The sequence below is a fragment of the Stenella coeruleoalba genome (assembly GCF_951394435.1).
Source record: "Stenella coeruleoalba genome assembly, chromosome: 15".
NCBI lineage: Eukaryota > Metazoa > Chordata > Mammalia > Artiodactyla > Delphinidae > Stenella > Stenella coeruleoalba.
In genome coordinates this window covers 44,062,078-44,201,765 of record NC_137161.1, presented here as the reverse complement: position 1 = coordinate 44,201,765, position 139,688 = coordinate 44,062,078, and the positions used below count along the sequence as shown (strand labels likewise).

General features: G+C 51.7%; 7 protein-coding genes and 1 long non-coding RNA gene across 12 annotated transcripts; 6 read left to right on the top strand and 2 right to left on the bottom strand.

Annotated features, from left to right (window-relative positions):
• Positions 1-26,057: 26,057 nt before the first annotated feature.
• Positions 26,058-29,573, top strand: NXT1 (nuclear transport factor 2 like export factor 1). 3 transcript variants are annotated; one of them, XM_079946182.1, is made up of 2 exons: positions 26,058-26,715; positions 28,743-29,573. In XM_079946182.1, exon 2 carries the CDS (start codon positions 28,802-28,804, stop codon positions 29,222-29,224), a length of 423 nt encoding a protein of 140 aa, XP_079802308.1. In that variant the 5' UTR covers positions 26,058-26,715; positions 28,743-28,801; the 3' UTR covers positions 29,225-29,573. The 3 variants fall into 3 exon arrangements, with proteins under 3 accessions (XP_079802308.1, XP_079802309.1, XP_079802307.1); XM_079946183.1 differs by having other exon boundaries at positions 26,058-27,370; XM_079946181.1 differs by lacking the exon at positions 26,058-26,715 and adding an exon at positions 27,402-27,576 and having other exon boundaries at positions 27,611-29,573.
• An 8,616-nt stretch (positions 29,574-38,189) lies between these two features.
• GZF1 (GDNF inducible zinc finger protein 1) lies at positions 38,190-46,470 on the top strand. Its single transcript, XM_079945440.1, has 6 exons — positions 38,190-38,493; positions 39,396-40,815; positions 41,964-42,058; positions 43,475-43,642; positions 44,077-44,234; positions 44,556-46,470. The coding sequence occupies exons 2-6, from the start codon at positions 39,419-39,421 to the stop codon at positions 44,889-44,891; spliced, it is 2,154 nt and encodes a 717-aa protein (XP_079801566.1). The 5' UTR covers positions 38,190-38,493; positions 39,396-39,418; the 3' UTR covers positions 44,892-46,470.
• A 1,115-nt stretch (positions 46,471-47,585) lies between these two features.
• Positions 47,586-87,903, bottom strand: NAPB (NSF attachment protein beta). Of its 3 annotated transcripts, XM_079945944.1 has the most exons (11): positions 87,426-87,903; positions 71,047-71,126; positions 66,394-66,510; positions 64,807-64,853; positions 64,638-64,715; positions 60,067-60,122; positions 59,811-59,895; positions 52,904-53,008; positions 52,137-52,205; positions 51,752-51,802; positions 47,586-50,836 (listed from the first exon to the last, which is right to left on the bottom strand). In XM_079945944.1, exons 1-11 carry the CDS (start codon positions 87,521-87,523, stop codon positions 50,726-50,728), a joined length of 897 nt encoding a protein of 298 aa, XP_079802070.1. In that variant the 5' UTR covers positions 87,524-87,903; the 3' UTR covers positions 47,586-50,725. The 3 variants fall into 3 exon arrangements, with proteins under 3 accessions (XP_079802070.1, XP_079802069.1, XP_079802068.1); XM_079945943.1 differs by lacking the exon at positions 64,807-64,853 and having other exon boundaries at positions 87,426-87,481; XM_079945942.1 differs by lacking the exon at positions 64,807-64,853 and having other exon boundaries at positions 50,715-51,802; positions 87,426-87,481.
• A 14,381-nt stretch (positions 87,904-102,284) lies between these two features.
• Positions 102,285-105,533, top strand: CSTL1 (cystatin like 1; the record flags this gene model as incomplete). Its single annotated transcript, XM_079944981.1, is given in 4 exon segments — positions 102,285-102,510; positions 104,695-104,765; positions 104,769-104,798; positions 105,450-105,533. Coding segments are annotated over 4 exon segments (411 nt in total).
• Positions 105,534-110,164: 4,631 nt separating this feature from the next.
• CST11 (cystatin 11) lies at positions 110,165-113,162 on the bottom strand. The gene is made up of 3 exons (XM_079943896.1): positions 112,546-113,162; positions 111,868-111,972; positions 110,165-110,273 (listed from the first exon to the last, which is right to left on the bottom strand). The coding sequence occupies exons 1-3, from the start codon at positions 112,768-112,770 to the stop codon at positions 110,190-110,192; spliced, it is 414 nt and encodes a 137-aa protein (XP_079800022.1). The 5' UTR covers positions 112,771-113,162; the 3' UTR covers positions 110,165-110,189.
• Positions 113,163-120,262: 7,100 nt separating this feature from the next.
• Positions 120,263-123,214, top strand: LOC307198564. The gene is made up of 3 exons (XR_013831645.1): positions 120,263-120,462; positions 120,875-120,985; positions 122,673-123,214. It is a non-coding gene; the product is annotated as an uncharacterized lncRNA (long non-coding RNA).
• Positions 123,215-125,175: 1,961 nt separating this feature from the next.
• LOC307198220 (putative cystatin-15) lies at positions 125,176-129,207 on the top strand. Its single transcript, XM_079944980.1, has 3 exons — positions 125,176-125,463; positions 127,949-128,059; positions 128,999-129,207. Exons 1-3 carry the CDS (start codon positions 125,257-125,259, stop codon positions 129,143-129,145), a joined length of 465 nt encoding a protein of 154 aa, XP_079801106.1. The 5' UTR covers positions 125,176-125,256; the 3' UTR covers positions 129,146-129,207.
• Positions 129,208-131,503: 2,296 nt separating this feature from the next.
• Positions 131,504-135,556, top strand: LOC307197699 (putative cystatin-15). The gene is made up of 3 exons (XM_079943895.1): positions 131,504-131,789; positions 134,287-134,397; positions 135,337-135,556. Exons 1-3 carry the CDS (start codon positions 131,583-131,585, stop codon positions 135,481-135,483), a joined length of 465 nt encoding a protein of 154 aa, XP_079800021.1. The 5' UTR covers positions 131,504-131,582; the 3' UTR covers positions 135,484-135,556.
• Positions 135,557-139,688: the final 4,132 nt, after the last annotated feature.

The window sequence follows — 139,688 nt, the reverse complement described above, 5'->3', positions numbered from 1 at the left end:
CTCCAGGGGTCCCAGTGCTGCTCAGTCTCTTAGTTTGCACCCTTGTTCCAAAGGAGGAGTTTCTACTCCATCAAAAGACGGTGAATGGGGCCGGCTCCCCACCACTGCACCCAAGCCCCAGGTCAATAGGAGACAGCGACCCCCCAGCCAGGCTCAGCCCCAAAGCCCCAGCCAGAGAAGCCAGGACCGACAAGAGTCCCACCTGGTGTCCCAGAGCTGAGACCCCTGGCGGGACACCTCCGACTCACCCACGAACCCATCTTGCTGCCGACATGCCTCCACCCCGCCCAGTCTGGGGGTCCGTCCCTGGAAAGGCAGCTTGGCATAGAAGAAAGGGACCCACATTAATTATTCACCCCGCCAAGCGGCCTTTCTCTTACGAGCAAAATAGATAATTTCCCTACTTCACAGGGATGTGTGACTAAAGGAGATGGCACAGGTAAAGCACCTAGCCCACAGGAAACATCATGAATTCTAGGCCTTGCCATCAATCCCCTGTCCTGGGAGAGAAAGCCCGGCAGGCCAGGCCTGGTACCAGTCACTGATGGACGGAGCCCCACCTGCCTTCCTCCATTCTTCTCCGGATCCCAGCACAACCTGCTGCAAACTGGTCCCCAGGCCCAGACCCCCTGCCGCTGCCTCCCTGCCAGACCCAGACCTCTGCCCTCTCCCCGCTCCCAGGCCCTCTGGCCTCTTCACACCCGACCCTCCTCAGCGAGAACTGATTCGGGTTATCCACCAGGCCTTGACAGTCCTCTGCTTTCTTGGTTCTGCTGCCTCTGATCAGGACCATTTTGTTGCCTTCACAGCCCTGGGCTGTCTCTCAACTTGCAACCAAAGAACAACCATGCTATCTGTGGAAAAGGAAGCTGAATGTCAGGGGCCTGTGGAACTGGGAGGGACGCTGGCCCCAGTAGGGTGGTTTCCATCAGTGTTAGGGGAGGACTAGGTTAAGGCACGAGGCAGAGACAAATGCCCCAGACCCCAGGGCCTCACACAGAGGACACTTACCTCCTGCTTCTCCTCCCACAGCCTTTCGGGTGGCGGTCCAGTGGTTAAGACTCCATGCTTCCACTGCAGGGGGTGCGGGTTCGATCCCTGGTCAGGGAACTAAGATCCTACATGCCACGTGGCACTGTCAACAAATAAAAATAAAATTAAAAAAAAAAGATGGGAGGGTGGAGCAGGCTTCAACAACCTGGGATGACTTGCCTCTACATCCACATGCTGTTACCAGAAGAAAAGGAGAATTGGCTGTCACACGATGAAACATTTGCTTTCCCCCAAATTAACCTTTACATAGAACCCCAAACTGGGTGCTTCTCTGTTTTAAGGGGAAAGGGGGAGAGGCCTCTTGAAAGCCCACCCCTCCACGAAGGACCAGCCTCAGCCTTCTGTCCATGGAGCAGAGGGGGCAACCCGGTGACAGGGTCTACGTCCCACCCCCATTTGGCACATTCAGAAAAGACCAGCAAAGCCAGGGGTTCCTGGCCAACACACAGCTTGCCACTGGCGGGGAACCATCCCAGAGACTTCTTGCTTTCGGACTGACCAGACTGACCGACAGCACTTCTTAAAGGACAACACAGTGGATGAAGTCGCCCCCAGCATGGACTTCAGACAAAATCCTACCCAGTGTAATTGCACAATCCTATTAAACCGTGATGCAGGCGAGGAAAGGGAATATTGCAACACACCCACATCCGGAGAAGACTTTGCAGTATCTGAGAAAGTTCAGAAATTCATCTGACCTTAGAAAATGTCAGAGGAAGGTGCCTGATAACAAAGGCCAGGGTGTTAAGTAAAGAGACAGGAATTAATCTCCATTCATTAATAGGAATCTAACGTGACCTTTAAATTAAATCGAAGTCGCATCATTGAGGAGCAGAAATTCAGGCGAAGTTCCCTCCCACCCACGGCGCCAGCCCTCTCCTTTGCCGATGGAGCCTAACTGACGTCTTCCCTCTGCCTCCATCCCTCCTCCAGCTAAGGACATGGTGCGTGTCCAGAGGAAGCCACGCATCTGTGCCAACTGGGTCACCCTCCACGGAGCCAGATCGAGACCCGCCCCCATCCTCTCAATGGTCTGCTTCCAGGAAAAGCACCGCGGCCCCCATGCACCTGTCTCTCCAACCCTGCCCTGCCCCTCCCGGCCCACCTGCTCTGCGCCTGCCCCTTGATCACACCTGTCCTGCCCCCTCCTCCCTGAGGTCTCGAGACCTGGACTGGCTGGGTTGCCCAGGAGCCTCCAACGTGGTCTCCCAGCCCCGGCCTCAACTTGCACACACAGCTGCTGCCGGGTCCGGTGCCCCCTCTCACTTCTGCAGCCCCGCGGCCCTGCCCACCCTTCCCGTTAGGCACCGCGCCTCAGGTTGTATTTTATGAGCATTCCTTCCACCCCGCTTTGTATCCTGGTAACTCCCTGGGCTCAGGGATTTGTCCTCATAATCCTGCCGCCTACGGAGACGGTTGCTAAATACACACTCACACACATGCACATATATATACGTACACGCAATACATACACAGGTGCGTGCACACACCCGCCTACACAGGCATGTACCCACATATACGCGCACGCACATACACACACACAGAACCCCACCCCAGCACACCCCCTTGGCCCTCCATGTGGAGAAGCCCCTAGCAATGTGTTTCCAACCAGGAAAGAAGCTGAAAGCTGATGGGAGACTCGGCCAGCAGAGATGAGCCTCACATCATTGTGAAGTGTCCTCTCCAAGGCTGGGCTGTGCTGTCCAGCATGGTCCCCTGGACACACATTCTACCCGTAGTCGCTACTCCGGCATGAGATGTGCCTTCCTGTAGAGCACACGCCAGGTTTTGGGGACTGTGCTGGAGAAGGGTGTGAAATATCTCATTTTCAGTGACTACGTGTTGAAATGATAATACTCGAGATGTACTGGGTTAAGTAAACTACACTATTAGAATTAATTCCACTTCTTTCTTTTTGCTTTTAAAGTGCCTACTGAAAAGGGTACCATTACATGGGTGGCTCGTATTATCTTCCTACTGAATAGCACCTCCCTAGGAGCTGGAGACAGCAATACAGCCACGACCGGAAGCCCCTTGCTGGACCACAGCCCTGGCCTCGCACTTGCTGCAGGTCTGAAGATGCATCACCCAGAGCGGAGCTGAGTCCTCGTGATGAGACCAGCAGCCTGCAAAGCCGAAAATACTGACTTCCAGCTTTGACTGACCAACCAGCTGAGGCTGGTCCTTCGTGGAGGGCGTGGGCTTTCAAGAGGCCTCTCCCCCTTCCCCCTTAAAACAGAGAAGCAAGAAACAGCTGACCTGCTCTACAGTTAGACAGTGGATGAGTGGGCTGTGCTGCTTGGGGGAACATAGCAAAACTTCATCTATCCGCCATCCACGAGGCTGCGACAAATTCAATCTAGTTAACCGAAAACTCTAGAAAATCTGGGTAAAATTTGTTAGAACTGCCCCAGTAATTCAAAAGTACATTTCTCAGAATTTGAAAAATAACGTGCGTGTGTGTACAACTGAATCACTGTGCTCCACACCGGAAACTAACACAACACTGTAAATCAACTATACTTCAATAAAAAACATACATAAAATAAAATAACTTTTTAAAGTACATTTCCCTGAGAAGTCAATTATCAAATATGATAATAATTCAATTATGGACTATCGTTGTTAGAAAGTGTGAGATCCCGGGTGGACTCCGCTTCTAACTTCGGGAGAATTTTGTTTCTGGCAGCGTTTTGGTGACTGACAAAGAGCGGGCACTGGCATTTCGTGGCACCTGCTGCAGGCTGGACCCTGAGCCAGGGGCTGGACAGATATTCTTTCTCTTCTTCGAATTCCTGGTTTTTGAAATCAAGTGGCTTCCACTTAGTCTCGGTTTCTACTAATAGGGAGCGTAACTCCTTTGGGTCCTGTTATAGGCTCAGTGAGACCCCAGGACGGGCTGCACCTTGCGTAAGGAAGGCAGCGTGGGTCCTCCTCTCAGGAGAGACCCTGAAACCAGCCACAGGGTCCCCCCATCAAGGAGACCTAGTCACCCCCCGGCCAGAAGGTTCTTTGCTGAGTAGCTCCACGGACTGAGACCTGTCAGGTCTCTGCCCCCTCAGGCTCCTCCCGGGCCGAAGGAGCACTGCAGGAACTTAGGGAAGGTGGGGACGGACCGTGGCGAGAGGGAGTGCCACCTGGCCGGCAGGGAGACCAGGGACCCTTGGCCTTACAGGTCACTCGCTTCCAGAAAGTCCTGGGCGAGAGACGGTGCCGCGTGCTGAACACTGCTGCAGGCTAGTGTTGAGCTGAGGAAACTCTCTCTTCCTGACTCTGGCCAACAAGTGCTGACATGAAAGTGAGACACGGCCGCCCCCAGTGTCAGGATGGCTGCAAACACCCACCTACCCAACCCCAGGTCCAGCCAGCCACTCGACCTCCTGTCTCCCAACTGTGGGAGGGGAAGCCTTGTCATGAAGCCACATCGCGTCTTCTGCACGTTTCTCCCCACCCTGCTCCCTGCCCCACAGAACACTTCCCAACCCACAGGGTTAGCTGTGACCCGCAAAAAAAAGAAAAGAAAAGAAAAAAGGAGAAGAAGTCTGTTCTTTGGCAAATGTCTAGGGAGCGTGGGGTGGGAGGGACACTCGTGTGTCCCAGAGGGACGCAGCCTGGGCGTCCCCTCCGCCCCGTGGACACCTAATGCTGTGTTGGAAGCAAACAAGCTCCTTCTGCCCTGGCCTTCCCGGCCTCATCCCAGCCGCCACCACCGTCCCCGTTCCCCTTCAAAGCTGCTCCCACCCGGAGATGGCATCCTTGCTCCCATGAGATTTCTAATGTCCGATGGTCTCCAGGACCTCAGCCAGAAGGCTGGGGCCTCCAGGGCTGAGCGGATGGAAGGCAGCAGGATGTTCTCCAAACCACCAACAAATGACTTGACTTTCCCAAGAAGAGGAAGCTGACAAGTCCTGGAAAGGCCTCATCCTGGGCAGAATCCCAGCCTTTCCTAGGAAGTGGTGAGGAGGGGCCATTCTGGCCGCAGCCAGACAGCTCACGTGGCCCAGCAGCCCTCGTGGAGTTGTTCTACTTCCCTTCAGTTCTGAACAGCCCAAAGGTGGACAAGCTGAGCGGGCACGCGGGCTTCCTCCTGCAGCCCATGGCCATCCTGCCCCTCCCAGAGCCCTTGCCGTGGCTGTGTGCCCACCGCCCTCTCACCCTCCCTGCATCACGGCCCAGGCTCAGGCTCCAGGCCTCTGTGTCCGCCCTCCCACCCCGGACAGCTCCCCCATGCCCCCTCTGCCCGGTGAGCTCTGCACGGCTTCCACCTGCCCCTCCGTGTCTGTGTCCCTGAGTGGCTCACACACGCCACGCCTACGTCCGTCTTGGTTGTCTGTCCCTCCTCCCTGCCTGCACTCAGATGTTAGCACCCAGCTCCACACCGGCAGACGGGGGCCGGGGACCAGTGTGGAGAGTCATTCCACAAGGCGTTTCCTCCCGGGTTCCTGCAGGAGCCCCCCTGCTAAGGGGTTCTGCCCCCGAGGAGCTGAGAGACACTAGGATTTTATGTACACCCCATAACTATGATTGAATGCCGCCCATTTTGTGTGTAAGGCACAGTGTCATGTGCTGCAAACACAAAAAAGGAAAGGAAAGGACTTCCTAAAGGTGCTCTGGTAGCCGCTTCCAGCAGGCATTTGAAAGGCCCAGCCTTCGTGTGGTTGGTTCACATCTTACGCCCAGAAAGGTGCATGTGAAAAAAAGTCATGTTTTTTTATTTTCATTTTAACTTTAATTGCATTGATCTTTTCATAGGTGATGCATTTATATGACAGAACATTCAAAAAGCTACACAGTGAAAATTCCCCCTCCAGCTCCCCAACACCCAGTTCCCTTCCTTGGAGACCACCCGTTTCCTGTCTGTCCTCCGAGGTATTTCTACTCATCTACAAACTAATACAGAGGCTTTATTTTCTCAAATATTTATAAATTTGACTCCAGCCCCCACGTCACTTAACCAGGCACAAAGTCCACTTCGATGGTACTAGGCTCACCGGCCACTCCAGAGTCACAGGAAAACCAGGTGGCTCGGGCTTCCCTGCTGGCGCAGTGGTTAAGAATCTGCTTGCCAATGCAGGGGACACGGGTTCGAGCCCCTGTCTGGGAAGATCCCACATGCCGCGGAGCAACTAAGCCCGTGCGCCACAACTACTGAGCCTGCGCTCTACAACCTGGAAGCCACAACTACTAAGCCCATTAGCCACAACAAGAGAAGCCACCGCAATGAGAAGCCTGCTCACCACAACAAAGAGTAGCCCCCGTTCGCCACAACTAAAGAAAACTCGTGCAGCAAGGAAGACCCAACACAGCCAAAAATAAATAAATAAATAAAAATAAAGTTCCCCTTAGAAAAACAAAACAAAACAGGTGGCTCACGCTAGGCCCAGAACACGAACCCGGGGGACCCTCATCTGCACCGTAGCCACGTCTCCCGGTCCTGGGACACCACGGCCACCGTTCTTCTCTGAGGCGCTCTTCCCAGCTGGGGAAGTGTGGAGAGTGGGGTGCTACTGACCAGTGCTGTCAGAGTCAGGCTGGGCCGAGGGTGCAACGTGGGAGGAGGCCCCTCTGTGGCGGTGCCGTTGCCCGGCCTGTGAGCTGTAGCTGTCCCAGCGGGCATGTGGAGGAACTTCATTGCGATTTAACTGCATTTCCCCAATGTCTGAGGAAAGCGAGTACCCCTTCACGTGCTTGTGGACCATTCCCGTAGTCTTTGGACAAAATTTTAAAGGACTCTGAAAAGGTTTGGGGCCTAAGCGCTCGCACCCAGGGGTTGTCTCCCAGGCCCTCCCACCTGGCCCTCCCTTTACCCCCTCATCCCACCCTCCCAGACTCCTTTCCCTCGCTGAGAAGTCTTAGAACCAGCAGACCCCCGGACCTTGGGGAAGGGGACTAATATCTTGCACCCAATTCCAACGTGCGGGTTTCTTCCCAACACATCCCAGCGATTCTGTGATGTCAGCTGGGTACCCTACAATTCAACTCCATTCTGACGCCATCTACCTGGAGACGGCATCAGATCCCACAGAGTAGGTCAGTCCCTCAAGGCACTGCCCACTCCCCACCGTCCGCCCCTGCTTCTACTTCAGGTCCTCACCTGTGCTTCTCACCAACCAGCTATAGATCAGAGGTTCCCACAACCGCCTCCAGTGTTTGAGTAATTTGTTGGAGTCGCTCACAGAAGTCAGGGAAGCATTTCACCTACCAGGTGACCAGTTTATTATAAGAGGGTGTAACTCAGGAACAGCCGGTGGACAAGATGCACAGGGCCGGGTGTTGGGAGGGGGTGCCGGGCCTCCGTGCCCCCTCCAGGCTCACCACCCTCCCCAAATCTCCACGTGTTCACCAATCCGGAAACTCTCTGAGCCCATCCTTCTGGGTTTTTTATGGAGGATTCAGTATGTAGTCATGATTGGTTAAGTCACTGGGCATCGGTGATGGATTCAACCTCCAGCCTGTCTTCCCTCCCTGAGGTCAGAGGTCAGGACCCAATCACGTGGTCGGGTCCCCATCCTTAGGTGTTTCCAAAAGTCGCCTCATTAACATGGCGAGACGCCTGTATCTTTCTCATCTCTTAGGAAATTCCAAGAGTTTAGGAGCTCTGGGCCAGGAGGGGGATGGAGAGCAAACGTGTATTTCTTATGATAAATCACAGTATCACAGGGACAGAGGTGGTTTCAGCCTTGATTCAAGCATTTCCTCAACAAAGAACATTCTCCCCTACAGGGACTCTGCTGCCAACCACGAGGACCCATTATGGCCACCGTGTCACGTGTGTCACATGAGAACCGCCTATGGCCTTCAGCAGGTACCTTCACTCCTCAGAGGAACCTGGTGAAACAGGATCTGAGAGCCCAAGTGCCCTTCCCAGGGGACCCCGGAGGACAAGGCAAGGTTCCCTGTTTCCAGGACAGGTTAGGGCTGGGCCTGCTCTCAGCCAGCTTCCCTTCCTGACTGTACATCCATCCAGCCCCGAACCCCACCAGCCCCCTGCTCCCTCCTGGGTGCTGCCTTCCGCCTTGGACCCTAAGCCAGCCTGGCCCAGCCCTAGCAGCGAGAGCAGTAGAACAGCTTCCCCACTGGGCTCTGCACCCAGGACAGCACCCCAGAAGCCACTCTACAAAACAAGAACTCTGTCACTTTCAATCCTTCTCCCAGAGCCTCCCTGCCAGCAAACTGGCAGACTTGGGGTGTTGCCTCCATCGCTGGAGCTGGACCTTTGGGCAACGATTCACCCACACAATGAAAGGAGCTGGACCAGGTGAGGAGAGGCCAGGCCTGGTCTCCGTGTGCCGCTAAGGGGCCACCCTGGGCAGGAAGGGCCCCACCGGGATGGGGAGGCCCCCTCGATCAGGGCCCAACTGGAGGAGTCAGGGCAGCCACAGGGGGTTGTCAGAGCCCCAGAGGAGGACCAGCAAGGAGGGGCCTGGAGGGGTCAGGTTTCCGGCCCCTGCACATCTTTTCGGATGGGTCATGCAGCCAGGAGACGGGCCCCAACCTGGGTACCCATCCCTGAGGCTGTCCTGGGACGCTTGGCTTGAATCCTCCAGCAGCTATGCCCCTGAGTCTGATTGCCTCCATGCGGGGTCACCAAGGTTCTACCCGCTCCCTTCCCACCACCCCTCAGAGAAACTCCCCAGCAAAGAATCAGAGGGGCCAAGCCTGGGGCAGCTGTTGGCCTGCTGGACGAGGAAGCTGGGAGTGATGGCAGCCAGAGGAAAGGCTCTTTGTTCTGGGAGAGCTGGAGCTGGGCTGCGCCTGGGTGGGTGCCCACACACAGGCCTCAGCCCAGCCCTTCCACCCTGGGCTGCAGGGCACTAGAGACAGAAGAAAGGGGGGCCCCTGAGCCGTGCAGAGAGGATCCAAGTGTTGGGGCGCCAGTGCAGAGGGAGCTCTCTTGGGGGAGAGGGACATGGTGGTGACGGGGCTCAGAGGCCAGCCAGGCTCCGAGGAAATAATGATTTCTTCCTTCAGAAGCAGGTAGCTCTTGGAAGCATATACTGGGAAAAAAAAAGAAAATCTGTGATGAAACCCACTTTTTAAGTCCCTGAGAGATAAGGTGTGTTTGTTTGTTTGTTTGTTGCGGTACGTGGGCCTCTCACTGCTGTGGCCTCTCCCGTTGCGGAGCACAGGCTCCGGACGCGCAGGTTCAGCGGCCATGGCTCACGGGCCCAGCCGCTCCGCGGCATGTGGGATCCTCCCGGACCGGGGCACGAACCCGTGTCCCCTGCATCGGCAGGCGGACTCTCAACCACTGCGCCACCAGGGAAGCCCAAATATGAGGTGTGTTTAAGCTAACGCAGACCTGCAATGAGCCCCCAGTCAGATGTGGAGGGCGTGACCTCTGGACCACTTGTGCCCGGGGAGTCATGGAGGGCTGGGGATCGGAGCTTCCCCTGGCAGGTAGCATCTGAACAGGAACTTTCCAGAGTTCCACTCTCTTCCGTGGAAAAGGACCCCAGTGTCTGTCCAATGCGCCCCTCCGAATGATGCCTGAGTCCCTGGGGACCACTGGGAGGGTGGGGGAAGGAGCCCTCCGTTGTGCTTTACTCTGAGGGAAGCTGTGTAACCTGATTTCTCTGAATCAAAAATACCTGTCCGATTATGATTTCAAGTGGTTTCTGTCACTTTCTCTGACACATTTCCATAGCAAGAAGCCCGTCTTGGATGCCAGCTGCCTCTCATTCTAATCATGCAAAATGTGCATAACGTACCAAAGCATGCCTAAAACGTATTGAAATACGTGCTGCCGTCTGTAGGTCCAGCAGCCCAGCGTCCAGGGAGGGGAACCAGACCCCACCTCTCAGCGGAAAGAGCAGCAGAGCGTCCAGCCGTCCCTAATCAGCCACACGAGCTTTGCATGTTCTGTGCGTCTGTGCTGTGTCGTAAGTGTTGCTGTTGGCAGAAAACGACAGAAAGACAGCGAGGTCAGAGGAGACGGGAGGAATCCACTCCCACCACGAGGACAGGCTCTCCACACTTGGGACCTAAAAGGGGCCGGCCCCCAGGGGCACAGAGGGACAGCTATTTTAAGGGAAAGGTCCGGGGACATGAACTACGCTCAAAACTTGATGAGCTAAGATGCAGCCTCATGGAAACACTGTGAAACAGGAATGGGCCACGGAAGTGGTGGAAGAGCCAGAAACCCCTACAGTCTGGCTGCGTCCAGGGACCCTCACTAACAAGAGCTGCTCCACCTCCAGGCGTGTCCAGGGATTCCGGTGTCTTGCTCAGTCCGTGTGTTTTGCACACCCTTCCCTTCATGAAAGACAACAGCGAGGTGGGCGCTCACCCACCTGCTCTGCCTGAACCGGCCCACCCTCATGGGGGCAGGGCTGCCACACTGGATCCTGCCTGTCTCAGAGCCAAGGTGCTGGTGTGACAATCAGCTGGCCAGAGCCTTCCCGGTGAGCTAAGACCACCATGACCCTGGGGCTCATCTTCCAACAGATGTTAAGGCCCTTCCTCCCAAGATTAGGGCTGGGGAGTCAGCACGCTCCAGGGAGCTGACCCACCCGGGCAGCAGAACCATGTTTGGACAAAATGCCTGGAGGACCTCTGATTCTTTACCCTACAGATGTTACCTTAAAAGAACAAAATAGCACAAATCATGTGGCGGATGACGGAGAGCTTGAAGGGAGAAGGAAGGAGGAGAGTTTTCCCCACAGGAAGTGGCAGCTAAGACCTCAGGGTCCCTGCAAAGACCATCTCCCAGGGGCCACGTCTGCAGTCCAACAGGGTGAGGAGAAGCCGTGTTTACGGCTCTGCTGAGAAGTAGGTTTGCAGAACTGCGGGGACCTCAAGGCGAGGCAGGGAAAGGGGTCCATGTCCCCAAGCCTCCCGCCTTTCACGGGTGTCAGAGCCACGTTGCACAGGCCCCCTCAGTCCCATCTCCTCTACGGACAAGTTGCTCCCCAATCTTGGCATCTGCTTCCTGAGCTGACGCACGACCCATGTTCACCTTGAGCATCTCTAACTGCGGAAGCTCACAAGGAAGCCTGCTCTGCTCTGACGTGATGAAAAGAGCTCGCTTATCATCTGATTGCCGCGCTTGCAGAAAGCAGACGTCCTCACGGACGGTTCAGATGGAACCTTTAGTGGAGGGAGACGCATGTAGGGATAGGAAACAAACTAGGGCTGATGAGGCACCTGAGGCTCCCCCAACAAACCTGAAGCTCTTTACACCCTAAGCCTGAAGGGGGGACTGTGTTCCTGCAGCCCCATGGGACTGGAGCCACAAGGGTGCAGCCACTATGCAGCGTGGTACCAGGCAGGGAGGGGGCATGGGCTGCAGTCCTCTGGGCACTGGGCAGGACGGGGATGGACAGGAGGGGCGAGCAGAGAGAAGCATCCTCGCACCAAACTGCCGCGTCCCTTCCTCAGTGCCCACTTGTGGGTTCCCGGGCGTCTCCCTTGCTGCTGTTCTCATTCTGTATCCGACCCATGATTCCCCCAGTAGCTCCTCTCACGTTTCAGCCTAATACTCACTTTCACACTTTCCCCGCCGGCTCTGGGTTCACGCTCCAGGCCTCGTGATGACGCACAGGGGTCTCCACCTAACACACCCCACTCCTCGCCGGGGCCCCTCGTGCCATCAGCTGAAGCCAGACGGAGGGTGTGGCACCGACGGGGACCCTGAACTCATCTCCCTACACACACACTGTATCTTGAGTGGAAACCCCTGGCCGCCTGAAAACGTTTACCAAACCACAGAACCCTGTGGACTCTTGTTGACAGCCACTGATTTCAGAAGTCAGGGACCACCCGAGCCCGCCTCCTTCTACCGACTGTTTGTGGTTAAAACTAGTTTTCCAGCTGACCGTGGCCCTCCCCACGCCAAGCCTGCAGATCCCTCGCGACCACTGCACATCCACTCAATGCCTTGAAACCAGAGCCAGAGTCCAAGGAACTTTCACCATCACTGCGAAATATATTAAAAATATGAAAAATATCTGAAACATAAAAAAGTCCCAATTTACTCAACAAATCCCGAGGGAGTCGGTTGCCTCGCTGTTGTATTTTATGCGGGGCAGCCATGTGACCCCTCAGGCCTGGGTTTTTATCGTCAGTAGCAGCTTCACTGATGCACTGATCCAAACGCGGTGCCCTATTTCTGTCACATAAAAGCCAAGGAGCTGTGATACAGGATAGAAAAAGGGACCTCCTTTATCAGCACGATGTTCCGGACTGTGTGACTCTTCCACGGGAGAATCTGGACTTAAAAGTACGGCAAGCTTTTTATTCTGAAAACTGTACAACCACTGCATTACAGAAAGTGTTGAAAAAGGACAAAAGGCTTTGCTTTTTAGTGGCATCCTCCGACAGGGCTTTTCCAGACATGCATTTGCTACAGAAGGAAAGAACACCCCAAATCAGCCATCTAACCCCACCCTGAGAGTGACATGGGTTTTCCAGGAGCCGAGGACCAGTGAGTGAAAACCCAAGTGTCTCCACCCCAGGCAACACATACCCCAACCTCCCATGGACCCTGCAGAGATGCATGCCCTCTCTCTCTCTCTCTCTCTCTCTCTCTCTCTCTCTCTCTCTCGGTCTCGCTCTCACTCTTTCTGTGTCTCTGTCTCTCTACCTCTTTCTGTCTCTCTTTCTCTCCCTCTCAATCTCTCTCCCCACCCCCAGGCTCACCCGTGGGAACGGCTGGCCATGCGGTGAGGCAGCCCAGGCCACACGGAGGCACCATGGGGCCCCTGCTGAGACCCAACAGCCCCTGGGGGCTTGTGGGTGGGAGACTTCAGGTGACTCCAGTCTCTGGCCCTCACATCTCCCAGCTGAGGTCTCGTTCTGTAGCAAATATAAGCCGTCCTGCTGTGTCGAGTCTGAATTCCTGACTCGGGGATACCGTGGCAGACGGTAAAGCGTCGTTGCTGTTTCAAAGCCCAGGTTTGGGGGGATGTGTTATGTGGTAATGGACAACTTCCTGGGCAGAAGGCAGTCGGTCAGCAAGCATCTCAGAGCTCCAGCCCCACCCACCGCCCCTCCAGCCTCCTCCCCATGTCCCCTCACTGCCCCGCCCTACCCTGCCCCCTCTGCCAGAAGGCCACGCTTCCCAGGCCCAGCGCTGTCCCCCTCAGTCTGCAGGTCCGTGTGCAGCTGGTTATGTTGTTTCCAGACTCGGTGTCCCTGCAGCCGTGGTCCCACAGCCGGATGTGGTCCAGCATCCCAATTAGAGACAACATCTCGGATGGGAGGCCTGAGGGGGCCTCTGCCTCTGCACCCATCTCCCCGGGGGTAATTATGATGACAAGGAAGTGACTTCTAGAAAGAAGTCTCCCCCTGGGATGCTTTCCATGCCACAACTTCAGCTGCATCTGAGTCCAGTTCGGGGGCCCCAGCCTGGATGGCCACCCCCTCCTCCAGCTTAGTTGCTCCATCAGTTGGAGCTTCAGCCAGACGCCAGGTGCCCTTCAGCCTCCTCGCCTGGAACACTCTTTCTTACCCCTTGAAATTCCCACTATGGCCAATCTAGTCTACTTCTGTGAATGGGAATAACCCTGTTAACCATGAGAACTCAGGGCCGATTTCTCCCCCGACCTCCAGTTTTCACTGTCTGACTGCCTCGGGACCACCCACGTGGGTGCCCCGTGGACCTCACGCCCCAAACGGGCTCAGATGGGGCTCCCGCTTCCTCCAAAGCAGAGACTCTGAGACCTCCTTATCCTGGCCCATCAGGAAGTCCTGTCCGTATGATCCCCAAATGCACCTCACCCGTGGCCCCTTGTCCCCGTTTTCACTGCCACGGCCTCCCCCAGACACTGTGACCTCTTTCCTCAGCTACTTCAAACGTCTCCAAGTTGGGTCACCTGCCTTGGGTCAAGCTCTGAGCTCCAGCCTGAGAAACAGGAGTGACCAAGACACCCCCCTGCTCTCCAGGAACTTGCCTGTACATGGAGTTGGCATTGCCCGCAGGGTTGGCGAGGGCAACGAGGGTGGAGGCGGAGGGGAGGGCTTCAGAAAACTCCATCTGGGGTGGAGGTTCGTGACGTCAGGGTTGGGCGGATGGGGAATAGGGTTAAGTGGACCACCCGAGTCCTCTCGGCTCCAGGACTGGCATCTGCAGGAACCCTCGCCTCTGTCAGGGTCTCTCATCTTCTCTCTGCAGAGCACTCAGCAGAGACTCAGTCTTATTTGTTATGTCCCCTCTTCACAAGAACTTGGGGGGCACTTTCCTTCAGCACGGTCCCCCAAGCATCTGTGAGGAGGAACCCAGCCGGGACCCAGGGCAGGTGTGAGGGCACGAAGGTGAGGATGCCATCACCTCGCGGGTCCAAGAACCGAGCAGCCCTGGAGGCTAAGGCCTCCTTCACGCAGAGTTTAGCGGGAACGCCAGGTGGTTGTTGGGTGAGTTTCTTTTCCACCTTTGTCCTTCCTCCTAAACTCCAGCCTACGGTACCTTCACAGGGAACACACTCCCAGGAGATGGAGAGGACATTCGGGGAGGGTGGCCCCCAAATCACAATAACCTTCGCATCATCATCACGTTTAGCAGATGTTCATAACCTCTTGAAAAACGATTTTAATGATTGTGATAACTGTAGAATACGCAGTGGAGTCTTTTCTTAAAAAATTACTAAATATATAAAGCAGCGCCCAGATGTCATGATAGGTCACCCTTAAATACTTGGCATGAAGACATGTCAACAACTGATTCCGGTAAGAAATAAATTCTTCGTTGTCATCCTTGATTCAGAAAGAACATGTGAAAGGAACTGGATTTTTGGTCCAAAACTTTTAAGTTTAAAAAAACTAAAAACTATCGAGTGTTGCTATGGAGGGTGAATTTCACGAGTTGGATAATTTTGTGTAAAGGTGGACTGTGGCTTATTCACCTGTGATCGATATACAGCAGTTGATGCCACATTCAAGGTACAAAAAATGACCACATGGAACCCTCCAGCCTCTCTCCAGAAAGACAATCAAGTGTGTATCTTTTTCTGCTGCGTAACAAACCAAGCCAGTACTTTGTGGCTTAAAATAACAGTGCTTTGGGCTTCCCTGGTGGCGCAGTGGTAGGGAGCCCGCCTGCTGATGCAGGGGACACAGGTTCATGCCCCGGTCTGGGAGGATCCCACATGCCGCGGAGCAGCTGTGTCCGTGAGCCATGGCCGCTGAGCCTGCGCGTCCGGAGCCTGTGCTCCGCAACGGGAGAGGCCACAACAGTGAGAGGCCCGCATACCGCAAAAAGAAAAAAAAAAAAAAATAACAGTGCTTTGCTATTTCTCCCAACTCGTGGGCTTACCTGCGAGGCTCCATCCAGCTGACACTGGACTGGTCGGCACGTGGTGCTGGCCGTCGGCCGGGGCAACTCAGCCTCCTCGACATGAACTCTCTGGACCAGGCGTCCTCCCACCCTGGAGGCCTCAGGGCTCCAGGAGAGCAACAGCCAGAGCTGTCAGGGTCCTTGAGGCTCCAGAACTTACCCAGTGTCCCGTCCTCCACGTTCTACTGGTCCAAGCAGATCACAGCGACCCAGATTGAGGGGACAGAGAAACAGGCCCCTACCTTGGGGCAGGGGGAGCAGGGCCACATCCCAAAGGCGCGTGGACGCAAGGCGGCAACTCACCGAGATTCACTGGGCCCTCATCGTAACCACCTCTCTCGTGTCAAGCAGAGCACAGAGCACGTGTGGCGCTCTGCTGGAGGTTTATAGGAAGGCAGATGTGCCCAGAGAGGGTTCCAGTGCCCAGGGGATGGGCCGCTACACCTTGGAGGAGAGCCTGGCCCAATGTCAAAGCCACCCCTTGGCCCCGCGTCTCACAGGCGTGTTAGCGGCTCCTTCAAACTCCTGAGCAAAGGGCCAGAGGGGCACCTCCCGTGGCTTCGCCCAAGACTCCATAGCTCAGAAGTGCGCTTGCAAACGCATTGGTCCAGGAGACTCGGCCCAGCCAGGGGGTGTCAGCCCCCTGCCCAGTGAACGGGTCTATGAGAAAGCGTGCTTTCCTGGCCTGGCTCTGGGGTGAAGGTCAGGTCATTCCCTGCTATTCGGGGGGAGAATGGGGCCGCCCCAGGCGCCTGCGGACCCAGGCTGATCCGCTCAAACACGCTGTTCTTGGCGCACCAAAAACTCCTACCTCTGCAGATCGTTCTCTGGAGTGAGCGTTCTCACGCCCTGGTTCCAGGCTCGGTCCACGGGGGAAATTACTCAAGACTCTTGAGCAAACTTGCAGAAGAGCCAGAGGTCTGACCAGCACAGACTCGCCCCTCCTGACAGCTCGTGCCACCTGGCGAGGACATGAGACGCAGCACCCATCGCCGCCTCTGAGCCCCAACCAGACAGTTCTACAGGATCGGGGACCTCGCCTCGCTTCCCAGGCAGGCTCGCCAAAGCCCACAGCACCCTGCGAGTCACAGACGGACTCCTCATTCACCACGGTTCCCCGGCCGCACCTCCGCGCCGCCAGCCCCAGGTCCCACGCCAGCCGAGCCCACTGCTGCGTGTCCGCACATCCAACCCCGCGCACCCCCGCCCCCTCCAGGGCCCTCCCTGCCACTGGAAACAGTCAGGGGTCTGGTTTGCAAGCAACAGAATCTGAAGCCAGACAAATTAGGCAAAAGGGGAAATTTTGTGGAAGGCTACCAGAGCTCAAGGAACAGATGGGAAGCGGAGAACGGTGGTCTCACGTGCTACTCTCAGGACCACCGGGTGGCTGAGAGGCTCAGGGAAGCTTCCCAGTTAACGATCCCAGAACCGAGAACTGGGGATGAACCCGAGTGGCCTGCCCACTAGCCCTGCCCACTAGCGCCCTCAAACTGGACTTTGTAACAAGAGAAAACCAGCCTGCAGGCCTAAAAGTGACTTTGGTGGCCTAGTTTGCTCTCATTGGGTGGGTAGGGTGGACGGGGGTGCAGGGAAGAGCTCCCTTTGGGGTCAGGAGGTGGGGATTTTTGTCCAGATGCCCGGGAATGACACTGGGCCCCAGTTCCCTCCATGTAAGGGAGCAGCTCTTCCTGACGACTCTGAAGGTCCTGTCTTACGTCCTATTTGGCTGCAGAGAATCCAGGCTCTCCGAGCTCTGATGTCACCTTTGTAGGATCACGGCCAGGTTTTGCAGAGCAGTCGTCATGGCAGCTCCTTTTTCTTGAGCATTTACAAAGCCCGACTCCTGCCTAATGATCTCGACACTGAGGCTCTGAGTCCCCCAGCGATCACGAGCCAGCAGCCCCGGACTCCCTTAACCTGTCCCCAAAGTCTCTGGGCTTCAAAGCTCTCAGGGTACCAAAGTACCAATGTGCCAGCAGACAGCCCCACGTGGCCCACAGGCCGTGGGGCACAGGATCTGCCCACTATGCCCCTCGTCCCCTCTGGGGCTATTCCTGGTCTCCTTCTGCTGTTCACAAACCACGTGCCACTCGGGAAGAGCCCTGGCCAGCACCTGCAGTCCACCCCAGGCCTCCCACACTATTTGGATGCCAGAGCAGCCCTGGGCGCCCGTGCTGTGAGGGGCCCCTCTCTCCAACCATATTCCACATGTGGTCACTTGGCCCCTGAAGCAGCTGGGCCTTTGCCCACGGCCCGTACAGGTCCCTCTCTTGAGGAGCATCCCTGGCCTCTGGCTTTGCTCAAGCCCGTCCACGGCGCTGAGTTCAGATGCCACGCCCTTCTCTCTCAGGGCCCCAGGCCCAATCCAATCCCCTCTTCCTCCACTGGTAGAAAAACCAAAGCCCCAGGCAGAATGGTTACGTGATCTGTTGGGTCCAGTGCAGGCTGAAAACCCGGGGTCCCCTGCTCAGAAGTTGTTAAGATTCCAAGACACAACCGCAAAGCATGGAACCAAGCTCGGGGCCCTTCTGAGCACAGGGCCCTATGTGACGGCCCAGGTCACACACCAGGAAGCTGACCGTAGCCCCAGCACCTGGATGGGCGTCCACTGGCGGCGAAAAGGCCACCCAGGCAGCATCAGGAGCCACCCAGATGGGGAAACCAAGGCACTACCTGTCTGTGCACCTGCCTGCTTTCTTCCACTCACCCCTCAAAAGTGCTCAGGAAGTAGACTTGACAGTTGAAGGAGGGAGGAGTCAACAGACAAAGAATCAGAACTGGGGCTGGGCTTCTCCAGCTCCTTCTGCATTTCCACTCTTCCCAAGGCAAAGCCGCATTGGGGGCGTTGTTTTCCCCAAGGAAAATGTTCCATGCTTATCATATAACGAGGTTGGAGGCACGCTCCTCTCCTAGCCTTACCAGGAGCTCGGGCCCCACCCTCTCGACTGACCTTCCCCAAATACTTTGCAAGTGTCCTCGGGTCCCCAGACCTCGCTGTGCTCGCTGGATGCCGGACAGGCCTGGGGCAGGTCTGGAGCAGAGCAGGCTGTCGGGGGCCAGGCCCTGCCTGCAAATGATGACCTAGAGCAAACCTGCATGTCTGTCCCTGCACCCCACCTGAACGGTGTCTCTGGACGGCCCGTGACGTCCCTACAGTGTTTCTGCTTGTGTTCCGAGCCCAGCGTGAAAACCCGCTCACATCACCTGCCCGAGCCTCCCTGGGAAGCCGCGAAAGCCCATCGCACGGGCTCCTGGCAGGGGCCACTCACAGTGGGCTTGTTCTGCAAACTGCTTGTATCTGAACTCACTCCACTCCCATCCTCTCCTCTCCTTCGACTACCCCATTCCTCTAAACGCACGACTCGTAAGCTAACAACGAGGGGGAGGATGGAACCAAAGGAGGTGCTTTATATTTTATATAAATTATAAATTTATTTAAATGTAAATAATATTCATATATTATTCAACCATAAAAAAAGAAGGATATCCTGCCGTTTTCCACAACATGGCTGAACCCTGAGAGCATTACGCTGTCGGGCAAAGACCAATACCGTATAATGCCACTTATATATGGGATTTCAAAAAGCCAAACTCACCTCTGTGGGAATAGAATCTAAAAAAGAGTGGATGTGTGTACATGGATAACTGATTCACTTTGCTGTACAGCAGAAACTAACACAACATTGTAAAGCAACTCTACTCCAATAAACATGAATTAAAAAATAAAGAAAATAAAAGAATTCAAAGACTTTTTAAAGAAAAATAAATAAATAAAAAGCCAAACTCACTGAAACAGAGTGAATGATGATGAACCAGAGGTTGGAGGTGGGGCAGGGATGGGGAGATGCTGGTCTAGGGCACCAGTTTCCAGTTATAAGTTGGATAAGTTCTGGGGATCTAATGTACAGCGTGGCGACTGTGGTTAATACTGTGCTGTGCCCTTGAAAGTTGCTAAGAGAGTAGCTCTTAAGTGGTGTCAGCCATCCCTCCACAAGTGGGAGAAATAGATTTCTGTTGTTTAAGTCCATCCAGTCCACGGTACTTTGTTACAGCGGCCAAGCTGACTGGTACCTCACCCTCCCAGCCTGCGTTTCCTCCTCTATGACATGGAAATAATCGTGAAACCTCCCTCATAGAATTGTTGTGGAGCTTTCTGGATAAAGCCGTACACAGATGGAAGTAGTTATTCTTTGGGACAGTAAAAACAGCTTCTTACTCAGAACCTTGAAAAACAGTTTTCGGTAAGGAGCATCGGTTTGCCTCCCCGCTCTACCCCTCCCACCTCCCCCGCACAAAATCTCTGCAATTTGGGAGCTGCTGCCAGTCATGACCCTGACAGTGAGTGATGATAAGTTTGCAATCCTTCTGCACAGCTCTTTAAAGTAAAGCATCATCTGATCTGACTTCCAAATTGCAAGGTTCGTTCCTAAGCAACGAGCACAGGTTTCAAGAAAAACTGACGAGAACAGAGAGAATCCCGGGCTGTGGGAAGATCTCTGGCACAGGGCTTGTGCCGGTGACAATAAGCTGTGGCCCAGTGTGCCGGCCACTGTCTACCATCAGGCCCTCTCCCTTGGGGACACCTTTTCCTCCTTCTCCCGGAGGCAGCGGACCCCAGCCCTGGTGGACCATTTGCTTGATCTCACCTCATGGGACCGGCTCTGCAGCTCCAGGAGCGCACAGGGCATCCTCTTTCCCAAAGGCTCCCAACACTTCTTCCCCGTAAAGAAAAACCCAAAGTCCCTCAGCACACCCACTGCCAAGCCACAAGAGATAGTCTTGGGCTTTGCCACATTTTCCCGGGTTTGATCTGGGAAAAACAGAGCTGCTTTGTCCTCGCAGCCCTGGAGCAGCTGAGCTGAGCAGACGTGCGTGCAGAAGCTCTTTCCAAAGTCTGGACCACACTCTCGTGGCCATTGCTTGAATAGCAGCTCAGAATCCAAGGGCAGGAAAGTTCAGACAGCGTCAAAGGTGGGGAAACCACGCACGTAGTCAGGTCTGAGCTAACTGCCAGAGGAATGGAAAGTAATGCCCGATTTAAGATGCTAAAATCACGAGGACCCCAGGGCTGGGCTGCGGGGTTACTTCCATCAGCAGAATCTAGGAAGCCTCTGCTTCAAGGGGCTTTTCTCCCAGCCTTCACCCTGCAGCACCTCGGAGCTCCATCCCTGGGCACTGTCCTCTGGTTCTCCCTGTGGTCCTGGACCAGCACTGGCGGCTCCAGCGAGCCCTGGGACTTAGTTAGAAATGCAACCCCAGGCCTCACTCGTCCTCCTGAGGCAGAAACCGAGGCAAAGGCTCCAGCCTCTGTGAGTTAACAAGCCCTCCAGAGGGTCCTGATGCTTGTGGTCTGTTAGGTATGTTTGGGTTTATTTCTGTTTATTGCCGTTGCTGCAACATACCTGGTAGCCAAGGTACTGACCCGGCAAGGTGCCTGGAGGACCCCCTGGAGACTCCCCAGGACATCTTACGTTGAGACAGTCTTGTCTTCTCTCTCACTGCTGAGCCTGGGTTCCCCCAGCAGTGACCCCAACAATCATTCCCGTGTGAGTGGGGCAATGGGGAGGTGGCCACAGGACGCACGTGCTGGGCGTGGGAATGCTGAGGGCAGCCCGGCTCCAAGGGCAACTGGGGACGGTGTGGGCATCCTCAGAGATGTCCCTGCTGGGGCTCAGGAGCTGGGCTATCTATCCTCCAGCCTCCATCTGTCACTGTTGAGGGCAGCTCTGGGGTGTTGACCCCCGGGGTGTCCTGCTCCGCCCTGGGTGAGGCCGGAGTCTGTGGCCAGAGGACCCTCATCCAGGAAGGAGAGCATGGAGACCCCTACTGTCGGCCCTACGCAGCTTCCCCAGGCTGCCGGGGGGAGGAAAGTTCTAAGACTCTGGTTCCTTATTCATTTCCTCGGCATTGGTCCCGTCTTCCCTGGACACCTCGGCCTCTCCAGGTGGAGCGCTGCCTCTCTAGACACACGTCTCCACGGACTCTGGGCCATGCTGTGGGTGTGGGTGTGAAGTGGGGCCCCAGGGGACAGGCAGTTTTATGAGGCCACCTCTCCCTGAGGACCTCACGCTGACGGTCAGCTCACTGAATGCAGGGACCAGGAAACACTCTGCTCTTCCCAGGGTGGTCAGCTCGGAGCAGCCATGGCTTAAGGAGGGACACAGCGCACTCGGCTGGGTGTCTGGGGGCGGTAACACTGGCACCAGTCACCTCACAGGTCCACCCCGTGCCCACAAGGGGTGGCCTGTGAAGGACACTGGGCATGGGGTCCCCACCCCTTACAACGCCTGCCTTAGGCCATGGTACCAGGAAATGACGCCCTCCCCTCAGCCCTTGACCCTCAGGAGTTGGGTGCAGACACCTCAGCTCTATCCCCCTCTCTGGCCTCCAGGTGGGATTGTTACCTGAAAAACTGGGTCCACCTCTTGGTGGGTATCAGGCCAAAAGACACAACCAAGCCAAAGAGCGGGAGATAGGGGGATGTATTACTTGCAGGAAGTAAAGAGAACATGGAAGATCTTTCCCAAAGGAGTGTCTTCCCAGCAGCAAGACTGGGGAAGTGTTAAGCTAAGGGTATATGCATGTTCATGAAGGGGCTTGGGCAGGAGACCTTAGCATAGAATTAGGGCAAAGGTGGAAAGACTCCAAGCTTTAGTTGATTGAGGTCACAAGGGTCAGAAAAGGTCAACATTATCATCCCTGAGGTTCACTGAAGTGGGGGTCTTCACAACTGGCGTCCGACAGTTCAACACAATTCTATCTACCTGGAGATGGTGTCGGATCCCCCAGGCTGAGGGCTCAGTCCCACAAGATCCCCCCACTTCAGATGCCAGGTCCAGGTCACAAGTCCAGGTCGTCACCTGGGCTTCTAGCCAACTGGCTGGAGATCAGATGTTCCCATGACCCCCTCCTCAGGTTAGATTCACTGGAGCGGCTCACAGAATTCAGGGAAGCACTTTACTTACTAGATCACGGGTTTGTTATAAAAGGTTGTAACTCAGGAACAGTGAGATGGAAGAGATGCACAGGGCAGGGTGTGGAGAAAGGGCGTGGAGCTTCTATGCCCCCTCCAGGATCATCACCCTCCCAGCCTCCTCCTTCTGGGTGTTCTGCAACCCAGAAGCTCTCAGAACCCCGTCCTTTTGGGTTGTTTTTCTTTTTAAAAATTAATTTATTTTTACACAGTAGGTTCTTGTTAGTTATCTATTTTATACATATTAGTGTATATATGTCAATCCCAATCTCCCAATTCATCCCACCACCACCACGCTGCCTTTCCCCCCTTGGTGTCCATACGTTTGTTCTCTACATCTGTGTCTCTATTTCTGCCTTGCAAACCGGTTCATCTGTACCATTTATCTAGGTTCCACGTACATGCGTTACCTTTTGGGTTTTTATGGAGGCTTCATTACACAGGTACAATTGGTTAATCTTTGGTCATTGGTGATTGAACTCAACCTCCAAGCCCCTCACCTCCTCAGAGATCCAGGCATGGGTCTGAAAGTTCTACCCTTTAATCCTCTCATCACCAGGTGGGTTCTTCTGCAAACAAGCCCCACCCTTAGGTGAGGGCCCCAAAGTCACCTCATTAACACAACAAAAGACAACTTTATTGCTCTTATCACTGAGGAAATTCCAAGGGTTTTCAGAGTTCTATGCCAGGAAGGGGATGAAGACCAAATCTGTACCTTTTATTGTAAATCACAGTATCACACCCGCCCTGTCTCAACGGCCCGCTTCCCCAGCGGTGCTCCCACACCTCCCAAATCTACAATCCGCACTGAATCCCTGCTCTGGATCTGCCACACGCCAGCAATTCATACGCAACATTCAGGGATGCTGCCGAGAAGCAGAGAAATCAGATGGCCCTGAGAGTTCAGTCAGCGAGGCACCGACTGGAGCAGACAGGGGCCACGTCACCCTTAAGAGAAACGAGGCTCGGGCCAGCCCGGCTATGATCTATCAGCCAAGTGGGAAACACTGAAGCAGGGTGGGAAAGCTCACAGGGCAAATGTGGGTGGTGCTGCTGGAAGGAGCTGTGCTCACGGGACTCTGTCTGGTCCCCCTGGTGACACTTTCCCTGCTGGGAACGCAGACCCTTGGGATCATATCGTCCACTGCCTCTCCTTGTTCTGGTCACTGCTCCAGAGCCGGCGCACCCCACCCACACCGTCCGCATTGCTGTGGCTCCCACCTCCCCTGCTCCCACAAGAACGTGCTAGTCTCAAAGCGGGGAGGGGTGTTCCAGCCCCCGGGACCCTGGCTCTGGCTGCAGATGAACAAACCTCCCTCTCAGGGCTTGATTTTAGAGATGAGGAGGGAGCCGTGCGAGCAGTTCCTCGAGGCCGTGTCCCAGTGGAAGACCTGGTGGGGTCTTCAGGGTCCCTTTAACAGCAAGTGGCCCACCCAGGTCATACAGGTGTAAGTTAAAAAGGGAGATCCTGGGCTGGAGGCTCTCCTGGGGCCTCAGGACAGGGCCTCAGCGGGGCTCCGAGGGTGCTGCACAACTGACCACGGGAGCCTCGGTGCAGAACCAGGCGACGCCCAGTTATTTGCTCTGGAATCTGAGATCCATCGGGGCAGGGCTTGGCAGGGAGGCCCATTTCTGCCCTGAGCCACACCAGCACTGGCAGCCCGACCAGGACTGGAGGGCCTATTTCCAAGGCAGCCCCCTGCCCCACTGCTGGCTACCGGGGAAGCTCAGCTGCTTCCTCTCTGGGGTGTGTGTACGTGCGTGTGTGAGTGTGTGTGTGTGTGAGTGTGTAGGTGTGTGCACACGTACCTCACTCCAGCTGCCCTTCTCCGTCCCTCCCTCTCTCTTGCTCACATCTCCCCTCTGGGCTCCGGCCACAGCTCAGCTTCTAAGCTAACGAGCCTCCATTCTCCCTGCCTTCCCAGAATCTCCCTAAAAGTCTCGTCCCAAGTGACCTTCCAGACATGCAGCCCCAGCTCACCCTGGTCCAGCAGCAGCTCAGATGATTCCTCTAGGGCAGGGGAAAAAACAACACATGATTGTTTTGGAGGCAACGTGTTGGAGGGACAACTGCCCAGCCATCACCGTAGACCCCCGGAGATCAGCTCCAAGTCACACAGCCTCTCGCAGCAAACAAACGTCATCAGATGCTGCACCAGAGAACTACGCTGACAACTCGGAAAGCTCGGCCCTGTGTTTACAGACCCAAAGATCCCAGTCTTCAGAGCTGCCAGCAGCTCAGTGTGTCTGATCAGCGGTGTCCTTCCTCCCTGGAGAGACTCCACGAGGCAAATGGGCCATTGGTTCCACAGCTGCTCAAACCAGGCTCATCTTCCAGAAGGCGCCCATGTGGTTTGGTGACAAATCCTACCAATTTGTCAGTACACTTGTCCCAAGTTTAAAAGCCAGGTGTTGGAAGGATTGTTGGCAAATAAGGAAGCTGCTGTCGATGCAAAATGTCAAAATACACCAGCGTTTCCTGGATGCTTGCTTTGTGCTCGGCCCTGGGCTAAGGGCTGACCACAGCCTCCTCCGTTAGCTCCTCACATCAACCGGAGGAAATGACGGCATTACTATCCCTCTTCTACAGGTGAGGCACTGAGCCTCAGGTAGGTTAACTCACTTGCACAATCACTCTGCTAGTACACTAATTAACTTACAAATACGTTTGTTTATGCCCAATTTTTAATAGTATTAAAAAATAAAGGGAATTTACTGGCTCTTGAAATTAGAAAGTCTAAACTTCAGAGTTGATTTGGTTCCCAACAGTCATCAAACTCTTGATTTCTCCCCATCTCTCCGGTCTGCCTCATGGTACAAGGGCGCCCCGCTCAGCGTGGCAAGATGCCTGCAGCAGCACACATCACATGTCCAGGAGAAAGACAAACATCATCTTTTCCAAAATCCCCTGGCAAACTCCTCTAGGCTCAGTGGCCCTAACCAGGCATCCCACCACTCCAGAATTGTGCCCTTGGAGCCAGCGGTGTCTCTAACCTCCCAAACTCAAGAAGCACAGGGGGAGTAAAAAACAGGCTTGCTTCCAAGAGCAATGGATTAAATGTTAGAGAGGAGTCATCACAACTAGAATGTTGTGGAGCAATGAATTGAACCCAGCCCTGTCTGTTCATTCAAACAGTACTTATCGCGCCCTTGCTGTGGGTCAGGCACAATTTAGATGCTGGAGACACAAATCTGAAAGCTTCCTGCCCTCCCATCCTCCCGCTGCTGGCTCTGCTGCCTCTCAGGCTTAAAGCCTTGTGTTTTCACCAGAACTTAGCGCTGGATTAATGTCCTCCTAACCAGCTTTTCTAGGACTGAAGTGGCTCTGTGACTCCAGGCTGTCATCTAATTTCTGTCTCTCGGCCTTCTCGTCTATAAAATCAGGAATAATGATACCTCCCCCGAAGCTATGAGAATGAAATGACAAGGGCTTACATGGGAAACATAAGGAAACTTAAAAGCAGTGCGACATCCAACCCAGTGGACATGCAGGTCAACTCTCATTTTCATTCTAGAGATTCGGAGTTTTGTACATTAAACTCCAATTTCACTGGCTCGGGCTTTGTAAAGTGTGAATACGTCTCCAAAGATGCGAGTTCAATTCACCTTTCTACTTAGCCTGCAACTTATTTGTTTATAATCCACACTTTTCATTGGGGGCGGAGGGGTCGCCTATATGGAAGAGCCCACCCAGTTTCTAAACTTGTCCTGAACACTGAGAGCAAGCTTTCCCTTAGGAAAGCAGACAAAGGTGCGCCCTAGCGTAGCCAAGTTGGGGTGAACGCACACACCCTGAAAACGCGACGGCATCAATAAACTTCTCATGCCCGGCGGCTTTCGCGCAGCCTCGAGACAGCCCCGCCCCGAGAGTCGGGGACGGGACTTGCGAAGCTTCGTCCAATCAGAGGCCCTACCTAACGTCGGGCCGGAGTCTGTGACCCAGATTGACCAATGAAGACTCGAGCGTGGATTTTCCGTGGTCTTCTGGGAAAGCGTCTCTCCCGGAAGCCGCCTCGTCTCTGCCACATATGGGCGGGGCTAGCCTGCGGTCCGCCGTCCCACTGGCTGGCACAGCTGCCCGTCACGGGGCGGGGGCGGAGGCCGGGCATTCGCGTCTGCGCGGACTGGGGGGCCGCGCGCGGGAGCCTGCGGAGGCGCCGACCGGACCAGGCGGTTGCTGGGAGGAAGGGGTTCGTTGGAGGCGGCTCTTCCTGGGCCGCTTCGGGCGAGCAGCGGAGGAGCGCGGAGCTTCGGCGGGCCCGGCCCAAAAGTCCGTTGTGCCGCGGCCCGCGTGACCGGAGCCGCCCACGCCGACCTGCGCCGACCCGGGTCGTTTCGCCCACGCCTACCCGGCTGACTGAGGCCCACGCTGTCCGGTGCTGACTAGGGCCGCCGCCCCGCTGTCACTTCCGCGCAGGTAGGTGCCCCACGCAGGTCGGTGCCCCCCACTCAGGTAGGTGACCCCCCACCCAGCGCAGGTAGGTGCCCTTCGGGCAGGTAGGTAACCCCGTGCAGGTGAGTGCCCCATGCTCAAGTAGGTGACCCCCGCGCATATGGCTGACCCCCGCTTAGGTAGGTGACCCCCGCAGGTAGGTGCCCCCGACTCAGTTAAGTGATCCCCTCCCAGCGCAGGTAGGTGATCTCTGCTCAGGTAGGTGACCCCGTGCAGGTAAGTACCCCCTGCTTAAGTAGGTGACCCCCGCGTAGGTCGGTACCCCCCAGCGCAGGTAGGTGGCCCCCGCGTGGTGGGGATGCCGGCTGGTCCCGCAGCGGGTCTTGGGCCGGTCGCAGCCCCGCAGGAACGACCTCCCTCCCTGCGGACGCCCGGGCGGGCAGCTGGTTGAGCTGCGTTCGGGAGGCGGAGGCCCGAGGTGCTGGGGAATCGCGTGGACGCCGGTTGATGGGGAGTCCAGCGAGGGAGACGGGCCCACAGCGGGAAATGACAAACTGGCTATCCCGGAACCTTGAGCCCCAGACTGGACCCCAGAAGGGCAGGAGCCAGTGAGAGGACCGCGTCGTACCGGCAACAAGTTCTTGTAGTGACAAATCAGGGGTGTGACCTCCATCCACACGTAAGTTTTCTTTTCTCATTAGCGAAGTTGTTATAGTAACACCCTCATCCGTTCTCGGTGACCATTAAAGGACGTGGTGTACGAATGTAAAACACTGGGAAATAGGAGCTTGGAGTGAGTGTTTGGGAGGCTGGACTTGAGGTCCCCGAGGGGGTGACAGGACCCCGCATCAGCGCTCGGCACCCAGCGCTGCTTTCTAGATGGGAGCTCCGGCCCAGCCTGGCTAGTTCTCTCCTGGAGGCTCAGGCCTACACCTTCCTCCGCCCTTAAGAGTGCCTGACTCCTTCCCAACCCTGCCTGGGATCTTTTATCCCTTTCATAAGATGATTTTTTTTTTTAAGTTTGTTGAAATTAAAAGAAATACTCAGTATTTAAGTTTGTAAATCTAAACCCATCCACTATATTAGTAATGTCCTCTGTTGGATTTTTGTTTAGTGAAATATTTTAATCGTGCAAAAAGGAATACAGCTATAATAGTTGTACCATACCCTGAAAAAAGGTAATAATAATTTTTCTTTGTGCTTTTGGACCTTTCTTTAAGGAAATGTGACATTGCGCCTACAGTTGAAATTCTAACTTGCTGCCACCACCCCGCACCCTGTAGAATTTCTTCCATCTGGCCTGTCTTTCCTCGGCTCACGGGGCTCCCCTGTGCTCTCAGGAGCTTGGCACCAGCTTAGCTTCTTAGAGCCCGTCATGAGGACTGTAGCCACCATGTTGGTCCCGTCCTGTCCTCATGGCATTTGCTCTCTTACCCTCTTAGGAAACCTACCTCCTCCTTCACAGACCCTGTGGGTGAGCTGAGGGCCACCGTTCCCTTCCCCAGGGTGCAGCGTCTTTACCCGCTTCTCTAATTTTTTTTTGGCTGCACCGCGTGGCATGTGAGATTTTAGTTCCCCGACCAGGGATTGAACCCGTGCCCCCTGCATTGGAAGCTTGGAGCCCTTACCAATGGACCGCCAGGAAAGTCCCTTTACCCGCTTCTCTAGGGCAGTCACAGCTGTTCCATGCTTCCAGAAAAAAGCGGCCTTCCACTGTCAGTTGTACTACAGCTTATAAAACGAAACCGTTAAAATTCATAGTAATAGCTACCACTGCGGACCACGTGGGTCTCAGGCTTTTTAACTAAGCACGTGGTGTACACGGCTTCTTTTCATCCAACACTGCAGTTGTGAACAGCTGGGGATGGTCCCGTTTAAAGTGAGTGAACTGAGGCCTAGTCAGACCAGGTGTCAGCACCAGTGTGCGCCTAGAATCATCTCTCCACCATGTGTAGCTGTTCTGCCGCCACCAGAGGAGGAGGATATTCATTTGTCCGGCAGGATGGGCAATGGCATTCACACAGGGTCTCTTTCACCTTCCTGCCCCACAGCCCGGCTCCCCCAGGTACAGGAAGCACCTGGGTGGAGGCCTTCCTCAGCGGGGCCAGAGATGGCGTCCGTGGACTTCAAGACCTATGTGGACCAAGCCTGCCGTGCCGCTGAGGAGTTCGTGAACGTGTACTACACCACCATGGACAAGAGGCGGCGGCTGCTGTCCCGCCTGTACATGGGCACGGCCACCTTGGTGTGGAACGGCAACGCCGTTTCGGGACAAGAGTCCTTGAGTGAGTTTTTTGAGATGCTGCCTTCCAGTGAGTTCCAAATCAACGTGGTAGACTGCCAGCCCGTTCACGATGAAGCCACCCCAAGCCAGACCACGGTCCTCGTGGTGATCTGTGGGACAGTGAAGTTTGAGGGCAACAAACAGCGGGACTTCAACCAGAACTTCATCCTGACAGCCCAGGCCTCGCCCAGCAACACGGTGTGGAAGATTGCCAGTGACTGCTTCCGGTTCCAGGACTGGGCCTGCTAGTGGCGTGGGGAGACACCCCCAGACTGAACCCTGCGCTCCCTCGAGTCCCAGGGGCGCTTTTCTCGGCGTACACTTGTTTGTCATAGCTGCCTTTTCAAAGTAGTAAAATTCTCTATTTTTCTACTTGCCCAGTAGAGACCCTGTCTCTGGAAATTCTGACGAATAAAATGATAATACGAACGTTGCTTCTTTTCCCCTCGCCTGATGTGTTTGGTAGGTTTTGGGGAGGGGGAGCAAGAGAAGGAGGGTTAAAGGCAACAAGCTCAGCAGAAGGCACAGCAGAAGGCACTGTAGAGGCTGAGGTCCAGGGCCGAGCACCCGCCCCAGGCACAGGTGTGCACACAGGTGTACAGGAGCCGGGCTCCCAGCCTGCACACACAGGAATCGTTGGGACACTTTGAAAAATCACCAGGCTGCACATCCCGGACCAAATACTTGTGAATATCTGAGGGTGGGGCTGGCGTTGGCATTTTACAAAAACAACCTAGCTGTCCATTAAGACACTTTAGAGCACATTAGAATCCCCTAAAGAGGTGCTGGGCCCTCCCTTAGCACCTGCGCTGGGAGTCACATGGATGAGAACAGGTGAGATACCTGGAGTTAGCTAATAATTGCTTGTAAGTGAAGCAGCTACATTGACTACTCCCTTACAAAGAGAAGGAGGAGAACTGCTTTCAAGAGGAAGAAGTACTGAGGTGGGACTGGGGGGCATCAGAATTGGATGCTGGTTTTATTGACCCTGAGGACCAACCCTAACTGCATTTCTCCAAAGTAAAGAAAGAGAAGAAAACTAGAAGTTTCCATCATCCTTTGATTAATAGATGAGATCTTGTGGACACATGGCTTCCCCGGGTAAATCTGTGACAAAAGGTTGGGCTAGGGGTGTGGGTTAGGATTAAGAATGGGGGAATTTGCACAGATAGCAGGGACCTCTACCCTGGGGCCGTGGCGTCCGCTGGGGATGGCTGGGCAAGGTGGACATTGCTGCTGTGTCGAGAAGGATCTCACTCCCCTCTGATAGAGCAAAGGGCCCTGACCCTGGGGATTGGACTGAGAGCTGGTGGGACAGGAACAGGGCAGGAGGCAGGACAGAGGCTGCTGTACGGGGGGCAGCTTGTACTTCAGGGCAAGCCCTGGTCAGTTTCCCTGGCTGAGATGCGGGCCTGAGCCCGGAGCCCTGCCTGGGGATTGTCTCAGGCGCTGGGTGATTGGGCCCCTGGGAGAGGCTAAGAGGAAGGCGGACATGGTCCTCAGGGTTCATAGAGTTGCTAGGGGAGCAAGAACCCCCCCAGAGCAGGAGGTCCATCCTCCAAGGCCAGATCTCAGCAGTGTTGGGGGCCTCAGAAAACCCACTCAAGTGCCCCAGGAGAGAAAAGATCCCAGGTTCAGTGACAGCCAACTCCTCTTACAGAATGCTCCCTTCCAAAGGCTAATGACTGAGAAACTCAGGGGTGATGGAGGTGGGCACAGGGGGCCAGAGGGGCTCCAGCCCGACTGTGGGGGTCCAGGTGCAGAGCCTTCTAACACTTGAGGCTTCGGGGGTATTTAGGTTAATGCAGGACTGTCTTATCTACAAGTGAGCACGTGTCATCAGGGTGTCCCCACCGAAGGGCATGAACTGCCCTCTGACCCCATCCCACTGAGAGCTCGGTCAGACATCACTTACTCTGTGGGTGGACCGAGCACCCTGCTTTGCCCAGGACTGGGGCTTCCCAGATGAGGCCGTCAATGCTATGATCAAGAAAGTCCCAGGAAAACCGGAACTAGCTGGTTACCCTACCCTCAGCCCAATTTCTGCCACAGACTAGTAAACTCTAAACAGTATGGTGGCTTCTAGAAATAGGCGAGGAGCGGAGTGGGGTGGGCCCATTAGTGCTGGGAGCAGGAGGGCATCAGGCTGTCCCACTGGGCCTGGTGAGCGGACATGACCCCCAGCCACTTGAAGTGTGGCTCGTGTGACTGGGGCACTGGGTTTATACTTTATTCTAGTTAATTTCAACTTGAATAGCCATGGTGCTTGGTCCCTACTGTACTGGTGCAGAGATAAAGAGGAATGCTGGTCTGGAGACAGGTGGCTGGGAACCCGGAAATGAGTGTGGCCGGGGCCTAGGCGCAGGCCCAGGCGACAGAGGGGACACATGCCCCTTCTTAGCCGGAATGGGCCTCAGAACTGACCAGGTTGACATGAAGCACAGATCCCCGCTGCCGTCTCCTAAGGAGAGAATTTTGTCCTGCCCATCAGGAGGCGAGGCCAGATGTTCCTCGATTTCCCAAGCACATCAGTGTTACTGAACTCAGCTCCAGATGCTCAATGCTTGAAAATCAATACTCGAGAGGGAAGTGTTGGTAGAAATGGAATTTTTTTTTTTTTTTGCGGTACGCGGGCCTCTCACTGTTGTGGCCTCGCCTGTTGCGGAGCACAGGCTCTGGACGCGCAGGCTCAGCGGCCATGGCTCACGGGCGCAGCCGCTCCGTGGCATGTGGGATCCTCCCGGACCAGGGCACAAACCCGTGTCCCCTGCATCGGCAGGCGGACTCTCAACCACTGCACCACCAGGGAAGCCCCGGAAAATGTTGTTTTGATCAGAAAGATGGCAATCTGGAGAGAAGGCAGACTCGTGTCCTGGAAATCCACCTCTAAAGATGCTGCTCTGCCATGAAAGGTTTTTTTTTTAAATTCTTCTTTTTAAATTAATTTATTTTTTATTTACTTATTTTTTTGCTGTGTTGGGTCTTCGTTGCTGTGCGTGGGCTTTCTCTAGTTGCAGCGAGCGGGGGCTACTCTTCGATGCGGTGCACAGGCTTCTCATCACAGTGGCTTCTCTTTTTGTGGAGCACGGGCTCTAGGTGCATGGGCTTCAGTAGTTGTGGCACGTGGGCTCAGTAGTTGTATCACGCCAGCTCTAGAGCGCAGGCTCAGTAGTTGTGGCACATGGGCTTAGTTGCTCTGCGGCATGTGGGATCTTCCTGGACCAGGGATCAAACCCGTGTCCCCTGCATTGGCAGGCGGATTCTTAACCACTGCACCACCAGGGAAGTCCCTGCCATGAAAGTTTTAAAGAGAAAAGGGGACGTGATGTCAGTTAATCATGGAGCTAGGGTATCAGACTCGTAGCCATCTCCCACAGTGTGCAGGCTTGTCAACTCCCATGATCTTTATTTTTTATTTAAAAAAATTTTTTGGCCACACCATGCAGCTGGCAGGATCTTAGCTCCTCGATCAGGAATGTAACCCAGGCCCCGGCAGTGAAAGTGCCAAGTCCTAACCACTGGACCACCAGGAGATTCCCAGCGTGATCTTTTCTTTAGATGCTGTCTTGTTCACAGTTTATTTATGCCATTACTGAGGGGAAGTTAGGGAATAGATCTGCACACCTGTTAATTATTCTTCTTTTTTATTTCTTTGATCTACGGAAAGAACCAACAGGTTAGGCAAGGTACTGTGTGATCAGAATTCGATAGGTGTGCTAGGGCAGGAGATGAGTAGAACATGGGGGCGCCTAGTTTAAGGTTAGTGACAATATAGCTTTGCTAAAGTGACAAGACAAAAGGGTGCCCCTTCGGAGAGCTCTTTCCTGCCAAAAGCTGCTTACATCAGGATCTCACCTGCTTCCTCCTTGAAATGAGGCACAAGATGGGCTTGAAACTTCTCCGGGAAAACCACCCTAAAGTAAATATAGATGCAACTTGGATCCAGACATGAAGACACTCCCTGCCTGTCCTCTGCCACCGTCCTGCTTGCGGTCTTGCAATTACTGTTGAGTTGTGGCCTCCCGGTTCGGAGAGGCAGGTGTGACAGGGGATGGGTCAGTCGGCTTATCTACCGTGACTTGTATGAAGTGTGAACATTGCCTTCTAACTAAGGCCAGGTGGGAGGGGAAAGGACAAGGCTTTAACCTGAATCTCCTGCTTTAGCCTGAAGATGAGCTATTTCACGGTCTCTCTGAGGAATGGTGTGCACGTATGTGTGTGTGCACGCCTGCTGCAGCTCTTCTTGCGCTCCTCTCCTGCAGACCCAGCCAAGGCAACTGGGCCCTCCCCTCCCACCAGGTGTCCCCTCCCTCAAACACTCCCCCAGCCAACCCCAAACACACAAGCCTGTTGTAGTTTTATTCAGAATTTCAGAACCGGGACCTTCTATAGCGCAAAGAAAGATCGTTAAAAGCTAGCATTCAGGCCTGCACTTCAGCACAGCAGGGGCTCGCAGCCCCTCAGAAGGGGGCTTGAAAAGAAGAGGCAGACCTGTCCGTGATACGAATATGAAACAACCTCTGAGTTTCTTTGGTAGTCAGAAAGCGAAGTTCAAACACTTTGTGGAATATTGACAACAGTTGTCACAGGCAGCGAGAACAACATCCCAAGAACTGCTAAAGGTACTTCGCACCATTTTCAACCTCATTTTACAGATGAGGAAACTGCTTTGTGTTTTTGTTTTTGTTTTTAAAGATTCCATATAGGCTTGCTCTGTTTGCACGGAGCTTCTGGAAGGATTGGCAAAAACGTAAGGACAGCTGCCCTTAGGGATTGGGTTCTAGGGTTTTAACGTGGAGACAAGGCATTTGCTGCCGCATGTCCTTGGACTTCATTTTTTATACAGTGCGCCCATCTTGTTTTTTAAATTAAAAGCTCACTTAAGAATCAGGACTCTGTTTTCGCTGCCAGAAGTAAGGGGTATTCAAGTTGTGGGCACCTCGAGGAGTGGCCTTTTCCCCCACAGAGTGGCCAACCTGTGCCTGACCTGACCAGTGACGTCTCCAAGTAGATGCTGCTTTGAAACATCCTGAGTTCTCGCAAAAATGGATGTTTTTAAACATTTAAAAATCACCACCTAGGCTTGTGAGAAGTTAGTGTAAAGTCCGGATATTTTGCCCAACTTGAAGGCAGGTGAAGACGTGCCCGAACTCAGACTCTTGATGGAGCCCCAGCTGCCCTAATACGCTTGGCCTGACCCACCGGAACCTGACCTCGCAGTGCACCGCACAGCCGAGACCGCGCAAGAAAACCTCGCCCGCCCTGCCGCCGCGACGCCGCCCAGAGGGTTGGAGGGAAGGCCGGGCTGACCCACCCAAACCGTGCGACCATCAGCCCGAGGCCTGGACGTAAGAGCCGCCTCCGTGCATCCGCCGGCCACTAAGGCGCGCTTGCGCGCGCACGCAAGGCGGCTGACATCATCATCAGGCGACGGCCCAGGACCAATCGGAAGATTGACTGTGACAATCTGAGATTATGACAGCCGGTGGGCATTGAGTGCCTCGGAATCTGAGGCCCCAGCCCCGCCCCTCCTCAGCGTCGGGTGGGCGGGGCACAGCTTCTCCACCCCTCCTTGGGCAGTTTAGAATTTGATGTGGCGAGTTCTTTCCGGTCTGGTTCTACAGATTTGCTTTTAAATCAGATCATTTCCTGGGTAAAATAGCGTACCTTCTTTATTCATTATAATATAGTGAGCATTGCATCAAACAATTCAACATTTTTCCAGCTTTAAGTATAATTGACAAATTGTCCATCTTTAAAGTGTACATGATGATTTGATAAACATATACATTGTGGAATGATTACCACAAGTTCCATTAAACATTTTTTAAAATGTGCATGGATATATTATAAATTATTCAGTTGTCTCCTTTTGGGCGAGTAGATGGTTTCCAAATTTTCACTAACATAATTACCTGAAAGTTGTTCACTCCACTTCCTCAGGATGGCTACAGGGCATTACTTGGAGATAAACATCTATTCCAGCTGCTCCTGAGACTGCATTTCCCATGCAAACTTCTGCAACATCACAGGTTATGTTTAACTTCGGGTCAATTTGTTGTATTCATTGGTTTATCACTGCTTTTTATAGTATTCTCTTGTCTCTGCCATGTGTACACGTATGTGAGTTGTCTTTGTTCTTTGTTAGTTTTGCATTGGGCGGTTGGTGTTTTTTTTTCTTGTTTTCCAAAGCTTCTTTGAATAGCCTGATGTACTTCCTACCTTGGAACCTGATCAGGTAGCATTTCTAAAGGGAACTGAAGATAAAACTTAAAATAATCATATCCAGTTTCTTCACTTGGTCAATCACTAAAGCTATTATGACCCTAAATAAAGAAGTCCTTTCAGCACTGAACGCTAACTAACTTGGGCAGAACACAGAATCCTGGCTGCTCTTTTCCACATATGCTGCTTCTACGTCTACTTGGACTTCTAGCACATTCTAAATACTTCGTGTGCTCTTTTAAACACTTAGGATCCTTGTTAGTGACAAAGTAAGACTGCAGTGGTGTTACGTTTTATATGAAATTGTCCTATAAAAAGCGGTGCATCACCTATTTTGACATTCTGTGTTGAAGCAAAGTTGATTTCAAAGCATTTGTGGCCAGATTAAGTTTATCCAAATGTGATGCTCATGATAAGAGGATATATGGTTTTTTTGTTTTGTTTTTGCGGTACACGGGCCTCTCACTGTTGTGGCCTCTCCCATTGCGGAGCACAGGCTCCGGACGCGCAGGCTCAGTGGCCATGGCTCACGGGCCCGGCCGCTCCGCGGCATGTGGGATCTTCCCAGACCAGGGCATGAACCCGTGTCCCCTGCATCAGCAGGCAGACTCTCAACCACTGCGCCACCAGGGAAGCCCATAGATCCCTGGGCTTTTGTGAGAAGTCCTCCCATGTCCCCCCAGCATCTTAGAAACCACAACTTCTCGGTGTTCACTTTTGCACTCATGCAAACCAGACATGGAATTTCTAGGATGCTATATAATCACACCCTCTGTAGTTCCCTTTTGACGTTTACTTGATCTGACAGGAGACAGCTCTATTTTGCTGTAGCTGGGGAGGCATGTGGTCTGCGCAGAGCTGAGCTGTGGAGGTTGTACCCTGGCTCTGTCTTGCTCTCTGTGTGATCTTGGGTAAGTTGGCTAACCTCCCTGTGCCTCAGTCTCCTCATCTGTATAATGGGGGTAATAATACTACCCCCCCACACACAGAGTTTTGTGAGAAGTGACTAATACTAGTAATTGGGGGTGGGTAGTAGTGACCCACCTTCTGTAACCATCAAGCACATTCTGTTCTTATTATCCTGAGACTTGGGACCAGTTTGGGGGAAGTTGCAGGGAGGAGATCCTTTTGCAGGAGGAAGTCGGGGCCCCAAGTGCGGGAGGGCAGGAGAGTCCTAGGCTGGAGAAAGACTAAATTCAGCGTGTGCACCTGGGGCTGAGCCCAGCGTCCAGGAACTGAGATGGCTTCTGGAAATCCTCCTGAGATGGGGAGTGACAGCAGGATCCACTTCTGGGTGCACCTAGAGGTAGGAAGAGCCCATAGGTGTGTGAGGAGGGCAGGGCTGTTCTGGAACCAGCAGAGTCCTGCCGTGTTTTTTAGCTGCAGCAGAAAGTAGAGATTGTATGCGTTTGTACAAATCAGAAGCTAGAAAGTAGGGCAGGAAAGATGGTAGAACTGCTTTGTCCTGTTTGGGCTCCACTGTGAATAGCGGCCGACCCACTTCCCCAAGGTCTGGCTTGTGTGCTGACTACACCCAGGGAGGTCAGGTGGGCACAGTGCCAGGTATCACCATAGGTGGCAGGGAGGGCGGGTGGCATGTGCCCTGCATCGAGGAGGAGCCAGGCCCAGGCAAGCTGAGCACCATCTTCTGCCACGCGGCCTCCAGGCTTCCTGGCCCCGGGCTCCTTCTACCAGTGACACTGGGTCCATCAGGGCAAGGCCTCCCACTCTGTGGAAGCGCTTATAGCCCTAAACACAGACGCTGAAGGATGGTAAGTACAGTTATTTTCAAATGCTCCCTTTCCTTCCCCCCTGACAGCATTGAAAAGAGGCTGCTGTCCGAGACCTTCTTGCCTGGACCCTCTCACGCCGGCCCTGCTCCCCGTGTCCACACTGCATTCCAGCCGCTTCAGGCAGATGCTTTACAGGCTATGACTGAGACAGTAAGAGAGGGGTTGTTCTAGATCAGGGGTCCCTAACCCCTGGGCCGTGGACCACTACCGGTCCACGGCCTGTTAGGAACCTGGCCGCACAGCAAGAGGTGAGCGGCGGGCAAAGCTTCATATGCAGCTCCCCATCGCTCACGTTACTGCCTGAACCGTCACCCCACCACCAAAACCTGTCTTCCACGAAACCGGTCCCTGGTGCCAAAAGGGTTGGGGACCGCTGTTCCAGATGATGACTGCGCAGAGGATCTGTCTCATTTCTGGACGTTGTCTACACTGCATAACCTGAACCAGATCGGCCCAGGGTCCGCTGGGCGTTTGGGAGAAATGAGGACAAACGGAGGCTCGGAGTAGCGACGTGAAGCCTCTGGGACGCGAGGGCCCGTACCCTGGGGTCGCCGGCGAACGGCCGACGGCTTGCACACACCCGGGAGCGGCGGCCGGAGCCCGAGGCTCGGAGGCTCTCGGAGCACAGACGGCCTCCGGTTCAGTTCCTGACTGCCTGCCTGCCTGCCGCGTGCCCAGAACGAACACAGCCGCCGACTCTGCAAGGCGCCGCTGGGTATCCAACAACCGCTTCTTGCGGCACGTGGAGGCGCCGAGCCCTCTCCCCGAGCCGCGCCCTCTGCTGCAACCTCCTCCCGCAACCTCGTCCCGCCGCCCCGCCCCTCCACCTCCCTGCCCTCTCTCTCCGCCCCGCTCCTCCAGGGGCTCCACCCAATCCGGCGACCCGCCCACCTGCTGTACAGCCCGTGGGCTGGAGCCGGGGCGGGACCCACGTGAGACGGTGTGCGTGCCCCGCAGGTCACGTGATTTTCGGGGTGGGCCGGCCCTGCCCCCTCCGCGTAGCGAGAAGCGCAGAGCCGCCGGCACAGTGCTCTGCGCAGGCGCAGACCGTGGTTCGCGGTGGGTGACGCAATCCTGCGCAGCCGGCCAGGCGTACGGCGGCAGCGTGTGTCGGATCACGTAACTTCCCCGAATGGCCTCCGCAGTGGGACGTGCATGCGCAGGTCCTCCCCTACCCGCGAGGGACGGGGCCAGGCCCACCGCGGCCAATCGGCGTCGCCTTCGCCGGCGCCGCGCCCCGCCTCCCCATCCGTCGGGCAGGCTGTCCGTTCCGGGGCCTAGTCCTCGGAAGCTCGGCGGCGGCGGCCGGGCGGTGTGTGCGCGGCCCGCGAGGAAGAGGGCGCTAGGCCTGGGTTCCGAGTCGGGGTCAGGGGCCACGCGCGGGCCGGGAGGCCGCCGGGGAGTCGGGGCTGGCCTAGCTGTCGGCGGGCGAGGGCAGAAGCAGCCACCTGCGGCCATTGCCCCGCCGACCGGCGGGCGCTGAGGAGCTGGACCGGGCAGGTGAGGCCGGCTTCAGGGACCCGGCCGAGCCTGGAGGCGGGCGGCAGATGCGGGAGCTAAAGGCGGGTGCGCCGGGGGGAACGTTCGCGCCGGGTCCGGGAGGACGGATTCCCGGGCGGTCCGGGCTTGGCGGCGGGAAGGTGGTGCGCGGGGAGGCCCGAGTCCGGCCCGGCCGCCCTGTGACCTTGTCAGGGCCTCCCCCGTGACGCCTGCTCGAGGGTCGCCGGGACGGCCGGCGCGGCTGCAGCCCTCATGACGGCCTGTCAGCCTCCAGCACGGGAGCCACTGCGGCTCGGAGGTGTTGAGGGCCCTGCTCGGCGTAGCGCAGCTGTGCCCCCGGCGCAGTGCCCCGCATCGCTTCGCTGCAGTGACGGTGACTCCAGTAGGAGGGATTTAACGAGGTTGGAGAATGACTGTGAATTGTGGGCTACTTTCCATGAAATTTTCTTCATATAAAGTAGTTTAATTGGTTGTTTTCAAAGGTAGACAAGGTTTGCTTTCATCCGTGGCCGCCATGTATTATATTTTATTTGGTTTCCTGATCAAAGTAGTAGACGTTATTTATTGTTGCTATAAATTCTGTTAGTTTGGGGGTCTGGGTCTGTATGTAAATTACAAAATGACCTAGAGAAGCCAATTACTGCTTTAATGTATTTCATTAGTCATCACTTTATCTTTAGGGCAGTCTTAGTCTGTTTTCATGCAAATATCTCATGAAGGTGCATCAGGGCTTCAGAAAAATGCTAAGAAGTGATGCGTGACTTGAATCTGTACATGAGAAAAGTTAGGTTTAGGTCGTTAATCAGCTTATATCCTCTAAAGAACTGATATAATCCTCGTAATTTTTAATCCTTCTACTTCAGAGGTTGCTCATGCATGAATAATTCTTGGTTTGTTTTCAGAGCTGTTCCTGGGAAGAAGAAACATGGAGAGTGGTGCAGTTCTGCTGGAATCCAAGTCCTCCCCGCTTAACCTTCTGCATGAAATGCACCAGCTCCGGCTGCTGGGTCACCTGTGCGACGTGACTGTCAGCGTGGAGTACCAGGGCGTCCGGGAGGAATTCATGGCCCACAAGGCGGTGCTGGCAGCCACCAGCAAGTTTTTTAAGGAGGTGTTTCTTAACGAGAAGACTGCGGACGGCTCGAGGACTAACGTCTACTTAGACGAAGTGCAGGTGGCTGACTTCGCTTCTTTTCTTGAGTTTGTCTACACTGCAAAGGTCCAGGTGGAGGAAGATCGGGTGCAGCGAATGCTGGAAATGGCAGAAAAGCTGAAATGTTTGGACTTATCTGAAACTTGTTTCCAGTTGAAGAAACAGATGTTAGAGTCGGTACTTTTGGAGTTGCAGAATTTCTCGGAGTCTCAGGAGGCAGAAGGGAGCAGTGGCTCCCAGGTCTCTGCTGCTGTCTCCCCTGATGCTCAGGCAGGTGTGGCTGTGGACAGCCCTCTGGCCAACGGCGTCGCGGGTTCCTTGGATCCCCCAGCAGCAAGAATCGGCAACAGCCTGTTGCCAGATCTGCCCTCGAGAAAGTCCAGGGAGAAGCCAGACAAGAGAAAGGAGATCGCTAAGTCCCCCTACCCCAAGCTCAGAAGGGCTAGCGGGAGGCTGGCTGGGAGGAAGGTGTTCGTGGAAATCCCTAAAAAGAAGTACACTCGACGACTCCGAGAGCAGCAGAAGAGTGCCGAGCAGGACGCCGGGGACCGCGGGGGCCCCCGTGAGCCCAGCCCAGACGCCGGGGGAACGGTGAAGGAGCTGGTCACAGTCACGAAAGACGAGGAGGACGGCGGGGCTGGGGCTGAGGCGGAAGCAGTGCTGCCGAAGGCGGGGCAGGGGCAGGGGGAGGAGGACGAGGACGAGGATGAGGACGAAAAGGGGGAGGAGGGCGCGGGGAGGCGGAGGAGCAGCTTCCGGTGCACGCGCTGCGAGAAGGCCTTTCTGTACGAGAAGAGCTTCCTGAAGCACGTGCGGCACCACCACGGCGTGGCCACCGAGGTGGTCCACCGCTGCGACACCTGCGGCCAGACCTTTGCCAACCGCTGCAACCTGAAGGGCCACCAGCGCCACGTGCACAGCAGCGAGCGCCACTTCCCGTGCGAGTTGTGCGGCAAGAAGTTCAAGAGGAAGAAGGACGTGAAGCGGCACGTGGTGCAGGTGCACGAGGGCGGCGGCGAGCGGCACCAGTGCCAGCAGTGCGGCAAGGGCCTGAGCTCCAAAACGGCGCTGCGGCTGCACGAGCGCACGCACACGGGCCACAAGCCCTACGGCTGCACCGAGTGCCCGGCCACCTTCTCGCAGCCCTCGGCCCTCAAGACCCACCTGAGGTAGGCACGGACCGCCTCGAACCCCAGAACGCACGTGGAGACGTGGGGGGCGTGCAGGAGGCAGCCGGTGTGGCTGCCTCGCGGGATGGGTCACTTTTCAGTTCGCTCCCTCTCAAAGTCGGGGGCTGTGTTGAGCCTCCGCGTTCTCTCTCGAGGCAGAGATGCGGGCATGGCGCTCCCTGGGCGCGGGCCCGGCTGATGGGGACCCGCGCCTCCCGCTCAGGCGCGGGGGCCTCTCCCGCTCCTGGTGCTGAGGCCTCCTGCCACCCTTGCCGAGTGGGGCCAACGACCCCGTCCCCCTTCCTGACCCTTCATTTGGGACTCAGTCCTGTGACCGGCTGGGTGGCGAGTCCCACTGAAGACCTCAGCAGGGCGACACTTCTTTGGGCTTGGAGAGTGCTTGTCGCCAATCTAAGCTCCAGGATTAGGACGGACAGGGACTCCAGTTACTGATTTTTGAAGTGTAGGTGGGTGACATTCAGTTTTTAAATAAATTCCCTTGCAGTGCTCAGTACTTATGCTTGAAATCCAGACAAAGCAGTTTTCTACTCTCCCCTAGATCTGCCATCATCCTGGGCCAGTCCAGGGGTGGGAGCTGGGTGTTTCTTGTCCTTTTATTGTCATTTATAGCCCGGCTCAGGAAAGGCTCAGTAAACATGGTGACAGCCACTCCATCCTCGCCCTGAAGTGCAGTGCTTACGCACGCACCCCAGGGACCGGCTGGCTTCGTGTGTTGATAACAGTTCTTTCTAGACTGTTACGTCAAACTAGGAAAGGATGGTAAACATTTTGATCACGGGGTACTTTTGTCAGCCATGGTTCCTAAGGTGTCTGTGGGTGACTCTTCTCAACGAGGGAGCTTTATAAATACCACACGGTGCTGTTTGGTGTTGCAAACAGCCTGCAGAGGCACAGCCTGTGCCTGCACCTGGGGGCAGCACGCGGGGGGACTCGGCGTCTGGCGGGGATGTGGCGGTCTTGACTCGGGCAGAGACTGATTTGGGGGTGAGAGTCCTGGGCCTCGCCGCCTTTCAGTCCTTCGCATTCGGGCTCCTGGAGCAAAGCGTCTCCGCAGGTGAGGGAGGAGATGGTAATGCAGAGTGAGCTTTGACACATCCTGAGTTACCCTCTGAATGTTGTGCTTTCAGAATTCACACAGGGGAAAAACCTTTTGTCTGTGATGAATGTGGTGCAAGATTCACTCAGAACCACATGCTGATTTATCATAAAAGGTGTCACACAGGTAAATACTCCATCGTGATTGAATGTCCTTCCTGGCTGTAGGAGGAAAACTGCAGTTTTCTTCATTTAGAAGTTGGCATCTGCCAAGTGGTTTAGGTTAAAGCCCTGACACGCTCTTCCGTCTCGTGAGTGAGCATAAGTAAATGAGTAAAATCCGCCCGCTGCCTCCAGGGCTGTGTGCTTGTGGCCATGACCTGAAAGAAATTGCTCAGAGTATGGGAAAAGCTGTATGCTGTTATCCCGCTTCTTGCCATCTCTAGGAACAGAGCATTAGAAGAAACCTGACTGTCCAACCCCAGGGAAGTGGTTCAGTAAATGGGTAAATCCACCCTGTCCCGTCCCAGGCCTTTCTGACTAAGGTCTCTGAATATTACGAAAAACACCTGTGTTTGGCTGTTGACTTGAAAAATGCACAACTGAGCATACAGTGAATCCCAGCTTTATTGAAAACCTGCAGAAATAAAAGTAGTTACATGCTGTGTTAAGGTGGGGGAATCATGAGGTTTTCAGAACTTCTGTGGTACGATTTCATCAGGTGAGGGAGAACATTTAAGCTCTTTATTCTGATTTTGTGCAGTGCTCCTGGGGTTCAGAGCCCTGGGGCGTGTGGAGTCTAGCTGTCGGGTACTGGGCTTATCACGCTAACCCAGTTCTGCTCCCATTTAAAAATGTTTACTTCTTTTGACTGTCCTATGAGCCTCAAGTTCAAATGGTGAGATAGATGAGCCACTTAATGACATGAATTAATAGACTAAAATGAGCAGAATTGGTGTCTGATGGAAGACTGGGGTCGGGGGAGGTCAGGCCACCCCGAAGGATTAAGTTAGAATCGGTCATTTGATGAACATGCTAACATATTTGGATTTTATTAAAGCCAGTAGTTTTGTTTTGATGTTTGAGAAATTGGGGCACGCCTGACAGAGAAGTCTGGTTTGTGGGCCCTCAGGGCCCCAACTGCACAGCGTGAAGGGTGGACGCCCTCCTTGCCCTGACCCCACCCCCGGCGGCTGGGAGCTGCTCCAGGACAGCCCCGTGTGTCCACCGCACACTCCTCTCCCTTCAAGAGGGGCTTCTGTTCTGATAGAGACCCACAGAAGCCCTGTGAAAAAGTCCAGCTGTTCCACCAGACCAGTTGTCGAACTGTTTTTCTTGTTTGGGATGACTGAATTTCCAAAACGTGAGCTGGCTGAATGCGCTCTTTAATTCTTATCTACTGGGATCTTTCCTGAGATTTCCAGGGACATTTTACACCAGCTTTCAGCAGGTAGCAAGCACTGGACACAAAGAGATATTTTATGACAGTTTTAACTAGAAAAGAACGCGCTGCCTGCCAGGGCACTTGGGAGGGTGGACCCCATACTCCGCGTGTTCTAGCGCCCGTGTCTCTTCTAACTTCGTGTCTCATGTCTTCATGTAGGTGAGAGGCCTTTCATGTGTGAAACGTGTGGCAAGAGTTTCGCTTCCAAGGAGTATTTAAAACATCACAACAGGATCCACACTGGGTCCAAACCCTTTAAATGTGAAGTTTGTTTCAGGACTTTTGCTCAGCGGAATTCGCTTTACCAGCATATCAAAGTCCACACAGGTATGGCCGGAATGTTGCCAGAGAAGGGAGGTCAGTGTGGCAAGAAAATATCCCGAAGGTTTTAGATTTTCTGGAAAATTATTTGGAATTTGGCTTTAAGTCGTGCGTCCTAATAGCATTTAAACATTTTTTGAGTGTCTAGTTTCTGGCTCTGACAAACTGGAAAGGTGTGAATGTGTGAACATGGATGTGGACGTGTGAACCCTTGAACACCTTGAGATTAGAATTAGGGGTGATGATCTGCACGTGCTGGTGAACACTCACACCCGCGCAGGGTCACTTACGACTGGAAAGCTGTGGGTGAGGCCACGGACCCCTGGGGCTCCTGCACGGTCGGCTGCTCGTGCCCGTGTCGCCCTCCCCATGGCAGCTCGGGATGCCGGGCGGCCCAGAGCAGCCGGTAGCTCTCGTGTCCTCCGTCCCTTCCCTCCCAGGGGAGCGGCCCTACTGTTGTGACCAGTGTGGCAAGCAGTTCACACAGCTCAACGCGCTCCAGCGCCACCATCGGATCCACACGGGGGAGAAGCCATTCATGTGCAATGCGTGCGGGCGGACATTCACCGACAAGTCCACGCTCCGGCGGCACACCTCGGTGAGCGGCCAGGCTGGCCCCCACGGACAGCTGCCGGACAGCAGAGCCACCCGCCCCCCTTCCCTGAGGCCCTCAGTCTGTAAGGGAGTCCCAGGGGAAGGCGGGGCTCTCCCTCCCCTGCAGCGAGGGCGGCCAAGGCGGGGGTGAAGCAGGGCCCGGGGCATGCTGAGTTCTTTCTGGCAGGGACCACGGTGGCAGACACGTGTCTGACGGTTGGAGAAGGCTGTTGTACTTGGTAACGAGTGGCTGTGAATTGGGGGCTCTGCAGATCCTGGTTAGGGACACAGTGGGTGACCTTTCTGTTCTGCGTTTGGTCCGCAGATCCATGATAAGACAACTCCATGGAAGTCTTTCCTCGTCATCGTGGACAGCTCTCCCAAGGATGGCGATGGGCACAAGACTGAGCAGCCCGATGAAGAGTACACGCCATCCAAACTCTCTGATAAATTGCTGTCTTTTGCAGAAAATGGCCATTTTCACAACCTGGCCACTGTGCAGGGCAGCATGCCTGCCGTGCACGATGACAGTCCTGCGGACCCGGCCTGTAAGTCGGACGGCCCTGTGGGGTCCCAGGACACGCTGCTGGCCACCACCATCAACGAGCTTAGCGAGCTGACGCCGCAAACGGACGCGGGCCCACACAGCTCCACTCTCTGACTCACACGGACTAGAGCACGGGGTCACCTGCCCCGCGGTCCCAGCCTTGCACCTGCACGCATAAGGGCTGGACGCGAGCGTTCGTCAGGGGTCAAGAAGAACTGTGGGCAAAGAAGTGGGCAAGGATGGCTTCTGCAGTTTCTTGAATTTCTGCTAACTTGCACGTCTCTATCAAACCATTTCTCATGCTTTCCCTTAGAAATCCTGATCTGCATGGTCTCAGCCACACTTTATCAGCAAACAAGGCAGTTAACATAACCTCACCTAATTCTGGTGGAATTATCCTAATGCTTGATGACCTTGACATTCCTGAGGCTGGGGTTACTGCTCAGCTTCTTCGTGGAAGTTTATTTCTGATACTTTAAAGCTATTTTTCTACCAACCTGAAGTAAAACTGGGACCATATATTTATTTTCAGCTGTTTCTTTCCTGTTGAAGCCAGTCAGGTGCTCTGGGACACTGGAATGGGGCTAAAGAGACAGATGACTGCACTTGTCCCCCTCTGCCCCCCTGTTTGTAGGCACTAAACTGAACACTTGTAAAGCAGCTGCTCACGGCACACATGCAACTAGGAAGTCTGTCATAAAATGACCTGAGAAGTGGCTACAGGTTTCATTTCTAAAAATCCAATTTTAAAAAGCTGTCCTACCAAAGACTAGCAGAAAACAGCATAGTAGTTTTTGCAAAGAGGTGTGAAAAATTAAGCCAGGGGCTTGAGAACACTTGAAACATAGTGTAGTTATTTTATCCACGAGTAGCACTGAGGTGGTGGTAGCCAATCTAAGAACACAGAATACTAGTAGTCTTGCTAGGTTCTTTTGACAATTTCTGTGATTTTCAGAAACCCAGCATTTCTCATTAACATGTCAAGACGCTGACACAGGCAAGTCACTGGTGCACACGTTCCCCCGGGAGCATGAGTGAATTTAGCAAAAGGGACCAAAAGCCTCCGTACACTCCTCTTTGATTAGCCTTAAGAGTGGACCATGGAACCGCCAACCTTGTTTTAAATGCACCTCTGTCTCATGCTGGCCTTTGGTAATTCCGCTGGCCTTACCCAGCCTGGTTCTTGATCCAGTGGTGAGGGCGGGTCGCCGTGCGCACAGTGCTTTGACTCACACGTGACCCAGGTAAAAAGAGAAGGGGAATTGTCACTAGTTGCTCTTTTTCTTACATTTAATTTATTACACTTGCTGTTTCCTCGTTTTCTAAGAGGAAGGGTACTTTATGCAAGTCCGGGAAGAAGACACAGCTGCACGAAATGCCAGAAAAAGACCGAGGACACTTTCTTCCCCATGAGACGGTGACGTCAACACCGAAGGTGCCGAAGGCGTCCCAGGTGCTGACACGGGCTGCAGGTGGCAGTAGTGATTCCACCTCCAGCTGTGACAGCGTGACTTGTGTTCACAGAACAAAACAGTGACTCACACACAATTTACTCTCGAAAGGAGAATGAACCTGCCCGGCTAAGGAACTGTTTCTTGGGGTAAAGTCATCTTAATGAGAAGAAATTTAAATAATAGATTATTTTGTTACCTATCGGAATAATTTTTGTCTTGAATTTGTTTCTTTAGAAATTCTACAGAAAACTTTAATGTGTTAATAAATGTTTTGTAAAAATAGTTTCGCAAGTCTAAGTTTATTTCCATTATTAGAATTTAGGTTCTACAGAAATAAGATTCCTGATTCATACAGGTAGCTTAATTCCCTGGTCCTTGGAGTCTCTCCACCTCCGTGCACTGCACGTGTGTTCCTGACACGGGACGGGACAGGCCTGGCCCCGCACGCGCTCGGCCTCGGTAGCTGGTGCCAGGCGGCGGGGAGGGGCCCAGCCTCATTGCAGCCACGGTGACTCTGTGCCTCAGAGGCTCCTCCATCTACGGTCACTTCTCTGCTTCCCGGGAGGGGACAAGAGGGCTGCCGCCCCAAACCCTGCCGAAGATGCATCTCACCTCGGGGATTTGTGGGGCGTCTCCGTTTCTCCCCATCCAGGTGCTCTGTTGCCACGTGACTGTCAGCCCCAGACGATCAGGTCAGGCCACACCAAGGCGGCGATTTCACGCCTTCCAACCATCGTGTGGGAGACGCTCTCAGCCCAGACTCCAAAGCTCCCCTGCCTCTGCTTTTAACCAAAATTTGTTGTACAGTTTGAAAACAAAATTGGCCAAGTGGTGGGGTAAAGCCTTTATTAAAGGTGATCTTCACAGAAATGTGGTTTTGCCAAAGGTGATCATCTAAACTGACCAATTTGAGTGTAAGTTATCATTTAATTCTAACCTGTTGTGTATCTTGCCAGAGCAGGGACATTTTTTGAGACCAAGCAAGTGCCTGTCCCCTTAACTGAACTTGATGGTGTTCCTGTCACTCTAAGTAACATTATTTCAGGCGAAAGTCCATTTGTCCACAGGCACCAAGACGGGCAGATGGATGCGGGCACAGGGCCGCCTGGCACATCCGTCACCCCCCAGCTGAGCCCCGGGAACTGCCCACTTCCCTCCACCAGTTTGCACGGGCCTCTGGGACCCTCACCGAGGCTGGCAAAACCCACCACGGGAGCTTCTGTTAGGAAACAGAAGAGACATTTGAATGAGAAAGTAACCCTGAATATCAACAACCTGGCAGAATTCCTAGATGGGACGGCCTGTTCGACCATTCATTTTGAATTTGCCTCAAATGATCTTTGAGGAACCTGAACAAGGCCCGCTGACAGCACCAAGTCAGCGTAGCTCCACCAAGGGAGATGGGGCTTCGGGCCCCCGGCCTCCCGCTCTGAGGTCTCCTAGGGGCCACTCCTCCTTCAAGCCTGCCAGTGAGATCCCTGACCAGGCAGCAGGAGGGAAGGGAACGGGGAGCCTGCAGAGCCCGGACGGCTGCTGCCCACTGCCCTGAACCCCGGGGGACACCTTCCAGGACAGGAAGCCACTCCCGACCTGTGCAAACCAACCAGGAAACTCACCATACCGTTCACAACTTCGACTTTATTTACTGTACAGGTTCACATGAAACACACAGGCTCTTTGCGAAGGTGGATTTATCATCACAGGATGAGTTCTCATAATACAACCTCCCCGACAGCGCGGGGGAGGAGAGGCCGCGCCAGGCTGGGGCCCCGGGAGGCAGGCTGCGTGCCACAGGCCCTGAGAAAGCCACGGGGGTTGCCTCTGGGCATCTTAACTGCACAGTATCAGAGGAAACAATAAAGGTTTACAGGGGCATCGTCACACGTGGCCGCGACCGCAAGAATACTGTTTTCAAATCATTAAATAAAAAAGGAATTCACATAAGCTATAAAAACGTTGCCACAAAAAGCAAAGCTTTCCTGTAAGAAATTTTAACTCATTCTGACAATGCACTAAACACGATCTGCTAAAACACAAGGACTGTAACATAAATAGTCATTATACTTTGTTCATAAATAACGATCTATAAGTCCTGGAAACCTGACCCGGGCACTGAGTCACAGCACTGCCCACTTTGACGGAACACTTCAAGGGAGAAAGTCTGGATACTGTTAATGGGACTTTTTTCTGCTCATTTTCCTGTTACGTTCTGGCAGGTCTGCTCTAGCCATTACAATTATATTTTACTCTTTTTCACGTGAAATATTAAAAACAAAAACATCTTAACCCAGGCACTGATCCCAGTGTTCATTTCAACACAAGCAACTCTAACTGATGTGACAAAATGCTGCCAATACTATTTCCCAAAACCACAGGTCTTCTGTCAGGGGTGCAGGATGAAAAGCTAATAAACTGCCTTAAAAGACATCATTTGCTTTTTACTTTACATGGTCAGACCAGGTTCCTTTAACAAGTGGGAACAAAGCTTCCAGACTAACGACAGAGCGCACATGCTGGCGGCGAGGGTCACAGCCCCTCGGGTGGGACAGATCTGCAGCCGGAGGACACAGGCCCCACACCCTGCTCACCCAAGAGGCCCCACACCCTGCTCACCCAAGAGGCCCCACACCCGTCTCACCCAAGTGCTTCTGGCCGGTTGGCACTGGATTAGGTAGAGCAACAAAACCCCCCTTTCTCTCCAAGCGTTTTCCATAGTTCCAACAGGAAGTGGAGAAGCACCAAGCGGCTCCATCCCCACATGTACCGTAACTGACAGCCAGCTTTCTTTTAAGAGTCCCAGACCTCTGAAGGAAGGAAGGAATCCTCATTGCATGCCAGGGCCCAAGGTCAGAGCGCCTGCGTCTCCTGGTCTGTTCCTGCTGCCCTCAGCCAACACTGTGACATGACTGCCCTGCCTCTCCACCAGCCCAGCCTGCACAAGTGACCCCGCAACTACGGCCACCGAATCCTCACGGCTGCCCACAGGGCTTGCTCCATGACCGGGTCCCAGCTGGCCCTTCTTAGCCTCCTTTCCTGCCACTTTCTGCTTCATCCCAGACGGACCTGTTACCCATCCCCAAGCCTTCCTCCCCGCTCAGCCCTCAGCCTAGGCACACCCTCTATTTCTGCCCAACAGCAGCTACCAATCCCAGTCGAGGACCGTCCAAAAATGCAAACACCATTCAAATACCAGCTAACGTTGACAGGGCACAGGAAATTCCAGTTATCTGTCAACACTCTCATTACCTGGCAATTAACACACATCAAACATAAATCATTTATGCCTAAAAATATGGACACAGGAGATTCAGGAAACAAGACCACGTCTAAAGTACGATGTCAGCACATAACAATGTGCAGGGATCAAGTTCACAGGTCAACAGAGCACATATATAAGCCAAAATAATAGGACAGAACTCAAACACACAAGCTAGAACAACTCCATCAGCTAAGCGCAGGTGCCCTCAGAAGCTAGTTGGGGATCTTTTCCTGACTCAGCACAGCAAACCTCTGTACCGTACTCAGCCTACCAAGCCCATCACATCCAATTAATGGATAAAATGAACATGACACACAATTAAAAATTAAAATTAATGACACACACGCTCCGACTGAGGTAACCTCCCAGCCCTGGTGAGCACGTATGTGAGAGGGCACACGAGGCGCCCTCTCAGCGTGGAGAAGTGTGTGAACACAGAAGTAAAGGGATGTGCCCGTTCAAACACCTTCCTGTGAAGATGAAGCAAGGGTCCCGCCCCAACTAAAAGTGGACGCCATCTGCAGGAAAGGAAAACGCCCAAGTCTTCTAGATCTTATATGTGTGTGCACTTGTATGTAAGATCAGGCCCACCTCCACACGCGTCCACACACATAACCAGGCAGTGCCAGGAAGCTCCCTCTTTTCCCGCTGTAAGCGGCTGGCAGGCCCGGCTGATCTGAATTCTCACACGCACATTACCTACGGAACGATATAGAAAGCAAAGAAACTGGTCACTAGCACCATCAAAAGAATCACAAGACAACAAAAAGGATAAATAATTTCTCACGAGGAAAGTCATAAACGCGCTCCTAACAACGATCCTACACTAAACACACACGTTTAGAGAATCCATCCAGGTGCAAGTTCACGGAGAACATGCAAAGCGTCTATTAGAACTGGGCTGGGTACTCAAGTCCAGGAAAAAGGACATAAAAATATGTGGCAAAATTAAACAGGAGCTCTGCATGTATCAAAATAACAGGAGTAAGATTCGGAAGCAGTTCTCGGAAAACTCTGGGGACTGACAAGCGGGAAACAGCCTGTCACACTTGCAATACACACAGGAGCCGCCCACCCATCCACTGCACGGTGACACACATGGCGGCTTAAACACACACACATCATCAGGCTCATGTGCAACAAAATGAAGCCACTGAATGGGCATCCCATAAGGATCACTGGCCCTAACACGAAACTACAGAGGACTCGGCGGCATGCCACAGAGACACAGCGCTTCACTTGAGGTCTCCATCTCCTTCCCCGTCGCCCTGGATGGACTTCTTGATGCGCAGCAGCATGGTGGTGAGCCACTGGTCCAGGCGGGATATCGAGTCAAATTCCTTCACCTGGTTTAAGGGAAGAGGAACAGGAATCATTCCATGGAAATACAATCAAACACAGAACTACACTGCCCCACACTGCTTAAACATTAACTTTCTTCATTTAAAATCATTCATTCAAGCTTGCAACTTTCTTCATTAAAAACTTTTTTGATATTGCTCTTATGCTAACGTGTGATGGCAAAGCTCCATAACCGCCTACTGGACGAAGAGCACATTTAGCGGGACAAAGGACATGAGACCCTGCACAAGAACAAGGGGACATGGAAAAGCAATGTGGCTCCAGTATCCACTGAACACAAACAAACGCATTTGCAGCAAGGGAACATGTGGAAGCAGAATTCCTTTAACTCATTTCCACAAGTTCCTGAAGAACGGACTTGCATAGGATGAAGAGGGTTTGGCAGCAAAAGTTAAAGGGGAAACCTCGCCTTCCCACTATTGCTTCAAAGCCAGGATGAATGACTTAATGAAGGACACTAAGAAATTCACTTGATTATGAACATAAGATGGAAAAAGATGGGAAAACAGGAAACTGATGAATGTAAAACTAATTTTCCCATTTACTTTATGCCATGAATATAACAAACTCTCATTGCTTTGTTTTTGTTTTAAATTTAAGTGATTAGATTTCACTGATTTTACTTGACATTTATTTATGGAGCAGATTATTTTCCATAGACAACATCCAAACAAGTCGTAACATTATGTGATGTATATTTGCCTCACAGCTAAATTCAGCACAGCTCATAGGACTGTCTGATTGTGAAGGCTGGTGGGATCTAAAAACATGCCTTTTGGAAAACACAATGTAGGTATAGTGCAATAATGTCCAAATAAATGTTCAGCGTTTATACGATGAAAAGGAGTTCTGTAACGTAAACTTTCAGAGAACATGCTAAATCCCAAAAGTGAACGTACTGCTTCCGTGTAAGCTTCACTGTTCTGCTCTTCATGAGCTTCTAGAAGTTTCTGGGAACATAAATACAGAAAAATTAGTTTGGTAGGCTAAAAAGTTCCGTCTATGAATGGATACTTTAAATACAAAATAGCCTTCATATCACACTAACTGATGTTGCCAAATGACTTACAAAACTGGGGAAAATTCCAAATACAAGTCAAGAGTTACCCCGAGTCAGGGATCCAGCCTTGTGCTAACGTGCCTGACCCGCCAGGTTAAGAGCAGTGCGCGCCTGACCCTAACGGCACCTGAGGCCTAGTGTGCAAGAGCAGGAAGGCACGGGGCTACCCAGTGAGCGGATTCACAGGAGGAAAACGTCACTGTATCCCAGCCCCACCTACTTACTTTCAATAACTTGCATTCTCTCGAATCAGTGAACGCCGGAAACATTTCCTCATATTTCTCCAGAGCAAGCTGGGAAAGAAAACCACTCGTTAACACCTGAGTCACTGAACCAGGAAACGAAGCTTTGACATTCTACTAACTTCAGTACGATTTATTTACGTCCTACTTAATTATCAGACTCAACATCAAAATCAACCTGTGTTGATCAAACCTGTTGATTGTGAATTTCAATTTCAGTTAAGAATAAACTTCTAAACCAGTTTTTCCGAATGAGGTTGCTGTGGGGAAGACCACGTGAGCCAGATCCAATGTTCGGACCTCCCAGGGCAGGCGTCTATTTTCACGCGCTGGAGGAGGCTCTGCCCGGAGCCCGGGGCCCTAACCCCGACCCCGAGGACACCAAGGCGGCCCTGTCCCTGCCTCCACCTCCAGCTCTCTCTTTGCTTTTCTCCCAACCCCTCACCCCAACTCCATTTCTGAGTTTAAAAAAAATTCTGCTTTTACTGTCTCCCCTCAGCCCCTAATTTCTTTAAACCAAAGCTACTGAAGGAAGTGTGGCCCCCAGGGGGCGTTCACTTAAGAGAAGAGCCGCAGCAGCTGTCACTCCAGCTGCGGTGGTACAGCCAGGACAGGGTCAGAGTGTCACCCTCCATGTTGCCTTTCATGTACGCAGCACAGTCTTCCTCCGAGCTGGTATCACAGACAACGGCTGAGCACCTGTGCTTAGGCGTGAAGCGCATCAGAACCCACACCGCAGGGCCCCTCACCTTGGCATTCAGCTCATCCACTATGAAGTGACAGAGGGCAGCTTTAAAGAAGTAATCCTTTGCACTGTACTTCAACAAAGGGTTATCCATGGTGTTGGCCCCAATCTAGGCAGAGAAAGTGGAGTCAGAGTGAAAAGGTTTGCCCTCCTACACTAGGCATGCTGACCCTCATCTACTCTTTAGCAAGTACGCTGCATCTTACGTTAGTTAAGCTATGAAAGCCACTCTTTTAACCCAAAGCCACGTACCAGAAATGTCACTAGACAAAAAAACAATATTTAAGACATAAAGTGCTGACCTGTTAAAAACGACTCAGCAGAATTCCACATCCAGGAGGATGGAACAGACATGCTGTCCTCTGTCCCTCCTGCTAAGTACAACTAAAAGCCCTGGATCTTTTATATGAAACTAACACAGGGAGACTGAAAGGTGGAGAGAAGAGCAGAGAAGCCAGGGACACAGGGCAAACACGGCAGGGAGTTCCCTGGTTTTTCTTTTTCTTGCATAAATCCCTGACTTGGAACAGAAAAAGCCAGCAACCCATAAATGCCGGTGGGTGCAGCAAAAGAAAGAGAGAGAATAGATGAAAGCCTGCTTTCTCCAGCCAGAGGACCAGGAGAGGGGCAGCTAGCAAGACAGAAAATGTTTAGATGACACCTGCTTTGATCCATGCCACTCACAGCAGCAAAAGCCAAAGAGGAAGACAAGACGCCCATCCTCCTGGGAGAGCCCCACTCTCCTGCCAAGGAGGCCAGAGCAGGAGCCAGCCTGCGCCCCCATCACAGAGGCACTGGAGACCACGTGGGGACTGCGTCACCTCCTCCCAGTGAGAAAGAGGCCCCGTCATCTCCCAGCGGGCATGGATTCACCTTTACCTGATGGTAACCAGGCGGTCAGGTGGGGAGCTTGAACCCTACCTCCACCTGGCAGGAGCGAGGCCACACCCCTTCAGTGCCAAAGAAAACCAGCTGAGAGTGGAGTTAAAACAAGACCCTGTCTTATAACACAATATACGAATATCCAGTTTTTAATTAAAACTCACTTGCAATACCAAGAAAAGGGAACATCTCAAGTTGAATGAAAAAAAGACAACTAATCAGAGTGAAATAAGTTAGAAAAACAAATATCGTATATTAATGCATATATGTGGAACCTAGAAAAATGGTACAGATGAACCGGTTTTCAGGGCAGAAATTGAGACACAGATGTAGAGAACAAACGTATGGACACCAAGGGGGGAAAGTGGTGGGGTGGTGGTGGAGGTGTGATGAATTGGGAGATTGGGATTGACATGTATACACTGACGTGGATAAAATGGATGACTAATAAGAAACTGCTGTATAAAAAAATAAATAAAATAAAATTAAAAAAAAGACAACTAATAAACAACAGCTCTCACATAGCAGAGATGTGAGACTTATCTAACAGATTTTAAAGGGGCCTTTCTAAAATGCTTCCACAAGCCATTAGAAAATTGCTTGAGACCAGAGGAAAACCAAAGCATCAATGAAGAAAAATTCTCAGTAAGAAACCCCAGAAGATACAAAGAAGAAATGAGTGGAAACTTCAGAACTGAAATACACAATAACTGACATAGAAAGTGGATGGGTTTTCAACAGCAGATCCCATGGAACACAGGAAGGACTCAGTGAACTGATGGTAGAACATTAGAAATTACTCAGTCTGAACATCAGAGAGCAGACAGACCCAGAAAAGAGGAGCAGAGCATCGGGACATATAGGATGATAAAACAAGGCATAACATCTGGGCTGTCTGAGCCACAGAAGGGGAGAGAAAGAGGGAGTGGCTAAAAAAGCACTTGAAGAAATAACGGCTGAAAACTTCCTAAATTTGGCAAGAAACAAACATAAACCTACAGATTCCAGAAGTTTACTGAAATCCAAACAGCATAAAAGCAAAGATACCCATGCTAAGCCACATAAACTTCTGAAAACTGAAGACAAAGGAAAAACGTTTTGAAAGTAGCAGAAAGAAACACCACCTCACCTACAGGGAAAACAGCTTGAATGAGAGCAAACTTCTCATTAGAAACCACGCTGGTTGTCAGGGCACATTTTTCAAGCACTGAAAAGAAAAGAGCTGTCAACCCAGAATTGTACACCCAGGGAAGATACACTTTAGGAATGAAGGGGAAATCAAAACATTCCCAGATGAAGGAACACCAAGAGAATGTTTAGCCAGCAGACCTACCCTAAAAGAATAGCAAAAGGTTGTTCTCTAAGTAGAACAAAATACAGGAAGGAATCCTGGAACATCAGGAAGAAAGAACACATTAAGCAAAATATGGGAAAATACAATGGGCTTTTCTCCTCCTCCTGAGTTTTCTAAATTAAGTTGGATGATTGAAGTAAAAATTGTAACAGTGACTGATGTGTTTCTAAAAGTGTGTAGAGGAAATATTAAAGACAGTTATATATTGAATGGGGGAGGATAAAGGAACAGAAAGTAAGGTAAGATTTCTATATTTCACTGGAACTGAAAAAATGATGACATCATTAGCCTGTGATACTTTATGTAAATATAATACCTATAGCAATCACTACAAAAGCTATTTAAAGAGATACACCCAAAAACACTACAGGTAATCAAAAACCCCCTGGAAGGTAGGAAAAAGGAAACAGAAAAACAGAAAACAGAGGATAAACAGAAAACAAAAAAATAAAATGGCAGACTTCAGTTCTAATACGTCAATAATTACATTAAATGTGAATGGTCTAAACATACCAATTAAAAGACAGAAACTGGCAGAGTAGATTAAAAATATGACCTAACTCTGTGCTGTTTACAACAAACACACTTCAATTATAACAATATAGGCAGGCTGAAAGAAAAAGGATGCATAAAGATATATCATGTAAACATTAATCAAAAGAAAGCAGGAGAGGCTATATTAGTATCAGATAGACTTCAGAGCAAAGAAAATTACCAGAGACAGAGGGGGACACTATATAATGATAAAAGGGTCAGCCCAACAAGAAGACACAGCAATCTTAAATATGTATGCACCAAACAGAGCTGCAAAATATTGTGAAGCAAAGACTGACAGAAATGAGAGATAATCAAATCCACAGTGATAGTTAGAGACTGTAACACTCCACTCTCAACAACAGAAGTAGACAGAAAATCAGCAAGTGTACAGAAGAACTCAACAACGCCATTAACCAAGAGGAGCTAATCAACATTTATAGAACATACCACCCAGCAACAGCAGAACCACAGAATATATGCCAAGACCATATTCTGGGCCATAAAACAAACTTCTAAGAATTGAAATCACACAGAGTGTATTTTCCAGCCACAACAGAATCAAACTAGAAATCAACAACAGAAAGATAACAGGAACACCTCCAAACACTTGGGAATTAAACAAAACACTGATAAATAATCCATGAAAATCAATAAATAAAATAAATAAAACAATGTAACAGAACTGTGAGACACAGTGAAAGCAGCACTTAGAGGGAAATTGAGAGCACTAAAAATGCCCACACAACAAAGAGGAAAGTCAATTAGCTAAGCTTGTACCCTCAGTACCCTAAAAAAGAAGAGCAAAATAAATCTGAAGAAAATAGGATAGAAATCAGGATAACAATAGGAATCAATGAAACTGAAAACAGAACGCAGAGCAAAATCACTGAATTCTACCAAATGTCTAAAGAATGAACACCAATCCTTTACAAACTCTTCCAGAAAAGGAAGAGGAGGGAACACTTTCTAACTCATTCTGAGGCCAGTATTACCTGGCTACCAAAGCCAGACAGAGACATTATAAGAGAAAATTAAAGGTCAATATCCCTTATGAATACAGATGCAAAATCCTGAACAAAACACTAGCAAACTAATTCTAGCAACTTACAAAAAGGATTACACACCATAACTATGTAGTAAAGGATTAATTTTGTCCAAAGTGTCTTTGCCCATGATTCCTGGTAGATAATCTCTAAGCCCCTGGAATGTCCTGCCTGAAAGAGTGTTTTTGTTTACCCAGGGGTCTTAGACCATGTAGTTTAGCTCAACCTATGGAGGGACTGCAGAATAAGGCCAACCATGTTCAGGTGAGTTTCTTCCCCGGTGGCAATACCCTACACATGCTTTCACACATCACTGTTGGGAGAAGTCAGTGCTGTCTGCACAGTTGCACAGTCCCAGTCTGGGCAGGACAACAGGAAGCTCACACTCAGGGCTCTCCTGACCTCCTCTCTGTGCCTCTTCCTTTGGCTGATCTGGGTCAGCATCCTTCTGCTATAATAAACCATAACTGTGATACAGCAGCTTTCATTGAGTTTCGTGAGTCCTTCCAGAGAATTATCAAACCTGAAGGTGCTCTTGGAGACCCTGAAACTTTTCAACAACCAAGCAGGTTCTATCCCAAGGATGGAAGGTTGGGCCAACAGATAAAAATCAACCAATGAAAGACACCATGTTAACAGAGCAAAGGACAAAAACCACATGATCATCTCAAAAGATGCAGAAAAAGCACCTGACAAAAACAAATACGCTTTGATGATAAAAACAACAAACTGGGAGGAGAAGGGAACTTCCTCAAACTGATAAAAGGCATCTGCAAAAACCCACAGCTGACATACACTCAATGGTGGAAGACTGAATGTGTTCCTTCTAAGACAGAAACAAAACAAGGATGTCTGCTCTTACTACTTCTACTGATCATCGTTCTGGAGGATCAAGCCAGAGCAAATGACAGGAAAATGAAGTAAAAGGCACACAGATCAGAGAAGTAGAACTATCGTTACTTGCAGAGGACATGATTTTGTATAAAGAAAATCTTAAGGAATCCATAAAAACTCATTAGAGCTAGTAAACAAGTTCAGCAAAGTTGCAGTATATAAAATTAGCAATTAAAATCAGAAAAGAAAATTGAGAAAACAATTTCATTTACATAGCATCAAAAAGAATAAAATACTTAGAGTACATTTAACCAAAGAAATGCCAGACTTGCACACTACAAAACTCTAAAACATTGTTGAACAAAATTAAAGATGATCTAAATAAATGCAAAAGCACCCTGAGTTCACAGATTATAAGACTTAATGTCAAAATGACAATACTTTCATCAAAATCTCAGCTGACTTTTTAGCAGAGATTGACAAGCTGATCCTAAAATTCATGTGGAAATGCAAGGGACCCCAAATAGCCAAAACAATCTTGAAAAAGATTTTAAAACTTTTAAAACTCCTGATTTTAAAACTTACCACACAAAGCCACAGTAATCAAAACAGTGTGGTACTGGCATAAAGACAGAAAACCAGTAGAATAGAATAGAAAGCACAGAAATAAACCCTCACTTATATGGCCACATGACTTTCAACAAGGGTGCCAAGACCCTTCAATGGCAAAAGGACAGTGTATTCAACAAACAGTCCTGGGAAAACTGGACATGCACACGCAAAAGAATGAAGTTGGACCTTTTACCTTCACCACATACAAAAATTAACTCAAAATGGATGAAAAACATAAACCTAAGAACTAAAACTATAAAACTCTTAAAAAGAAACATGGGGAAATGCTTCAGGACATTGGGTTTGGTAATCATTTCTTGGATCTGACATGAAAAACACAGGCAACAAAAGAAAAAGACAAATTGGACTTCATCAGGACTTAAAACTTTATGCATCAAGCGACACTAATAACAGAGTAAAAAGACAACCCACAGAATGGGAGAAAGTATTTGCAAATCACATATCTAATAAGAAATTAATATCCAGAATATATGAAGAACTTCTAAAACTCAACAGAAAAAAACAACCCAATTCAAAAAGGGACAAAGAGGGACTTCCCTGGTGGCACAGTAGTTAAGAATCCGTCTGCCGATGCAGGGGACACGGGTTCGAGCCCTGGTCCAGAAGATCCCACATGCCGCGTAGCAGCTGAGCCCGTGCGCCACAACTACTGAAGCCTGCGTGCCTAGAGCCCGTGCTCCGCTACAAGAGAAGCCACCGCAATGAGAAGCCCGCGCACCACAACGAAGAGCAGCCCCTGCTCGCTGCAACTAGAGAAAGCCTGAGTGCAGCAATGAAGACCCAATGCAGCCAAAAATAAATAAATAAAAAAAATTATATATAAAAAAAAGGACAAAGAAACTCAATAAATATTTCTACAATGAAGATATACAAATGACCAATAAGCACATGAAAAGATTCCCAACATCACTAATCACTAGGGAAATGGATATCGAAAACACAATGGGATATCACTTCACACATTAGGGTAGCTATTGTTAAAACAGAAAACATGTGAAGCATGGAGAGTTGGACCACGTGCGCTGACAGAGGGAATGTAAGATGGGGCAGTTTGGCAGTTTCCCAGATAGTTAGAAAGGGACTTGACGCGTGACCCAACAATCCCAATTCTAGGTATATAAACTAGAGAACAGCAAACATGCCCCCCCAAACCTGAACACAAATATTCTTAGCTGCATTCTTCATAACACCCCCAAATGCAAACAGCCCAGATGTCCATTAATTGATAAACGGTTAAACAAACTGTGGAGTATTACAGTCACCCCACGATATACAAGGGGGACTGGTTCCAGGACCACTGAGATACCAGTGTCCATCGATGCTCAAACCCCACAGTCGGCCCCCCATATCCGAGGTTCCACGTCCACGGACTCACACTCCACGGGACTGGGAGGAGGGGAGGATGGGACTTCTCTGTGCGATGATGGAAATATTCTAGAACTAGGCAGTGGTGCTGATTACACAACTCTGTGAATATACGCAAACTCACTGATGCGCACTCTTTCAGAGGCTGAGTTACATGATACGTGAATTAGATCTCAATAAAAATCATTACTAAATCAAAAGTTGAATTTAAAAAGAAGATTCAGGATGCCTTCTGCCGGAAGCTGCGCAGACAGCAGCCTCACCTGCTCGAAGATCTCGATGGCCTTCTGGTACTGCTCCAGCTGGGCGGCGTACGCGGCCACTTTCAGCAGACATTTGTTAGCCGAGCTGAAACCGAGAACCAGAGCAGAGAGAAAACACCCCCAAAGAGAAATGACAAGACAGCTCAGTGCACCTTCACGTGGTATGATGCAAGGGGCTCCCAGAGCAGAGTGAAGGTCTGTCTTTTATTACATGTAACAAAACCCACTGAATTACATCAAGAAAAATAATACTTGCCTGTTGGATTCTTCCCCTTTGTAATAATCAGCTGACTGTTCGTAATGGGCGATAGCCTGCAAACACACACACATTTTATTCAAACTATTTGTTTGAAGAGTTGCATTTAAAAACTACATTTGCACAGATATTTTTCCTATAAATAAACCTTTTCCAGCAGCAAATCTTTCACAACCCGGCCTGCTTTATTTTGGGAACAGAAGAAAGCACGCGCTTCCAGCAGATGGCTTGCTGCCCATCAAAATCTCTTCTTCCCTACCTCCCACCCAACAAACGCCCTGCCACCCCGTCTCCCCAGGCCTGCTGCAGTTAGGGGCAGCCAGGTGACCTGTCCTTCCCAATGGGATGTAAGCAGACACGCTGTGGGCCACCTCCAGATGTGACCCACACATCTGACTCTGCAGCCTTCTCCAGGCCTGTCCCCTCCCCGTGAGCTGGAAGGCAAGGGCCACGTCTAGTGATGCTGGAAGCTGCAAACTGAAGATGGCAGCCCTTCTGTCAGCCTGGTTCCCAAGTGACGTCCCCACGACCGCCAAACCCAAACCCCAAGCAGTGACAGTGGACTGTTATTTCAGAGACGTGTGACGCCCTATTCCATTCAGATCTGTGGCCTGCTGCAGCAGCACAGACGTCCCTCACGGATACCTAAGGGTCATCCGGAGTAAAGGTGTTGCCTTCCACCTAAGATGGGGGAGCCGTGAACAATCAAGTGGAGAGGAAACAGGCTGCAGCCTGGAAAGCTAGAAGCCCTCGTCATGCTGCGGCTTAAGACTTAGTGAAATCAAGCACCTGACAGCTCAGAAAGCAGGACCCCGCCTGCTGGAGCAGTGACCCCATGGTTAAACATAATGGGCTACCGGGCTAAGACGAAGAATAATGATGCAAAGCATCAGTACGGAAGCTCTTCATGAAGCAGTAAATAAAAACAGCCAGAAAAGAGTATATACAGATACACAAACACGTGGAGGAAACACCTGGAATCCACCCTTTTGGAGCACCATCAGAGCCCTCACACACACACGCACGCGCGCGCGCGCACACATGCTTTACTCTCCCACTACACCATTAGCTCTGAGGGCAGGCAGGCCCACGTGGCTTTGCTCCCAAGCCCAGCGCGACGCCTGTCACACAGCGGGTGCTCAGCAAACAGGTGCTGAGGGGACGTGGGCAGCTGCATTTCACAGGTGGTCCGGATTACACTACCAGCACCATCATGACTCATGGGAATGCCTATCAAAGAAAGGTTTCCCATGAATTTCTGATTAGTCAAACATTGTCTCTGAACTGTCCTCATTCTCTGAAGTACTTTGCACCCTTTCCCATCCTAATAATGGGGTTAAGTATGGGAAACAACACCAAATCACTGTGTAAAGAGTACCAGGCTGCATAACCTCTTCCCAGGGAGGGAGCGTACCTACTACTCACCTTCCTGGCTCTTACCGCCCAGAACTCAGGGAACAGTGCTGGGCTGAACCATGTGGAACTGCTGTTTTGGAGGGTAAAAAAAAAGGCCAAATGCAGATGATATGGTGTAACCTGACACGCAGTAAATAATGACACTGGTTCATCAAGACATTATAGCTCTAAACTACAGCTAGAGTTATCATAGTAAAAGAAAAAATCTGTTTGGTTTTTAATAATTAATAATGCTAATTAAACCACTAATCAAATTTCATGGTATTCCCAAGTTTTGACAGAAAATAGTTGGAAAAAAACTTACCTAGCGCTTAACAGAGAAGTTTCAGAGAAAAGAGGTTGGGCACGGGTTATCTTTGGATGTTCAAACTAGTGTGGAATTTTAACACATAGTGACATTAATCAGGCACAAGTCAACCCTTACACGTTAGAATTCAGCCCAGAGTATCTTACAATTTCAAGGATGATAATAAATATCAAAAGTAGAGGGCTTCCCTGGTGGCGCAGTGGTTGGGAGTCCGCCTGCCAATGCAGGGGACACGGATTCGTGCCCCGGTCCGGGAAGATCCCACATGCCGCGGAGCGGCTGGGCCCGTGAGCCGTGGCCACTGAGCCTGCGCGTCCGGAGCCTGTGCTCCGCAACAGGAGAGGCCACAACAGTGAGAGGCCCGAGTACCGCAAAAAAAAAAAAAAAAAAAAAGTAGAACACAGCCGCCAATAACAACAGCACATGTAACAATAAATCCAGACACAAAAAGCAGTTATTATCCTGTAATTTGGATAGCGTGCCAAAGGAATCACAATACTCCTCCTTGGGGAGTCTGGTAGGCGTCACGGTGCTGGAGAACACTGGGCCCTGAAGGCAGAGACCGGACTCTAGGACTGCGCTCACCAGCGGAGTCTTAAGGCAAACGCAACAGCTGAGGGTCAAGCTCAAGAGTCCACTTTGTAGGTGAAACAGCCTTAAACAGCCTTCAGATGGGATCATCCTTTCAGAACCTACGCCCTGAGAACCTGCCATAGACACTTACCCTACACTGTAACAGACAACACGAAATCACGTTCTCCAGGGGCTGAGACGGACACGAGGCAGAGCTCCTCTGGGTCACTGAATATTACTGATTATTATTATATTAATGTTTTACCTGGAAGTCAAAGGAGTATCGTGAGTTTATGGAACTTCACGTTTCCTTGTTCACCAGCTAAAATCTGAGTGAACCAGGGAACACATCGCGGCCACATTAACAGGGAAGAAACATAATGAATCAGACATAAGATGCCTCAGTGTAACTGATTTTTCAAAGCAACATCACGCGCCACCAACACAACCTGGAGAGTCCCGCCAGGGAGGCGAGGGTGAGGACGCTTCTAGACACAGGAGCCCAACGTGAGGCAGCAAGACGAGCTGAGCCCCACGCGTGTGCTGAGTGATGCGGTTCTTACGACGCACCGTGACACGCCCCACGTAAGCGCCAGGAGGTGCTGCCCACGGGCACCCTGCAGAATGGCAGGAACACCGCGGGCGACAGGCTGCAGAAGCTCCTGTGCGTGACAAACTGTCAACTTTGTTCAAGAAGAAGGAAAACAAGAGTTCGCCACAGGTCGTTTATCCACCCTGAATCTTCTGGAGACGCATGTCGTAAAGAGGCTGCCCAAGACCACCCCGGAAGACAGAGGACTGACCACCGAGGACAGGAGCGGACGCAGCGGCCTCGGCGGGAGAAACGCTCTGCCCAGCGGCGCTCATCCCCGCAAGGTGGTTCAGCTCAGTACAGATGTGGAGCCACCCCAGCCACCGGACTCGGCTCCTCCTGCTCTGCCACCGACTCTGCGCCTGGGGCTCATCACCTCCTCCTGGGTCTGCAGAAAAGCTCCCCACAGAGACGGGGAGGACGGCCCTGATGTAGTCAAGGTCTAAGGGCAGCCTCAGAAAAGCATGGCACAGTATGACAAAAACGGCTCAAAGCCAAGTCCATGAAACGAGCCAGAGAGTTCTGAGCTGTGTGACCACAAGGGGCGTCAGCATGAAGTCAAAGGGCGACGTTAACAAGGCCTGTCTGACTGCAGTACCGAGAGGGCCTCCCCGCCCGAGACTCTGTCTGCTCTGGCGGGTGCAGTGTGACAGTGAGGGCATCCTCTGCTCACTCATCAGAGCCTGGGCTCTCGGACACACCAGTAAACCACAGGAAGGTTCGGGCTGACGTGGGGCACCCACTCCAGTGGAGGGAGCCGGCAACACAGGGACGGTGAGCAGGCCATCAGAGTGCCTGTAAGGGGGCCACTGAGGTGGGAGGGCGTCTGGGTGTGTCCCCGCGAGGGCTGAGGTCCCAGTTTTAACTAGGTGGCTGTGATACTTCTCATCACAGTTACAAATGAGCAAAGCTCTGAAGGACAACTGACGTGTGGGAGAAGAGCTCAGGGCAAAGGGACAAGCAGCGCAAAGACCCTGAGGCAGAGAACACCTGTGCGAGGGTCAGCAGAGGTCAGGGTGGCTGCTGCAGGGGGAGCAGGAGAGCAAGGGGGGACGAGGAAGAGGGGAGCCTGAAAGGTGCTGGGTGAGGGGCCAATCCGTGGGGCGCAGGAGGCCACCTGCAAGGTTGGAAACAGTGGAGAAACAACCTGATCTCCTGCGAACGAGGATGGCGAGTTGCCAGCATACACGGGACACTTCAAGCTGCGACGCTGCGTGAGCACAGACAGGAGCACGGGAGCGGGCACAGTGAGAGCGGACGAGGACCCAGCCCCAAAGGGAGAGAGGAGGAACCTGCCAAGGGTGGGGGGCAGAGAACCAAGCGGGAGCCGTGCTCCAGAAGCCAAGGGAAGAGGTGAAACAGGACAGGAAGAGAGACAAGAGTGACAACGGTCCAGCGCGAGCAGCAGGCACGGGGTGAAGGGTGACCTCTGAGAGCTCAGCGTCCGCCCCAGACAGTGCAAGCCGTCGCTCCCTGACTCGCGCCTGCTTCCCACGGCGCTCGGTTTTACATCAACGCCGTCCCCAGTTGGAGGGAGGCAGCCTGGGGAGCTGGCAGGGCTCTCCCTCCTGCCCCAGCCCGAGGTCTCCACATGACCCTGTCTGCGCACGCATCCCTCTGCCCTCATGAGCCCACTGCAGGGTTGCCTGGGGTCCCTGCCCGCCGCCTCCCCCGTCCACACACCTTCTCGATGTCCACCAGCTCCGTCTCGTAGATCTCCGCGATGGTGATGTGGTGCTTGGCCGCGATCGTGAACCTTCCCTGGGGAGGAAACAAAGCAGTCACATCCCGGTTAACTGTGAGCTATCTCGAGGGTTCCACCCCACGGCCGCTCAAGCAAGGCATGTCTTACCATGTCTGTGTAAATGTCGATGGCTGCATTTAAGCAGTTGATAGCCTCTGAAGCGAAGGCATTCAAGAAAGACAATGAAAAATCCATTCAGTCAGAGGGTTCGCTGAGCCTGTCTTCCTGGCTGCTTCTACATGGCTAAGGGGCCCCGCTGGGGCGGGGCGGGGGCAGGGTGGTCGGCAAAAAGCAAACACACGTCCAGCCCCTTGCAGAACCTGTCCACGGAAGTGTCATCAACACCTGCCAATCTATCCACTAAAACCTTAAGTGCAGTGCACTCCTCACTGGTATCACGTGTATGTATTAATTTTGAAAGACAGTACTTTTTGTACAGTGTTAAAAGACGCTAACTTTCGGTGTACTAACAAATACCAATAGGAAGAAAAAATCTAATAAACGAGAGTGCTAATGACACTCATTTTCTGAAACAGTGAGCCGACAGTTTCCCACCACACGGTGGCGTTTACAACGCTGGCAAGCGGTTGGCGGCTCCAAGTTTACTGCTTTTGCTGTAAAGAGGCAGCAGAGCAAAAAGGCCTGACCGAAGGATCAGAAAGACAAGTAGATTAGTGAAAATAAAAGCAATTTCCCCCTAAGCTGCATAAGAAATGTGGATTGTTATGCCGTTAAAAATACAGAAAAATAGAAAAGCTACCCACAAAACCCGCTCAAACCCCCGGCTAGGAATTTGATGCCCTTTTCCTCCCTGTGTTTTCTGGATGCATTTCTATGAGCACTGACGTATTGTGAATTTCAGATTTCGGCTCTCCACGGTTCCTCAGCTGCCGTGAGAACATTTCCCAGGTCAGTGAGACACCCTGACGCCAGGGGTTCAGTGCCTGCAACACACTCTGAAATACTGACGTGAGGTGATTCTACTGTGCACTTAGGCTGTGCCCAGTTTTTCCCCTTTGGAAACTAAACTGTGGCTAATCCTTATACCACAGCCCTTGAAATAGCTTGTTTCAGTGTGATATATTCACAAGAGCTGGGATTTCTGTGTTCAAACGGGCTGCTGAAACAAGGAGGGAGGTTCCACAGCCACCAGTGCACGTGTGGAGGGAGGAGATGAGGCCTTCAATCGCTAAGTGTGCGCTCCTCTAACTCAAAAAGAAAGAACGTCTGCAAAACTTCACCTCTTCAAATACCCAAGATCATTCTTTCCTCAAAACCTAAAGTGTTTGAAAAACACTTTTTAAAGAAGTCACATGAATGCTGTGTGAATAAGCTGTTTTCAACTATAGGATTTTACGACCTCCCATTAACTGGATCTCCACACACACTATTCGGGAGCGAGGGAACACTCGTTTCCTTTAGTGAGCGATGTACACACTCACACAATTAAGGTAAGACTTAGATAAAATTAACGCTAATTTCCAAAAAACTGTCCATAACGCAACTCCGCAATGGAGTTCAAGGAAATGGTGTGGAGCACTAAGCTGGATAAATTTAATAGATTTCGCCTCATAAAAGCTTCAGCTGATTGCAGTTAAAAATCCCCAAATCTCCACCGTCCTGAAGCACGAGCATCTCGCTCTAGCAGCACAACCTGCGTGAGGTCCAGGGGGCACGGGACAGAGCGCGGCTCACCTTGGGGGTCTGCCTTCTTGTAGGCGTTCCCAGCATCCACAAAGCTGGTGGCGGAGTCGTGTTTGCTCTGCAGCTGCATATGGAGCTTGGCTGCCTGACAAAACGCATTTCCTGCAGCTGAAGAAGATAAATGACTCAGTTAGCACAGAGGAGCAAGCACCCTGCAGAGCGGCCCTGCTCCAGGAGCCCGGCCCACGCCCACCTGGGGAAGGCCCCATCCCTGACAGCAGCACACGTGCCTGTGACCCAGTGCACCTTGGGTGGTCACGAAGACGCCCAGGACCCAGGGGGACAGCAACAAGGGCTCCTCTCAGCCCCAGGCCTCCTTCCACACTGACCGCCTGGCGGCGGGTGTTCAGCTCTGTCCCCGGCACAGGCCCCGCACCAACAGGGTGTCTCCGCGGAGGCATGAGGCCAGGAGGGCCCGCAGGCGAGGATGAGCACCGCCCATCTCTCTGCGTCCACTGGCTCACCTGGCATCACCGGAGAAACAGCGACAAAGGCTCCCAGAGCAGGCTCTCAAGGAATGAAGATGAGGCCCACAACTTCTAAAGTCAAAGCTCTTTCCTAAGTTTATGACAAAGTCTGACAGAGACCCATGGGGTTGAACTGTGCATGTCCCACTTGGTGTGGAACTGGCACACCTCCCTGTAGTCACACGGGTGCTGTCCGGGGGCACAGCGTGAGAGGTTCATGCACTCAGCTCTTCCAGAAAAGGTTCTGGATCAGGAAATGTGGCTTCTGGTGGGGCTGAAATGGAGGAATGAAGGAGGAAGGACCGGGCTGGGGCGGAAGAGGTCAGGCCCGCCCAGGAGGCTGTGAAGGTCAGCATGGGACCTGGACGAGGATGAACCCACTTCACCACTAGGTCCTCAAGCGCAGGGGAGAACCAGGACTGGGGGTGGCTGATGAGGGTCTGGAGTCGGAAGTCAGGACCAGCAGGGATGGAGGAAGAGCTCGCCCCATTAGGAAAGGCACGACCAAGAGTATCACAAAACCTCCTGGTACTTAAAAAAATTTTTCAGTCATAAACGTTTCAAAGACATTCAGAAAAGTATAAAAAACAGTGACAGACGCCTAAGAACCCTGATGGTATTAAACATTTACTTTAAATTTCTTTTCAGAAACAGAACAGTCAATTCCACTGAAGCTTCAGTGGCTCTCCGTGTCCCAACCACACTCCCAGAGGAAACTACGTAATTCCCACTGTGGTTTCTGGACCTCCACCCAAGGGAGAAGAGGCAGCACAAACCCCTAAGCCAGCCTGCCCAGATTCAAGTCTTGCTCTGTGCAAGACAAAAGAGTGCCCAGGCACTTCTGAAAATATTTACCCACCAGCATGGCCTGGGCCCTGCCAGTCCAAGCAGACACTGGCCTGCGGCTGCAGCTGGGACTGCAGAAGCCTGCCCGCCAGGCCTTGACCCCTACCTTGGTGGACCGTGAACCCAGAGGCCCAGAGGAGGGGCCAAGCCACTGCCAGGGTGGTGGGCAGGCACCCAGGTCCTACGGGCAGCTGTGAACTTCCCGGTGGCAGTTCAGGAACGTAGCGGCCAAAGAGTGGTTCTGATGGGCTCGGCCTCAGAAGCGTGTAGCCATCACTTGGACCTTCTAGGCAAAACACTCAGAACAGCCTGGCCCCAGGCACTTGCACGCATGTTGGCCATTGTCATTATCACACGTAAATGTCCTTAGAGAACACCTGTGCTTTGCTGTGTTTAAGTGTCATCGTTTCTTTTACAACCGAATCCTCCCCCTCCCACCAATAATTTAGTTTTTGACAGTTTGTGCTGGCCGTCCCAGAACCAATCGTGGTCCATCCTTCCCTGGCTGAGGATAACAGCACGGCATCCAGGCTCTGCCGTGTTGGCTCCACTTCCCCGGATGATCTATTTTCTTTTAATAAATTGATTGATTGATTTTTTTGGCTGCGTTGGGTCTTTGTTGCTGTGCGTGGGCTTTTCTCTAGTTGCGGTGAGCAAGGGCTACTCTTCGTTGCGGTGCGCGGGCTTCTAATTGTGGTGGCCTCTCTTTGTTGTGGAGCACGGGCTCTAGGCATGTAAGCTTCAGTAGCTGTGGCACGCAGGCTCAGGAGTTGTGGCGCACGGGCTTAGCTGCTCCGTGGCATGTGGGATCTTCCTGGACCAGGGCTCGAATCTGTGTCCCCTGCACTGGCAGGAGCATTCTTAACCACTGCGCCACCAGGGAAGTCCTCCCCAGACAATATTAAGAGCTTTGATTTTACAATTTCACACTCCCACCTTCCAAAACTAGGTGCTGGCTCACTTTTTCAGTCTGCACACTTACTCCAAACACCGCTAAAAATGCCAGCTCCATCTCTCCAAACTTGGAAGTGGTTTAATACATGCTCCTTCAAAGACAAAGTTACACACTTTCTCAGGCCCAATTTCCTCAACTGTAAACATCTAATACCTGCCAGGATGACCTCTCAAAATTGGAGTAGCAGATGAATTACTTTATAAAAGAACTTCTAAAACTATAAACAAATGCAGTGGTGCCATGATCACCAACCACTAGGACATGGAAGTCATTTCAAAGAACCTGATTTTTTTTCAGTTTCTTATTTCATTTTTTAACCATTTTTTAAATTGAAGTAGAGCTGATTTACAATGCTGTGTTAGTTTCAGGTGTACAGCAAAGTGTTTCAGTTATATATATATATCTATTCATTTCCAGATTCTTTTCCATTATACGTTATTACAAAAGATTGAGTATAGTTTCCTGTGCTATACAATAGGTCCTTGTTGTTTATCTATTTTATGTATAGTGGTGTGTATCTGTTAATCCCAAATTCAAAGAACCTAATACTTATTAATTCACTACACAAATATGCTGAGTATCTATCGTGTTGCACATACTGGTCCAGGGCCTGTAGGTAGAGCAGAGATAAAGGCCAGAAACACCTTGGCTTTCTAAGGTTTATGTTCTAGCGAGGAACAGCACATAATAAAAGCACAGACAATACAAATGAACAAATGTACTTCATTTATTTTTGCTAGATGGTGGTAAGGGCATCGGAGAAAAGGGAACGGGGTTTCCCAGAAGAGAGGACTGCTATCTTTAAAAGCGACGGCCAGGAAAGACCTAAGACGACGATGACATTTGTAGAAGGACCTGGAAAAAACAGGGACTGGCCATGCCCTACTGTAGGGAAGAGAGTGCCAGAGGGACGGCACAGCACAGGCGGAGCCTCAGAGGAAAGAGCCAGGGAAGGAGTGGGTGGGCAGGAGAAGTGTCCAGAGTCGGGAGGGGATGGGAGATTGAGTAGATCCTGAAGGGCACCGTGAAGGACTGTAGTTCTGATTTGAAATAACATGACCTGACTTAAGATTTAATGGGATTACTTTGTTTTCTTCATTAAAACACACTAGGAAAGTAAAGAAGCAGGGAGGTAACAGTCCAGGCAAGAGATCACTGGGGTCAGGGTGGGGAGAGCACACACGTCCCCCTCGGTTACATAACCGGTAATGTCCTGCTGAAAGGCATTTCCAAAGTTTAGAACATCTGGTCACCAAATAAATAAAGGGTCTTTTTAGATAAGATCACTTTTTACGTATGATTACAGGACCTGAACCAAACAAAAGATGTGAATGCTAATACTCTTTTCTCCTCCATTTTAAAATACATTATAATTCAGGTATAAATGCACTTTGGAAACAGAACATACCTTTTTAACCTACAACTAAACCTATAAAAATAATTTTACAGCCAGAAAAGACCTTTTAGGGTCATCCAGTTCAACAGCATTTTCTTCACTGAAATGATTTTAAAGTGTCAGCCTTAGAAGCAAGGGGGGAAATCGTCACACCGCACACCTCACGCTTACATGATGCAATGTGTCACTGACATCTCGATCAAGCTGGGAAAGCACACGGGGAGACACACTTAGAGAGGGCAAGACCCTGCCTCAGGTCATCCGCAGGTGTGAGGGGCCTGGAGACCCACGTCCTGCCCTGTCAAAGGCTGTCTCCACCTGCACTACAGAAAAGCCCCAGCACAGAACTTCTTTCTCCAGGGGTAGAGGATAAATTTGTTTCTCAAATCAGTGTTAGAAAAAGCCATCCCCTCTCAGAACAACGAAAAGAATTCTGATTTTATTTTGTGTAATTTCCCCCAGTAGAAAACATTATGTTAGAAACTGACGAGTCTGTCAGGGTTTATAGAAATAACACCTCCCACTGCTGCATTTCTCAGTGGATTACAACCAGTTATCAGAGTAAGGAATGGTTAGAAATTCTCCACCAAGGTTTAGGTAAACAAACACAGACTCTCCTGTTTATCCTACTTGTTTTCAATAAGTTTTACTACAACTTTCATTCCTTGCGGTACTGAATTTATTTAAGCACATTAATAAGAAGCAAAGATTACTATTCTTAAATCCAAGTAACTTTTAAGTCTTTTTAATCACCACATGCCCACTGTATGAAATGGTTTACAGACACTAAAACAGACACGGCCTCTATGCTTAAACTTCAGCCAGGATTTCAAGCTTTGTTCCCTTGGATCAAGGCCCCCCCCCCTCCCGGTCCACAGCCAGCAGTTTTTCTAAGGGGAAGGCAGACAGTCATTTCCTCCTTCAAAGTGATTTTAAAGTTATTTGCCTAAAAAGCAAACAAACAAAAACTTTATACATACCACTCCAATTCTTAGCCATCTTGAACATATTTGCAGCTCTGGTATACATTTCACAAGCTTCTTCTATTCTTGTGTTTCCTCTGAGAAAAATTAAAAAATGAGGTTAAGTTTTACTATAACAACCATCCACATCCCTAATCCTCCCCTCCTCCCTCAAACAATAAACATTTAATGAGCACTTACTATATGCCAGACCAGCTTTAGAGAACCTTAACAGCTGTTCAAAGGAGTTACTCTAATTATCCCTGCTGTCCAGATGAGGAAACTGAAGCATAAGAAAGTAGCCACACAGCAAGGATGCCACAGAACTGAGACTCAAATACAGATGTGGCAGGACTCAGGGCTTACACCCTCAACCAGAGTCTTTTCCATGCTTGAAAACTGAAGTTTTACTCATTCTGAGAAATGAGAAGTATATTTTTCAAAGGAAATTAGGATAAAGACATCTTGACACTTTTAACATCCAAGAGTTCAGCACTATGTTTATTCAGACTTAAAAGTAAAAACAAAACCCAGGGCTTCCCTGGTGGCCCAGTGGTTAAGAATCCGCCTGCCGATGCAGGGGACACAGGCTCGAGCCCTGGTCCGGGAAGATCCCACATGCCGCAGAACAACTAAGCCCGTGCGCCACAACTACTGAGCCTGCGCTCTAGAGCCCATGCTCCACAACAAGAGAAGCCACCGCAATGAGAAGCCTGTGCACCACAACGAAGAGTAGCCCCCGCTCGCCGCAACTAGAGAAAGCCAGCACATGGCAACGAAGACTCAACGCAGCCAAAAATATGAATGAATGAATGAATGATACTCAACATCATTAGCCATGAGAGAAATGCAAATCAAACCACAAACGAGCTATCGCTTCACTCCCACTAGGCTGGCTAGAATCAAAAGACAGATCTAACAAATGTCAGGGAGGATGTACGGAAACTGGAACCCTCACATACTCCGGTGCAGGCGGCAAATTGTATAAAAAGCCACTTTGGATAACAGTTTGGCAGCTGCTCAAAGGGTTAAACATAGTTACTATGTGACCTAGAAATCCTACTCCCAGGTACATACCCAAGGGAAATGAAAACAACAGTCCACACAAAAACCTGTACACAAATGTTCACAGCAGCGTTACTCATGACAGACAAAAATGGACACAACCCAAACGTCCATCAAATGATAAAGGAGGTACACACACAATGGAGGAGATCAGACAATAAAAAGGAATGAAGTACTGATCATACTACAACGTAGACGAGCCTTCAAAAAACATAATGTGCAGTGAAGAGCCAGTCCCAGAGGAGCACACCATTCACATGAAAGGTCTACAACAGGCCGGTCTACAAAGACAGAAAGCAGACTGGTGGTTGCCTAGAGCTGGAAGTGCTAGAGAAAAATGAGGGGGGAGGGTACAGAGTTTCTTTCTGGGGTGATGAAAATGTTCTAAAGCTGCTTGTTGTGATTGTTGCAAAACTTGGTGAATATGCTTAAAACTACTCAACTGGACACTTTAAACAGGTGAATTGTATGGTATGTGAATTATATCTCAATAAAGCTGCTCCTCTCCCCTCTAAAAAAAACCCCTTTGGAAGCTATGTCACACAACCAATGATAGGATGGCAACAAACCACACCAAAAATGAAGCGTCAGAATAGGCAAAGCCTTCTCTCACTCACACCTTCATGTTTCTTTTTCTCTACTTCAGAGCTACATTTAAAAGAAAAAAAGAGAAAAAAAAAAGCTAATTATCCCAATGGAAAATTCCCAACTTGAGAAAGCTTTCAAACTTAGCCACAGCTCCTTGGAGCTAACAAAGGCTTGCCACTTTCTGTGTCTTATTTTTCTAACATGTACCAGGAATCTTGAATTGTAATTATAGTGCAATCATTCTTTTTTTTTTTAATTTATTTTTGGCTGCGTTGGGTCTTCATTGCTACTCGCAGGCTTTCTCTAGTTGTGGCGAGCAGGGGCAACTCTTCATTGTGGTGCGCGGGCTTCTCATTGCGGTGGCTTCTCTTGTTGCAGAGCACGGGCTCTAGGCGCGTGGGCTGCAGTAGTCGTGGCACATGGGATCAGTAGTTGTGGCTCACGGGCTCTAGGGCGCAGGCTCAGTAGTTGTGGCTCATGGGCTTAGTTGCTCCGCAGCACGTGGGATCTTCCCAGAACAGGGCTCGAACCCGTGTCCCCTGCACTGGCAGGCGGATTCTTAACCACGATGCCACCAGGGAAGTCCAGTGCAATTGTTCTTATTAAAGGTTTCCAAATAAAACTAGCTTAATTAAAATATATTTTATCCTATTATTTTCAGAAGCAGGTTCAGCTAGGAATAAGAGACCACCTACATTATGCTAGGTTTTATGCTGCATATTTCCACATGCCTTACGTCATCTTCATTATTACAACGACCACAAAAGATCTCCATGTTACAGAAAACTGTACCTGGAGGTCAATGGCTTGCCCAAGGTCATCCAGCCAAGGTCAGTGGTGGAGCTGACACCTGATAACAGGTTCAGTGATGTTTATAAAAATAATGAATGAACCCTGCCTCACCTCTCCTAAAACAGAATCACCAGAAAATTTCTCATGTTAAAAGCACCAGAGAACTCATGTGTCATAAGCAGACATAACTTAAAGAATTCATGAAAAAAATATACTTTTAAGTCACTCCAAATGCCTACTGTGTTCTACACCCATGAATGCTGATCTTTATAAGTTTTAAGGACAAATATTCAGAATTCACATTCAAATAATTCAACTGATCATTACCCAGAGCCCCCATAAGTGAGGTAGCTCCTCAAAAACAGAAACAAGTTTCACTGAGGGAGTCTACATTATAAAGTGATATAGTACAGTACATGGCACCGACCTGCCAGAAATCACTAAGAAAACAAAGTCCTTACCCAGGAGGAGGTCAGAATGCCAAGAAGAGTATTTAACTTCAGGGCTGGAGAAGTCTGAGAGTGTCTAACATCCCCACCCCAGGTTCCAAGGAGATGGGGTGAGAGTCACACGCCTCCCCCAGCCCCCAGGAGCAGCAGAGCTGGGCCCGAGCCTGCCTGCAAGCCCCTGCCTCTCTTAACTACCTTCCCCGGCCCCCACCTGTTCTCATTTTAATGTTTAGGAGGAAAAAAAAATCAGCCTGGGAAAAATCACAGCCCATTATTCCAAAGAGCTCCAATGACATCTACACGCAGACCAGCCTATTAATCCTCCACTCATCCAAAGTCTTGCATTTTCCTCATGGTGAGTGAGAGCTATCTGGGAGCAGCGGGAAACTGCAACTGAGCACGTGCGCAGGTGGGGGCCAGAGACACCAAATCAAGAGCCGTGGGGACCAATGACACACACCAAGAGATATGCCCCAGAGAAGTGGGGCAACTGCTGAGGCGGAAAGAACGCTGCTCTTAACCCTCGAGACCTGGCGCAGAAGTGTCCTACCGCGTGACAATCACTGAGCTGTGATGATGCCAAAGCAGGACTAGAGACAGAATTCAGCTTCATCATCAGAACACCCCGAAGGGCTGTCAAACCGTGTGGAAGACTGAACACAGGGATCACTCTGAGTTTCCCAGGGCTAGGAGGGGCTCCTCCTGCTCGTTCACCAGTGACACCACTCCAGCCACCAGGCCGATGCCGGGACAGGGTCCAGCACAGGGCCTGGCTCACAGGCCTCAATCACGAGGCTGAAGACCCAGCGTCTGCATGGAAGAAACAGCCCACATCACAAATTTGCAAGTTCTCCCATGTGTCCCTCAAAACAAGCAAATACAGAAAGCTTCCCGAAAAGAAGTGAAAAATTCAAAGTCTGTTTAAAATACCTCTATCATTAAAGGAAACAGTTTCTCTATTCACAACACTTCTGACACCAAACGTGGGTTTTCTATGCTAAGCAACTCTCCAATTCCCTGCGGCCACCAGCGGGATGTCCTGAAGTGCGGGTTGAGCACCCGCACTTCAGGTGCCCGTTGCAAGTGCTGGGTCCTCCGTTCTTCTGACTGACCGGCTACAAATCAGTAGTTCCCACAACCTCCTCCTCAAATTCGATAATTTGCTGGAAGGTTTCACAGAACTCAGAGAAACACATTCCTATCACTGGTTTCTTATCAAGGACACAGCTGAGAAACAGCAAAACGGGAGACAGGCACAGGGCAGGCATGTCAGGAGGGCACCCGGAGCCCCCCTCTCTCCAGGAGCCCCCCTCTCCCGGGGAGCCCCACTCCCCCCAGGAGCATCCTCTCCCTGGGAGCAGCACCTCCATGTGTCTCCAACCCGGAAGCTCTCTGAGCCCCATCGTGTAGGGTTTTTACAAGGTTCATGGCAGAGGAACTGACTACCCTGGTGACTGACTCAATCCCCTCGGGGGTGGGACTGAAAGTTCCAGCCCTCTAATCACTGGCTGCTTCCTCTGACAACCAGCCCCTATCCTGAAGCCATCAGGACCCACCTTGAGTCACCTCATTAGCATAACCCAGGTAGGGTTGAAAGGGGCTTATTATGAATAACAAGACGCCCCTCTCACCCTCACCACTCAGGGTCTTACAAGCCTTTACCAGCTCCGTGCCAGGAACCCAGGGTGGAGAACAAATATATATATTTCATATATCACAACATCACAGCCATATACAACTATTTATTCTACTTTTTACCCTCCAACAAGCAATTTACTTTCATCTGATACTTTATATCTGTAATCTCCACAGATTCTAAAACTTGGGAGTTTTCCTAGATAAACTTAACCCTTTCAGGGTTATTTTAGTTCTGGGTTTAATATGTCTGTAAACAGTCCAGCTTCCTCCACCTGATGACGAAGCAGAGCGCCTGCAGCAGGTGGAATGCAGAGGCCCCAGGGAGATACTTTGCTTAGTGCTCACTTGAATTCTTATACCAAATGCCTGTAACTGCTTGACTGAAGTCCTCTGCTTTTTCACAAACCAGTAACAGGAGGAGTAGTGCAAGCACGCAGGCCTTGGAGTTGGACTGCCTACCACAAACGTAGGCATCTGTCTGCTCCCCTCCCTCCCCGCCCCCCAAGAGCAGACACAGCTCCACGCCCCAGAGCACCGCCCCCAGAGCAGCTGGCAGGAGACAAGCAGGGGCCTCATACTTGACAGGTGGCCTCAGTGCTTTGCCCTGGACCCTGGGATTCCATCTTCTGAGAACATCTCACTTTATTTCCATTTATGTAAGAAAAAATAATCACAGATTCTCAGACACAGGAAACAATCTGAGACATTTAAAGACTGTCTGACAAAAGTATCTGCATTTAAGCATAACTTGCTGAAATAAAGTTACAAGAACAGGTGCAGCAAAGAAAGCTACTTGGACTTTATTTGTAATAGTCCCAATGCCTTGACTTGACATGGGGAGTCACCTCTCTTGAAGAGGAGAGATATGTATAGATTGGACCTTTTAGTAAAACAAACCAAGATTCTTAAATATTACAAGGAAGCCAAAAATAGGAATTACTGGATAAACTCAGAAATGACACACACAACATGACTTGCCAAGAGAAGTTTTTATATTTAATTTCAATCTTTATAAAAATTCAAGTTTTAAACTGAACTTAATCTTTCAGACTTGCGATTCCCATAGGACAACGACGGCTGCCTAAATACAAGCGCGTCCTCACATCCTTGAGAACCACACAGATCGACAAGGAGCAGATACAACCACCCGTAATACACCCACGGCAGAACTAGCGGACAGAATTCAACAAGACTTCATTTAAATAAAGACCCTGAACTAGCAGAGACAGGGACACAGCCCCTGCTAGAAATCAGGAGGGGACGCCTGGACACAAGACGGGGTGCGGCAGGGTCCCAGCAACAGCAGCTCACAGGCAAGACCCCAGCAAGGAGGGGCCGCAGAGTGGGGTCAAGGAGGCAGGTATGAGACCTGGAGCACCTGGGGGGCTGGAAGGGTGGCCTGGCTAGAGGCGGCAGACTCCAGAAGACGTGCTTCTGCGGGAGGGAGGGGGAGAGGAGGCTTGGCAGTGAAGGGAAAGAAAGCGAGGTGGAAATAAACTCAGGGTCTTAGGAAACGGGAGGAGGCAGAACTGGAGTGGCAGCAAGTCCCAGCCCACCCCCATGACCCTAGTCCTCAAAGAAGCCGCACTAACTACTGCTAGAAGGCGGAGCGCTCAGGAGGAACCAGGCTTCCCATTTTGATCCTTCCCCAAGTTAGGGATATGCAGCAGACCCTCTCTTGTGATGGGTCTGGCAGGGACACCAGCTGTGCTCGCAGTCAGCCATGTGATCACCGACACACTCACAACCATTCTGGACCCAGATGCCCGCTCTGCTTTTCACTTGCAGTACCTATTCAACGAACAGCAAGAGACATTCAACACTATTATAAAATAGGCTTTGTGCGAGATTGTTTTGCCCAACTGTAGGCTAATGGAAGTGTTCTGAGCATGTTTAAGGAAGGCCAGGCTAAGCTATCATGTTCGGTAGGTTAGGGGTATGAAATACATTTTCAACTTACGAGGGGTTTATCAGGACATAACCCCACTGTAAGCGGAGCAAGAATAACTGAACCTCTCCGATACACACACACCCTGGATAGAGGGGCAAGTAGAACACCCTCTCTGAGTGGCACATAGGTAGGTAATGGATTTTTTCCAGGGCAGACAAAATACTAGATCCTAAGTAAGAAAACCGAGCGAAGGGTATTAAAAAAGATTCATGGCATAAAGGTAGCCAGTAAAATAAAATTATGAAATTTCCTAAATAAAAAGCAAAGAAAAGATCACATGAAGAAAAACTGCAAATAAAACACAATACGGTTGACCCTGGAACAGTGCGGGGTGTTGGTGCGCTGACCCTGGTGCAGCCAGCCCTCCAAACACGCAGTCCCCCGCCCGCACCCTCGCGTTCCACAGATCGGGCAGCACCGCAGTACCTACTACTGAAAAAAACCTGCGTGTAAGTGGACCCACGCAGTTCCAACCCATGTTGTTCAAGGGTCAGCTGTACATAACAAATATAACAAAATGACAGAATTAAAAATCAACCATATGCTAGTCATACCAATAATGTAAATGTGCTGAAGATGTTTAGATTTGCTCACAAATCTAAACAAACAAAGCCCAACTCTGTGCTCAATATGACAGACACAACTAAAATAAAGCTATTCTGAAAGCCTCAAGATAAAGGGCTGGTCGGGAGTTTGCCAAATATGTCAACCTGCGTTTGTTAGATTTGTTGCAACAAGAAATATCCCCAAGTCTTCCCAAAGCTTCTCTCTCTTTCTCTCACTCTACCTTGTGCTGGTTGTGACTCTGCTGGCTATTTCTCCGTGGGTCTTCTCTCTGATCTGGAATGCGGCCCCCATCGGGTGTACTCCTCTCATGACGGAAGCACAGATGACCCCTGCAGCTTCTGCTCTCACTTCCTACTTCAAAGTCAGTCCCGGCCACCTTGCCTGGCACTGCGCCTGGACTCAACGGGGAGGGGAGGTGCCCTCTCCCTGGGGTGAGGCAGCACAGGCCACATGGCAACAGGCATCAGGTATAATCCTCTTACCTAACACAGCTCTAAAACAGGCAAATGCAAGTAACAAGAAAGCAGGGATTGCTGGCATCAGACAAGGTAGAATTTGGGCTCAAAAGTATCAAATGAAATAAAGAAATTCACTTCATAATGCTAAAGATACAATTCAAATGAAATTATATTAATTGTGAATATCTATGTACCGAAACCTGGCAGCCACCTTTCTACAGCAGAAATTACAGGAATCCTAAATGCCAAAATAATCTTGAGAAGGAAGAACAAAACTGGAGGGCTCATACTTCCTGATTTCAAAACTTACTACAAAGCTACAGTAATCAAAACAATGTGATAAAGGCATACAAAAAGACATACAGACCAACGAACTAGAATAGAGAACGCATGAATAAATCTTTGCATATATGGGCAAATGATTTTTGACTAGGGTGCCAAAATATTCAACAGGGAAAAGACAGTCTTTACAACAAACGGTGCTGGAAAACCGGATACTGACTTGCAAAAGAATAAAGTTGGACCCTTACCTATCACCTTATACAAAAATTAACTCAAAATGGATCAAGGACCTAAATGAGATACTTAAAAAAAAAAATCTTAGAAGAAAACAGCAAAAGCTTCATGACACTGGATTTGTCAATGATATCTTGGATATGACACTAAAGGCACAGGTTAGAAAAGAAAAATAGACGAATTGCATTTCATGAAAATTAAAAAAAATTTATGCATCACAGACACTATTCACAGAGTAAAAAGGCACCATACAGAATGGGAGAAAATACCTGCAAATCACATACCTGATAAGGGATTAATATTCAGAATATAAAGAGAACTCCTAAAACTCAACAATAACAGAAAAAACAAACCAATTCAAAAATGTGCAAAGGACTTGAATAGACATTTCTCCAAAGAAGATATATGAATGGCCAATAGGCATATGAAAAGATGCTCAACATCACTAATCATTAGGGAAATGCAAATCAAAGCCACAATGAGATATCATCTCACACCTGTTAGAATGGCCATTATTAAAAAAAAAAAAACAAACAGAAAATAACAAATGCTGGCAAGCATGTTCAGAAATTAGAACCTGTGTGCACTGTTGGTGGGAATGTAAAATGGTACAGCTACTGTGGAAAAACAGTATAGCAGTTCCTCAAAAAATTAAAAGTAGAATTACCATATAATCCAGCAATTTCATTTTGGGGTATATACCCAAGAGAATGAAAGGCAGGGTCTTGAAGAGATATTTGTACAATCATGTTCATAGCAGCATTATTCACAATAGCTAAAATGTGGAGGCAACCCTAGTGTCCATTAATGAATGAATGGATTAGCAAAATGTGGTATATACATACGATAGATTATTCAGCCTTACAAAGGAAAGAAATTCTGAAATATGCTACAATATGGATGAATCTTGAGGACATTATGCTAGGTGAAATAAGCCAATCACAAAAACACAAATACTGTATGATTCCACTTATATGAAGTACTCAGCATAGCTGAAATCATGAAGAAAGTATACGGTGGTTTCCAGGGGCTGGGGGAGCAGAGAATGGGTAGTTATTAATGGGTATAGAGTTTCAGTTTTACAAGATGACAAGAGGTATGGGATGGTGGTGGTGGGTGCACAACAATATGAATGTACTTTAATACTACTGAACTCTACACTTAAAAATGGTTAAGATGGTGAATGTTATGTGTATTTTACAATAAAAAAAGAATTAAAAAAATTACAATAGATCCAAGAAGACAGAAATACACTCATAAAAGGAGATATTAATATAACCTTTTAGTCCAAAACAGGTCAAGTGGACAAAAAATATAGACATGAAAGACCTAGACAACATAATCAGTAACCAGATCTCAGGGATCTCTAGCAAGTCACACACTCTGAAAAGAGAAAACCCACTTCTTCTTAAGGGCACATGGACCACTAATGAACACCAATCACATATTAGGTGGCAAAGAAAACCTCAGTATGTTCTCTGACCATAATGAAATAAAGCTAGAAATTAATAAGATATAAAAAAGGCCCTTCTACCTGGTACAAAACCCTCAAAGAACTCCTGGGTCAAAGATGAAACAAATTAAAATAAAAACACTATATATCAGTATCTATGGGATGCAATTAAAACAGTAATACAGTTATAAAGGAAAATTCATCCATGAATATTTGGATCCATATAAATAAAATAGAAATAATGAATTAAATACCACCCCTCACCCCCCAAAAAAGCCAAGGGAAAAAAACAAAAGAAAGTAATAAAGGCGAAAGAGAAATTAATAAGGTAGAAAACAGGAAACTAGTAAAACTCATAAGTTAAAATATCAGTTGTTTAAAGAAAAAGAATCAAGACAAAACGGGGACAAGCCCTAACACATAAGTAAGAAGTAAAAAGAGGGAAATAACTGCTGCAATAACATTTTAAAAGTCATAAAAGACTACTTTGCACAACTCTGCAAATAAATTTTAAAACTTAGATGAAATGAATAATTTCCTTGTAAAATACAATTTACCAAAACTGACCTCAGCAGAGATAGAAAGTTTAAACATTATAAATTCCAGAGGGAAAAAAGAGAAAGTTATCAAAGAAATACCCACCAAAAAGCCCAAGATGATTTCACTGTAAGAGGATTCTATTTAAAAATCCAAAGACCAGAGCATGGGAAAAAAGAAAAACTTACAAATTCTTTTTATGAGAGTACCTGTGACATGCGTGCCTGTGACATCAATACTTCAATCTGAGAAAGACTATACACAAAAGAATTGTAAATAAAAGAATTTGAAGTAAAATATTTAAAAACAGAATCCCATAGTAAAAATAATACATTGCAATCCAGAGGGGTTATTCAAGGGATGCGAGCAGAGTTCAATATGAGGCTATCCATTAGTTAATATACGAATAACTAAGAAAAAAAGTCACGCTTACCTGACAGCTATTGAAAAGGCCCTCATTCAATCCCTAATGAAAACACCCATTAAAACCGAATTGGGGGGCTTCCCTGGTGGCACAGAGGTTGAGAATCTGCCTGCTAATGCAGGGGACACGGGTTTGAGCCCTGGTCTGGGAGGATCCCACATGCCGCGGAGCAGCTGGGCCCGTGAGCCACAACTACTGAGCCTGCGCGTCTGGAGCCTGTGCTCCGCAACAAGAAAGGCCGCGATAGTGAGAGGCCCGCGCACCGCGATGAAGAGTGGCCCCCGCTTGCCACAACTAGGGAAAGCCCTCGCACAGAAACGAAGACCCAACACAGCAAAAAAATAAAAAATAAATAAATAAAAAGGCTGTGCTGAACTGTATGGAGGAGTTCGGGCTTTCTGAGCGTTGGCTGTCCTGGACTCCTTGGATGGCGCCTCACAATAAACGCTGCCCTTTCGGTCCTAAGCTAATGAAAAAAGAAAAAAAAACGAATTGGAAGATACTTCCTTACGGTGAAAAACATATTTTAACCCAAGAAAGAACTGATCTATTACTTTGTTAGATTTTAATTAAATTACCATTACTTACGATAAGCTCTATTCAAATACAGACGTGATTAACACTCTGAGATTCTATTTTCAAAGTCTCCTTACTGCGCACTCACAAGCATCGCTAACTGAAAATTCCTAAGGTACGGAAGTTTCACCCATTTTATCATCTAATCAAATGAATGTAAAGTGAAAGCATAAAAACAGATTATAGAGTCGCCTTTAACTAGGATGATCCTCCGTCCTGGTTGCGGGGACACTCCTAGGTTATACCCGTTTTCTTGGCAACTCAAAAATATCCCAGTTTGGACATGATACTCACAGCCACTCTATAACTCACAGAAATAGGGAAATATCTGAAAAATTTTTAAAGTAGAATTATAAATTTAAATGTTACTTACATATAAAAGATAATATTTGGAGATTGAGAATTAACTAAAATCAAGAGGTGAAGGAGAAAATGCACTGCCACATAAGCTATGTGGCAGGGTCGACAAGTATTATCTAAAATTAATCAATCTGGTAGTAGAAGTATTCTAAAATTACTTAGACTTATGGCAATAACCATCAAAAGAATCAAAATGAAAGTTAAATGGTTACTTCTGCTGAGTAAGATTTAGGAGAGTGAGGACTCAGGGAAAATTTTACTTTTCAACTGAAACCCTTCTGTACTCCTTGCATTTCCCTACCATATATGGATTTATTACAAACACATATTTAAGAAAACAGAAGAAAGTGACATGAACTCCCCTGCTCTTTGTTACCTTTGCTCTTGAAGCTAGACAAAAGTGTACAAGAAAACAAATCAACATCTGTATCCGCATTCACCATAGTCCACGCGCGCCTGCCATAGCCACGTGCTGCGGGAGGTGCTGGGCCAAAGCCACCAACTAAGGCAGACGCCCCAGGACCTTACATCCTAGAGCCACAGGCCACCACAGTCCTCCCTACTTCTTGTAAAGGACTCTGCACCTCGCAGGGCTCACAAGAATGAGAAAATATATGGTGAACACTGCAAAAATGCAGACAGAAAAAGGCCAATCTTGTGAGAGTTTATCACTTGATATACAAACTGTAACTTGACATTGACACTCAAATTAGGAAACCAAATGATTATAAGTAGCAGTAATATAGCTCCGTGCAGCTTAATAAGCATTCTGACACCTCATTCAATCCTTACAACTCTGACAAGTAAATTCTTTCCCTCTGCCCATTCATTCAAAAGCCGAAAAAACAGAAGCTGCGAATATTATTTACTTGGCCAGGGTCACCAAGCTAGTAAACTAGAATCTATATTTGGTCTTCTTACATATAATAGTATGTATTATTATGCTTCATACATAATATACCTTATATAATATATAATTGTTCAATATATAGGTTATTCTATTTTTTCTTTTTTTTGGGCTGTGTTGGGTCTTTGTTGCTGCGCGCAGGCTTTCTCTAATTGCGGCAAGCGGGGGCTACTCTTCGTTGCATGTGTGGGCTTCTCATTGTGGTGGTTTCTCTTGTTGCAGAGCATGGGCTCTAGGTGCGTGGGCTTCAGTAGCTGTGGTGTGCGGGCTCAGTAGTTGTGGCTTGAGGGCCCTAGAGCACAGCATAGGCTCAGTAGTTGTGGCACATGGGCTTAGTTGCTCAGCAGCATGTGGGATCTTCCCGGACCAGGGCTCGAACCCGTGTCCCCTGCATTGGCAGGCGGATTCTTCACCACTGTGCCACCAGGGAAGTCCTCTATTTCTTATTACATAGAAAATAAAGAGTAAATATACATATATATTTCTTATACTATACTACCTGTCTCTGAGTAAATCTGAGCTTAATGCTTTTTTTAAAAGTTTAATCTGCATTTGAATATCTACTGTAACTGAGGCAGACCTAAATACTTTATAAATGCTTTCACATGCCACCATATTTTGGCAAAATTTAAACACAATCTTTGACAAAATAAAGCTAAGTGAAGAATACTGATAATGGCCTATAATTCTTAAGAAATATTCCCAATTTTTACAACTAGCTAAGAAATTATAAACTTATAGTTATTTCAAGATAACCCTACAGGGCCTTTCAATAAATTTACTTCAACACTGCCAGATTTACAGCTCCTTATAAGCTTTGAGACTGGGGAACGTTCAAGAGCACGAGAAGGAAGCATTAACCATCCAGAACATCTTCCCACGGTCTGTCTTAAGCCACTTTCTCCATGTGCGCTGGGCAGTGTACCCAGTGTGGTCTCCTATAACAAGAGAGATGCAAAGCTATCTTGCTGTCAGACCCAGGTCAGCTAACCATCATACCAGTAGTTAAGATGCTAAATTAAAATTTGAAATTAACTACAAAGTTCAATAGCTCATCTCTGGAAACAAATGAAACCGAAACACAACTCTTCCGGTGGTAATTTTGCTATACTAAGCTCGGTCAGCAAAGAATAAGTTTTAATTTCATTCCACAACTACAAAAACACATCACTGTTTAACTGGCAGCCAAACAGAAAGACAGACCACCACGACAGTGGCTTCTTGTGATGGCTGCATCCCTCAGCAGCTCCTTTCCTGCAGGGGGACGCGGGGAAGGAACACTGACATCTTGCAGACAAGCCTAGACTTGTGCCTTACACACAGAAGAACGCATGACTGACTTTTTCTCGGGAAGACACAATGCATATTTTCATCTAATTTTACTGAAAGCAACAAAAAAGGAAGAGCTACAGAACAGTAGTGAGAATACAGTATTGCCACAAAACTAGCGTGGGTGGTGGATCAGCACTGAGTGAAGGGGACCAACTTCTAACAGGTTTTAACCTGCAGCTGGGTTAATGAGTCCGTTGTGTGAAACATCTGCAGTGAAGTACACTGAGCACCTTGTGATGGCTGCCCCAGCCCCAAACAGCATCACGTGCCCCCTTTAAAGCACTGTTAGCTCTTAAACAGATGGGCTCGGTGATACTGGTGATACTCATGCAGGTATGTTTTGTTAATTAAGGAGCCTGACATGAAGATAGATTACACTGTGGTTTAAATAAAGGAAAACAAGTAGATGGGAAAATTCTCAGGCTAAGGGAGTGGGGGTAGGGTGGAGGAACATATATCCCAGCTTATAAGGGTGATGACAGGGGCAAGTGATGCTAGATGTAACATCAGATTCTGAACAACTGAAACTGATACAGAATCTGTCTTCCCACTGTCACTGAGAGAGAAACTAGGCGTGGTTTTCGGCTTCAAAGAATTATGTAATGCTATTAAACCTCACAGAACTCTGAGTACCCTCTTCCCCAAGTTTTTCTGGAGCCAAGTATTACTAAAAACACAGTCTTCCATAGTATAAACAACCCTTACATGGTGCAAAGCTCTTTCAAATACTTTATTTCATTAAAAGACCAATGATACAGTCCAAAAGGTCTCTGGCTCCGAAATCCTGGCAAAGTCACTTGATCTGTCTGGCTGCTTCCTTGATAAATAACTGGGCCTGAAAATTTTGATGAAGATACTAATTAATATTTCATAATCCCCATCTTCAATGACTAAATGTTTTACAAGCATATACTCACAAAACCCTCACTCACTATGAGATATACCTTTCTTACCCTCATTTCATAGCCCAGGAAACTGAGGCACAGAGGGGCTAAGGAACTTGCCCGAGGTCCCAAAGCGAGGATAATAAACTGACCTGCTGGATCCAGGTCAGACCTAGGATGCAATGACTTTCAAGCAAACTGAGTGTGAATGGTGAGGATGAAGTCTTCCTACACAGCCTGCCAATGAAACAGGTGATCAAAGGCCAAGGAGAAAAAAGACAAGAGGCCTTTTTAAAATCCCTTAAGGATTACTGATTCAAGATCTGGCATACTTCCACGAAAACAATAACGCAACATCTCTTCACAGAAAGGAGCACGCCCCTGAGAAGCATCAAGTGCTCTCCGGCTTTTTTCCTCTGCCGATTACAGATTCCCTTCCAGGGAAGCACATCTGGACTTGAAATGCTGGGCCTTTACGATCACCTCCCAGTGTGAGGTGCTATGACATTAAATTTTACATAAATAAACTGTAATTGTTTTGTGAACAACCAGAGAAAGGAGCTATTGTTTGGTGTTAGCATCGAGTATTAGGCAGTGCTCCTTATGTCTTGCCATAACTTTCAAAGGGGAACAAATTTATAATTCACTGCTACAATGCAGACCACACATCACATGAGAAATTTAGAAACCAGCTGGGATAAATGCCCCGAGAGATTTTTGAGGACAGGAACCCTTACCTTTCTGCATCTTTGCACCCTGCACTACGTGCACTGCATGAAACCTGCATATGAGCATTTCCTGGGGATTATCAACAACGGTAAAGTATTACCAAAAGAACGAAGGTGCCAAGACTAGCAGATTCCAAACCGATTTTGTACAGAAATAAAACTGCGTCTAATCATGCAACAGTTAAATACGGACCCCCGGTCCTTCTCAGAATAAAAACATGCTCTGGGTGTTGGCCGAGGACCTTTCACTTCCAAAAGGAAAAAGAGTAAACCACCACGAACTTTCTGCCTCTCTCATCCTAAACAGCTGAATCATTCACATATTCAACCGCCCAGAATTCTTCCAAGGACTGTCAATGCAGGCTCTGCTTCTTGGGAAATCCGAATTTAAGACCTTCCCTAGGAGAGCACAGAAGAATTATAGGAAATGAACGGGATTCCCAAATGACGCAGACTTAGAGGAGTTGCGTTATCCCTAATCCAACAGGAGGCCCTGGATATCACATCAATCTCCAGTGAAGGAAAGACACCAGTTTGAGAAAACGTACTCATTCCTCCCACGGATATTTATTAAACCTGTACTTGGCGCAAGGCGCACGGGCACCGGGTGGTGGAATGCGGCTGCCGCGGCCCCACCGCCAGCCTGACGCCCCCAAAAGACCGCGGGCCAGGCGCTGGGGCTGGGGGTCCGGCACCCAGCGCCTCACGCCCACACGGGTCTCCCGAGCTGCGTGGGTTCACTCGTGGCGAAATAACAAACCGGTGTGGCCGCCGCGGCGAGGGTCACGCACACCCGCGCGGCCCGTGGGACACCGCACCCGCGCTGGGGGGGGGCCCTCCGGGGGTCATAGGGAATCCCTGGAGGGCGCATGGGGGCCCCTGGAGCTCCGTGGGGTTCCAGGGGGTGCGTTGGGAGGGCTACATGGGTTCCAGAGTATCCCTGGAGGGCAGGTGGGGGACTCCGGGGGTCCTAGGAGGTCCCTGGAGCGTGGGGGTGCCAGGGGCGTTCTGGGGATTTCAGGGGGCGCCAAGGGGCCCTAGGGGAATCTCTGGAGGGCGTGTGAGGGTTGAGGGCCCCTGGGGCGTTCTGGGGGCCCCCAAGGAAAGTGGGGGGGGGGCCGCCGGCCAGGGACGGAGACCCCCGATCAGGGCACGCGCGGTCCGGCGCTCACCCAAAGAGCCCTCGGAGGAAGGAGTGGGAGGCCTTGACTCGCTTCTCGGCCTCCGCCATCAGTTGCACCGCCTCTCGCTCCTTCCCCGCGTTGTCCATGTCGCCAGCCGAGACCGCCGCCACAACCTCCTCTATGAGTCGGACGCGCCTCCCGCGCCTCCCGCGCCTCCCGCGCCTCTCGCAGCAGCGGGCCGCGCAGCCTGTCGGGAGTTGCAGTCCAGGCCGCGCCCGGACCGTCCTCTAGCAGCTGCGGGGCGCGGAGGCGCAGCGTGCAACCTGTCGGGAGTTGTAGTCCAGGCCGCACTGTGCGGCGGGAGCGAGCGAGGCGTCCACTACCATACCCAGAAGGCCGCAGAGTCCGCGGGCGTCGGGGGCCTCGAGGCGGGGGTCCTGACCCTCTGTAGGGCCCTCTGCGAAGGGGAACGTTAATCTTTTAAGGATGTGGGGAACGGAAAGGAGCCCGTGTCTTCCAGAGAAGACCGCCTCAAACTCAAGCATCACGTTGGATCAGGAGTCTGCCCAGCACGACCGTGGCCGGGGGATGGACGGGGACGCGGGGACAACGGGGTGGATGAGGACACGGCGGGTGGCAGGCTGGAAAGCTTTACTGCACGCGAATTCCGCGAGCGTGTAAGGCGGCCAGGGACGCAGCTGCAATAACCTTGCGATGCCCCGCCCACCCACCCTCCAGCTCCAGCAGGAGGAGGAACCACGTTTATCTTCAGAGCAAGGCATTTAAGAGGGAAACCGTTGCCCCAATATAAATTCAGAGTTGGGGCTTCCCTGGTGGCGCAGTGGTTAAGAATCTGTCAACCAATGCAGGGGACACGGGTTCAAGCCCTGGTCTGGGAAGATCCCACATGCTGTGGAGCATCTAAACCTGTGGACCGCAACTACTGAGCCTGTGCTCTCGAGCCCGCGAGCCACAACTACTGGAGCCCCCGCGCCTAGAGCCCATGCTCCGCAACAAGAGAAGCCACCGCAATAAGAAGCCCGTGCACCACAAGGAAGAGTAGCCCCCACTAGCCGCAACTAGAGAAAGCCCGCGCGGCGCAAAGAAGACCCAACGCAGCCAAAAATAAATAAATAAATTTATTTTTTAAAAAATTCAGAGTTGTTTTTCAGTCTCTGCATATTGTAACTTTCTGTCGGTCCTCCTCCTTGGTTAAAGAAGACTTGCATATATGGGATATGTGCATAGTCCTCTGTTTTTACTGACTGAATTCTTTTCAATGGATGTGAGCCATTGAGCTCTCTTATTCTTTACATAATGCTGGCCATAGTGTGGAGTGGGTCTCCTGGGACACAGTTCTGCCTGCCAGGAACTTATAATCTCCTAGGAGAAGTATCCGTAGATAGACGCTACCCTGTGCCAACGATTTCCAGGCCTGTCCTGGAAGGACAGGGGGAGTTATTTTTTAATGCAAAGTCTAGGCCATTTACATTTGGTAATGCTAAAACAGAGGTGGTGAAGCAAATATGAAAATCGCTGCGAAATGAGAACTTGTGACAGTTTCAAACTATTAATAAATACACTGTGGGCACTGGCACACAAAATACATCTAAGCAAATGAAGCCTGAACTGAGAGAGCAAGGTAAGAAGGGCGAAACTCCTAAAAAGAAAGGTCACTAAAGCGTATGTCACAGAGTCCCTACAGTGCAGCCACTCTAGAGACGGAAGGAAGCCTCAGATCCTCAGGCAGAGTTTATTAACTTTTACTACATGCGTTATTCTAATTTCAAAAAGCTAATCTGGAGCAGTATTGGTGAAGAAGGAAGCAGGAAACTAGAGGAAGTAAATGCAGGAGTAAAGAGAAAAACTGCGAAAAGTGGACACGAGCAGGCGAGGAGCAGAGCAGTCTGTGGGGATTTGGTGGAGGGTCCAACTCGAAAACTCCAAGTGCAGCGTGAGTGTGTTGATTAAAGCAGTTCCCAAAGGATGTTCAAGAAATACTGATCCCTGAGCTCCTCGCTCTTTGTTTTGGCATTTCATGGAGCTGGAGTCTAGGAAGTGTGCGTTTAAGGAAGAACACCACTATTCTGAAGCATGCAATTCTAGATTCTCAAATCTGTAGTCAGCGGAGAAGGAGGCAGGATGGACTGCCTTCTCTAAACCAGAACTTGCAGTGATGGGTGGCAGGGGGACATCTGGACAGTTTTGATGTTTCTGGGTATTTCGCTCAGTCTCTTCTCTCTCACGGGCACTCCCAGCCTTCCCCGCCAGACCACACCCCTGTGGGAAAAAATGTCAAACCTTCATTGTTGTGTCAAGTGCGTGTTTTCTTCTCCTGGTGGCTGGGTGAGGGGAGGTAGCAGGGCAGAGGGACAGACCTCTCAGAATAAGCACTGACCAGAGGGATGGAGGAGGGATCCTCAAAGCAGGAGGGAGGAGCTGTAGTGGACCAGGGAGGGGGCGAGGCCCTGGAGTAGATCCGAAGGAGCCGTGGCCCACACCTGTGCCAGCCAGGATGGTGGCCACTTAAATTTAGATCAGATAATATGAAATGAAATGTAAATTTCACCCCTCAGTCACGCCGCGTTTCAACCGCTGGGCAGCCCCATGTAGCTAGTGGCTGCCGTTTTATCACTGTACAGAGTTCTAGTGGACAGCACTGGCCTGTGCATACCTTGCGTTTTAGCAGCTCTGGACACTTTGAAGAAAAGAGGAAGACGGCTTCAGAGCTTCTGAGAAGATGGAGCTGGGAAAGAGGAGCCTCACGCCGAACGAGACGGAACCAGGCAGAAGCTGCAGGCCTATGCCTGTGAGCAGGTCAGGTGACGGACACACAGGAGTAGATGGAATGTCGTGTCCACCCACCCACCTGAGAGGTGGTCTGCAAAGGCAGACACAGGCCCTGTGACAGCTGCAGCTCTAGGAAAGGCGGGTCAGGACGCGACCCACGTGGGAATCTAGGTGTGGTGTCTGCATGTGCTCGCAGAGGGGCTGCAGCATGGGGGTCCCGTGTGGAGCCGGTACCTGCGGGGGCAGCGGGCGCCCTTGCTGCCTGCCTCAGGGTGCCTCTGACTGCTCAGTGGCCAGGCGGCAGCTGCCAGGTACAGCTCACCTAGTGTCACCCTCTGGTTCCAAAGTCAGTAGGAAACTTCTGACGGTGACTAGCACTTAATCTTCCTGTCCCTGCTGCTCCCGACTGCCACCACCTGCAATTCTCCTGACGGTTCTCTCTGGCCTTCCAGCCTGCTCTGATTGGATGCTGCGAGAGGCAAGGGGGAGGTAATTAACCTCATGAACAGGGGAATTCATGCCCCTTTGCCTCTTGGGAGCAGCCCTCAATCAATGACTGTTAGAAGTTGGAGGATAAATACCCCTCTGGTCGGTATTTATGTGAGGAATGTTCTACACTCTCCCCCGAGGTGCTCAGTGGGAATGAGCCCCCGTTGCCAAAAGGAGAAGGTAGCTTGTTCGGTGCCCTGCATTGGCTTCCTTCCCCGCCCTGTCCCCACACCCCTACTGGCGCTGCCTAGTGGTGTCACCTCCCCACAAACTGCTCTCACTAGAATCCTTGTCTCGAGGTCTGCTTCTGGGAGGACACCAGCCTGGACAGGGAGAGTGTGCGCTGAGGACCAGTAGGTGCGTTCCGGCCCCCATGCTCATTGCAAGTTCATCAGCCGAGCTTCTCACCTGTGGGTCACTGCAGACGCAGGGCTGTGGTTCCCACTTCCAACGTGGTATAAAACCGCAACAGCCATTTGTCACTGGCATCCCCCGTGGTCGAGGCGCTGCCTGGGATGCCTGGCGTCTCACTCAGGGTCTCTCAGTGAGGGTGTAGCTGGAGCTGGGGTTGACTCTTCCCACTCTCCTGGTGCCGGGGGTGGGAAGACTCATGTCGCCCCTCGCAGGCTCTCTCTGGACTCACATGGCGGCCAAAGAACCAAAGGTGCTGGGGGCCGGCACCCAGGCAGCAGCCCCGTCACCTTTAACCTAGTCTCCAAAGTTTCCAGGCATCACTTACGTTTCCCGGAAGGAAATCACTCACCTGTGTTCAAGGGGAGGGTCTCAAAGGCTTTGCAGACATGTTAAAACCTCCACAGTTAGGTTCCAGGGAGCCAGTCCCCACCCTGGTCCACTCTGGTTGTGCTGACAAAGCTGGGAACCAGGAGCCCCCAAGCTGGGAGCCACCCTTTCCTCCAAGGGCCCTGGAGCCCTGAGAGGCTCTGCCCCGTCTTCAGCTGCCTCCTCCAAGGACATCTCGGCCTCGCTTCCATCTGCAGCATGAGTGGCTCAGAGGCAGCCAGTCAAAGCCAGGCCCCATCCACTGCTCCCCTTTAGAAAGAGGGAAAAAGGAAGCCATTCCAGAAGGCCCTTCATCCAAAAGCATCAAAGTAACGAATTCAGGACAAGGAATAGTCTCCATTCTTGTTGATGAGGTTGGGCTTCTGTACTTTTTGCAGCATTAAGGACAGAATTTAATTACTTTATTTCCAGTGGTTCTTTTCATTTTCCTCAAGGACTTGCAAAACGCAAGAGCAATTGAATGGGGAGCTTCAGAGGAATCATTGGATCTGTGTTTTTTATTACAATTGTTTTTACTTTTCGAAACAACATTTGGGTATGTGTATGTTTGAGACATTTCACACCGTGTCAGAATTTCTAGAAATATTCCCAAAGGCAGCTTTGTTAATATTATTTAACATTTCCTTAAGAAATTATTTTATAAAATTTAGAACAAAGCATTAGAAAAGGTAAAATTAATTTAATACACAATATCTGTTATAGGAAACATAGAAAATCTTAAGGTAAAATAAATACTCATGAAAAAATAGTATTGTTGTTAATGTTATTCTTCTAATTAATCTATATGAAACTCTAAAACGTGTTTCGAAATTAACTTGACGCATTTAAATATGGCAAATAGGCATAAAAACAAAGATGACACAATTTTTATTCATATGATATGTTCAAAGACCTCTCTTTTCTCTCGGCTTCTTTTCAAAGTTATGGTTCTGAGCTACAGGGAAAAACTAGTTTATTTCCTGGACTGTTCTGATATCCTTTCACATTATTTTTTAGATGGAATTTGTTTATTTTAATATTTATTTATTTATTTATTTATTTGGCTGCACTGAGTCTTAGTTCCCTGACCAGGGATTGAATCCGTGACCCCTGCGTTGGGAGTGCAGTCTTAACCACTGGACCACCAGGGAAGTCCCTCCTTTCACATTATCATTTAATGCTACAATAAAGGAAATTTTAGGAAAAAAATGTTCACCCATATTTCTACCTACCTGAGACTTCCTGTTTCACAAATATGTTTTCCTATCAAATCTTTATCTTTTACACTGCTGTATTTAAAATGGATGACCAACAAGGACCTACCGTATAGCACAGGGACCTCTGTTCGATATTATGTAACAACCTAAATGGGAAAATATATAACTAAGTCACTTTGCTGTACCCCTGAAACTATCACAACATTATTACTCAACTATACTCTAATATAAGAGTTAAAATAAAATAAATATTTAAAATCTTTATCTTTTAAACCTACAAATATGCAGGAATTATTAGGGTATATATTTGTATTTTGTTTAGGAAAGAAGTATTTTCTACGTTGCTACAAGTCTTTGTAATTGATTGCTCATGGGTAATAGTTCACTGCACTGAATTTAACATATCCGTTCCCCATTGTGTCCTATTTGGGTTTTGTCACATTTGGCTATTACCAAAACGCTCAGGGCCATCCCAAAATGCAAGAAGGCTTTTCCCAGCAGCGGTCACATGGACTCAGCTTCTCTAGGGTGTAGTGCCGACCGCTCTTCACACTCCGCCCCTCTGTACTGGTGACATCGGGAAACACTGGTGATGTTTGTTGTCCACGGATTCTGTGCCTGCAACTGTGCCTATTCCCTAACATTTACTTGTAACCAAAATCAACACCCAGGGCCCTTTTGCGGTCATTTGCAGACGTGTGCAGAGCAGGAGATATTGGCGTGCTCGATGCAAACGAGGATGAGTCCACACGCTGGTCTCATGTTGTAAATGACTGTCCTTCTCGTAGTCTATTTAGTGCCACGTTTTTCACATTTTGTACTTTCTGTTGGCGATTTTGCTATTTAAACCGGCCCCCGAGCATGGCGCTGAAGTGCTATCTAGCGTCCTCAGGGGAGAAGGCGGGCCATGCCCTCCAGAGGAAACACGCCTGTTGGATAAGCTTTGTTGAGGCACGAGTTACAGGGCTGTTGGCTGTGAGTCCCTGTTAATGAGTCAACGAGATGTCAAATAAAACGATATATTTCATATACAAGATGGTGACATACTGATGGGTGACCAGACACTCACGGGAAGCAAACCTGTGTTACCCTGGGATGGCGATGGTTCGGTCTTTGTTAATTTAGGGATTTGTGCTGACTTTACAGAACGGAACTACCTCGAATGATGAGAATCGACTACATTAGGAGGGTATCTGGTAAAGACAATGAAATGAAGTCAGATCAGGGAATCTCTCTTTCCCACTCCTTAAAAGAAATGGATAAAGTAAAAATCTAGCAACCCTTCCTGAGAATTAAGACAGAGAAATCTCCCCGTGTCAGATCACATTGCCCCCAGCTCCACTCACCACCCATCTATGAGATGTCTGTCCTGTGGTGCTGACCTGTACGGACTCCATCAATGGGGCCCTGACCTCTGACTTCCTGTTGTATCTGGCCAAAAATGTGCCCAACCTGTGGTAGAGGGCAGAAGGTAAGGGACATCCCCTGACCAGGTGGCCAGCTGAGGCTCCCCTCATCCCGTAGCAAATGATGGCCCTATGCCCTGGGCTCCCTTGCCCCTGCAGCATTGTAGATAACCCCATAAATAAGCCCTCCTATTGCTAGTGTATCCTATTTACTACCGGGACCCTGACAGACACACTCCCCAGCTCATTGTCTGAAGACGGTGGAACCTTGAAACCCAGACCAGAAAAGGTCAGTGTGAGAAAGGACAATTTTAGGCCAGTCTCACTTAGGAACATGAACACAAAAATTTTAAACAAACATTAGCTAACACACCATGCAAAAAAAATCTTGATGGTTATGGACGTAAATGTGAAATGCTAAACTTTAAAACTTTAAGAAGTTTTAAGTGGAAATACAGGAAAGAAGCTTTATGACCTTGATTTCCTAGATAGACATCAAAACTGCAAACCGTAAGAGAAAAGATCGATACATTCACTCCCTTAAGATTAAAGATTTATTTTCACCAACTTTGACTCCAACGAAAAGACAAAACCACAACCCAGAAAAAGATATCTGCAGCACATTTGCCCTCAGATAATTATTATTAAGGGTAAAGAAATTCTACAAATCAATGGAAGACCAACAACCGAATAGAAAACATGGGCAAAGGACTTGAAGGACTGAAGGTTGCAGCAAAGTCTGGGTCCTCTTCAGCTCTTGCTGCTCATTGCCTCAGGACAGTGGTTTGTTCACAGAAAACCAGAAAGACAGCAGGGAAGCAGCCAGAGGCCTGCAGGGCCTGGGTGCCTTTTCTTTGCTTTCAGGACGGGGCCTGATGGCTGTTTAAGTGGAGTAGCCTGTTAGGAACTGGTAAACCAACATTGCAGGATTATGGACACCGTCTGCAGAAAAGCAACGTGACAAAGGACAACGGCGTGTGACAAACCCACCACCCTCGGTCCCCACGTAGAAGTCCCATGGAGACAGAATGCCAGCCCCTGTGACCTTCTGAGTCCCATGGTTTCTCAGGCGTCCTAGTCTGGAAAAAGCAGACGTCCGCTGGGCCTTTGGAGGTGGTGTGAGCTCCAAGCCATCTGGAGCTCCGCCTCGTCACGGCTGGCTTTCTGCTGCTGGCCTGCTCCCCGGGACCAGCAGGGCTCCCCAGCCAGGGTCAGCCACGTCCTTCTGCTACAGCGCAGGGATCAGGGCTGCCGCTGGCGGCTGGCAGTGTCCCCTGCAGCCTCCGCCGGGGGCGTGCGGGGCAGCCACCCCTCCATCCCGGGGCTGCTCCTTGCTGGGCTCTCTTTGAAGGGTTTCTGGTGGCAGGGTGAGCCTCAAATAGATTGGCATCCTGCCTGGGTTACATCCAGGTCAGCAGCCAGGCCGGATCAGGACTATTTAGGGGAAAAGGAGGAGCTTATCAAACACAAACACAAACAAAACAAAACGGAAAGACAGTGGAGAGAAGAGCCCAGAGGAAGCCAGCCTGCTGTTTGCAAGGGCTCAGTTGTTCCCGCAGATAGAGGAGAAGAGGCTTGGGAGCAGACGCAGGTCCCTAAGAGAGCGTGACACTGTCCCGTGTCCCAGGCCCAGGCCGGCAGTGGCAGAGGGATGGAGGGAGGGAATGGCCGGAAGCCCAGGGCCAGTCCACCTGCCTCACCTCCTCCTTCTTATTAAAACAGCTGAAGCCCTGCCCCAGGCACTTCTGTACCTTTTATCATTTAACTTTCACAGTCAGCTTCCTATGACACCGATTTTACAGGCCCGGAAAGAGACTCAGGAGGTAAAGCAATGGCCGAGCCACAGTGGCGAGGCTGCCCCACCTCGGCCCCTGCTAGGCAGCGGCCCCCTTCACAGCAACCCAGGACACACAGTGAGACCAGACTGACCACTGACCAGCCCGGATGTCTGGACCCAGCCTGGCTGGGCAGGGGATGCTCTACCTGGCTACCTGTCCTGGAGCATGCCGGGCACCTAGGGCATGGGTTCCCACCTGCTACATGACCTCCAGGTCCCCCCACACTTTGGGGAGCAATGCCACCCCACTTCAGATGTCTAGTCAGAGCATAACATGACGAGCAGAGGTTTTGACCAGGGTGATCTGTGCAGGCCATGGGAACTTCATGGGACGAGGGCAGCAGGGGTGGGGGACACAGCAATGACTAAGGTAGGACCAGGGAGTGGGTTAAAAGCCACAGCCAGGAAACTCCTGTCTCCAGACCCCAGCCTCACAAGCAGAGCCTTTCTGCTGAGTGCTAAGGCAGTTTCATTTCCTGCTTATTTGCCCCTGGGAGCAGCTGATAAAGAAATCCCAAGCCTGGTTGGCAACAGCAAAACCAGGAAGTTGTGCAGCTCACAGAGGGGTCCCCCTTGGATCCCTGCTACCTGACCCACACACAACCAGCCAAGGGCTCATCTGAGATGAATCCCATCCTCTTGCCCCCGTGACTGGTGCAGCCATGGCTCTGCTACCAGGTTCAGCCTGTGAGTCAGGAGGTCAGGTTTGTTGGACTCTGGGGAAAGATGCTTCCTCTTTCTTAAGAACCAACTATTGTCTTCCTCTGGGTGGCGTGGCAGCAGACGAGAAGGTAGCCTGGGTCCAGGCAGGTGGAAGGGGCCAAGGTGCAGACCTCACTCTTCTCATTCTTGCCCCCGCAAGGCTCTGCAGGGGCAGCCCTTTTCCACTCAGTGGCCCGGGTACCAGTCAGGAAAAGGGGTGGTGGCAGGAGGGGGACTCCAGTCTGAGTGTCTGTTCCACAGGGAGCTCTGTGCTTATTCCTGCACACCCTTCATCCATCTATCCATCCACCTGTCCACTCACTCATTCATCCATCCATCCATCCATTCATCCATCCATCCCTCCATCCACCCAACTGTCCATCCATCCTACTATCCATCCATCTGTCCATTCATCCACCTGTCCTTCCATCCACCTGTCCACTTACTCATTCATGCATTTGTCCATGCATCCGTCCATCCATCTGTTCATCCATCCATCTGTCCTTCCATCCACCTCTCCACCCACCCACTCATCCGTCCATCCAAACTGCTCTTTTGAGGTATAATTGACATACAATGAACTCACATAGTTAAACTCACACTTTGATGAGCTTTGACATACGAATCTCCCATGAGATCGTCTGTACAATCCATAAAAATCTACCCCCCCAAAGATTCCTCATGCCCCTTTGCGTTCCCTCCTTCCCACCCCTTGTTCCATGGACATACACAGGCCCCATATTTGCTATGGTTCCATGCTATAACCAGGCCATATTTTCCCCTTCTTCTATTGACAAGAACAGGGTTCTCATTTTTCACTTTTCATGAACATACCCAACAAGTGTACCCTTATTCCATGGAAATAGTCAGGCTCCCTATTTTCCTCTTACCCCTTGGCTGTAACCAAGCAGCATATTTTCCTATTATTCCATGGAAATAAATACGTCCTCTATTTTCCCCTTGTTCTGTGGACATGATTGGGCCAGATACGGAGCCAGGGCCTCTAGCGCCCTGTTAGTTATTTCATGGACATAACCAAGTTCCCTATTGTGGGATAATAGAAAATATACATACTGGTGTCTGCCCCTGGTTCCTGGCACAGGGCTCCTTGAACCCGTAACTTCCTGGGTGACGGGGGTGTCTTCTGTTCTAACGATGTGACTCTGGGTGGTTTCTGGATGGAAGCTGGTCACCAGAAAGATCAGGCCATGACTGGAAGCTTGGGATTTTTAGCCCTACCTCTGCTTTCTTTTGAGAAGGGAGAAGGGCTGAGGAGTTCGGTCATGCCTACATGATGAAGCTGCCATGAAATCCCGAAACTATGGGATACAGACACTATCGGGGTTGGTGCACACAAGGAGGTGCTGGGACAGTGGCGCCCGGGCGGGGCGTGGAAGCTCCGTGCCCCTCTGCACACACCTGCCCTACGTGTCTCTTGCATCTGGATGGTGTCTGTATCCTTTAACATATCCTTTTATAATAAACTGGTAAACCTACGTAAATGGTTCCCTGAGCTCTGTAAGCCTCACTAGCAAATTAATCAAACCCGAGGAGGGGGTCATGGTGACCTCCGATCTCCAGCCGGTCGGTCAGAAGCACAGGTGACGACCTGGACTTGCGGTTGTCCTAGAAGTGTGGGGCAGGAGGCATCTTGCAGGCCTGAACCCTTACCCTGTGGGGTCTGATGCCGTCTCCAGGTAGATGGTGTCGGAATGGAGTTGAATTGCAGGACATCCAGCCAGTGTCACAGGGAGTTGCTTATTGTGGGGAAAACACCCACCTGTTTGGGAACCAGAAGTGTCAGAAGGTGTGTTTAGTGGGAGTAATAAAGGAGGTTCATGGGAAACAAAGACATAGTCGGGGAGAAATGGGTTTTTCCTACACAGGTGGAAAGCTGAGTTTTTCCTTTATACCGTTTTTCCCCTTTCCCGTAGAAACGCCCAGAGATCCTCCTTTTCCTAACCCCATGGGTATGCCCAGGTTCCCTGTTTGCCCTGTTGATGGATGTGATCAGGCCACTTCCTCTGACTTCATGGACTTGCCCAGGCCGTGGGTTCCCCCGTATTCCCCGGACATAGCCGTGTCTTCTCTTTTCTTCTCACTGCTGGACACCAAGGGCTCCACTGTCCCATGACTCCACGAAGCAATCAGGCCTCATACTCTCCCTTTCTATGGATTTTATCAGTCTCAATATTTTTCTCTTAATTTGTGGACAGAGGCCCCTATTCCCACCGTGTTTCATGGACATGACAGGTCCACGGTTTCCCTTTATTTTATGGACATTAAGTTGCTGCCTTCCCCCGCAGCGTGTTCCAGCTATTTCCCCTTATTCCATGATCTTAACCAAGCCCCTGTTTCCCCTTCTACCGTGGACATGACCAAGGCCCCAGTCTCCCCCTCAACTATGGAAACACTCCGTCCTCTGTATTTTCCCTCTGATTCATGGACGCGGCACTGCTGCCGGATTCATCTTTGCCCCATGGATGTCATCCAGCCGCTGTTCTTCCCTTTCCACGGACGGGACCAGGATGCCATTTCCCCCTTAGTCCGTGATCATGCCCTGCTGCCTCCTTACTCCTGGGGAGAACCGTAGCCCTGCTTTTTCCTCATTCCACAGGCATGACTGGGACTCCTACTTCTCCCTTAGGTATAGAACTGATGGGGCGTCCTATTTCCTCCCATTTCCTCCTGTTTCCTCGGATGTGTTCATTCCCCTTCTCCCTTTCCTGGGACGTGACCAGGGCCCCTGTCCTCCCCTTGTTCCATGGATATAAGCAGCTTCCGATTTTCCCCTAGTCATAGTGTGATAGGCTAAATAACGTCCCTTCACAAGATATTCACATCCTAACCCCAGGAACCTGTGAACATAATCTTAAATGGTAAAGAAGGACTTTGCAGAAGTGATGAAGTTCCAGATCTTGAGGTGGGCAGACATCCTGGATTCTCCAGTCAGGCTCTGAGTGTCTCCCCTCTATCCTCACTAAGAGGGAGGCAGACAGGAGCAGGGAGGCCACGTGATCACAGGGGCAGAGATGTGCGTGATGAGGCCACGAGCCAAGGACGCTGGCAGCCCCCAGAAGCTGGAGGAGCCAGGGAACAGATTCTCCCCTGAAGCCTCTGGGGGAGGACAGGCCCCGCCGGCACCTTGATTCTGGTCCAGTGAAAATGACTTCAAACTTCTGGCCTCCAGAACTGCAAGAGAATACACTTCTATAGTTTTTTTGGTGTTGTTGTTTCTATTTTTTATTTTCTTTGCGGTACGCGGGCCTCTAACCGCCGCGGCCTCTCCCGTTGCGGAGCACAGGCTCCGGACGCGCAGGCCAGCGGCCATGGCTCACGGGCCTAGCCGCTCTGCGGCACGTGGGATCCTCCCGGACCGGGGCACGAACCCGCATCCCCTGCATCGGCAGGCGGACCCCCAACCACTGCGCCACCAGGGAAGCCCAATAATTTTAAGGCATCAAGTTGGTGGCGCTGTGTTATAGTAGGCACAGAAACGAATACACATGACCCTGTGCTCTCAATTTTCTTCTTATACCATGGGCGCTTCAGTGGGTAGAAGTGTGTTACCCCCCAAATATATGGCCATGTCCTGACCCCTAATACCTGTGAACGGGAACTGACTTGGATACAGAGTCTTTACAGATCTAATGAAGTGAAGGATGTTAAGATGAGATTATATAAGACTGATGTTCTTTTTTTAATATATATAAAATTTATTTATTTATTTATGGCTGCATTGGGTCTTCATTGCTGCGTGGGCTTTCTCTAGTTGTGGCGAGCGGGGGCTACCCTTCGTTGCGGTGCGTGAGCTTCTCATTGCAGTGGCTTCTCTCATTGCGGAGCACAGGCTCCAGGTGCGTGGGCTTCAGTAGTTGTGGCAGGCAGGCTCAGTCGTTGTGGCTCACGGGCTCTAGAGCGCGGGCTCCGTAGTTGTGGCACGCAGGCTTGGTTGCTCCGTGGCAGGTGGGTTCTTCCCGGACCAAGGCTCGAACCTGTGTCCCCTGCATTGGCAGGTGGATTCTTAACCACTGTGCCACCAGGGAAGTCCCAAGACTGATGTTCTTATAGGAGAAAGATGAGACAGATTTGAGACCAAGGGAGGCAGGGGAAGCCATGTGAAGAGGGAGGCACGGATTGGAGTGACACTGCCACGAGCCCAAGGACTCCGGGAGTGACACGACAAGGCTTCTTTTAGTTTTATTCTACAGACATAGCCAGGGTCTATATTTTCCTCTCATTCCATGGAAATCACCAGAGTCCCATTTTCTCTTATTATGCTATTAATCTACAGACTTTATCCACGTTTCATCAATTGTCCCACTAATGTTCTTTTTCTGGAGCAGAACCCCATTCAGGATCCCACCTTAATGAGTGTCTTAAAAATAGGGAGCTCTTACAGGCTTCTGGGTGCAGGTGATGGGGTTCAGGACATGCTACCCCCAAATATGGCACCTTGGCTTATGGACCGTCTTAAGCTGGAGGAGTCTGAAAAAGTGGCAGAAGCAGGAAGGTCACTCTGACCTCCCACTGGCCCCTCCTCCCTGAAGCAGGAGACAAATGTCCCAAGTGAAAGGTCCCCTCTCTGCACAGGAAGATGGAGGATGTCCTGGTAACCAGAGACGGGAAGGCAGGGCCAAGGAGGCTGCTTAAACTAACTTGTTACCCCTTCACCACTGGGCACCCCGAGCCCAACCCCTTTGTCTCGGCAACTCCACAGATTTATTGTGTCCCTGTCTACAAAGTATGAAAGCTCCCTGTTCTGGTCACTTCTCTGGGTCTTCATTCTCTTGTGAAGTCTCCCACGTACATGTCAAAGCCAGTCAAGTCTGTATACTTGTCTCCTGTTCATCTGCCTTCTGTCAGTTTAAGTCTTAGGCTCAGCCAGAGACCCAAAGAGGGGAGAGGACATTTCCCTTCCCTATATGGGCAACACCTAACCTTCAGGGAGCTGCAGGATTAATCTCTGAATGAGGCCCACAGCTCATTCTTCCCTCACAGAGAGGCTGGGGTTACCTCACAAAGCTCCGCTGGGGTCACACCAAGATGGTAAGAGCTAGTGCTGGGGTGCGGGCACGGTGGGATCCAGCAGGCTGAACTCTGTGGCGAGTGGGTGGCAGAGATCCAGTGTCTAGAGGAAGTACAGAACAGTGGACGGCTGGGCTGGACGGCTGGAACCCGCTGTAGGTAATGTGGAATGTATCCTGTTCAGTGTCCCTGATTCCTTGCATCCCAGTTCAAACATTACCTTCTCCATGGCCTTGCCCGAGTCCCACAAATGGGCCTTCTCTGTCTGATACACCAGCTCTTCTTGCCTGTGGGGTCTGTTCTGGGGGCTTTTGTCCTCACTGGGTGTGAAGGTAATGAGAGGGTCTTGCCAGCCTTGGTGGGTGTTTAGAAATCACACTTGCCTCAATCACTGAAGAACCCAAGGGGCAAGAAAGGTGAACGAGCTGACGGCAGGTTGGGCAGCTGCGCGGGAAGACTTCCCCGGCGGGTCCTCCGGTCAAGTCATGGGCAGGACCTGAAGGAAGGGGTTGGGGCCTCAGTCTCTGTTTTATGGCAGGCGGGCATCTCCTGGGGAAGCCTGCGTGGCGACGGCTGCGGGGAGAGAGGGTGAGTGGACGAGGCTGGCACCTTTCTACCTGGAAGGCCCGGTGGAGAGGAGGCTTCTGAGGCCACAGAGATGGGAGCTGGACCCTGGGGGAACCCTCTGCTGCTGCTGGCGGCCCTGGCCCTGGTGGCCAGGCTGGGTCAATTGCAACAGTGGAGCGGCTTCCAGGAGTCCACGAGCCCAAAGAACGTGAACTCCACTGTCGCCTTCTTCATGGAGACGTACAACAACAACAGCGATGACTCCTACCTGTTCCGCGTGGACCAGCTTCTCCGAAGCCAGGTGCAGGTGAGAGCGGGTGAGCAGGGCCTCGTGGGCACAGGTGTGCCTCCCAGAGAGGACCAGGGGGCGCCTTCCTGGAGCAGGGTCGTTCAGACCCAGAGCCGCCTGAGCACCGAGGTTACTTTCACTTGAAAGGAAATGTCCCCGAGCTCCTCAGCTGCTCTTCCGAGGGAAGAATCGCTTTCATTCAGAAATTTGCCAGAAGGACAGCAAAGGAGGATGGTCTCGTCTCCTTTATTATTCCTCTCGTTTGGCAAAACTTAAGTGTTCTCTGTATGTTCCCCTCAGCGATAGTTTTTCCATGTCCAGGGTTGTAAACTCTGAGTCTCGATGTTCTAGCGTGTCCTTCAGGAAGCTGGAATGACACAGAGGACCTCTAGCAGGGTCCTATAGGAACCTGGAGGTACACGTCCTCTCTCATTTTGTTTTACATATAAAGTTTCTCTGAAATACATCAATTGAAGGATAACAGAGGAAAGAAAAGTTGTTGAAAAAACACTTTTGTTGGTCCAACCTGCCCTCAAGGTTAGATAGTAAACTATATGAGTTAGGAAAGAGGCGATAATGCATCTTTGTTCAATTAACTGGATTTGGAAAAAAAACTGACTAGGAGAAAAGGGTTCTGGCCAGAGAGAGGGACGACAGGAGCACAGAAACCAGCCACGGTGGGGCAGGGTAGGCGGGCAGTGCTAGTGTGACACTAAGGGGTCTCACAGGGCGTGGACAGCAGCCTGTCTGCCTGAGTCACACACTCTTGCTGCAAGACGGCGGCTCGCAGCGCCAAGGACATTGAGGTGACATGGCCACAAGGTGGCGGCCATCCACCAAATTCTGCCCAAGTTGGCATTTTCTCCCCCATCAGTCTTTGGGGTGAAGCTGGAACCCAAGGAGGCCAGTCATGTGGAGTTGGTCCGTTGTCACTAACAATTAACAGAAATCATTGTTTATAAGCAAACTTTTGATGTCATACAGCTGGATCAGTGGACAGAGCGAGTGCACCCCTGGGTAGCTGGGTGACGATCGCCTGCTGCCACGTGATTGTGTCCGTCTGTACCTCACAGAGGGCAGGGAGGGGATGCGGTGGCCGTCTCTGCTGGGCTCCTGGTCCCCCTTCTGGGTTTGACACCCAGCTCCTCCTGATCGTGGAGTCTTGGTCAAGCACCATCCATACTCTCCAGGCCTCAGTTTCCTGACCTGCAAAGTGGGCAGAATAAGAGTGAAGCGGCACCTGTGAGAACATTTGTATCATCATGATTATTCCTATTATTATTTAACTAACGAGCCTAAGACTGAATAAGAAAACACTGTGCACTCTGAAATGTTAGTTAACTTTGCCACCAGTGTTTTAATTTCTTCACGCATGCGGGGTGTGCTGAGGGTCAGTGTGAAACCTCTGGGCACCAGCCCTGCAAGCTGGATACAGCCGTCCTTCGATGGAGAGCCAGAAGCCCTGCATCCTGAGGTCCTTCCAGTGGCTGCTGGGACCAGGGCGGTGGTCCTGCCCCAGGCCCCCTCCCCTGCTGCTCTGCCCTGAGGTTTTCTGGGGGGCTGTCCTCCCGGGGGCCACCCCAGAGAGTGCCCAGCCTTCTCACTGGTTTGACCACTGACTTTGGGACAAGGCAGCGGGGAGGGAGGAAGAGGACAGAGGCAGAGCCCAGGGAACTAATGAGGCTCCATCCATGCATTTTGAGGACCCTTCTGCAGACTAGGGGGTACGATGGGGCCAAGCTGCCTCCCTGGTCCCAAGGATGCGAGGGAGACAGGTGAGAAGCCACCTGTGGCTGCAGCAGTGGAGCCGGTGCAGAGCAGGGACCGGGCTCTGCACATGCTGGGCGCTGACCGGGGACCACTGAGCATCCTCCAGCAAGGAGAGGAGGAGGGAATGGGGACAGAGGCTCCTGGGACTTCACTCTACAACCCAGCTCCTCCTGGGGAGCATCAGCAATGCTTGGAGTCAAAACTAACAGCCCTTTGGGACTTCCCTGGTTGTCGGTAGGTAAGACTCTGCGCTCCCAATGCAGGGGTCCCAGGTTCAATCCCTGGTCAGGGAACTAGATCCCGTGTGCATACCGCAACTGAGTCCACATGACACAACTAAAGATCCCATCTGCCACAACTAAGACCTGGCGCAGCCAAAATAAATATTTCAAAAACAAACAAACAAATCTAATAGCCTTTGCTTCTTGGTACCTGACGACAGGCGTGGAATACCTAGTCACCGTGAAAATTAGCCAGACCAAGTGCAAGAGGAACAGCACGAACAACTCCTGGTGACCCATTCAGAGCAAGAAGAAGCTGCAGAAGGTGTGTGCCGGAAGCTGTCTGAGAAGGCGCTCAAGGGGGGAATAAACGTTTTACAAGGAAACATGGACAGGATGTCAGAAGCTCTGGCAGCCGTGTGGCTGGGACAGAGTGAGGACGCAGCCCCAGGGCTGCCTGATGCCACCGGTGGTGCCTGGGGCTGGGAGAGGGGGAAGGGAAGCCCTCTGACTGGGTGTCTCCCCACCCTGCACTGGCACAGCCCTGGCACCAGGCCTCACGGCTGCTGGACACCTCACCAACCTGACACACTCCCAGACCCTTAGATGGAAGCGGCTTTACCTTCCTCAGGGACCTTGTTCTGTCTGGGCTGCACCGCTGGGTCCATGTGGGTTGTCCAGTCACCTCCTTGCCTTCCAACGTATGTCCTCCTTCTGGTCCCTCCTAGCAGCACCTCCTGCAAGCTGGCAGGTGCAGGAGGACTGGGCGGGGGGGCCCAGGGTGACATTCCTGTGCCGGGTTGGCTGACCCTCTCACCCCCAGCATGTGCCAGTGAGTAGATCTGGCCTTGCCCACATGTCAGCCCGGGTCCAGACTCCCCAGGCAGGGGCTGGTGGTGGAGGCAGGAATTTTTGTTGCCTTCAAAAAAAATATTTCCCTGAAAGCTGATTGTCCGTTTTCTTTCTCCTTCCACAGAGTTTCATTTGTGATTTTCTGGTATATACTGTGCCCTGGATGAACCATTACCAGCTGTGGAACAACTCCTGTCTGGATGCCTAGGTGCATATGTGCAAAGGTCCTTGAAGAAACGCTGGACGGTCGTGCTGTGTGCTTTGCATTGTAGAATCTGAAAGGCCCTTGAATCCCTCATCAGGATCTCGGAACACGCTCACACATGCATGCACACTCACAGCCACCCAAACCTCACACGTGTGCACTCACACACTCATGCCCACAGTCAATGGTCTTTAGGCAGCCGATGTGGTTGGAGCAGAAGGTTGTTAGTCCTTTGGGGGAAGCTCATCACTTAGTTTCTACCTCCAGCCCACATCTCTGAGGCTTTTCATGAGTCAGGTACATCTTGACTCTGGCCTGAGCTTGGAGAGCCCAGGTTCTGTCCCACGCACGTACAACTCTGTGACTGACACCTGTCTTTGTGAGTGTGTCAGGGGTCCCCACACCCACCCTCTGGCTCAGGAACTCACTAGGAGGATTCCCAGGACCTGGCAGGTGTACAGTCGTACTCAGGGCTGTGAATTTTACAGTGAAGGATACAGGACCAAATTAGCCAAGGGAAGAGGCTCGTGGGGAGAAGTCCCTGAAACCAGGGTCCCCTCCGGGGGCAGCCACACAGGACATGCCTCATTCCTCCAGGAATTAGACAAAGTGTGTGCCGGGGAAACTCCCCAGGGACTCAGTGCCCCAGGATTTCACTGGAGCTGCTCACATAGGCAGCCTCTGCCCTGCATGTACCGAAATTTCAGATTTCTGGAAAGAAAGCAGGTGCCAGCATAAATCCCATTGTTTGTATAAACATTGCAGACCTAGTGAGGCCCTCTTATCACTTAGGGCAAGTTTTATATCGGGAATGGTTTACCGTCCTAGTTCCCAGACTCCAGCCAAGGCCGCCTTTGCAAGCAGGCCTTTCCGAGGACCCTGTGTCTTGGGCTGGCCGTGGGATGGTCTTCCTGACAGAGCTCTCCAGCCGCTCACGGGCTCACTGCTGGTGGAGTGGGGCCCACGGTGTCTTCCGTCATGTGACTCACAGTCAAGCAGAGAAGGTGTGGCCTGGACCACACCCAGGGAGTGGCTGTGGGCTGAGATGCGCCCCCAGACCAGCTGGCCTCCTCCCCAGGGAGCAGTCCCACCATCAGTCACACTGGCAACTCGAGAGAGTGTTTCCTGAGGGGGAAGAGTAAACACACAAACCAGAAACTCACATTTGCCAGAGGGGCCTGAGGCAGAGCGGAGGATGGAGGTGAAGGGTTAAAGGTGGTAAAATTCTTGTGCAAAAACGAGGGAAGCTGGAAGCATCTGGTTTTGCAAATCTGACGTCACTGGGGGCTGCCCGGGGGCCTGGTGCTGCCTGCTGCCCTCACTACCTCACTTGACAACCCTGTAAAGGGGCAGCTTGTCTCCACGTCACAGGCCAGGAGCCTCCAAAGGAAACTCTGTCCAGATCCTAACATCCCAGCCGAGGCTGGCCTGTTGGCTGAACTTCTAGAAATGGAATGTAAAGGAAGGTAAACTTTCTCTCAAACTGGTAGAATACTGACACCAGTAGACCAAATTATATATACATAACGTAATATCTAGGCAACCACTAAAAAGGCTATGCAGAGATACACTCAAAAACAGTATAGATTCGTGCAAGGGGAATTCTTAAAAAAGTGTTCAAGAAACTCACAGGAAGAATAAAGAAAACACAAATAAAAAGCAGAGGGCTTCCCTGATGGCACAGTGGTTGAGAGTCCACCTGCCGATGCAGGGGACGCGGGTTCGTGCCCCGGTCCGGGAGGATCCCACGTGCCGCTGAGCGGCTGGGCCTGTGAGCCGTGGCCACTGAGCCTGCGCGTCCGGAGCCTGTGCTCCGCAACGGGAGAGGCCACAACAGTGAGAGGCCCACGTACCGCAAAAAAAAAAAAAAAAAAAAGCAGAGAGAACGGAGAACAGATAGTAAAATAGACGTAAGCCCTGACATGTTAATAATGTCATGCATGGTATGTACAAACCACATGTAAATTGTCTAAACAAGCCACTTAAAAGACAGATAGTGATAGAGTGGATTAAAAAAGTGACCCAACTGTGTGCTGTCTACAAGAAACTTACTTTAGATATAACAATACAGGTAGGTTGGAAGTAAAAAAGTGAAGGTTATATTATGCGAACATTAATTGAAAGCAGGAGAGCCTATATTAATATCAGATGAAGTTGACCTCAGGGCAAAGACTATCACCAGGGATAGAGGCGAACATTACGATACATCTACTCTGAAGAAGTTTGACAGTTTCTTTAAAAAAAAAATCCTAAAATATACTTTAGCGTACAAGTCAGCAATTGCATTCCTGGGCATTTAACCTAGAGAAACGAAAACTTAGGTCCACACGTGAACCTTCCAGGCTTGTACGTAGAAGCTTCATTTGTAATAGCCCCAAACTTGAAAACCACTAACACACCTACAATGGGTAAATAGGTAACTGTGGTGCTGAGGATGGCGTGGAATGTCACTAAGCAATTAAAAGGCACACACTACTGATGCATGAAACAACTTGGATAGATCCCAAGGGCATTGTGACCAGTCTCCAAAGGGCACACACCGTATGATTCTATTTACACAACATGTTTGAATTGCCACAGTAATAAAGATGGAGAAGTGAGTGGTTGCTGGGAGTTTGAGATGGTGAAGGAAAGGTGTGACTACAGAGGGCTTAGTGCAGAATGTCTTCGTGGTGGCGGACACACAAATCAACACATATGACAAAATGACACACATACACACTGTACGGCATCCGTTTCCTGCTTGTGATATTTTTCTGTAATTACAAAAGATGTAACCATGGCGGGAAGCTAGATGAAGGGTACAAGAGCCCGCTCTGTACGCTTTGTAACTTCCTGTGAATCTGCATTTCAAAATAAAAAAAAAGTTTCAAAAACCCACTGGGCTGAGAAATCCAAAATCAATGAGCACAAATGTCCTACCTTTCCTTTATTCTCCCCTCCCACCCTCACCTCCAGACATGGCAACCAAAGTGCCGGAAGAGAGCTGCATGGCTGGTTAATATTAAATTATACTGCTGGTGCCCGTATTCTTACGAATCCCTGTCTGTTTGAATATCTGCTTTGTGTTAGGCATTGTGTTAAGCAACTTACAAGCATTATCATCATTAATCTTTGCAACTCTTCCAAGAAATAGGTACTGTCATTCTCGTTTAAAGATGAAGAAATTGTAGGTTAGCATTTTCCCAGACAGTTGGCGGAGGGAACTCTCACCTGGGTCCCACCTGAAATGGGGTCCTGAGGACTCCGGAACTTTCATAGGGAGAGTAGAAGTTGAAAAACATTGTTCTTTCAAAGCTCCAGCCTTCTCCAGCTGGTGGGGACGTGGGTGGCCGCTGTCAGCTCACGATTCACCTGTCCCTTTGGTGTTCTGCCCGTGTCCTCTCACATCTCATCCTTCTGTGCACACCAGCTCCAGATTCCAGCACCTGTGCCCTGTCACCTCTGGCTGTTTGCTCTGCCCTCGAGCCACCCCAGGCCAGAGGCTCCAGGGAATTAATGCCCCACAGGAGCTGTCCTGCAGCCAGTGACTGGGGATAAATGTCCCAGCTCCCTCTCTCTGCCGGTCGATGGATGCTGTGTGTGCCGGTGTGTTTTCCACAGAGTCCCTGGGATTCCCCTGCGATATTAAACCCCAAGGTTTTTGCCCGAACTCTTGCGGATGGGCTCGTCCTTTCCCTACTTGATGTGAACGAGGGCAGATGTGACCCAGTGAACTGCTAGCACCGTCTTGAGACCACATGGAGGAAGTCGAGGGGAGAGCTGAGCCTGATGACATTACTTGAAACACTGAATCAAGCTGGTGGGTGAAGGATGCTTATTCCTCACTGCTAATGTGACATCCATGAAAAGGACACCACTTTAATGCAGCATTCCTGGTTTCACTCTGCCCTCGATCATTCCCCTCCTGCAGGAATTCATCAGATGGGTCTGTTTGGGAAGAATAAACGGGGCGTTATACCCACGTCCTCCTCCTCTCACAGGCGCCCACGTTTTCCGTGCCAATTCTGGGAGAGGAATCTCTCTGGGAAGAGACCAGCTGTGGTCCAATGTTGCTGATGCTGGAGGTGTGAGTCTAATTCTGGAGTCTGGTATCAGAAAGTGCACGTGCCTGCAAAAATAAGGCACATCTCCCAACCTAGTTCTTACCAGCAACAAAGGCCCTCCTATTTTCAATTACTTGCATTATTTCTCCTTGTTTCCCCTTGTTTCACACTTTAGGCAAGGAAGATTCACTGGGTCCCTCAGAGATGTCATCACAGGCATTCTTGCCAATATCTCTTAGCTGTTCATTTAAGTAATTAGAGCATCCTCCCTCGTTCTCCTTCTCCCTTTTCACATCTCCTTATTTTAAAATCTAAAGAATCCTACTTGATATAAGGATGAGGCTGAAGGTCTGCTATCCTGCAGGTAGAGGCTATAAGACCAAAAATTATACATGTCACCTCGTTTGGACCCCCAAACTGCCCTAGCCCAGAAGACCTTCAGATCATATTATTATGAGTTGAAGAATTTTGGGGAAAAAAGGAGTGGAAACATAAACATTCAAAGCATTAAAAGCATAGGCTGACCAACATTTATTTTCTATGTTGAGAACTCGTGTTTAATGCAGGGTTCTTTTTCACACAGTGACTCCGTGTGGGCTGCACTCTGGGACACCTAGCCATCCGTGCAGTTTCGGGCCAGAACTTTATACTTTTCAAACCAGGGAATAACAAATACTGAGAAGAAGCAATCGATTTTCTGAAAAAGACAAGAAAACAAAATATAAAAAAGATCAACATGGAAAGAGGAAGGTGTAAGACAAGCAGATGGGGAAAATGACCCTGCCTCACCTGCCTCCAGTCCACAGGCGGGCCCATCTTTATTTTGATTTCAATGACTTGAGAGTGTTACTGCTGAAACCACCCCACAAAATGTCCTTCTGCTTGTGGTTAGAATTGGAGACTGGAAATCAAGTGTCCACCCGCACACATCACCATGGTAACGACTGATGTTTCCTCTTCTTTTCTGCTCATGTGCTGTTCATACAGTGAACACACTTACCCTCACTTGGCTCCCTTTCTCTTTCCCTCCACCCACTCTCCCACCTCATCCCTCCTGCTTCCTTTCGCCTTCCTTCCACCCAACCCATCCCCTCTCCTTCCCTCCTGCTGTCCTTCCTTCCTTCCTTCATCCATCCGTCCGCCCATCATCACATCCTCTCCTCTCCCTTCCCTGTTCTATCTCAAGATCCCCTTTCTTCTCCACCTCCCTCTTCTCCCACAAGGAAAGATCAATCAATGTATTTTGCATATTATTTTCATTTCGTAGTGCGATTTTGCTTTCCTGCTCTCCGCTGGGGAGCCAGGGTGGGGATGAGGTGATGTGGAAGGCATAAAAGTTGACATTTCTCCTAAAGTAGAATTCAGAATATTAACCCCACAACTTAATCTCTCACAGTGATGAGACTCTCTAAGTTTACCTTACTGTTATCGTCAACTAGTCTTTTCATAGATTTCATGATCTTCTCCAGGGAAGAAGAAAAACGTCTAACTTGCTAGATTTTGAAGACTTCTCCATGGAGGGGGGGGGGCCCGTGGATGGACATGTGTTTGTCTTGAGAAACCTAGGCCATTAGAACTAGGGTGACCATGGAATCTATGAACCAAACCGGGACATGTTGTAGACAACTGGGGATGCTGTTAACAGTGACACTAAGAAGCTGGGCACAATCAGGACTGTTGTAGGCAAGGTGGGTCATGTGATCACCGTCACGTTAGTTCCTTTGGGTAAAGAGCAGAGATTTGCAGGGCCTGTAGGACTTGGGACCTTCAAGGCCCCTGAGCACGTGGGCCCACCTGACGCGTGTGCGTGTGATGGTCCACCACTTGCAGTGATGACGGCCCAGCCGGCTTCCCCGATGTGACAACACTGGGTGGGGACAAAGCCACTGTTGGGAGGTGGGCCTGCATCGGGCCGCTTGCCTGCAGGCTTGTCCCCTCTCTGACCCACCCCACAACCAGTTGAACTATTTCTGAACGCATTTTCCCACCTCTTTCTCCTCCTCTTTGCCTAAACACTGCTGGATGAAAGAAACAGAGGCTGCAGCCCAGCGACCGTGTCTTACGTCAGCCTGAGGTTCAGATATTCAGTGGGTGCACCAACAAGGTCCCCCGGCTGCTAAAATATTATCATAATCAGCTACTTCTCTCGGGCCCAGAGTGTCCCCCCACTCCCCCGCAGCTCAGCCACCTTGGCTTCTCCCTCTGGACCCCCCAACTGCTTCATCATTCTTCCAACGACAAAGGAGCAGAGCACTGAGAAATAAGCTCTTTCTGGGTGACGTGACCAGTACCTTGTAGAGCTCGCCTTCCTGGAAGGAGCAGTTGTTCTCCTCCATCTTGAGGCAGATGGTCCGCCGCATCTCCAGGTTTATGCGATACTCCATGTGGTCAGTCACCTGTCGGAGGTAAGGACAGGGGGATAAAGGACCTCCTCTCCTTTGTCTGTAGCTTCTGGGGCTGGGGACTCCTAGTGTGGCGCCCCAGGTCGAGGGCCTGCACTGGACAGACCCGTGGGCTCCCCCCACCCCCTGTCTGCCTCCCGTGCCCCTTTCTGCCATTTGAGCAGAATTCCCCAGAAGCCACTCCATGGGCAAAGTCGCCCTTGGGTGACCCACGTGATGCTCACGGTTAGTAAAGGGCAGAGAGCAGCAGCCTAGACTCTGAGGGCCAGCCCGGCTCAGCTGTGGGTCCTGGCGCTGCCGCCCCACGTGGAAACAGCCCCCGACGTGCACACATGTGGTGCGCCTGGCACCCTGGAGACCCCTCACGCGGGGCCACAGGCGGCTCGGGCCCTCAGGCCGGGGTGTGTAGCCCTGGTCCTGGGTATCAGTTAAGCAGCTCCACTTCATCCACTCCAGGGGATTTCTACTTCTCTTAAAACCTCCACTTTGGACTAAACGAGGCTGAGTTCACTTGCGCGGCCACCCCGAGCCTGCGGTGGCCTGGCGCGATGGGAGGGGGACACTAACCCTCTTCAGGACCTTGAGGACACGCGCAATCCGGAAGTTGTACGGGTCCTCGCTCTTCTTGTTGAAGTCCTTGGTCACGAAGTCCAGGGTGGTCACCACGACAGGATCTGACGCGGGCACCTCGCTGACACTTAGGAAGGTTTTCCTCCTTGTTTGGTAGGTGAGGGCCACCAGGGCCCCCATGATGGCCAGCAGCAGCCTGGGGCCCTGCTGGGTTCTGGCCATCGTGGCTCACCCTGCCAAGGCTGCTCTGCACAGACGGATTTAAGGCAGCCAGGGGACGCCCATGCGTGTCCTCCCTCGTTATCCGTAGCCGAGGCTGCGGGGAGATCAGGGCAGACTCGTGTTCTCCTCACAGGCCTCCGCATCTCACAGGCACACACACACCGAACTCCCCTCTCTCTATGGGGGGCTGCTGTCTCAGCAGCACAGACCCTCCTGCTGCCCCAGCATCTCTGGGTGGGAGCCAGGCCGGGGGTTTCTGTCTGCTGAGCTTGGCCCAGCCAGGCCGTGGGAGGCCTGAGCGGCAGGCAGGAAGCGATAAGCACTTGGGGGCGCTGGATCCCAGGGCGGTGGAGCGAGACGGAGCCCTGAACACCTCGTCCTCCTGTCCCTGTGATCTTCCTCAGACTTTCCTCTGGTCGTCCCCTCCCCACTCCCCGGGCTGGCTGGGATGCAAGCTCGCCCACAAGCCCAAACCTTGGCATCTTCCTCCTGCTAATATTTCTTAGCCCTGGGAGGTAACTGGGCCTCCCTGGAGAAGCTGCTACTCCCCAGAAAACGGAGGGTGTGCCCCGTATGGGAAGCTTGCGGGTGTGGCCACAGCGCGGCTCTGTGCTCATGTCCTGCTGTCCCTGTGGATGCATCAGCCATGCTATCCGTCCCTGCGACCCTCTGTGGTACTCGTACAACACACGCACCCTTGCTCCAGTACCAAGGGGCCGGGGTCTTCAGATGCCCAGAGCTTAGAAGGCACTTGGAGCTGCCCTTCTCCATTCTGGAGGCCTGCTTGGAGAGGGAGAGACGGTTTCTGTCATTCTCCTCTGCCCTCTGTCTGCCCTGCCTCCCGTCTCACCACCCACGGGTCCTGGACCTTCCTGGTCTGGATGAGGCAAGGAAGGGGAGGGACTGGGAAGCTCCAGCTGCGGGGCTCCCGCCCCGGCGGGATTCTGGAGCTGACTGCCAAGCAGGTCCCTTCCCTGTTCTCCCCCAGCCTCCATAGCAGTGACCTCTGCTCTCCTGGCACCTGGCTAGTGTCCTGTGGCTGTGGTGACAAGTGACCACCAACAGTGGCTTAAGACGACACACACTTATTATCTCACAGTTCTGGAGATTGCAGGTCCTAAAATTACGGTGTGCACAGGGCTGCACTGCTTCCAGAGGTGTTAGGGAAGAACATTCTCTTTGCCTCTTCCAGCTTCCAGAGGCATTGCTCAGCCTGGGCCCCCTTCCTCCATCCTCCCAAACAAAAATATGAACATTCCCTATAGGATGTAAGTAAGATATAGTCTCATAACACAATTTTCAAATGTCCCGGATACAATCCAAGATTATTCAGCATATGAAGAACCAAGAAAATTTCTCTCTGTTAAAGAATTCCTGGGCTTCCCTGGTGGCGCAGTGGTTGAGAGTCCGCCTGCCGATGCAGGGGACACGGGTTCGTGCCCCGGTCCGGGAGGATCCCATATGCCACGGAGCGGCTGGGCCCGTGAGCCATGGCCGCTGAGCCTGCGCGTCCGGAGCCTGTGCTCCGCAGCGGGAGAGGCCACAACAGTGAGAGGCCCACGTACCGCAAAAAAAAAAAAAAAAAAGAATTCTCTTAGCCTTTCTTTTATAGCAGGTCTGCTGGCAATGAAATACTTTAACCTTTCCTCATCTGGTAACATCTTTATACCACCATTATATTTTCCCTAAATATAGAATTCAGGTTTGGCCGTTCTTGTCTTTCAGAATTCAAAATCGTATTCTACTTCCTTCTAGCCTCTGTGTTCCTGGTGAGAAATCTGCAGTCCTTCAAATCTTTGTTCTTCTGTAAATTATGTCTTTTCTCTAATGGCTCTCAGGTTTTTTTCCTTTGTCTTTAGTTTTCAGTAGTTTGAGTATGATGTGCTCTGATGTGGATTTCTTGGAATTTACTTGTTTCGGGGTTCTCCGAGCTTCTTAAATCTGTGTTTTCGACAAATTTGGGAAAGTCTCAGCCATTATCTCTTCCCCTTCTTCTCCGTCTTCTCCTTCCTCCTTCTCCCCTCCCTCTCCCCCCTTCTCTTCCTCTTCCTCTTTCTTCTTCTTCCGGCACAACACTTTCTCCTCTCCCTCTGGGAGTCCAATGACATGAAAGACTTTCTGATATTGTCCCATAGGCTTCCGAAGCTCTAGTCATGCTTTTTAATGTTTTCTTCCTCCTTAGTGTTCATAGCGGATAATTTCTATTGATCTATCTTCAAGTCCACAGGCCCTTTTCTCTGACATCTTCAGTCTGCTCTTGAGTTCATCCAATGAGATTTTTATTTTGGTTTTTGTATTTTTGCAGGATATCGGTAAAATATCCATCAGGTTTGTACAGATATCTTCTATTTCTTACGAATAGTTCCTACCTTTCCAATCTTTGAAGAGTGTTTACCCTTACTAGGAACCTTTTGATAACAGCTGCTTTAAAGTCTTTGTCAGATATTTGCAACATCTGAGTTATCTCAGCATCAGCATCTGTTGATTGTCTTTTTCCGGGAGAGCTGAGATTTTCCTGATTCTTCATATGCTAAGTAATCTTGGGTTGTATCCTGGGTGTTTTGAAAACTGTGTTATGAGACTCTGTATCTTATTTATGTTCTTTGGGGAATGTTGGTATTTTTGTTTCTGCAAGTGATTCAACCAGCTGCATTCAGGGTGCAAATTCTGCTCAGCCTTCTGGGAGCTGTGATTTCACCGTCAGGTCAGCTCTGTGTCAACCCTCTGCAGGGCTCTTCGGGTCTGTGCACGTGTGTCTTCCAGAGGCTAGGCTGGCTGGGTGGTGGTCTGTCCCTTCCTTCAGTTCACATCTTTCATGTGCCATTAGGGTTATACCCACACTTGTGCTGTTCAGGGTTCACTTTCCTGAGCTCCTATGATCCCTCTGGTCCTTTCTGGTTCCCTGGATCTTCCTCACGTCGCTCAGCTTTGCAGGCCCACATCTAAACCCAATTCTGGGGCCACAGCGCAGGAGGACAGAGATGGGAAAAAGCAGTGGAGGTTTACCCCACCCTCTTAGAACCACAGCTGCTCTGATCAAAGAGGGAGGCTGCGCCCCCACCAATGTTTATGTGGCTGCAGTATCTGCCGTCCCTGTTCTGCTGTCAGGGCTACTGCCATGGATCGCGCAGGGGCTGGGGCAGGAGAGGACTAAGGAGACAAAAGACAGGACTTCTCCCACTGTCCCTGTGCTTGCGAGCTCCCCATCCTGCTCCTAGAGGGCTTCTCCCAGAGCTGTCTGTCGGCTCAGCCCCAGCTACACACACGGGGATGGGCACGCCTGCTCCACCCCCGGTAATAATGGGGCATCAGGAGGTATGTGCCAGCCCTCCCCAGAGCACTTCCAGAAAGCCCCCATTCTCCCCATTCTCCCCTCACAGGGGCTGGAGCAAGGACCTGAGTCTGGACCAGAGCAGCCCTCCTGGCCCAGGGCATTGCCAGGAGGGGGACAGGGCCTCCCCCAGGGGACAGAGCAGCAGAGGGCCCCGACGTGCCTCCCAGCAGAACCGGGCCTCCTACCATGTTCCCTGTGCTTTGCCTGAGGCTTCTCTGGCTGCGGGCACGTGTGCCCACGGGTGGGCACAGGCCAAAGCGGCAGGCGGTGGGAGCAGCCTCTATACAAGACAGACAGGAGCTGGAGACTTGATACCCACCTCAGGTGGGCCCCTTCGAGGCACACACTCTGTATTGTCTCCCAGGAGCCCTAGAGGAACAGAGCCAGTGTCACCTACTCGCCAGTAGCCCCGCACTGGCTTCCCTCCACCGCTCTCACTGTGCGCCCTGAGCGCCACCAGCACCACGGGGCCTCCACCTGCCTGAGGAAGGCGGGCCTGAAGCTCTGCTTAGGGCCCCCTCTGATGGCCTGGGGACTTCAGCCAGAAACGCTCCCACGGAGCTCTGCTCCCCTCCTCGTGGAGGTGGCGCTGGTCTGTGTTTAAGTCACCTCCAGCTGCAACAACGTGGGATTCCGTGTCAGAAGCAGCAAGGTGTGTTCCCGTTGCTAGATCAGGGGTGGTGGTCCCAGGACTGCCCAGGCACACCCTCCGTTGCAGTTGGTGTCCCCCAGTGCGGGGACAGCCCCATCCTGCTGGGCTCGCCTCCCCTCTTCTGACCCATAACCACATACTGAGGGGATCGCTGTGTCTCAGTCCTGCTGTGTTTTCAAAAGTAGGTTTCATTTTTAAAAGAATCTCAAACCCCCCAAAATCCTTAAGAGAGTTATTTAGGGGGAGGGGAAATGAACCCTCTGGAAGAAAAGTTATGTTGAGGGAATGATGCCCAGCAGAAGGGTAGGTATGTTGCTAAGTCCAAGTGAATAGCAAATGTGTAAGGCAACAATCATATTGTTCTATGGACTTTCAAATATGACAATAACACACAAGGCAGAAGTGGGGTTAAGAGCAATAGTGTTCCCGCCATCCTTGAAATGGTAAAGGTACTAATTTACAGTAGATTCAACTAAGTCAGTGGTGCTCATTACAATTGCTTGAGTTACCACTGAGAGAAGAGAAATAAGGGCAAATAAAGCCATTGGGAGGAAGAAATGGAACAATGAAAAGACCATGAATAATGCAAGAGAACACAAGAAGGTAGAAAAGAAGGAACAGAGACAACCAATATGAAGAGAAAACACACAGTAATATGGTAGATTTGAACCTGAATATACTGATAATGATCAGTAATAGGAGTTATCGCAAATGGGATTAAATCACCCAAATAAAAGAATGTTAGACTGATTTAAAAACCTACATGCTGTTTACAAAGACACATTTTTTTTTTTTTTTTTTTTTTTTTTTGCGGTACACGGGCCTCTCACTGCTGTGGCCTCTCCCGTTGTGGAGCACAGGCTCCGGACGCACAGGCTCAGCGGCCATGCCTCACGGGCCCAGTCGCTCCGCGGCATGTGGAATCTTCCCTGACTGGGGCACGAGCCCGTGTCCCCTGCATCGGCAGGCGGACTCTCAACCACTGCGCCACCAGGGAAGCCCCACACAGACACATCTTAATTATTAAGGTACCATCTTCGAGTAAAAAGATGGATAAAGATACATAATGGAAACGCTAATGAGAACGTTGCTGATGTGGCTACTCTGATGTCAGACAAAGCTGATTCTAGAGCAACAGCATCACTGGGATGCAAAGATGTGACTGATGAGGATAAAATGGCCTAACAGTTCTGTTTGTACAATCACTTAATGACAGAGTCTCAAATATATACAGCAAGAATTATGAGAAAAGAAGACCAGACAAATCTACAATCATAATCACAGTGAGAGACTTTAATGCATCTCTCAGAAACGGACAGAACAACAGACCAAAACCCAAACCCAAACCAAAGGAAACTCAATAAAACAAAGCAAAGTGAAGAAGTCAATATGTGGAGGGTTTGGTCACATGGGCGACCTGAGTTATGTCAATACCTAACTCTGCACCTGAAAAATGCAGAACATACAGTCTTTTCAAGAACCTGTGGGGACTTCCCTGGTGGTCCAGTGGCTAAGACTTCGCCTTCCAATGCGGGGATTGTGGGTTCAATCCCTGGTCAGGGAGCTAAGATCCCATGTGCCTTGCCGCCAAAAAAACAAAACCTAAAACAGAAGCGGTATTGTAATAAATACACTGAAGACTTTAAAAATGGTCTACATCAAAAAAAAAAAGAAAAGAAAAGAAACTGTGGAATATTGGCCATAAAACAAATCTCAACAAATTTCAGAGAAGAGACATAATAGAAAGAACATTCTCTGATGTTGTAGTTTATCTTATGACAGGGCCGAAAGCAAGCTCATGACACGAGATGAATTGTGCCGAAGCCCAGCAGTAGAGGGCTGCCGCTCGCTCAGGCAATACAGCGCCGTCTGTCCTGCTGTGGTAGCTTTTATGGAAGCATTATCTATGTTTACGTTTTAAGACTTGTTTTCTTAACATTCCAGAAATGCCAAAGCAGCAACATATGCTTTTATTGATTATACACGCAACATGGGCTTTCTTGAAGACATGCCGTGCTTCGTCCTTGAGCGCCAAAGCAGCACAAGGACATTGCCTTGTGTTTCCATTATTCTGATTATACTGAAGTAGCACAAGGACATTTCCTTGTGTTCCCACCGTTCTGATTATACTGAGGACGTCTCATGGATCAGTGCCCAAAGCACTCAATGCTTATTCGCACACCCCCAGTTTGCCAGGGGGGCTCAAAGCAATCAGGACTGTTTGCAGTTCTGGCTTATTCGCCAGCCCCTAGTTTGCTGGGGGGGGGGGGTCATGGGTCACGTCTCCTTTCCATGTCCTCAGTTATTCCACTACACTCTGACTGTAGTGGACTTGAGCTGGAAGTCAATAAAAGAAAAGACAATTAGGAAATCAACTATGGTTAGTAATTCCTATCAGGGCAGTGATGAGGACAACTCCTCCTAGACACCTCCCCAGCTGGCTGCACACCCCGTACTCCCCTGTGCCCAGCTGGTGGTGTTGGCTCCAGCCAAGGTCAGGCTTGGCTTGGCTTCCTGGAGCTCCCAGGAAATCACAGGACTTTGGCAGTCCCTGCCTGCACAGTCCCCAGGGCAAGCAGCGGGGATGCAGGGCCCTGCGGAGTGGGACCCTGTCAGGATGAAGCTCTGAAAGCAAGGGGGACAGAGCCTGCTCCATGCGTGTCCCCGCATCCAGGCTTTCTGTGATGAGACAGGGATGTAACCCCCTGCTCTGCCTCTTTAGTGCCGGCAGGAGGGACAGGCAGGGGATGCAGAGGAGGAGGTGGGCACAGGCATATTCAAAGTGGGAGGCCAGCGCGCAGGGCTGCATGGGCTGTGGGCTGCGGAGGGCCGCCCCCCCACCCTGCCCCCAATCACCTGTCTTTCGTGCTGACTCTGGACAGCATGTTCCCAAAGGCAGCTCTGCTTCTGGGGCTCCCTGTTGTGGGCATTCACGTCTGGATCATTCAAAAGGAACTTGTAGACATTAGTAAGGACCACAATTATTTTGCGGTGTCTGTGGAGTTTGCCGTGGCTTTGTTCAACAGCGACCATGAGGAAGAGCATGCCGACAGGCTGCTGGAGGTCAGGCAGCCCAGCAAAAGGTGAATGACAGTCGTGGGCCCAGGCTGCCGGATGGCCAGCCCCGAGCCGGCCCAGGTCAGCGGGGCTCTGATGTGAGGGTCCGCCGCTGCACACACTCCTGAAGGGACTGGAGGCTGGCCCCCCCCCTGCACAGACGGCCCTGGCTTCCCTCAAGGGCTCTCATTTCCTGACCGGCTGGCCCTCTTCTGGGCTGCGTCGCAGCTCTGGACCTGGGGAGGCTGAGGGCCCCTCGAGCATCACTGCAGACTCAGCTGCCCCCAACCCTCGCCAGGCCCTAAGCCCGTCTTCGCCCAGGGTCCAGCGGCAGTGCAAGGGGCTGGGCATATGTGTGTGTGTGTGTGTGTGTGTGTGTGTGTGTGTGTGTGTGTGTGGCTGGTGGCATCAGCTGCAGGCATTCCTGAGCCCCTAAGGAAGCCAGCTTTCTAGACAATTCCAGGTCAGGGCCGTGCTCCTCCCTATGGAAGTTTCCGGTTACATTCCTCTCCGTGTTGGAGTTCTTCCGAGTTTTCCGACCTCTCTGTAGGGGATGAAACCCTGTCTTGTGTTAACCTCTTAGAGAAGCTGATGAACACACAGAGCAGCACCCGGTTCACAAACATCCACCTGGATGAAGGTTTACAAGGTGAGCCCTTTGGTGCTGCAGCTGCCCCAGGAGAGACAGAGCATCCAGCCCCCAGCCCCCTGTCCTGGTCTGGATGCTGCCCCCGAGGGACAGGGCAGCTCTGAGGGCGGCTCGGTGGACAAGCACCCCCATCCGCCTCCCTAGAAGGAGCCGTGCGATGCCCTCCGTGTGCCTGGCGGATGCGATCGAGAGCTGGGTCTCGTGTCAGGTGTGCTGTGCGTGTGCTCTCAGCGCCGGGACCCTACCTCCCGTGACCACCCCCCTCCCCCACCGCCATGTACTGGTGATGTGGCTCCCGGGTAGCGCCATCAGGAGGGCGGCAGGGAAGGGTCCAGGGCTGCCGGAGCTGCACTCAGGGACATCTTTTCTACTGGATTCTTTGCCTTTCTGTTTTCTAATTTCTCCTTGACAGAACCGGACAATGATATATTTAATGGACCTGGAGCTGGGCCGCACAATTTGTAAAAAACACGACGAAGACATTGACCACTGACCCTTGCAAGAAGGCCCAGAAGAGAAAAAGGTTTGAGAGTAAAATCAACCCAAAGCATCACCAATCTGAGAAGGAAGAATCATATCAAGGGGGGGGTATGAAGAAAACACATAGTTCCCGCGCATCTCCTTTATTCCCTACGCTGAACACCTCACTACTGACCCTTCTGGTCACCAGATGTGTGGGGTTTTTCCCCCACCAAACAATTCTCGGGGACACCAGTTACCTACCTGGAGGGGGCATCACGTCTCACAGGTTAAGGGCTCAGGCCCACGAGACACCCCAACCCATTCAAATGCCAGTCGCAGGGAGTAGGTCCCCAGGCTGCCCACAACTTCTGTCCAATTGACCACAGATCGGAGGTTCCCATCTCCCCCTCTTCAGGTTTGATGAATTTGCTACAGTGGCTCACAGAACTCAGGGAAATACTTACGTTTCCCATCTTATTAAAAGATATGGTAAAGGATACAGATGAACAGCCAGATGCGGAGATACACAAGGTGACGTAGAGGAGGGTTCTGAGCACAGGCGCTTCTGAGGATCGAGGGGTATCACCCCTCCCCCCAACATCTGGATGTGCTCACCCACAGGGATGCTCTGAACGCCACACCATCAGGATTCTAGGGAGGCTTGTAGGCAAGACTATCCCGAGCCCCATCATTGGTCATCATTGGACTTTCTGCTGACCAGCTCCCAGCCAGGGGCCCACCCAGAGTCACCACAATAGAACAAAACATGCTCCTGCTGTTCTTATCACTTAGAAATTTACAAGGGATCCAGGTGCTCTGTGCCAGGAATACAGGCAGAGACCAATAGACATATTATCTTAATCTCACAGCATGCCGAGGGGAGGGTGCATAGGGAAGGCCTCAGGGGTGACCCTGGGGCAGAATGACAGGCCCTGGCCCCTCCCCGCCAGGTCCCAGGGCTCCCCCTGCACAGAGATGCTCCCAGCACAGCACCGAGCTGGGGCCTGTGCTCACAGCCCGGCTGGCCCCCCAGAGAACCCCACAGACCCCCATGGGCCCTTCCCTCTTGGATGGAGCCTCGCCGGGCCCCAGCCTCCAGCTTCCTGAGAACTCGGGTCCAGGAGGACGCTGTTCTCCCTGTGGGCCTCTTTCCTTTGCTCCGATTCTTCCGGACAGGAGGACAGTTTAGTTTGCTGGTCGCCCCACCCCTCCCTCTTGTCTCCTGGGTGGCAAGGAGGAGTCCCGGTCAGTCAGACCGTTTGTCATCACCCTATGAACTGACATCTGGTCCGTTGAACTGAAACCTTGGGGATGGGCCTCAGTCAGGGTGATGCCCTCAGTGGGGCTGGGGTCTCCCCGGACCCCAGCCTTGGGGTAGCCTCTCCTTGGGGTGGGTTTGCAGCTGCAGCTGATGGCGGGGTGGGCACCATCTGGGCCATCTCCTGGGCAGTCTGCTGGCTCCCCCAAGAGCTCACGGGGCAGAGACCCTTCAGGCAGCATCACGTGCCCTGGGTGGGGGGGGACCCTGAAGGGCAGGTGATGGCCCCACCAGGCACCCTCTCAGGAGCGCCTGCCTTGATGGTGGAGACTAGAGCTCTGGAGCCCAGCCCCAGGCCACTGTTTGATTCTGCTTTTCTTTCCCCTTTAGTTCTTAATGCACCTTGAGCTCCTGCTAAGTCCTTCCTGCTAAGCGCTCTCATTGTTACATTGTTCTGATTTGATGTCTTACATAAAATTACTTTTTTCAGGTGAGCTGCACTTTCATTGTGGACTTACGCCCATGGTTTACCCAGTTCACCCTCCTGAACAGCACCTGCCAGCAGAAATGGGGGGAGGAGCTCCCGGCTCCCACAGCAGCTCCTTTCCTCCTGAAGAATGAGAGTCTGCAGTCCTAGGTCTGCGTGGCACCAGAGCAATTAAAGGCATCTCAGAGCACATCCTGGGTCCCTGTCAGTTTTGCATTCTCCCTGTTGGTTTATTTCCATGGACGTTGCTGCCAGTGACAAGCGATGGAGAATTTACCATTGTTCTCACCTTGGCTGTGGGCGCAGGGTGCTGAGTCAATCCAATTCCTCAGCTCATGGGAGGGTGCCCTTCCTGGTTCTTGCAGGGTCCTCATGGTTGGTGTGTGTACTCAGTCGTTCATTCTTTCATGTATTCTCCATTTGTCCATCATCTGTCCATCCATGCATGCATGCATCCATCCATCCGTCCATCCATACATCTATTCTTCCATTCCTTTGTTCACCATCCTCCAATCTCTCCAGGCCCCCATCCATTCCACTCAAAAGGAATCCAGACAGTTTTGCCAGGCGACAGACACCTGTGTCCCTTCTGTGTCCATCTCTGAGGCCAGATTCACAGTGAGTGGCCCTTCTGCGGTGGTGGTGTTGGGTTGATGCCCAGGCACAGAGGTGGGAGGTGGGTGACAAGGATGACAGAAGGCTCTGTCCTCTGTGGATCGCCATCAGGGCGTCTGCCCTGGAGCTGCCTGACGGACAAGAAATCTTCTCAGGGCGTCTGGGGTCAGCTCAGAAGATGGCAGCTCCAGTCACACCTCCCCTCATGCTCCCTGACCCCTGCGCCCCCCATCGGCACCCAGCCTGGCCTCCATGGCCGTCAACACTGATCACCAGCCCTGCGACAGGCCCTGAGTTGACAGAACCCCCGTGAGCACCTCTCTCTTCCCGGGTCCTGGTGGGGGCAACCCTGGAGGGGCCGAGGGATGGGGGCCTGGGGCTCTAAGTGGGACAGAGAGGCCATGGGACACTGTCTGGAGGAGGACTTCAAAGGGAGGGGCTGAGGGGTCTTCCCTATGCCTTTTCAGTTCAGGGATCTGATTTGTGTGTCCTGTGGTTGGCAGGCTGTCCCTTTCCTGACTGACCTATTGCCGTGATGTGGCCATAAGCACTGGTGAAACAGGCGTCCCCCTCCCCCGCCCCAGCTCCGGGCAGCTCCATGAGCACAGCTGGCGTGAGCCAGCTTTGGTCTTTTAGTACCTGTGTTTGGGATTTCTAACATCTCCCCACAATCTGATAGGTGCAAGTACAAACTGATAAGCGTGGCTGTGTGGTCAGCCAAGCTTCCTTTGAGGGCACTTGGGTTCAGAAGGATGGAGCCATTATTCCTGGGCCCCATGCCGGCCAAGGCCAGACAGAACCCCCTGAGCAACAGTGGCCACCTTCACCTCAGCTCCTGTTTCCCGTCGGAAGGTCTGTGTCCTGCTCTTTTCAATTCTTCTGTGGTCTGACCTCAGATGCATTTTAACTACACCGGGGGGCTTTGCACATGTCCCTCAGCATTCAGACCCAGTCATGGGGTGATTTTAAACCCACTACGAGCCTCCCGTGGGGCACCAGGGTACCAATGCAGGTGCCAGAGGCTGAGTGCAGCCCCAGTCCTGTCCTACAACCTGTCCCCATGGTGATGGCCCAGGCCCCGCATCCTTTCTGGGATCATCATTAACATACAGGAGTCCGTCTCCCCCATGTCCAGTGTGGAGCATCCTCACGTCCACAGGCAGCACATCCCACTTTCCCGGCCCGCTTGATCCCACGGCCTGGTGTGCACCCCAGGCAGGGCACATCAGTAACACGGTTCCCGTGAGAAGAGCCTGACACGGCCACACGGCAGAGGCCACAGCGCCACAGATGGCAGCTCTGCGTGAGAATGCACGTTGGCTGGGGCAAGGCAGGGCCTGACCTTCCCCAGCCCTGGAAGCCCTCCTGCCCATGGCTGCCGCTCACATCCATTCCAGCAGAGCCCCTGCCTTGGCTGGCTTACCCCTTGTCCCCTGCCCACTGCCAAGCATGGCCAGGCCTCCTGTCATGTAGGTCAGCAGGTGCCAGTGGTGGTGGAGAGGATGGTGCCCCGGCCCCATGCTGTCCCTCACTGGACCTTCCCGTTGTGCCCTGAGGTCATCGGCTGCAGCCAAGGTCAGAGGTAGATCTGGTTTTCTCCTCGGCTCCAGGGACTCAGGACCCACCAGCATTCCTAAGTGCCCGTGACTCTGCCAGCCCAGGGAGGCACTGCCATGAGGGCAAAGCCTAGTGGGCTTGAGACCCTCACCAAGGCCCTACCGAAGCTGGGCTGGGGACGCCCTGGAGATGAGGGGGAACAGAGCCTGCATGTCCTTGGGCTCAAGGTTTATGTGATGAGGGGTGGAAATTGGGACACTCCCCCGCCACCGCCTCCCGTCGGGTGATGACGGGAGGGACAGAGAGGAGGAGCTGGGCAGAGGGCCTGGCCAGCAGCACAGGGCTGTGCAGGGCAGGGCGGCGCTGGCTGGGGAGCTGGGGAGGGCGGCCCACAGTACTGCTGGCCTCCAGGCCAATGCCGGACAGCATGTTCCTGAAGCTGTCTCTGCTCCTGGGGCTTCTTGCTCTGGGGCCTCATGTCTGCAGCTGGAAGTTTGAGGACATCAGTAAGAGTACGCAAAGCTTCCGCTTGTGTGTGGAGTTTGCTGTGTTTCACTTCAATGAACAGGAGCCAGATGAGTACGCTTACAAGCTGCTTTGGGTGGGGCGGAGCCAGCGCAAGGTGAGGCGGATGGGAGTGGGGGATGGGGGTGGGAGATGGGGGATGCGGCTGGGAGTGGGGGAATGGTGGATGGGGGTGGCAGTGGGGGATGGGGGTGGGAGATGGGAGTGGGGGATGGGGTGGGAGATGGGGGATGCGGCTGGGAGTGGGGGAATGGTGGATGGGTGTGGGAGTGGGGGGTGGGGGTGGGGAGTGGGGGCCAGAGGGTGAGGGAGGCTCCCTGTCTGCGGCTCCACCTTCTTCCTGAAGCTGGGCCCGGGGTCGGGGGAAGGGGCCGTCCGCTGTCTGCAGGAAAAGGTAAGGGATGTTTCATTTGGTCAAGAATATTTAAAAATACAAGGTACCAGAATAGAAGGGCTCCAAGTTTCTGATGTGTTAGCTTAGCGCTTGGAACAGGGAGAGAAGGAGAGGGAGGCAGAGGGCAGGTGAGGAGGGAGACAGACGGAGCGGAGGCAGCGCCCTGACATCAAAGCCCAGGAAGGGCCGGCAGCGCAGAGCGGAGCCGATCGCAGGCCTCAGCTGCCAGGATCACTGCCTGGATGTTGGGCTGAGGCCCCTCGTGGAGTGAGCCGGCCTTGACCACGTGGCCGCCGTGGGTCAGGCCTGGCCGGAGGCAGCAGAGGCAGACAGGGCGTGACCTCGCAGGGCTGTTACACTGGTGATGAGAAGCACACAGGCCCTAAGTTTTCAGGTGAGATAGTGGAAGACCTGGACAAGAGCGGTCAGTGTAGGACCGCAGGGCTGAGGGGAGGGGGGGTGGGGGGTGGGGAAGCGCTCTTCATGATGGGCACTCCTGGAAGGACCCGGCCAAGTGCAGGTTTGGGGACAAGAAGGGTGGGCAGCCCCGGAGAGGGTCCTGGACCAGGGTGAGCTGCCAGTGCCCGGTGGGGCCAGCCTGAGGGCTGTGGGCCAGTGTCTCAGGGAAGGAGGTTCAGAGAGGTGGGCGTGCAGGGTGGGTGTGTGCCAGGGCTGGGTCAGGATGTTATCCTCAGAGGAGCAGGGACTCATGGAAGGAGGTCGCTCAGCTTTGTCCAGCATCTCTCTGGACCCCGTGGGGGTAGTGGGCTCCACAGCTTGGGGGCAAGTTGAGACCAGGGTGCAGGAGCTGGGCCCTGGACGACAGGAGGCAGAGGAAAACCGGCTTCTGAGTCGGCTTGGAGGTTGACGTGGCAGGTAGTGGGGCGGGGATCAGGCACAGACCCCAGGTCTTTGTCCTGAGCAGATGGGCAGAGAGCAGAGTGAGGGGCGGGGGAGAGAGGAAGATGGCCGGGCCGAGTCCGTCACAGTCAGTGTTCCCGAGGCAGTTCTGGGAAAGAAGGTCATAGGTTACAGAGCATCAGGGTGGGGAAGAGGGGGCACCTGATGGGAGTGTGGGTGCCCTTAGCACCTGGCTGTGCAGCGCTTTCCCACCGATGCTCATACCTCCCCCGCCCCAGGTACTTTGTCTGGATTAGTTGTTGTCCAACAGTCTTGAGCCCAGACCGATTACTGGCCCCAGATGGTTAGCCCCAAGGTGGCCCGGGTCAGCGGGGCTCTGATGTGAAGGTCCCCCGCTGCACACACTCCTCATGGGACTGGAGGCTGTCCCCCTCCCTGCGCAGACGGCCCTGGCTTCCCTCAAGGGCCCTCATTTCCTGACCGGCTGGCCCTTCGCTGGGCTGCGCCCAGCCCTGGACCTGTGGAGGCTGAGGGCCCCTCGAGCATCACTGTGGACTGAGCTGCCACCCCCCACCCCCACTGCCCTAAGCCTAACCTCGCCCAGGGTCCAGCGGCAGTGCAAGGGGCTGGGTGTGTGTGTGTGTGTGTGTGTGTGTGTGTGTGTGTGTGTGTGTGTGGCTGGTGGCATCGGCTGCAGGCATTCCTGAGCCCCTAAGGAAGCCAGCTTTCTAGACAATTCCAGGTCAGGGCCGTGCTCCTCCCTATGGAAGTTTCTGGCTACATTCCTCTCCGTGTTGGAGTTCTTCCGAGTTTTCATGACCTCTCTGTAGGGGAGGGGATGAAATCCTATCTGTGTTAACCCTGAGGGACAGGGCAGCTCTGAGGGTGGCTCGGTGGACAAGCACCCCCATCCGCCTCCCGAGAAGGAGCCGTGCGATGCCCTCCGTGTGTCTGGAGGATTGAGAGCTGGGTTTCATGTCAGGTGTGCTGTGCGTGTGCTCTCAGCGCTGGGGCCCTACCTCCCGTGACCACCGCCATGTACTCATGACACGGCTCCTGGGTACCAGCTATCAGGAGGGTGGCAGGGAAGAATCCAGGGCTGGAGCTGCACTGAGGGACATCTTTTTGTAGGAAGAGTAGAGAATTAAAATGAAAAAGTAAAATAATACATAAATTAAAAATAAGAAAAATGCACCTAGGTTTGTCCCAATTTATACACATGTGCACATTCATACCTATTTGCCCATTTTCTACTTGGTTGTCTGTGTTTTTCTCATTACTGCAAAGTAAGTATTTCACAGAAGTTTCTATAATCTCTCCTTGACAGATGTATACTTGGATATATTTAATGGACCTGGAGCTGGGCCGCACAATTTGTAAAAAACACGACGAAGACATTGACAACTGCCCCTTGCAAGAAGGCCCAGAACAGAAAAAGGTTTGAGGATAAAATCAACCAAAAGCATCACAAATCTTCAGAGAATGAAAAATAATGTCAAGAAGGGTCTATGAGAGGAGCCTTGGAAGGCCTCAGGGATGACCCTGGGGCAGAATGACAGGCCCTGGCCCCTCCCCGCCAGGTCCCAGGGCTCCCCCTGTACAGAGATGCTCCCAGCACAGCACCAAGCTGGGCCCTGTGCTCACAGCCCGGCTGGCCCCCCAGAGAACCCCACAGACCCCCATGGGCCCTTCCCTCTTGGATGGAGCCTCGCCAGGCCCCAGCCTCCAGCTTCCTGAGAACTCGGGTCCAGGAGGACGCTGTTCTCCCTGTGGGCCTCTTTCCTTTGCTCTGATTCCTCTGGACAGGAGGACACTTTAGTTTGCTGGTCGCCCCACCCCTCCCTCTTGTCTCCTGGGCGGCAAGGAGGAGTCCCGGTCAGTCAGACCGTTTGTCATCACCCTATGAACGGACATCTGGTCCGTTGAACTGAAACCTTGGGGATGGGCCTCAGTCAGGGTGATGCCCTCAGTGGGGCTGGGGTCTCCCCGGACCCCAGCCTTGGGGTAGCCTCTCCTTGGGGTGGGTTTGCAGCTGCAGCTGATGGCGGGGTGGGCACCATCTGGGCCATCTCCTGGGCAGTCTGTTGGCTCCCCCAAGAGCTCACGGGGCAGAGACCCTTCAGGCAGCATCACGTGCCCTGGGTGGGGGGGACCCTGAAGGGCAGGTGATGGCCCCACCAGGCACCCTCTCAGGAGCGCCTGCCTTGATGGTGGAGACTAGAGCTCTGGAGCCCAGCCCCAGGCCACTGTTTGATTCTGCTTTTCTTTCCCCTTTAGTTCTTAATGCACCTTGAGCTCCTGCTAAGTCCTTCCTGCTAAGCGCTCTCATTGTTACATTGTTCTGATTTGATGTCTTACATAAAATTACTTTTTTCAGGTGAGCTGCACTTTCATTGTGGACTCACGCCCATGGTTTACCCAGTTCACCCTCCTGAACAGCACCTGCCAGCAGAAATGGGGGGAGGAGCTCCCGGCTCCCACAGCAGCTCCTTTCCTCCTGAAGAATGAGAGTCTGCAGTCCTAGGTCTGCGTGGCACCAGAGCAATTAAAGGCATCTCAGAGCACATCCTGGGTCCCTGTCAGTTTTGCATTCTCCCTGTTGGTTTATTTCCATGGACGTTGCTGCCAGTGACAAGCGATGGAGAATTTACCATTGTTCTCACCTTGGCTGTGGGCGCAGGGTGCTGAGTCAATCCAATTCCTCAGCTCATGGGAGGGTGCCCTTCCTGGTTCTTGCAGGGTCCTCATGGTTGGTGTGTGTACTCAGTCGTTCATTCTTTCATGTATTCTCCATTTGTCCATCATCTGTCCATCCATGCATGCATGCATCCATCCATCCGTCCATCCATACATCTATTCTTCCATTCCTTTGTTCACCATCCTCCAATCTCTCCAGGCCCCCATCCATTCCACTCAAAAGGAATCCAGACAGTTTTGCCAGGCGACAGACACCTGTGTCCCTTCTGTGTCCATCTCTGAGGCCAGATTCACAGTGAGTGGCCCTTCTGCGGTGGTGGTGTTGGGTTGATGCCCAGGCACAGAGGTGGGAGGTGGGTGACAAGGATGACAGAAGGCTCTGTCCTCTGTGGATCGCCATCGGGGCGTCTGCCCTGGAGCTGCCTGACGGACAAGAAATCTTCTCAGGGCGTCTGGGGTCAGCTCAGAAGATGGCAGCTCCAGTCACACCTCCCCTCATGCTCCCTGACCCCTGCGCCCCCCATCGGCACCCAGCCTGGCCTCCATGGCCGTCAACACTGATCACCAGCCCTGCGACAGGCCCTGAGTTGACAGAACCCCCGTGAGCACCTCTCTCTTCCCGGGTCCTGGTGGGGGCAACCCTGGAGGGGCCGAGGGATGGGGGCCTGGGGCTCTAAGTGGGACAGAGAGGCCATGGGACACTGTCTGGAGGAGGACTTCAAAGGGAGGGGCTGAGGGGTCTTCCCTCCACCTTTTGAGTTCGGGGATCTGATTTGTGTGTCCTGTGGTTGGCAGGCTGTCCCTTTCCTGACTGACCTATTGCCGTGATGTGGCCATAAGCACTGGTGAAACAGGCGTCCCCCTCCCCTGCCCCAGCTCCGGGCAGCTCCATGAGCACAGCTGGCGTGAGCCAGCTTTGGTCTTTTAGTACCTGTGTTTGGGATTTCTAACATCTCCCCACAATCTGATAGGTGCAAGTACAAACTGATAAGCGTGGCTGTGTGGTCAGCCAAGCTTCCTTTGAGGGCACTTGGGTTCAGAAGGATGGAGCCATTATTCCTGGGCCCCATGCCGGCCAAGGCCAGACAGAACCCCCTGAGCAACAGTGGCCACCTTCACCTCAGCTCCTGTTTCCCGTCGGAAGGTCTGTGTCCTGCTCTTTTCAATTCTTCTGTGGTCTGACCTCAGATGCATTTTAACTACACCGGGGGGCTTTGCACATGTCCCTCAGCATTCAGACCCAGTCATGGGGTGATTTTAAACCCACTACGAGCCTCCCGTGGGGCACCAGGGTACCAATGCAGGTGCCAGAGGCTGAGTGCAGCCCCAGTCCTGTCCTACAACCTGTCCCCATGGTGATGGCCCAGGCCCCGCATCCTTTCTGGGATCATCATTAACATACAGGAGTCCGTCTCCCCCATGTCCAGTGTGGAGCATCCTCACGTCCACAGGCAGCACATCCTACTTTCCCGGCCCGCTTGATCCCACGGCCTGGTGTGCACCCCAGGCAGGGCACATCAGTAACACGGTTCCCGTGAGAAGAGCCTGACACGGCCACACGGCAGAGGCCGCAGCGCCACAGGTGGCAGCTCTGCGTGAGAATGCACGTTGGCTGGGGCAAGGCAGGGCCTGACCTTCCCCAGCCCTGGAAGCCCTCCTGCCCGTGGCTGCCGCTCACATCCGTTCCAGCAGAGCCCCTGCCTTGGCTGGCTTACCCCTTGTCCCCTGCCCACTGCCAAGCATGGCCAGGCCTCCTGTCATGTAGGTCAGCAGGTGCCAGTGGTGGTGGAGAGGATGGTGCCCCGGCCCCATGCTGTCCCTCACTGGACCTTCCCGTTGTGCCCTGAGGTCATCGGCTGCAGCCAAGGTCAGAGGTAGATCTGGTTTTCTCCTCGGCTCCGGGGACTCAGGACCCACCAGCATTCCTAAGTGCCCGTGACTCTGCCAGCCCAGGGAGGCACTGCCATGAGGGCAAAGCCTAGTGGGCTTGAGACCCTCACCAAGGCCCTACCGAAGCTGGGCTGGGGACGCCCTGGAGATGAGGGGGAACAGAGCCTGCATGTCCTTGGGCTCAAGGTTTATGTGATGAGGGGTGGAAATTGGGACACTCCCCCGCCACCGCCTCCCGTCGGGTGATGACGGGAGGGACAGAGAGGAGGAGCTGGGCAGAGGGCCTGGCCAGCAGCACAGGGCTGTGCAGGGCAGGGCGGCGCTGGCTGGGGAGCTGGGGAGGGCGGCCCACAGTACTGCTGGCCTCCAGGCCAATGCCGGACAGCATGTTCCTGAAGCTGTCTCTGCTCCTGGGGCTTCTTGCTCTGGGGCCTCATGTCTGCAGCTGGAAGTTTGAGGACATCAGTAAGAGTACGCAAAGCTTCCGCTTGTGTGTGGAGTTTGCTGTGTTTCACTTCAATGAACAGGAGCCAGATGAGTACGCTTACAAGCTGCTTTGGGTGGGGCGGAGCCAGCGCAAGGTGAGGCGGATGGGAGTGGGGGATGGGGGTGGGAGATGGGGGATGTGGCTGGGAGTGGGGGAATGGTGGATGGGGGTGGCAGTGGGGGATGGGGGTGGGAGATGGGAGTGGGGGATGGGGTGGGAGATGGGGGATGCGGCTGGGAGTGGGGGAATGGTGGATGGGTGTGGGAGTGGGGGGTGGGGGTGGGGAGTGGGGGCCAGAGGGTGAGGGAGGCTCCCTGTCTGCGGCTCCACCTTCTTCCTGAAGCTGGGCCCGGGGTCGGGGGAAGGGGCCGTCCGCTGTCTGCAGGAAAAGGTAAGGGATGTTTCATTTGGTCAAGAATATTTAAAAATACAAGGTACCAGAATAGAAGGGCTCCAAGTTTCTGATGTGTTAGCTTAGCGCTTGGAACAGGGAGAGAAGGAGAGGGAGGCAGAGGGCAGGTGAGGAGGGAGACAGACGGAGCGGAGGCAGCGCCCCGACATCAAAGCCCAGGAAGGGCCGGCAGCGCAGAGCGGAGCCGATCGCAGGCCTCAGCTGCCAGGATCACTGCCTGGATGTTGGGCTGAGGCCCCTCGTGGAGTGAGCCGGCCTTGACCACGTGGCCGCCGTGGGTCAGGCCTGGCCGGAGGCAGCAGAGGCAGACAGGGCGTGACCTCGCAGGGCTGTTACACTGGTGATGAGAAGCACACAGGCCCTAAGTTTTCAGGTGAGATAGTGGAAGACCTGGACAAGAGCGGTCAGTGTAGGACCGCAGGGCTGAGGGGAGGGGGGGTGGGGGGTGGGGAAGCGCTCTTCATGATGGGCACTCCTGGAAGGACCCGGCCAAGTGCAGGTTTGGGGACAAGAAGGGCGGGCAGCCCCGGAGAGGGTCCTGGACCAGGGTGAGCTGCCAGTGCCCGGTGGGGCCAGCCTGAGGGCTGTGGGCCAGTGTCTCAGGGAAGGAGGTTCAGAGAGGTGGGCGTGCAGGGTGGGTGTGTGCCAGGGCTGGGTCAGGATGTTATCCTCAGAGGAGCAGGGACTCATGGAAGGAGGTCGCTCAGCTTTGTCCAGCATCTCTCTGGACCCCGTGGGGGTAGTGGGCTCCACAGCTTGGGGGCAAGTTGAGACCAGGGTGCAGGAGCTGGGCCCTGGACGACAGGAGGCAGAGGAAAACCGGCTTCTGAGTCGGCTTGGAGGTTGACGTGGCAGGTAGTGGGGCGGGGATCAGGCACAGACCCCAGGTCTTTGTCCTGAGCAGGTGGGCAGAGAGCAGAGTGAGGGGCGGGGGAGAGAGGAAGATGGCCGGGCCGAGTCCGTCACAGTCAGTGTTCCCGAGGCAGTTCTGGGAAAGAAGGTCATAGGTTACAGAGCATCAGGGTGGGGAAGAGGGGGCACCTGATGGGAGTGTGGGTGCCCTTAGCACCTGGCTGTGCAGCGCTTTCCCACCGATGCTCATACCTCCCCCACCCCAGGTACTTTGTCTGGATTAGTTGTTGTCCAACAGTCTTGAGCCCAGACCGATTACTGGCCCCAGATGGTTAGCCCCAAGGTGGCCCGGGTCAGCGGGGCTCTGATGTGAAGGTCCCCCGCTGCACACACTCCTCATGGGACTGGAGGCTGTCCCCCTCCCTGCGCAGACGGCCCTGGCTTCCCTCAAGGGCCCTCATTTCCTGACCGGCTGGCCCTTCGCTGGGCTGCGCCCAGCCCTGGACCTGTGGAGGCTGAGGGCCCCTCGAGCATCACTGTGGACTGAGCTGCCACCCCCCACCCCCACTGCCCTAAGCCTAACCTTGCCCAGGGTCCAGCGGCAGTGCAAGGGGCTGGGTGTGTGTGTGTGTGTGTGTGTGTGTCTGTGTGTGTGTGTGTGTGTGTGTGTGTGTGTGGCTGGTAGCATCGGCTGCAGGCATTCCTGAGCCCCTAAGGAAGCCAGCTTTCTAGACAATTCCAGGTCAGGGCCGTGCTCCTCCCTATGGAAGTTTCTGGCTACATTCCTCTCCGTGTTGGAGTTCTTCCGAGTTTTCATGACCTCTCTGTAGGGGAGGGGATGAAATCCTATCTGTGTTAACCCTGAGGGACAGGGCAGCTCTGAGGGTGGCTCGGTGGACAAGCACCCCCATCCGCCTCCCGAGAAGGAGCCGTGCGATGCCCTCCGTGTGTCTGGAGGATTGAGAGCTGGGTTTCATGTCAGGTGTGCTGTGCGTGTGCTCTCAGCGCTGGGGCCCTACCTCCCGTGACCACCGCCATGTACTCATGACACGGCTCCTGGGTACCAGCTATCAGGAGGGTGGCAGGGAAGAATCCAGGGCTGGAGCTGCACTGAGGGACATCTTTTTGTAGGAAGAGTAGAGAATTAAAATGAAAAAGTAAAATAATACATAAATTAAAAATAAGAAAAATGCACCTAAGTTTGTCCCAATTTATACACATGTGCACATTCATACCTATTTGCCCATTTTCTACTTGGTTGTCTGTGTTTTTCTCATTACTGCAAAGTAAGTATTTCACAGAAGTTTCTATAATCTCTCCTTGACAGATGTATACTTGGATATATTTAATGGACCTGGAGCTGGGCCGCACAATTTGTAAAAAACACGACGAAGACATTGACAACTGCCCCTTGCAAGAAGGCCCAGAACAGAAAAAGGTTTGAGGATAAAATCAACCAAAAGCATCACAAATCTTCAGAGAATGAAAAATAATGTCAAGAAGGGTCTATGAGAGGAGCCTTGGAAGGCCTCAGGGATGACCCTGGGGCAGAATGACAGGCCCTGGCCCCTCCCCGCCAGGTCCCAGGGCTCCCCCTGTACAGAGATGCTCCCAGCACAGCACCAAGCTGGGCCCTGTGCTCACAGCCCGGCTGGCCCCCCAGAGAACCCCACAGACCCCCATGGGCCCTTCCCTCTTGGATGGAGCCTCGCCGGGCCCCAGCCTCCAGCTTCCTGAGAACTCGGGTCCAGGAGGACGCTGTTCTCCCTGTGGGCCTCTTTCCTTTGCTCCGATTCTTCCGGACAGGAGGACAGTTTAGTTTGCTGGTCGCCCCACCCCTCCCTCTTGTCTCCTGGGTGGCAAGGAGGAGTCCCGGTCAGTCAGACCGTTTGTCATCACCCTATGAACCGACATCTGGTCCGTTGAACTGAAACCTTGGGGATGGGCCTCAGTCAGGGTGATGCCCTCAGTGGGGCTGGGGTCTCCCCGGACCCCAGCCTTGGGGTAGCCTCTCCTTGGGGTGGGTTTGCAGCTGCAGCTGATGGCAGGGTGGGCACCATCTGGGCCATCTCCTGGGCAGTCTGCTGGCTCCCCCAAGAGCTCACGGGGCAGAGACCCTTCAGGCAGCATCACGTGCCCTGGGTGGGGGGGACCCTGAAGGGCAGGTGATGGCCCCACCAGGCACCCTCTCAGGAGCGCCTGCCTTGATGGTGGAGACTAGAGCTCTGGAGCCCAGCCCCAGGCCACTGTTTGATTCTGCTTTTCTTTCCCCTTTAGTTCTTAATGCACCTTGAGCTCCTGCTAAGTCCTTCCTGCTAAGCGCTCTCATTGTTACATTGTTCTGATTTGATGTCTTACATAAAATTACTTTTTTCAGGTGAGCTGCACTTTCATTGTGGACTCACGCCCATGGTTTACCCAGTTCACCCTCCTGAACAGCACCTGCCAGCAGAAATGGGGGGAGGAGCTCCCGGCTCCCACAGCAGCTCCTTTCCTCCTGAAGAATGAGAGTCTGCAGTCCTAGGTCTGCGTGGCACCAGAGCAATTAAAGGCATCTCAGAGCACATCCTGGGTCCCTGTCAGTTTTGCATTCTCCCTGTTGGTTTATTTCCATGGACGTTGCTGCCAGTGACAAGCGATGGAGAATTTACCATTGTTCTCACCTTGGCTGTGGGCGCAGGGTGCTGAGTCAATCCAATTCCTCAGCTCATGGGAGGGTGCCCTTCCTGGTTCTTGCAGGGTCCTCATGGTTGGTGTGTGTACTCAGTCGTTCATTCTTTCATATATTCTCCATTTGTCCATCATCTGTCCATCCATGCATGCATGCATGCATCCATCCATCCTTCCATCATCCGTCCGTCCATCTGTCCATCCATGCATCTACTCTTCCATTCCTTTGTTCACCATCCTCCAATCTCTCCAGGCCCCCATCCATTCCACTCAAAAGGAATCCAGACAGTTTTTCCAGATGACAGTCACCTGTGTCCCTTCTGTGTCCATCTCTGAGGCCAGATTCACAGTGAGTGGCCCTTCTGCGGTGGTGGTGTTGGGTTGATGCCCAGGCACACGGGTGGGAGGTGGGTGACAAGGATGACAGAAGGCTCTGTCCTCTGTGGATTGCCATTGGGGCGTCTGCCCTGGAGCTGCCTGACCGACAAGAAATCTTCTCAGGGCGTCTGGGGTCAGCTCAGAAGATGGCAGCTCCAGTCACACCTCCTCTCATGCTCCCTGACCCCTTCCCCCCCCATCGGCACCCAGCCTGGCCTCCATGGCCGTCAACACTGATCACTAGCCCTGGGACAGGCCTTGAGTTGACAGATCCCCCCATGAGCACCTCTCTCTTCCCGGGTCCTGGTGGGAGCAGCCCTGGAGGGGCCGAGGGATGGGGACCTGGGGCTCTAAGTGGGACAGAGAGGCCATGGGACGCTGTCTGGAGGAGGACTTCAGAGGGAGGGGCTGAGGGGTCTTCCCTATGCCTTTTCAGTTCAGGGATCTGATTTGTGTGTCCAGGGTAGATAGTCTATCCTTTCCTGGCCAGTTGGTTCCCTTGACGTGGTCATCAGTGCTGATGGGACAGCATTTCCCGGGACCACTGAGGACAGCTCCACTGGGCAGGTCACAAAGACAGCGGCCTGGGTCAGCTTTGGCTCCTTGTCCAGCCTGTGCGTAGAGTCTGTAACATCGTCACGCCCTGCTAGGGGCGTGTACACACTGACGGGGTGAGTCTTAGGGTCAGCAAAGCCAGCCTGTTGCCCACCCTTGCCTTAGAGCTGTTAGTTCTGAGGGTCGTTGCTCTGGGCCACACACGCTGACCCAGGAACAACAGCCCTGCCCTGAGGGCCAGCGGGCTCTGCTCACAGGTCAGCATCTTCAGCCCAACCCCCATTCCCCTGGGGAAGGCCTGCCATCTGCTCTGTTTCATTATAAGTCAGTCGTTTTCTACTTTGGAAACCCCAGTGGCTTCATTTCACTCATCTCATAGAGACCCACTCCCCCCATCTCTGCTACCTGATGTCAGAAACACACAAAGTCCCCAGGTGGTTGGCACTTGTGCCCAAGATTGGGAAATGCTTTCTAAGGAAGCCCAGTATTTCGAGGTGTGTGAACCGCAGTGAGGATAGTTTGTTTGTGGCCCATATCTTGCCTCTGGCTCCCGCTGTCTGGGAATATGTGGTTAAAACCATGGCCCATTCACCGAGCTGAGGCTCAGGGTCCTGGGCCGTGTGAGGGTCTTGGTGGGGCTGGTGAATTTCATGCCTGCCACTGTTGTCATTGGCGAACCCATGTTAGCAGGTTGGGGATGACGCCCCACTCCCTAAGGTCAGTCACAACCAGGGGTGGCCTGTCCTGTGTCACCGTGTCCTGGAGGAACCCCTCCATATTTAGCCTAGTCACTAGTCATCCCAAATCAGTAGGGAGTGAAAATATACACAGTAGAAGCACACAATAGAAAAATGGACACTAGTTTAGAAATTCTTGATTTCCACAAAACCCAGAATGTTTTCTGGGATTACCTGGTTTGGAGAAGCAGGGCCCTTTGGGACACACATGCTGAGACCCCTCCTTAATCCAAGTCTCAGCACTGGGGAATGCGTGCAGAGGCAGCAGGAAAGGATGAGAAGGTAAGGGAGAGAAATGTCGGGTGATTTAAGGATAGAAGTTGAAGTACAAACATCTGTAGAACTGCGAACCTAGGAACACCGAAGGAAGAGAAAAGGAAAAAGATAGAAATATTTGAAGAAATAATGGAGATACATTTTCTAAAATTAAAGGAAGACACAATGCAAAGATTTTGTGTCCATTAGCTCTTGCTCCATAAGAAGCAGCCTCAGAAAATCGGCGACACATAGCAGTGAGCGTTACTCCTTCCTGACGGGCACGCAGGGTAGGGGGAGTATTATGTTCAGAGCTGCCCAGAATTAAACTTCTCTAGGTAATATCAACGTTTTGATGGTGTGTGTGTGTGTTTGCACATGCTTGTGAAGTTCAAAGGCTTATGAGAGTGTTAGGGGCATAATATTTGGTTCTTTTACAAAATCAACAACAGTAACCACATATTTCTACAAAATATCCAAACCCTAGAAGTATCGCTTCAGTGTGGTGAATTTTGGTGCACCGATCAGCTCTTGGCACAGAAAAGCTGCACTACAAACCCCCCTTGACCTCAACAGTGCATCACAGCAAGAGTCCATTATCAAGTCATGGGTCTGAGGCTGACCCAGAGGCGTGGCTGCGTGGCTTCCCTTCAGATCAGCACAGCTGGGCTCACCCTGGAGTGGGGACAGGTCTGTTCCACCTGTTCTGGGGCCCCGACTAGGTGTTTCCAAATAGCTAGACCTTTAATAGTTCCTAGGCCAGGTTGCCGGACGCTAGGAGCTGCCACACCACGTGTTCTCAGGCTAGGTGCCCCCAGGACACCCCTCACCTTGAGTGACCACCCGAGAGTAGGAGGAATCTTCACACCTCATCCTGATGCTGTCAACTCCGCCTCCACGGCACAGGTGGAAACCAGCCATGTGCCAGGCCCAACGCGGTGGGAGGCTGGGAAATCAGGGCAAAGTGTGCAGATGGGCTGGTCTTAACCAGGGAGGGCTTGAGGACCACAGGGATGCTTCCGTGTGCAACAGTTGGTACCATGACCTTGAGCGGACAGCCCAGGTCCCAGGGCTTCATGTGCCATTATGGATACTCACCTTTTCCCAAAGTACAAAACCCAGCAGAACTGGACATGTTGGGGTTGCGGACACTGGTGATGAAGCTCTGAGTAAAGGCAGGGATGAGAAGTACAGCATCCAGAGTGGGGTCACAGGGCGGCTGAGGAGTACGTGTCAGAGACTGAGAACATTCCAGCTCTCGGCTTGGGTGAAGGATTCACGGGTGTCCCCTGCGTCACACAGCTATGCGTGGACCAATGCCAGGAGTGCCACAAACCAAGACAGATGATGCTTAAGCTGACTTTGGGCAACTAGGCTTCATCAGAAAAAAAAAGGCGAGCACACAAAAACCTCAAATGCACCCTAGAGTCAGACAAAAGTCCAGCAGGTGCTTTGAACTTGGTAGTTCATGGGGAAAGGGCTGAGGGGCAGCTGGTGGGGTTGCTCCATCAGCCCAGCCTTGGAGGACAGGGGGGTAGGGGACTCCATGCACTGATGACCCTCGAAGCGGGCTCTGCATCTGCCAGGTTGGGTCTTGGGGTTTGCCCTCCATGACACCCCGGCCTGAGGGGCCCAGTAGGGCCTTGGGTGCCTGCCAGCCTGCACGGGCTCCCCTCCCGAGGGCCCTCCCTCACCCCTATGTCACTGGGTTGTGGGAACCACTGAGCGTAGGAGAAGGCCTGTCTGCTTTACATTCTCGGCCATGACAGCACTGGGACCAGGTGCCCCGATCCCAGGAGGCATGTGGAGGCCCAAGGAAGAGGCCACTGTGGGCTCTGGAGCTTAATCTGCCCCCAAAGCGGGGTCTCCCCTGGGTCAGACCTTGTGCTATGGTGCCTGAGGCCTCCTGATCCCAGGGGCAGAGGGGCATGTGTGGCCAAATCCCTAGAGGTGACAAATTGTCAGCCCTCAGGCCCGGTTCCTCTTCGATCTTCTGCCATGAGCACAGGAACTGCCCTTCACTCTAACCCTGTTTTTGTTTACACACCATCATACCTTTGCTAAGGTTATTTTCCTTTTTTTCTAATGATTGAAGTAATGCTTGAAACAATATAAAGAAAAGTCAGAAATGAAT

What these genes read in the sequence shown, in the direction of transcription:
- NAPB (XM_079945944.1), bottom strand. Translation starts at nt 87,523, where the DNA reads ATGGACAACGCGGGGAAGGAGCGAGAGGCGGTGCAACTGATGGCGGAG. An exon ending in TTCCTCCGAGGGCTCTTTGG is followed by an intron (nt 71,127 to 87,425) that starts GTGAGCGCCGGA and finishes AATTTTTCTCAG; the next exon opens with AGGAAACACAAGAATAGAAG. An exon ending in GAGAATGCAAGTTATTGAAA is followed by an intron (nt 51,803 to 52,136) that starts GTAAGTAGGTGG and finishes TTATGTTCCCAG; the next exon opens with AAACTTCTAGAAGCTCATGA.
- LOC307198220 (XM_079944980.1), top strand. Translation starts at nt 125,257, where the DNA reads ATGCCGGACAGCATGTTCCTGAAGCTGTCTCTGCTCCTGGGGCTTCTT. An exon ending in TGGGGCGGAGCCAGCGCAAG is followed by an intron (nt 125,464 to 127,948) that starts GTGAGGCGGATG and finishes TCTCCTTGACAG; the next exon opens with ATGTATACTTGGATATATTT. An exon ending in AAGGCCCAGAACAGAAAAAG is followed by an intron (nt 128,060 to 128,998) that starts GTTTGAGGATAA and finishes TACTTTTTTCAG; the next exon opens with GTGAGCTGCACTTTCATTGT.
- CST11 (XM_079943896.1), bottom strand. Translation starts at nt 112,770, where the DNA reads ATGGCCAGAACCCAGCAGGGCCCCAGGCTGCTGCTGGCCATCATGGGG. An exon ending in TCCTCAAGGTCCTGAAGAGG is followed by an intron (nt 111,973 to 112,545) that starts GTTAGTGTCCCC and finishes TACCTCCGACAG; the next exon opens with GTGACTGACCACATGGAGTA. An exon ending in AGGAAGGCGAGCTCTACAAG is followed by an intron (nt 110,274 to 111,867) that starts GTACTGGTCACG and finishes TGTCTTTTTCAG; the next exon opens with AAAATCGATTGCTTCTTCTC.
- GZF1 (XM_079945440.1), top strand. Translation starts at nt 39,419, where the DNA reads ATGGAGAGTGGTGCAGTTCTGCTGGAATCCAAGTCCTCCCCGCTTAAC. An exon ending in GCCCTCAAGACCCACCTGAG is followed by an intron (nt 40,816 to 41,963) that starts GTAGGCACGGAC and finishes TTGTGCTTTCAG; the next exon opens with AATTCACACAGGGGAAAAAC. An exon ending in TCATAAAAGGTGTCACACAG is followed by an intron (nt 42,059 to 43,474) that starts GTAAATACTCCA and finishes GTCTTCATGTAG; the next exon opens with GTGAGAGGCCTTTCATGTGT.
- NXT1 (XM_079946181.1), top strand. Translation starts at nt 28,556, where the DNA reads ATGGTCCCGTTTAAAGTGAGTGAACTGAGGCCTAGTCAGACCAGGTGT.
- LOC307197699 (XM_079943895.1), top strand. Translation starts at nt 131,583, where the DNA reads ATGCCGGACAGCATGTTCCTGAAGCTGTCTCTGCTCCTGGGGCTTCTT. An exon ending in TGGGGCGGAGCCAGCGCAAG is followed by an intron (nt 131,790 to 134,286) that starts GTGAGGCGGATG and finishes TCTCCTTGACAG; the next exon opens with ATGTATACTTGGATATATTT. An exon ending in AAGGCCCAGAACAGAAAAAG is followed by an intron (nt 134,398 to 135,336) that starts GTTTGAGGATAA and finishes TACTTTTTTCAG; the next exon opens with GTGAGCTGCACTTTCATTGT.